At 37.2% G+C, this 133,447-nt stretch overlaps 5 protein-coding genes, 1 long non-coding RNA gene, 2 other non-coding genes and 2 pseudogenes across 10 annotated transcripts; 5 read left to right on the top strand and 5 right to left on the bottom strand.

The window, feature by feature from the left end:
• Positions 1-11,681: 11,681 nt before the first annotated feature.
• Positions 11,682-15,011, top strand: LOC121760778 (protein FAR1-RELATED SEQUENCE 5-like). The gene is made up of 4 exons (XM_042156398.1): positions 11,682-11,691; positions 12,554-12,693; positions 12,808-13,301; positions 13,556-15,011. The coding sequence occupies exons 1-4, from the start codon at positions 11,682-11,684 to the stop codon at positions 15,009-15,011; spliced, it is 2,100 nt and encodes a 699-aa protein (XP_042012332.1).
• Positions 15,012-26,506: 11,495 nt separating this feature from the next.
• Positions 26,507-37,237, top strand: LOC121760777. The gene is made up of 8 exons (XM_042156397.1): positions 26,507-27,326; positions 27,424-27,475; positions 27,984-28,058; positions 31,255-31,904; positions 32,019-32,225; positions 32,341-32,512; positions 32,608-33,191; positions 36,969-37,237. The coding sequence occupies exons 1-8, from the start codon at positions 26,507-26,509 to the stop codon at positions 37,235-37,237; spliced, it is 2,829 nt and encodes a 942-aa protein (XP_042012331.1).
• Positions 37,238-61,224: 23,987 nt separating this feature from the next.
• Positions 61,225-63,088, top strand: LOC121762640 (protein CENTRORADIALIS-like). Its single transcript, XM_042158599.1, has 4 exons — positions 61,225-61,425; positions 61,723-61,784; positions 62,276-62,316; positions 62,777-63,088. The coding sequence occupies exons 1-4, from the start codon at positions 61,225-61,227 to the stop codon at positions 62,995-62,997; spliced, it is 525 nt and encodes a 174-aa protein (XP_042014533.1). The 3' UTR covers positions 62,998-63,088.
• A 634-nt stretch (positions 63,089-63,722) lies between these two features.
• LOC121763124 lies at positions 63,723-63,838 on the bottom strand. Its single transcript, XR_006042368.1, has one exon. It is a non-coding gene; the product is annotated as a U5 spliceosomal RNA (small nuclear RNA).
• A 489-nt stretch (positions 63,839-64,327) lies between these two features.
• On the bottom strand, positions 64,328-64,447 carry LOC121763125. Its single transcript, XR_006042369.1, has one exon. It is a non-coding gene; the product is annotated as a U5 spliceosomal RNA (small nuclear RNA).
• A 755-nt stretch (positions 64,448-65,202) lies between these two features.
• On the bottom strand, positions 65,203-66,017 carry LOC121762652. The gene is made up of 2 exons (XR_006042266.1): positions 65,889-66,017; positions 65,203-65,618 (listed from the first exon to the last, which is right to left on the bottom strand). It is a non-coding gene; the product is annotated as an uncharacterized LOC121762652 (long non-coding RNA).
• Positions 66,018-75,572: 9,555 nt separating this feature from the next.
• LOC121762598 lies at positions 75,573-80,837 on the top strand (annotated as a pseudogene).
• Positions 80,838-100,125: 19,288 nt separating this feature from the next.
• Positions 100,126-103,014, top strand: LOC121760776 (annotated as a pseudogene).
• Positions 103,015-103,021: 7 nt separating this feature from the next.
• On the bottom strand, positions 103,022-106,185 carry LOC121762615 (light-inducible protein CPRF2-like). 3 transcript variants are annotated; one of them, XM_042158568.1, is made up of 7 exons: positions 105,455-106,185; positions 104,825-104,953; positions 104,666-104,743; positions 104,313-104,378; positions 104,137-104,202; positions 104,022-104,060; positions 103,678-103,873 (listed from the first exon to the last, which is right to left on the bottom strand). In XM_042158568.1, exons 1-7 carry the CDS (start codon positions 105,560-105,562, stop codon positions 103,823-103,825), a joined length of 537 nt encoding a protein of 178 aa, XP_042014502.1. In that variant the 5' UTR covers positions 105,563-106,185; the 3' UTR covers positions 103,678-103,822. The 3 variants fall into 3 exon arrangements, with proteins under 3 accessions (XP_042014500.1, XP_042014501.1, XP_042014502.1); XM_042158566.1 differs by having other exon boundaries at positions 103,022-104,060; positions 105,455-105,910; XM_042158567.1 differs by having other exon boundaries at positions 103,022-104,060; positions 104,825-105,002; positions 105,455-105,909.
• Positions 106,186-106,306: 121 nt separating this feature from the next.
• Positions 106,307-110,048, bottom strand: LOC121762614 (monodehydroascorbate reductase). The gene is made up of 10 exons (XM_042158565.1): positions 109,898-110,048; positions 109,343-109,414; positions 108,779-108,830; positions 108,229-108,309; positions 107,947-108,065; positions 107,638-107,857; positions 107,351-107,469; positions 107,132-107,257; positions 106,888-107,028; positions 106,307-106,803 (listed from the first exon to the last, which is right to left on the bottom strand). The coding sequence occupies exons 1-10, from the start codon at positions 109,946-109,948 to the stop codon at positions 106,480-106,482; spliced, it is 1,305 nt and encodes a 434-aa protein (XP_042014499.1). The 5' UTR covers positions 109,949-110,048; the 3' UTR covers positions 106,307-106,479.
• Between the last annotated feature and the right edge of the window lie 23,399 nt (positions 110,049-133,447).

Raw genomic sequence — 133,447 nt, 5'->3', positions numbered from 1 at the left:
TGTGTTGTGTTATGATGTTTGACACACGTTTCTTGTTTCCCCTAAGGGTTTAATAAGCTTAGGGGCTAGGGTATAGTACGTAGACATGTATGTAATCTTCACATGGTAACGAGTAATGGATATATTTGACTATATAATGCATAATTTGTGAACTGCAATGCATACGAACAAGATGTGCTGTGTTATGATGTTTGACACACGTTTCTTGTTTCCCCTAAGGGTTTAATAAGCTTAGGGGCTAGGGTATAGTACGTACGCATTAATAACAAATTATAAAACGATACGAATAATTCACCAAATTGTCACGAGTAATGGATGTTATTAACTATATAATGCACAATATGTGAACTGCAATGCATACGAATAAAATGTACCATGTTATGATGTTTGACACACGTTTCTTGTTTCCCCTAAGGGTTTAATAAGCTTAGGGGCTAGGGTATAGTACGTAGACATTACTAAATGCACGTATGTAATCTTCAATCCGTTGATTAACCCATATACACAATACCTCTAATAATGCATAATATACTGAGATAATGACAATTAACAGCTACATAATGCACTACCTAAACCAAATAATGCACATACGTATATTCCAATAACAACAATTTGTTAGTAATGTCTACGTACTATACCCTAGCCCCTAAGCTTATTAAACCCTTAGGGGAAACAAGAAACGTGTGTCGTTACTCATAACATGGTACATCTTATTCGTATGCATTGCAGTTCACATATTGTGCATTATATAGTTAATAACATCCATTACTTGTGACAATTTGGTGAATTATTCGTATCGTTTTATAATTTGTTATTAATGCGTACGTACTATACCCTAGCCCCTAAGCTTATTAAACCCTTAGGGGAAACAAGAAACATGTGTCAAACATCATAACACAGCACATCTTGTTCGTATGCATTGCAGTTCACAAATTGTGCATTATGTAGTCAATTATATCCATTACTCGTTACCATGTGAAGATTACATACGTGTCTACGTACTATACCCTAGCCCCTAAGCTTATTAAACCCTTAGGGGAAACAAGAAACGTGTGTCCAAACATCATAACATGGTACATCTTATTCGTATGCATTGCAGTTCACATATTGTGCATTATATAGTCAATTATATGCATTACTCGTGACCATGTGGTGCATTATTCACAGATACCAAAATGTGGCAGTTACTTTTCCGTCAAATGTCAATAATAACCCTGTAATGCATACAACCACCTTCTATAATGCAACACGGAACCAGTTTTATAGAATCAATCTGATCCGTTGATGCCTTAGATCTAATGCGTAATATTAAAAAGGAAAAAGGATCTAAGATGTGAAAAGGAGAATAACGCTCCCCTATACATATATATATATATATATATATATATATATATATATATAGGGTAGTGTTAAACTCCTTTTGTCCCCTTAGATTTAAGTTCCTTCTCAATTTGTAGCGTTGGATCTGGAGGATGGACGATCCAGATGACATGCATAGATAATGATCCCGTAGTTCATTATTTGGTGGTTTTCGTGCATCATGGGGGTGAAGTAGTAAATTTGTACACTCAATAACCTCCGAAAACAGCAATTGCGAAATTTTAGCGTGATATACCCACGCCCTTCCATCTAGTCTACACATCATTCATCACCCACCCTATTAACTCACAATCTCTCTACCAATTCGTCTCCCCAATTTCCAAACCCTTTCAAAACCCTAGCCGCCCCTTTGCAAGGTTGCTCCGATTACTCGAAACTGCAGTCGGTGTCTGATTTAGGGTCCAACAACCGTTCCGGTTTTGCACAAGATTCGTCAGAGGATTTAGGTTTTGTCGAATGTTATTTTAATGGATTACTGAACGAGTTTCATCAAGCCTTTTCCCCAATTTTCGCACGTAACACATCACCCATACCACGACTCATCGGATTACCATCACCCGCGCAAATTTGTTGATGAAATTTTATAGGGCTTTATTTGTTTGGTGTCTTGTGCAGTTTTCAAAATATCTAAAAGAGGACGTCCGTCAAATTCGCAACAATCGCAGAAAGAGGGTGAGCTCCTGTTTTCATTTGCATTTTGAATACCTGGACTGTTGCTCTGCTTCTGTGTTTGATATATTTGGTTTTTTATGCCCACATGTTTTAATCAAGTTTGAACATTATTTTCCTAATTGTGTGCATTAATTTAACATATATAGCCATTATCTGTCTGCTGCTGGACATTATTGTATACAATAATGCCATGTTAGTGTGTTCATTACTGTAATGGATCTGCACATCATATCAGTATTTATATGCATCAAAATATCTTGTATCATGCATCATATAACTGGTGTTTTAATTGTCGAAGAGTAAATGGAATATGTGTATGTGCATTACTTGTTATAATATATGCATTATAAGCCTATTTAAATACATTATATTCAAAGGTAAACCCTTCAATAAACTGTCGTTGGTCATTGTTGAATTAACGAATGCAAAGGTTGTTTGCTCATTAATTAAATGAGTCTGTGCATTAATTTGTCTATTTTTATTCATATATATATCATGTATCATGCATCATGTCAATCTTGTTTTATATTGTTTGTTTGTTCATTACTTGATATAATCTCTTCATTAATTGCCAATGTGACTACATTATTTGCCTATGTGCATGCATTATGGTCATTTCTGTTTTATAATGTCAAACAACAAATGGAATATTTGTTTGTTCATTACATCATATAATCTCTGCATTACGTGCATATTTGATTGCATTATTTGCCTATATGCATGAATTATGTTTACTTTTGTTTTATATACTCAAAGAGTAAAAGGATAATGTGTATGTGCATTAATTGTTATAAACTTTGTATTATAACTATATATTACTGCAGTATTTACCTATATGAATACATTATGACTGCTGTTGGACATTGATAAAGTTTTTATTGTAATTTTGATGTTCATTATTTGGAATTATCTGTACAATATATATCTATCTGGTATTTTTTATATTGACTGTTGTTGTACATGTGTCAAAGAGTGAATGGAATATTTGTATGTTTATTACTTGACCGGATCTATACATTATTTAGTTATTTTAGTGCATTATTTATCATGGTTTATGTGTTATGTGATTGTAGTTGGACATGTGACAATGGGTAATTGCAATATTCATGGTGCATTTGTTGATTTATTCTGAACATTATTTGATTATTAAAATGCATTATGTATCCGTTTTTAGGCATTATTTTGATGTTTCTGTACAAGGGTGTATAAGTGAATGCAGTTTAACTGTCCACATTATTTTATTCAGTCTGTACATTATGTAACTAATTGTATGTTATTATTCTGTATGTTGTACAACATCAAAGCAGCTAAGATTGGACATCAACGAGGCGGTCGATGATATACTGCCAGTAGGAATTGCCAAGAAATTTCGGGAACGATTATCAGAGCCGGGACTAGTACAACTCCGGAAGAGTTTCTGAATTGTATAAAGAGTTTAACTCCACGGCAGAAGGAAGCCTTACGGAACTTGTACATGAGTCTAAGAGTGAATGCAATATTTGTACATTATTTAGCTATTTCTATGCATTATTTATCCTGTTTTATGCATCATTAGACTGCTGTTGTACATGAGTGTAAGAATGAATGCAATTTTTGTATGTTCATTACTTGAGTGATTCTGTACATTATTTGGCTATTTGAATGCATTATTTATCCTGTTTTATGCATCACGTGATTGTTGTTGTACGTACTAGACCCTAGCCCCTAGGCTTGTTAAACCCTTAGGGAAAACAAGAAACGTGCGCCAAACATCGAAACACGACACAACTTAAATTAAACGGGTCAGGATAAATGTTCATTACATATCACAAATAATGCATTACATAAACTAAAACTGCGCATTACACTACATAATATGTACATTATGTATATCTGTTTTAAAAAATGCCTACGTGCGATGCATGTGCAACCCCAGACGAATTACTACAGCTCGTGTATTTGGACAACGTTTTTTAGACTTAGAACATACTACACCCTATCCCCTAGGCTTGTTAAACCCTTAGGGAAAACAAGAAACGTGCGTAAAACATCGAAACACGGTACAACCTAAATTAAACGGGTAAGGATAAATGTTCATTAAATACCACAAATAATGCATTACAGAAACTAAACTACGCATTATACTACACAATATGTACATTATGTATATTTGTTTTAAAATATACCTACGCGTTATGCATGTGGAAACCCAGACGAATTACTCCAGCTCGTGTATTTGGACAACGTTTTTTAGACTTAGAACGTACTACACCCTAGCCCCTAGGTTTGTCAAACCCTTAGGGAAAACAAGAAACGTTCGTCAAACAACGACACACGGCACAACTTAAATTAAACGGGTCAGGATAAATGTTCATTACATATCACAAAGAATGCATTACAGAACCTAAACTACGCATTATACTATACAAAATATACATTATGTGCAACCCCAGACGAATTACTGCAGCTCGTGTATTTGGACAACGTTTTTTAGACTTAGAACATACTACACCCTAGCCCCTAGGTTTGTCAAACCCTTAGGGAAAACAAGAAACGTTCGTCAAACAACGACACACGGCACAACTTAAATTAAACGGGTCAGGATAAATGTTCATTACATATCACAAAGAATGCATTACAGAACCTAAACTACGCATTATACTATACAAAATATACATTATGTGCAACCCCAGACGAATTACTGCAGCTCGTGTATTTGGACAACGTTTTTTAGACTTAGAACATACTACACCCTAGCCCCTAGGCTTATCAAACCCTTAGGGAAAACAAGAAACGTTCGCCAAACAACGATACACGGCACAACTTAAATTAAACGGGCCAGGATAAATGTTCATTACATATCACAAAGAATGCATTAAAGAACCTAAACTACGCATTATACTATACAAAATATACATTATGTGCAACCCCAGACGAATTACTGCAGCTCGTGTATTTGGAAAGCTTTTTTTAGACTTAGAACATACTACACCCTAGCCCCTAGGCTTATCAAACCCTTAGGGAAAACAAGAAACGTTCGCCAAACAAAGACACACTGCACAACTTAAATTAAACGGGTCAGGATAAATGTTCATTACATATCACAAAGAATGCATTATAGAATCTCAACTACGCATTATACTATACAAAATATACATTATGTGCAACCCCAGACGAATTACTGCAGCTCGTGTATTTGGACAACGTTTTTTAGACTTAGAACATACTACACCCTAGCCCCTAGGCTTGTTAAACCCTTAGGGAAAACAAGAAACGTGCGCCAAACATCGAAACACGACACAACTTAAATTAAACGCGTCAGTATAAATGTTCATTACATATCACAAATAATGCATTACAGAAACTAAACTACGCATTATACTATACAATATGTACATTATGTGTACGTTTTGCGCGGCTTCCTCCTTGTCGAACTGCAATAGCCCCTCGAGTTCTCGTTGTGATCGACTGCGATCTTGCAAGAGAGCACAGTTCCGAAGGCAGAGAAGGTCTCGAAGAGTGCCTTTGTCGATGGACTTCAATAAGCGTCGGCGCTTCAATGAGAAACCGGAACGTGCATTCAGCTGGTCATCGTCGATGGACTTCTTATGGCCCTCCCTATTGCATACGACATAATACCACGTTGTAACTTCATCCACCTTCATCACACCTTGTTTGCGCGTGTCAAACCCAACGGCCATAGCATACACATCATAAAACGAGAGTGCAAACTCTAATGATTCGAACCTCTGACCAACTACAGGCTTTAATTGCTCAGAACATGCAGGTACAACCCGTACTGTTTACAAACACGAAACAATATACATGTTAAGCTACAGTAGCATTATATGATATATACTATACATTACAGAACATACAAGAGTGCATTATATAAGCATAATTCTACATTAAATGTATAATTTCGTCCAACTACGCATTCAATATTAAACCAAACACTATACGGATGGCTCCAATTCGCGGACATACGTACATGTTTTGAAACTCATATTATACAACACTCCTGGTCCCAGAAATCGGCAGCCCTAGGGGAATGATTGAAAGCCTATGTCACATGAAATAACAAAACCTATAAGCGTGAATGAACCGTAGCAACAACAAAACCATTAAACGTCAAAAATGTTTCAATAAACCAATACAGAAGCACACCAACATGAAACACGAATTTGCTGATCTACGAAGATTGGGTCATTTGACTGAATTACAAATAAAAAGTGACAGCAACCAAATCAATACACATAGGCGACAATTGCAGTATTACCTTCTTCCATTGATAATCGAAATACCAGGGAGGAACCGTATGCATAAGATTTAGATACAATAAAGCTGTTAAACACCAATTAATCGTCGATTTGCAGTATGCTGATAAAACAAGGGATTAAGGAGAAAGAATTAAACTAAATCAGGAACAAATTTGCTGAGAAACTGCAATAATCCTCGACGGAGGAAATCACGCCTCATTCCATAACTAACTACAATAGACAATCTCTATTTTAACCTTCTCACGTTAACAAAGCATGCAATTTGATAATTATAATAAATTATTTAGTCCATTGGATCAGCTTAAATACACGGTGGAGATTAAGAAGGAGATTGGATTAAATAGGCGAAAAGGATTTGAATACAATCCTATATATATATATATATATATATATATATATATATATATATATATATATATGGGTGCATTATAATGATAACCCCAATTTCCGTAATAACCCTATAACTAAATCTGGACCACACATTTTTAAAATCACGTGGTCTAGATTCAAATTTAGATTTACTTCATAAAAAAAGCGCAGGGGTAAATATGTCATTTCGCTCATGATAAAATTTACGTATCCAAATTTCGCTCATTTTATCATTTTATCAGTCAGTCAAAAGTATCATTTTATCAACTCAGAGTATCATTCTATCCGGCAAAACTATCATTCTATGCAATAAACCTAACATATATCATTTTATCATTTTATCATTTTATCAGTCAGTCAAAAGTATCATTTTATCAACTCAGAGTATCATTCTATCCTGCAAAACTATCATTCTATGAAATAAACCTATCATTTTATCACAAAGCAGTAAACGTATCATTTTATCAACTCAGAGTATCATTTTTATAAAGTTACTATCATTTTATCCGCTTATATTATCATTTTATCAGGTAAAAGTATAATTTTATTAAATAAAAATGTCATTTTATACACCAAAAATACCTATCATTCTATCGGCTGAAAGTATCATTCTACCCGGTAAAACTATCATTCTATCGGCTGAAAGTATCATTCTACCCGGTAAAACTATCATTTTACGCACTAAACCTAACATTTATAAGCTAAAAGTATCATTTTATCAACTCAGAGTATCATTCTATCCGGAAAAACTATCATTCTATGCAATAAACCTAACATATATCATTTTATCATTTTATCAGTCAGTCAAAAGTATTATTTTATCAACTCAGAGTATCATTCTATCCGGCAAAACTATCATTCTACGCAATAAACCTATCATTTTATCAGTCAGTCCAAAGTATCATTTTATCAACTCAGAGTATCATTCTATCCGGCAAAACTATCATTCTATGCAATAAACCTATCATTTTATCATTTTATCATTTTACGTGATATTTGGCGAAGTTACAGTCAGTTTTATGTCATTTTGTCACGTTAAAGTATCATTTAATCAGCTTATATGCAATTTCTTCAGCTAAACTATCATTTTTATAAGCTTACTGTCATTTTATCCGCTTAGATTATCATTTTATTAGGTAAAAATATCATTTTATTAAATAAAAATGTCATTTTATACACCAAAAATACCTATCATTCTATCGGCTGAAAGTATCATTCTACCCGGCAAAACTATCATTCTATCGGCTGAAAGTATCATTCTATCCGACAAAACTATCATTTTATCAGTTTTATGTCATTTTGTGACGTTAAAGTATCATTTTATCAGCTTATATGCAATTTCTTCAGCTAAACTATCATTTTTATAAGCTAACTGTCATTTTATCCGCTTAGATTATCATTTTATCAGGTAAAAGTATCATTTTATTAAACAAAAAATGTCATTTTATACACCAAAAATACCTATCATTCTATCGGCTGAAAGTATCATTCTACCCGGCAAAACTATCATTCTATCGGCTGAAAGTATCATTCTATCCGGCAAAACTATCATTTTATCAGTTTTATGTCATTTTGTCACGTTACAGTATCATTTTATCAGCTTATATGCAATTTCTTCAGCTAAACTATCATTTTTATAAGCTAACTGTCATTTTATCCGCTTAGATTATCATTTTATCAGGTAAGAGTATCATTTTATTAAACAAAAATGTCATTTTATACACAAAAAATACCTATCATTCTATCGGCTGAAAGTATCATTCTACCCGGCAAAACTATCATTCTATCGGCTGAAAGTATCATTCTATCCGGCAAAACTATCATTTTATCAGTTTTATGTCATTTTGTCACGTTAAAGTATCATTTTATCAGCTTATATGCAATTTCTTCAGCTAAACTATCATTTTTATAAGCTAACTGTCATTTTATTCGCTTAGATTATCATTTTATCAGGTAAAAGTATCATTTTATTAAACAAAAATGTCATTTTATACAAATTCTGACAGCTATTGAACAGATAATCAATGAAAATCTGGAGATTATAGAATAATGAACCAAATCGGAAGGAAATCTGGAGTCTATTGAAATAATCGGAAGGAAATCTCTATGGAAATAATCGGAAGGAAATCTCTATGGAAATAATCGGAAGGAAATCTGGAGTCTATGGAAATAATCGGAAAGATATCTAGAGATTATGGAAATCTGGAGATTATGGAAATCTGAAACCAAATCGCGGAGAATAGAAAAGAATCGAACTGAGAAAGAGAGAAAGAATGGAGCGAAATTCAGAAATTTAAATGAGCGAAATGACATATTTACCCCCGCGCCTTTTTTTATGAAGTAAATCTAAATTTGAATCTCAACCACAAGATTAGAAAATGTGTGGTTCAGATTTGGTTGTAGGGTTATTACGATATTTAGGGGTTATCATATGATCACAACTCTATATATATATATATATATATATATATATATATATATATATATATAGGGGTGCATTATAATGATAACCCAAATTTCCGTAATAACCCTATAACCAAATCTGGACCACACATTTTTAAAATCACGCGGTTGATATTCAAACTTAGATTTACTTCATAAAAAAAAGCGCGGGGGTAAATATGTCATTTCGCTCATGATAAAATTTACGTATCCAAATTTCGCTCATTTAATTTCTGAATTTCGCTCATTTTATCAGTCAGTCAAAAGTATCATTTTATCAACTCAGAGTATCATTCTATCCGGGAAAACTATCATTCTATGCAATAAACCTAACATATATCATTTTATCATTTTATCAGTCAGTCAAAAATATCATTTTATCAACTCAGAGTATCATTCTATCCGGCAAAACTATCATTTTATCAGTTTTATGTCATTTTGTCACGTTAAAGTATCATTTAATCAGCTTATATGTAATTTCTTCAGCTAAACTATCATTTTTATAAGGTTACTGTCATTTTATCCGCTTAGATTATCAATTTATCAGGTAAAAGTATCATTTTATTAAACAAAAATGTCATTTTATACACCAAAAATACCTATCATTCTATCAGCTGAAAGTATCATTCTACCCGGCAAAACTATCATTCTATCGGCTGAAAGTATCATTCTATCCGCAAAAACTATCATTTTATCAGTTTTATGTCATTTTGTCACGTTAAAGTATTATTTTATCAGCTTATATGCAATTTCTTCAGCTAAACTATCATTTTTATAAGGTTACTGTCATTTTATCAGCTTAGATTATCATTTTATCAGGTAAAAGTATCATTTTATTAAACAAAAATGTCATTTTATACACCAAAATACCTATCATTCTATCGGCTGAAAGTATCATTCTTCCCGGCAAAACTATCATTCTATCGGCTGAAAGTATCATTCTATCCGGCAAAACTATCATTTTATGCAGTAAACCTAACATTTATAAACTAAAAGTATCATTTTATCAACTTAGAGTATCATTCTATCCGGAAAAACTATCATTCTATGTAATAAACCTAACATTTTATCATTTTATCAGTCAATCAAAAGTATCATTTTATCAACTCAGAGTATCATTCTATCCGGCAAAACTATCATTCTATGCAATAAACCTATCATTTTATCATTTTATCAGTCCGTCAAAAGTATCATTTTATCAACTCAGAGTATCATTCTATCCGGCAAAACTATCATTCTATGCAATAAACCTATCATTTTATCGTTTTATCAGTCAGTTAAAAGTATCATTTTATCAACTCAGAGTATCATTCTATCCGGCAAAACTATCATTCTATGCAATAAACCTATCATTTTATCATTTTATCATTTTAAGTGATATTTGACGAAATTCAGAAATTAAATGAGGGAAATGACAGTTTTACCCCCGCGCTTTTTTTTATGAAGTAAATCTAAGTTTGAAACTCAAAACAATCATTCTATGCAATAAACCTCTCATTTTATCATTTTACGTGATATTTGGCAAAATTCAGAAATTAAATGAGAAAAATGACAGTTTTACCCCCGCGCTTTTTTTTTATGAAGTAAATCTAAGTTTGAATCTCAACCGCATGATTAGAAATATGTGTGGTCCAGATTTGGTTATAGGGTTATTACGATATTTAGGGGTTATCATATGATCACGACTATATATATATATATATATATATATATATATATATATATATATATATATATATATATATGGGAACATTATTCTCCTATTCCTCCCTTAGATCCTTTATTCTTCTTAATATGGGCCGTTAGATCTCATTCATCAACGGTCCAGATGATCTGCATTATTACACTATAATGGTGCATTATTAGTCGGTGTGCATTATTCAACTAAAAATCTGCATTATTAAATGACACGTGGCATCAATCTAACCGTCGGATGATAAAATCGTGGGGCTGAGATCAAGAAGGAAAAAGGAGAAAATATGCAAAAAAGAAATGAATACATCCATATATATATATATATATAACCGTCGGATGACAAAATCGTGGGGTTGAGATTAAAAAGAACAAAGAACAAAAGATACAAAAAGGAAATGAATACATCCATATATATATATATATATATATATATATATATATATATATATATATATATATATATATATATATATATATATATATATAGGGATGTATTCATATCCTTTTCTCATATATTCTTCTTTTTCCTTCTTAATCTCAACCTTTAATTTTATAAATCGGATGGCTGAAATTAATCACTGATTCCATTAAATTATAATACCTTAATAAACGATTAAGGGTAGATTTGGTACATGATTATTTGATAGTTATGGAAATCCCATGATTCTCTCATGGGAATATACGGCAGTTTTTTTCCAAAAAACACGTCGATGAAGGAAGGTAATGCTGCGGTGTATATGATTTCGAATCTCTATTTTTTTCCAAGGTTTCAATTATCACAATTCTCAAATCTTTGCTCAATTAATCCTCGGGAGTGTAAGGTTGTCTAATTGGCGTTGGATCTACAGCTTTCGTTTCTAATCAATGGAAGAAGGTAAATCTCGAAGCTTCACGATTCTGTTTTTATTGCGGATGTTTCTGTCTCAATTTTGTAGCAGTTTGATTATCTGATTTTTAACCAGCAATAATTAAGTGTATTGTGTTGCCATGGTATAACATGAGCGCTTGCTCTGAAACCTTCCTCCATGGATTCGCTCTCGGCATGTCGAAGGTATTAGGTTGAAACGAGACATATAATGCACATCTAGATGAAGCATAATGAACTTATGATCATATGTAATGCATAATTCTTTGAACTGCTATGTTTTCGGGGTAAAACCGTTTTTTCTGGTTTGCGATAAGTGGCGCACGTTGCTTTTTTCCCCGTAAGGGTTTAATAATCCTAGGGGCTAGGGTATAGTATGTAAACATTAATAACAACATTTAACAAAGCTTTGTGTCTGACCCAGTAATAAATTACGTAGGTCTATAACGTACATAGTTTAATGAATAAAGTTTTTAACAATAATGCATCAACTGATTAACCGTAATGCACTATATTGTTTGTATAATGCATAATATATTATTTGGAATGTGTATGTTGTACGAATTAAAACAGGTATGATTTTATGCCTCGTTTTACTAGGGCTTAAATATCAGTTGTTAGCTTTGGATTTTGGCACACGTTTCTTGTTTTTCCCGAAGGTTTTCACAAGCCAAGGGGGTAGGGTATAGTATGTACAAATAAAAAACGACGTTTTTAATAGTGTGTGTTATACGTATGCATACATCAAGGGTTCGTCCAAGTGAAACATTTGACAGATTGAATGTGTGCAAATCGTGCATTGCTTGGCAGCTTATTTTATTCCAAAGTTGTTATTTTTTGCTGACCCCTTTTTGTTGCCAATTGTGTGCAGTGGTTGTTGTACCTGAATGTTCCGCCGCGATGAAGCCTGTTGTAGGTCAGAAATTCCAATCATTGGATTTTGCTTTTGCTTTCTACGACATATATGCCCGTGCAGTTGGCTTCGATACGCGCAAACAAGCTATGAGGAAGGTTGATGATGTCACGACCTAGTATCAAGTTGTATGCAACAGGGAAGGAAGGAAAAAGGGTGGTGAGGATGACCAGCTGAATGCTCGTTCTGGTTTCACTATCAAGCGTATGAAGTTATCTAAGCGGTGTGGTTGCACAGCTAGTATATCCTTCAGGTTTTTCTCGGAAGATGGCTCGTCGGGATACATAATTCACGAGTTCAATGAGATTCATAACCATCACATGGTTGAGACGGAACATCAGCAATTCATGTCTAGTAATCGCAAGTTGGATGATGTTCATCATAAATTTATCCTCGACTGTTCAAGGGCGAATATAGGACCCACGCTTACATTTAAGGTATTGAAGGAGATTCTTGGTGGGTTCGAACTGGCTGGTTGCACGGTTGGGGATATCAGGAATGCCTCACGGGACATCAAAGAATATGCACAAGGATATGATGTACAAATGGTGTTGGATGACATGGCGAGGAAGAAGGAGATTTCCGAGGCTTACACCTATCACTACGAAGTTAACGAATCTGACCAGTTGGTTGCTTTGTTTTGGTGCGACGGTGTAATGAAGAGAAATTACCACATGTTTGGTGATACTGTGTCCTTCGACTCCACGTACAACACAAATCGGTTGAAACTGACTATTGTGTTATTTATGTTTACTATATGTTTCTATTGTATATTATGTGCATTATTACTGGATGTTACTGCTTTACGCATTGCCGCAAGTTGCATTATGATATGTTTACGCTACTGAAGACAATATATTTAGTATGCATTATTAATTGATGTACGTGCATTACGAATTACAATATGTTGCATTATGATATATTTTAGATTCTGACTGCAGGTAATTGTCATGTATGCAGGTACTGTATGATCTTCACTCCTTTCACTGGAAAGGATAATCATGGTAGTCCTGTGACATTTGCAGCGGGGCTGGTTTGCAGCGAGAAAACAGGGGCTTTTGCTTGGCTGTTCAGACATTTTGTAGATTGTATGGGTGTAGCACCCAGGATGATTGTGACCGATCAAGATTTGGGTATGCGATCAGCGATTGAAGAGGTCCTAGTCGGCACACGTCACCGTTGGTGTATGTGGCATATTATGCATAAATTGGCAGTCAAGGTACCAAACAGATTATTGCGGGACGACAATTTCAAAAAGGAGTTTAACGCTTGTGTTTGGTCGGACCTATTAGAGCCGGACGAATTCGAGGAGGAGTGGAATAGATTGATCGTACATCATCAGCTAGAGGACGTCGAATGGTTCAAAACATTGTATACATATAGGGAGTACTGGATACCGGCGTACTTCAGGGATTTTCCCATGGGATCGATGATTCGGACTACGTCCATATCTGAATCAGTGAACAGTTTTTACAAAAATTTTCTGAAGCCCCGAGCAAACATAGCCGAATTCTACATGAATTTCAACCACGCTATAGAATTCCAGCGGAACAGTAGGACAGCTTTGGACTACCACGATGCCACTTCCATACCCATACTCACAACTACTCTTCCATTTGAGAAACATGCTTCCACATTATTTACCGACAGTATGTTCAGGAAAATACAAGAAGAAATTGTGGAGGGTAATGAAAGATGTCGTGTGCTGAGTTTTATGTCCGGAGAATCTGTTGACACATACAAGCTTGGCGACAGCAAGCGCAATGCATATTTTGTTCGTCATGACAAGACGGATGATACTTACTTTTGCGAATGCAAACTTTTTGGTCGTCATGGTTATTTGTGCAGTCATATATTTTTCTTGTTTCGGAACAATGAGGTGAAAAAGATCCCGGACAAATACTGTGAAAGCCGATGGATGAAGACTCCTTTAGCCAAGGCTGTACACGGGGAGTTTCATGATCCAGTGCTTACCCACTCATCCGCTGACGATAGGCAAACTGTGTCCAAGCAGGCGATTTCGATGTTTTATGGTTTTCTTAGACAGTTTGAGACCGACATCGATGCTTTACGGGCATTTGTAGCTGGCATCGAAGAACTTGGCAACTCGCTTCAAACTGGTACTCCGGCAACCTCAGTCGCTGAGAAGAGGCGTATGGTTGAAGAGTTTTATGGAATGGTAAGGCCTGAATCTGTTGCGGTGCATCCTCCCGATGTTGTGAAGACGAAGGGCCACGCCAGCAGCTCGGCAAGCCGTCTTATTTCAAAGAGAGAGAAGGCTATAAAGGATGCGTCTAGGCCTCCTAGACAGTGCAAGGCTTGCCATGAGGTGGGTCATCACGACTCTAGGAACTGTCATATGCTTAAAGAGATGAGGATGGAGAAAGATGCTCGAAAAGGGAAAAGTCTAGCCTGAATCATATCTTTAAAAAAAACAACATTTGTCGTTCTTGGGTCAATTATTTATTTTTAGTAGGATGGTTGTAATTGTATTCCATGGCTTACTTGTTTTTTTGGATTAATCTTATGGGTTTATTAGAGGCTTATAGATCGGTTCATATCTCTATTCATAATCATTATTTTAACTCAATGTGTCATGCTTAATATATGAGTACAATATACAAATGCATTATTTGAGGTTACCATTGCATTACACATTAGGGGTGGTGCATTATTTGGTTAAAATTCACAAACAACGTTTAACAATGCATTACGTAGTACGAATACTTACATTATATGTAGATATGACGCACATAAAACTGAGGCGTACCTTGTATGTTGCTTAATAAATGTAATGTAAAATATACAAATGCATTATGTGGAGGTGCCATTGCATTATTCGTACGCATTGGTGCATTATTTGGTTAAAATTCACAAACAACGTTTAATAATGCATTACGTATTACGAATACTTACATTATATGCAGATATGATGCACACAAAATTGAGGTGTACTATATACGGCTCAGTATATTAGGTGTACAATATACACAAGCATTATTTGGTTATGCCTTTGCATTACGCATAAGGTTTGGTGCATTATTTGGTATATGTTGGTCATTATGAGAGTACATCGTCCACCTAAACAGACCAAAAAAACATAACACAAACAAGTAAATAACATAATACATCCATTAATGGGATTAATGACTGATGGAAGAAGGAGAATTGTTGCGTTCGAAATCCCGTAAAATTAGCAGTTTCCAAGATTTGGCGGTTCAGCTTCTGTCAAATGCATTATTCGTACGCATTGGTGCATTATTTGGTTAAAATTCACAAACAACGTTTAATAATGCATTACGTATTACGAATACTTACATTATATGCAGATATGATGCACACAAAATTGAGGCGTACTATATACGGCTCAGTATATTAGGTGTACAATATACACAAGCATTATTTGGTTATGCCTTTGCATTACGCATAAGGTTTGGTGCATTATTTGGTATATGTTGGTCATTATGAGAGTACATCGTCCACCTAAACAGACCAAAAAAACATAACACAAACAAGTAAATAACATAATACATCCATTAATGGGATTAATGACTGATGGAAGAAGGAGAATTGTTGCGTTCGAAATCCCGTAAAATTAGCAGTTTCCAAGATTTGGCGGTTCAGCTTCTGTCAAATGCATTATTCGTACGCATTGGTGCATTATTTGGTTAAAATTCACAAACAACGTTTAATAATGCATTACGTATTACGAATACTTACATTATATGCAGATATGATGCACACAAAATTGAGGCGTACTATATACGGCTCAGTATATTAGGTGTACAATATACACAAGCATTATTTGGTTATGCCTTTGCATTACGCATAAGGTTTGGTGCATTATTTGGTATATGTTGGTCATTATGAGAGTACATCGTCCACCTAAACAGACCAAAAAAACATAACACAAACAAGTAAATAACATAATACATCCATTAATGGGATTAATGACTGATGGAAGAAGGAGAATTGTTGCGTTCGAAATCCCGTAAAATTAGCAGTTTCCAAGATTTGGCGGTTCAGCTTCTGTCAAATGCATTATTCGTACGCATTGGTGCATTATTTGGTTAAAATTCACAAACAACGTTTAATAATGCATTACGTATTACGAATACTTACATTATATGCAGATATGATGCACACAAAATTGAGGCGTACTATATACGGCTCAGTATATTAGGTGTACAATATACACAAGCATTATTTGGTTATGCCTTTGCATTACGCATAAGGTTTGGTGCATTATTTGGTATATGTTGGTCATTATGAGAGTACATCGTCCACCTAAACAGACCAAAAAAACATAACACAAACAAGTAAATAACATAATACATCCATTAATGGGATTAATGACTGATGGAAGAAGGAGAATTGTTGCGTTCGAAATCCCGTAAAATTAGCAGTTTCCAAGATTTGGCGGTTCAGCTTCTGTCAAATGCATTATTCGTACGCATTGGTGCATTATTTGGTTAAAATTCACAAACAACGTTTAATAATGCATTACGTATTACGAATACTTACATTATATGCAGATATGATGCACACAAAATTGAGGCGTACTATATACAGCTCAGTATATTAGGTGTACAATATACACAAGCATTATTTGGTTATGCCTTTGCATTACGCATAAGGTTTGGTGCATTATTTGGTATATGTTGGTCATTATGAGAGTACATCGTCCACCTAAACAGACCAAAAAAACATAACACAAACAAGTAAATAACATAATACATCCATTAATGGGATTAATGACTGATGGAAGAAGGAGAATTGTTGCGTTCGAAATCCCGTAAAATTAGCAGTTTCCAAGATTTGGCGGTTCAGCTTCTGTCAAATGCATTATTCGTACGCATTGGTGCATTATTTGGTTAAAATTCACAAACAACGTTTAATAATGCATTACGTATTACGAATACTTACATTATATGCAGATATGATGCACACAAAATTGAGGCGTACTATATACGGCTCAGTATATTAGGTGTACAATATACACAAGCATTATTTGGTTATGCCTTTGCATTACGCATAAGGTTTGGTGCATTATTTGGTATATGTTGGTCATTATGAGAGTACATCGTCCACCTAAACAGACCAAAAAAACATAACACAAACAAGTAAATAACATAATACATCCATTAATGGGATTAATGACTGATGGAAGAAGGAGAATTGTTGCGTTCGAAATCCCGTAAAATTAGCAGTTTCCAAGATTTGGCGGTTCAGCTTCTGTCAAATGGCCAAATTACCCCTGTACTGCATTACGCCAACTTCTATAATGCAACGCGGATGAAAATTTAGTCACACAATCCAATCCGTCGATTCCCTAGATCTAATGGTTATTACTAAGAAGGAAAAAGGATGTAAGAGTGGAAAAGGAGAATAAGGCCCCCCTATATATATATATATATATATATAGGGTTGTTTTATATACCAAACTAATTTTAAACGCTAAACACCAAACATATCATTATAAAACAACGCGGAGTTCATTACAATTTTGTTTGTAGTTCATTATAGGGAATTTAAAGATATAAAAACAATGACATCATCAAGCATAATATAAAGATCTGAAGTTCATTATAAGTTTATCATTAGTTCATTATAATGAACTCCAGGTTGTCTTATAATGATGTTGTTCGGCGTTTAAGGTTTAAGACTGGTTTGGCATTGATCATAGTCCTATATATATAACATTACAAATAAGCATTCATTTAAACCAATGACTTCAGATAAATTAGGTTAAGCTTATGATGATATTAACTTTAACTGCCATTGTTTCAAATTCAGAAGTTATTTGAGGCAAATCTTCTTAGATGGATCCACAATTCTTAATCAATATCCAATACTCTCACTTTACATGCCGCTTGAGTAGTATTTATTTACAAATTTATGTATCTCTTTGAAAGGCAAGAATACACTCCTTTGTTCCTTATATTAAATATATAATTCTTTTCATTACTCATCTTCTACATATTTTCCAACAGATATTCTCTTCAATAAAGGTTCTGAAACTAACAGTCACAAATATTTCCATATAAGTACCTAAATTTTGCTATCATTCACAAAAATAGATCACAGTCTATTTATCTCAATATTCCAATTTTGCAATTTTGTTATTAAGTATGCATATCTAGTATTGTTTAAGCCCAATATTAACCATAAACCCTAATATTTTGGCAACTCAAAGGTCATGTGGGAATCTGTGTTGCTTTTGAAGTTAATACTCCCTCCGTTCCTTGTTAATAGAGGCATTTCTTTTCGGCACGGAGTTTAAGAATAATGTGTTAAGTGGTTGGTGAATAAAGTAAGAGAGATGTAGAGAGAATAAAGTAAGAGAGGGGGTTACTTTTTACCAAATATAGAAATGACTCAATTAACTTGGAACTTCCAAAAATGGTAAAATGACTCTATTAACATGGAACGGAGGGAGTACCTTTTAAGAACACAATTTCTTTAAATATATCACTCATCTGTTGCACTAGAAAAGATTAAACATATTTTGTGTGTTTGCAATGAAAAAGTTGAAGAGTTCTACAACCATAAAGGGTTGGCTTGATGAACTGACTGCTACTTCCTTTTATCCTTCTTCTTGTTGCATATTTCATTGTCTTTCAGTTTTTTTCCTTAAACAAATGTAAGTACTTTTTTTAATTAAAAAGCATAACAGTTTAATCTCCATTAACTTTCTATTTGAAGTAGATGGTTATGTAGTCTCTATTTCACAGCAATATAGACAGCAAGCCTTATACACATTCTGAAATTCACTAAAATCTTCATTTATGCACTGATTTTGCTAAAATTTGAAACCTAATAGTGATATAAATTTTTTTTCTCTATAGTCACAATTGTAGATCTGCTTGAATAGAGTCTATCAACAACATTTCCGAATGTAATTGAGAAAAATATTCCATAAATGAACTTTGTGTGAGGAAACTTATCTCATCAGGTAGCTTAAAATGGGGTTTTTCCAAATATTTGTGGTCTTTTTTTACCAAATTTTCGATCTATTCGTTGAATCCACTTCTTCTTCGATTATGGAAAAAAAGACAATGAAAAAAGTCAGAATACACATAATCTTCGACCTTTTTGAATATTAGTCGAAATTTTGTTGGAATATACATGTAATCGAAACCGAACTTGATCTGATTTAGTAGCATATCAATGGCCTTTTGCTGTGGTTTACCGATTTTACGCCACTCTCTGTCGTCTAGGTTGAACCTACGACGGAGGCGTCGGTAAGCCGTCGACGAAGAAAATGAATTAGGGGATTTTCAGTGTCAAATATCTAAGGTTTGAGATTGTTTTGGTAGGATTTTAGATGCAAATCTGGAGAGGAATCGTAGTTCGGAGTTGTAAAGGTGTAGTGTTGTCCTCCGCGCCGGCGATTCGACGGAGCATCTGATTTTCCAGCGGAGGAGATGAGTGTTTAGTTAGGTTTCTCGAACGGCGCTGATAAGGAATGAGGAGAAAATGGCTTATATATGTTGTATAAATCATGGTTTTATTTCTTAAGTGTGTTAATTAAAATAAACTATAGTCTAATTAAATCAATTAATTCCCCACTAATCTGTTGTATAAGTTTGGACTTACACTTTCGGCCTGCATTATTTAGATGTATGGGCCAATTTAATAAATCAGATTGTGCTTATATATTCTTTTTTAGGGTATGTGTTTTAATGTGTTGGGCCATTTAATTGTGTATTAGTATTTATAATTATTATATAATAATTGTGTTTAATATTTATATATAAAACGAAAATTATTATTTTCATTATATTTGGTTAATTTTTTTATTTAATAATTTATAAATTAATTATAAAGTTTGTTGTATTTATTTTATTCATAATATGATATAATTACGTAAATCATGTACAATGTTATTAAAATTATGTATGAATTTTATTTTTAATACGTATGAATTTTTTTAAGGTGTTGTGCCATTTAATTGTGTATTATGTATATTTAAAAAGTATGAATTTTTTTTAATGTGTTGGGCCATTTAATTGTGTATTATGTATATTTAATAAGTATGAATTTTTTTTATATTTTGTTTTATTTATTTATTTAATAGTTTATGTATTTAAAAAAATTGTTTTATTTGTTTCAGTCATAATATCATGTAATTAGGTATATTATGTACAATTGTGTATTATTTATATATAATATGTATTATGTATATTTAATAAGTATGATTTATTTTATATTTTTATTTATTTATTTAATAGTTTATGTATTTAAAAAAATTGTTTTATTTATTTCAGTCATAATATCATGTAATTAGCTATATTATGTACAATTGTGTATTATTTATATTTAATATGTAATATGTATATTTAATAAGTATGAATATTTTTTATATTTTGTTTTATTTATTTATTAAATAGTTTATGTATTTTAAAAAAAAATTATTTATTTCAGTCATAATATCATGTAATTAGGTATATTATGTACAATTGTGTATTATGTATTATGTATATTTAATAAGTATGAATGTTTTTTGTATTTTGTTTTATTTATTTATTTAATAGTTTATGTATTTAAAAAATTTGTTTTATTTATTTCAGTCATAATATCATGTAACTAGGTATATTATGTACAATGAATTTAAAAGTATTAAATTTTTTTTCATTATTTATCAATTTTAGTAATTAAAATGTATTTTATAAAATTTAATTTATAATATTTTTGTTTTGTTTGGAATCACATGATTATATTTGTATTTTGTTATAATTGAACTATTCTATTTGCATTAGTTGAACACTTGGATGAAATTTTTAATGTGTTTGGCCATTTAATTGTGTATTAGGTATATTTAATAAGTATGAATTTTTTTTATATTTTGTTTTATTTATTTATTTAATAGTTTATGCATTTAAAAAAAATTGTTTTATTTATTTATTTAATAATATCATGTAATTAGGTATATTATGTACAATGAATTTAAAAGTATTAATTTATTTTCATTATTTAAAATTTTAGTAATTAAAATGTATTTTCCCAAATATAGTAGAAAACTATTAATTATATCTCTTGAAAGAAATATAGTAGAAACTATTAATTATATTCATTTTCCAAAATATTTGTTACCACCTGTGCTACACACTGGCCAAATGATTTTAAAAAACTAAGAAAATATTTAAAAGAAATAAAATTATGAATTATTTTTTCGTTAACTTTATTCTACTAATATTCTTTTTTTGAAGGCTTTCTTGGTGGATCTATTGAGAATCCTATTATTTTTAACGATGTTGTTCGTGTTGAACTTGATACATCTAATACGGAAGGGAGCACTATTTTATCGTCATCTTTGTTTCAATCTGGAGGTATTTTTCTATCATTATTGAGATTGAATTATATCAATTTTATAATGTTTTTTTACTTTTATTAATTTTTTTATATTTTTAATAAAACTTTAGATTCTACTTGAATGAATGAAATTAATTAATTTTTATTTGTAGATTATTGGGATATCGGTGATGCTTTGTTCTCCTGTTCGCATTGTGGTGCACTATTTTGGTATGAAGAACGTCTTGGCAAACCGAATGAACCTAAGAGTCCAAGATATTCACTTTGTTGTATGAATGAGAATATTGAGATTCCTTTTATGATAACACCTTCTGAAGTTTTATTGCGTTTGATGTTCTCTAATGATGCCAAAAGTGTTCACTTCTTGATAAATATTCGTTCATATAATTCTATGTTTTGTTTTACTTCTTTGGGAGGTAAAATTGATAATAGTATGAACATCGGTCGTTCTCCTCCTGTTTTTTGTCTACATGGTCAAAATTACCACCTAATTGGTAGTTTGCTACCGCAGCATGGTGCACTTCCCAAGTTTGCTCAATTGTATATTTATGACACTGATAATGAGATTAATAATAGGATGGGGTCTGTGAGGTATGTATTTATATATATATATATATATATATATATATATATATATATATATATATATATATATATATATATATATGGTCCCCTTATTCCCACAACACCTTCTTAGTGTAGAACTAGAGACTAAAGATTATCCAATGGATTTTAAATTAGTGGTTGAGATTAGAGCTCCTAACTCTTAAATTCGTATTTCATCCTATGAATTAAATTGTTCATCCAAAGGGCATCTTAGTCATTCTGTAAATTATTGTAATTGGGTAAAATTGAATGTAGCGTAATTCAAGGGAGATTGTGTTAGGGTAAATCAAAAGTCACCCTTTCAGTCTCCCGCTCAACGTTTCATCTTCCTCCCACACTCTTCTCCCCCAACGCGGTGTGTCATACTCCCATTCTCTTCACTTATTCACCGATTAATTCCTTCCGTCGGCATTCTCCATCATAGATTATCTGTGGAATTTCAACAATGGTGGAGACAAGATCTACAAAACTGAACGGTATTTTTTTTGCTTAAGCATTTTTCTCAATCTACGAAAACCCTACAACCTTAACTCGAAAATTTTTGTTTTAGGTGAGCGGATGTTGCGCTCCAAAACTTCATCTGGAGTCAGTGAGTTCAAAGCATTTGTTTATTTTGTTTAGATTTTGTGTTTTCAAATTCTCGTATTTTTCAAATAAGTTCAGCGCATATGGTAATTTAGTTCATCCTTCATATTTCCTGATTTTGTGTTTTCAAATTCTCGGTTTGTTTTCTGATTTTGTGTTTTCTGATTCTAGTACAACTGTATTCAATTGGAAAACCGTTCTGGTGAGCTATCAACAATTCAGGAATTTTAATTTTTGTCCAAACTATGTCGTTTGATTTTAGTTCAGTAAAGTGTTCCGATGTAACTGAAGTTATGAAATTGTTCGATGAAGTATTTTGAACATAAGCAGAAGTATTTATTGGAAGAAAATGAAAATGATTTAGCTAATTTTATTTAATTATAAAATGAAATCTTTTTCTGCATATGATGAAGTATTTACTTCTGATTGGTGTCAGTTGGTGGTTTGTGAATGATTTATGTGTGCGATATATGAAGTGTGTTCAGTTTTAGATGAGTTTTTACTTCTGATTGGTGTTAGTTGGTGGTTTGTGAATGATTTATGTGTGTGATATATGAAGTGTTTTCAAATTCTCGTATTTCTTCAAATAGGTTTAGCGCATATGGTAATGTAGTTCATCCTTCATGTTTTCTGATCCTCGTTTTAAAGTTCAGTGCATATGGTAATGTAGTTCATCCTTCATATTTCCTGATTTTATGTTTTCAAATTCTCGGTTTGTTTTCTGATTTTTTGTTTTCTGATTCTAGTACAACTGTATTCAATTGGAAAACCGTTCTGGCGAGCTATCCACAATTCAGGAATTTTAATTGTGGTCCAAATACTGTTCACCCTTGATGAATGCAATAATCAGTCATGAATGTCTCAACAACAAGCGCATCACAACGAGTTACTACGTAGAGGAAAGCAAAAATAAGGACATTGATGTTGAAAAAATGATAGCATGTTACCTTAAGAAGAAGTGATGTTTTGATATTTGAAATCGGAACAATTTTTCCCACGTAAACTGTAAACCGAATAGTCTAAATATTCCTTTTTTATTAGCTTAAAGTAACCAAAACTAGTATATTGTGTAGTACACTTGTTAGAGATTTTTATTAGATTAAAAAATATATTATGGAATTTTTATACTGAGGGCTGCGGAAACATGGTTTTACTATGAAGTAAATGTACTATAGTATGAAAAAACATTTTTTGAATTCGATAAAATATGAATGATAATATAAAGAGATCACTCTATATTAAAAATTATTCATTCTGTGTAGATATTTATTCATCAAACCATCAGATTAGTTCATCCATCCAAAATGTAATTTGAATAGCCTAACTACTTCATTTATTATGAAACTATATTCATCGAAACAGAAAATATATTCATCTAAGAAAAATATAAAGAAGTTAAAAAACTGAGACAATACATCAAGACATCGTGACGAAAGATATCTCGTATTACTTTTTCTTCTGCATCTCCTTAATCTTTTTGCAATTTCTTGCATCATGATTACCAACCTCGCCGCATTCGGCACATTTACGACCATGCTTTGCCTTCATCTTCATAGCTTGCTCAAGGCTTGTAAGAGGCCGTCTTCCTGAACCCTTGGTTTTGACAACGTCGGGAGGATGAACATCTATTTCGCTAGGGGCTTGAGATAGAGAGGCCACACGTGAGTGAGAGGGGGAATGAAGCCACCACTCGTTGGCGAAGGCATAGATAGGCACTGGAGAGAGATACAGTGAGTGAGATGTAGAAGATGGATGAGGGAGGTTTTAATCGAAAGTTTTCCATTTCTCGGGTGAAGTTATTTCATTATAAGATGAAATACAGTTATTATAAGATGAAGTGATTGAAACGACGACAATGTAGCAGCGACAGTGGTGGCATACTACATTGGTTCATTTTGAGCGAGAGAGAGGGGGGATGACCGGTGGCCTGCCGCCACTCGCCGGCGAAGGCAGAGGCACGAGAGAGAGCGAGGCAGTGAGCGAAGGATTGTTCGATCGGACGTTTGCTGCATCCGGCAAAATTAAGATGCGGGAGAAGGATTGTTCTATTTTTTCATTGAGACAGAGATTGCAATTTGAAGGAGAGCTTGTTGAATATCACGATGGAATGGAATAGGAGATTTAATTGATGGAATGGAATTGCAGAATAATCGCGATGGAATGGAATAACAGTATAATCTTTGCCATATTCACATGGCTTGAATTATGGAAAAGGTGATAACCGCTCAAGTTAAAATTACAAAAGAATCCCCCAGCTATATATTTTGAAATATTATAATATAATTAGGCAATATTTAATAATATTTGATTGAATTAATTATGACCACAAGATTATAAAAATAGGTGGACAAGATTTGGTCTCTAGTTCGGTCATTAAAATTAGTTCGACATTGAATACAATCCTATATATATATATATATATATATATATATGTATGTATATAGAGTTGTGATCAATGTCGAACCAATTTTAAAGACCGAACTAGAGACCAAATCTGGGCCATTAGATCTAGTTTTTTTGATGAGATGTGCTGCTATGTAAATTTTTCGGTCTTCATTACAAGCCCATTTTACTTCATTGTGTAGGTTTATTACTTCATTCCGTACGTAATACCTTGAAACTACAACATGTTTTTACTTTCTTCCACTAGGTTTTGAAATAATTCAACATATGTTTCATTTGAATTCATTGACCTGAGTTTTTACTTTATTTACATTAAAAAATGCAATTTATTCAAGTGCGTTTATTACTTCATTCATAAATGTTATTACTTCATTAGATAAGGTTTTTACTTCATTCCAGTAGGACTTCAAATGCTTCTACACATACTTCATTCCAATAATTTATTACATCATTCCATGTGTTTATTACACCATATCAGCGTTGTGGCGGTGGTGATAGATATTGTAGAGAGAAAGAACAACACGCGACGGCGAAACCGCATTTACGTACTGAAATGAAGTAATAATCCTACTAGAATGAAGTAAAAACCTACTGGAATGAAGTTAAATCTTCGTAACATGTTAGTATGACTTATTTACTTTCGGATGAATTAAAATAGGCTCGTGATGAAGGCGGAAATAATTGATAAATTTGTGCCTCCCATCCATAAAAAAAAACTAGATCTAAAAACCCTAATTTGGTATGGTTCGGTGGTTCGGTCTTTAAGAGTGGATTTGTGAATAATGGGACTCTATATATATATATATATATATATATATATATATATATATATATATAATTATTGAATTAACATTCAGTTTAATTTTTTTATAATTTATTTTAATGTATTTATTATTTTTGCAGGGAGAGGAATGCTGTTAATAATCTTCACTCTGAGATTGTATCTGGCTTATGTTGGATGAATATAATGTGTTGGTAAAGTCATTCCGGTTGGCCAAAGAAATGATCAATCAACAGAATCCACCAAATGTGAAGTTGAGGTTGCTTGGAAAAAGAGGTCGGGATGGAAGGACTTATAAACCACCTTCTGTTTCGGAGGTGGCCATGCTTGTGGTAGGGGATTTTGATCACGCATTAGGTGATAGAGACATTATTGTTGAAAAACAGTCAGGAAAACTACAACGCATTAGTGAACTTCATCCTTCATATCTTTCATTGCAATATCTTTTGTTGTTCCCTTATGGGGAGGATGGTTACACAGAATTTATAGGTTTTTCTGATTCTTCTACATCCTCATTGTCCAATAGAAAGAGAGTTAGCCCTAAAGAGTTTTATTCGTACCGCATGCATGACAGAGTTGCTGAGTGTTCTATTATTTTGTATGCCAAGCGATTGTTTCAACAATTTATTGTTGATGCGTACACTATGATTGAGTCTGGTCGTTTGACGTTTTTACGAACACAACAGAAGAAATTGCATGCTGAGATTTATAGCGGTTTGGAAGAGGCCGTTCTACATGGTGAAACTGATAGTTCCAGGCATGGAAAACGAGTTATCTTGCCTTCCAGTTTTGTTGGTGGTGCCCGATATATGATTCAGAATTACCAAGATGCGATGGCTATTTGTAGATGGATTGGCTATCCAAACCTCTTTATAACATTTACGTGCAATCCTAAGTGGCCTGAGATTGGTAGGTTTGTTAGGTCTAGGGGTTTAAAATCTGATTATCGCCCTAATATCGTCAGTATGATGTTTAAAGTGAAGTTGGATGGTTTCATAAGGGATGTTAAGAGTAAAAAAATATTTGGAGCCGTTAAAGCAGGTTTTTATTATTTTTCTATTTTCATTTTTTTAAAAACATGAAGTTAACATTTTTATATTATTATTGAACCATATTTTGTTTATTTATTGTGATGCAGTTGTTTACACCATTGAGTTTGAAAAGCGTAGATTGCCACATGCACATCTTTTGTTATTTTTAAGCTATGAGGATAAACAACCTCATCCCCGACACATTGATGACATTATATATGCTGAAATTCAAGATCTATTGATTGATCCCTATTAACATGAGTGTGTTAAAGAATTAATGATGCATGGTTCGTGCTGTGTTGTACGAAAATCATCTCCTTGCATGCGTGATGGACGTTGTACTAAGTATTATACCAAGAAATTTGTTTCTGATACAGTTTGTGATGATGATGGTTATCCCATTTATAGGAGTAGAGATAATGGTCGGTTTGTGTTGAAGGATGGTGTTCCTTTGGATAACAGATATGTTGTTCCTCATAATCGTTTTTCTCTTTATGAAATATGGTGGTCATATTAATGTTGAGTGGTGCAATTAGTCCCGGTCAATTAAATATTTGTTCAAATATGTACATAAGGGTTATGATAGGGTAACGACATCATTTTTTCAATCTGGTGTTGATGGTGTTGAAAGAAATCTTGATGAAGTAAGTTTGTATTATGATTGTAGATATGTATCATCCTGTGAAGCTGCTTGGAGAATTTTTGGGTTTGAGATTCAGTACAAGGATCCTTCAGTTGAAAGGTTGAGTTTTAATCTTCCTATTGAACAACATATCATTTTTATGAAGCTGGTTCCTGGGATAATGTTATGAATCGGAGGACAATTCATGAAAGTAAGTTCTTAGGTTGGATGGAGGCAAATAAGATTTATTCTGAAGGAAGAAATTTGACATATGGCAAATTTCCCAGCAAGTTTGTGTGGAAGAAAGATCACTGACAACCTAGAAAGCAACGTTATTCGATTGGGAGGTTGTTTTATGTTGCCCCTGGTTCTGTTGATATGTATTACTTGAGATGTCTGTTGAAAACATGCCCGCATTTTCTATGGATAGAAAACACAGTTGATCGCGACTAGGGGAGGGTTAAAGAAGCAGGGAAGAAAGGGGGAAATCAACAGAACTCGACCATAGCTTGAAACAAATGGGAATAGCTCGAATAAAATCAGAGTATCTCAACAATCAACAACTCAAAAATGAATATTATCTCATCGATATAAAAACTCAAAAGAAAGACAACTACTCAGCGGAAGCATTTCGAGAGTAGAATAATGTTATGTATGAAGACACAACATATTCTGAACATTTGATAGACGTTCTTCACTTTTATGCTCAACACCCACCGCGCTCGTCACAGCTCAACCTGCACATAGGGAAAACACATGCAGGGCTGAGTACTTGATGTACTCAGTGAACAAATGCCAAAACAATTTTATGAAAACAGTTATGTCATGCCACCATTGAGTGACCTCGGGGTTTTAACTTAAAAAGGCCCGAGACACTAAAAATATCTCAAACACAAACTTTCAACTCATCCTCAAATCCTTTTTCCTCATCATTTCAAAACATAATCATTTCTCCTTGAATTATTTAAGAAACTGTCATATTTGTTCTTTAGGGTACCGTGTAAGGGGGCCACTTTCCACGAGCACGAAAATCGGCCAACCCGTTCGATGACTCACGGTCCTCATCGTGTACACTAGTCCGAGTAGAGACGCACCATTGCTAGGACCCGAATTCGATTAAACTCATAGTAGGGACTCACTCCCCACTAAGCAATCATCAACATCAACATCAATCTCATCAACATCAACAACATAATGTGAAATGAGAATGTGGCCGCATTCTCGATCACCGGACCGGCCAACTCAAAAGATAGCGCACGATCCCCTCTGTGTACACTAGCTTGAATAGGGACTCACTCCCTAGACAAACCCGAATTCGATTTCAATAGGTCTAGTAGGGACAACTCCCTTGCTAAACAAACAGATAGACATTTCTCAAAACAAAAACATGGCATGACATTCCCTTTGCAAACTTTATTTTCCTAAAAAACGTATTTGAAACACAAATCACTTTTCTGTCAAGGTCGAGCATCAATTCACATCACATCAACAAAGCCAAGCAATTTTAATATCACATAATAAACAACACATAGCACCACATAACATGCGCAACAACACTTTTTCTTTGATCACATATCTCGCCTCATCATTGGAATAAATATAATAAATCAATCACACATAACATGATGCTCAAACCGATATATTAAAACGAAAGCTCTTGAAAACACTTTAGTTCGAAAGCCCACCTCGTTCGTTTAAAGCTTTAACTTGTGTTTCATTCTATCCTCGAAAAGCATGCGTAAAGTCACCCATTGATTTAAAGTACTCCGGCCCAATCTTCCATTCTATTAATTTGTCTCAACCCAACTCAATTCCAACTCCTTATCAAAACAATAAGCCCAAATATTTTAATTAATGCATTAGGCCCAAAGAATTAAATAAATAAGGCCCAATATTCCATTTTATTAATATGGCCCAAAAATTTAGATAAAACAAAGACTAAAGCTTCTTCAACTTTTTCTTAACTTACGTGAACAGTGAACTCCTAGAATGGGATTTGAAGTCTCCTTCTTCTTCTCGATCTCTTCCTCCGTCTCCCATCTCTCTTAAATTGCGTACAACCTCATCTCTCCGTCTCTCTTATTCTGTCGACATCTCCGTTCCAAAATTAAAAGAGAGTTCGCTTCCCTCCTTCTCTCAAATCCTCCATCTTCTTCATCCTTTTTCCCAACTCTGCAGCGTCGTCACCGTACCCCGCTGCTCGGTCCTCTATCTCAAACGATTTCGCTAATTCGCTCTGTCTTCCTCTCTCTTCGATTTTGATTCCAAAATCACGCAGTGAACTCCGATTCTACTTCTAATATCACTCTTCTTCTTCTTCTTCTTCTTCTTCTTCTCAATCCATATAGAACCCCTTGTACTTTTTCTTTTCTTCCCACAGCGATGTCATGCCGTCTCCGACAAATTGTCGTCCCTCTCTCTTCTCCTTCGTTGGTTTTAGCCGGCAACCTACAGCACCACCGCCGCCAATGTCGCGACGCAGCAGGAGCTGCTGCTGCTCTTGATTCCGAAACTCGTTGCAGATCGGGCTGCCGTGCCGACGTGGTCGCTGCTGCCAGCACCGAGCCGGCGCCGCCTTCCTCCAGAACGCCGTTCAACAGCCTCGCCGCCGCTGCGTTCGATTGAACGGGATCCATCATGCTCCTAACGTCGCCAATTTTCTTTTTCATACTTCGCTGCCTCACTCTTTTTCTCTGTCCGTAAGCAGGATTCGCAGCGCCGTCGCTCACACGCCGCCGTCTCCTTCATCTCCCCTCTCTCTCTCGATTATTATAGTTGTGCATATAAATACTACAGCCTATATTTGGGGTTTGATAAGGAGGAGATTTGTTCCTATTTTTCAGCGATGCAGATCGTGGCAGATTTTTTGTATCAGATTTGAGTGGAAGAAAATATCATGCTTTTAAAATCTTGATTGGGCTTCTCCAAAATTGGGCTCAAAAAAAAGAAACAAAAATGTATTTTGGACTCATAACAATTGGGTTTCAAATTGGGCTAGGAAAGAATAATTGTTTGGCTCAAAAAGTAAAATTCCTCTCTCGACAAAGAAATAAGGTCTAAAAATTTTCGGATGCACAAACGACGTCCTACGAGAACAAATAAAAAGGGTAGAAAAAGTCGGGGTGTTATAGTTTGCTCTTTATGAAATATGGTGGTCATATTAATGTTGAGTGGTGAAATCAGTCCCGGTCAATTAAATATTTGTTCAAATATGTACATAAGGGTTATGATAGGGTGACGACATCTTTTTTTCAATATGGTGTTGATGGTGTTGAAAGAAATCTTGATGAAGTAAGTTTTTGTATTATGATTGTAGATATATATCATTCTGTGAAGCTGCTTGGAGAATTTTTGGGTTTGAGATTCAGTACAAGGATCCTTCAGTTGAAAGGTTGAGTTTTAATCTTTCTAATGAACAACATATCATTTTTGATGAAGCTGATTCCTTGGATAATGTTATGAACCAGAGGACAATTCATGAGAGTAAGTTCTTAGGTTGGATGGAGGCAAATAAGATTTATTCTGAAGGAAGAAATTTGACATATGGTGAATTTCCCAGCAAGTTTGTGTGGAAGAAAGATCACTGGCAACCTAGAAAGCAACGTTATTCGATTGGGAGGTTGTTTTATGTTGCCCCTGGTTCTGGTGATATGTATTACTTGAGATGTCTGTTGAATGTCGTTAAGGGAGCTACATGCTTTGAAGATCTTAGATTTGTTAATGGTGTTCAGTATGATACCTTTCGAGATGCATGCTTCGCTTTTGGATTGTTGGATGATGATAAGGAGTATATTGATGGAATAGTTGAGGCTTATTTTTGGTCCTCTGCTTATTCACTAAGATTTCTCTTTGTAACTATGTTGTCATCAGAATCTGTGTCTCGACCGGATGTGGTTTGGCAAAAGTGTTGGAAACATTTATCTGATAATGTTGTTTATAACCAAAGAAAATTGAGGAATCAAGCGGGTAATGTTTATTTGAAATCATATTTTTGTATTTATTAAATTTATTAAATATTGTTATGTCGCCCTAATTCTATTCTTATTTTTATTACCCCAAGTTTGGTGCTGAATGATGAAGAAATTAAAAATTATGTGTTGGCTGATATTGAGAAATTGTTAAAGAATGTTGGTAAAAGTTTGCGAGATTACCATGGTATGCCGTATTCAGAATCCCAGTATATTGAAACATCTGAAAATACATTGGTCAGCGATGAGTTGTGTTATGATCGTGAAGCTTTAAGTAGAGAACACTTGGAATATCTTTTGAAGTTCACGGATGAGCAACGTAATGTTCATGATACGATAATGTCATATGTCAATTCCAGTGAAGGAAGAATGTTTTTTTGTTGATGGTTGTGGAGGTACTGGTAAAACATTTATATGGAAGTCTTTGTCAGCAGGAATTCGTTCGAAGGGAGGTATTGTGTTAAATGTGGCGTCCAGTGGCATTGCCTCTTTATTGTTACCTGGAGGTAGAACCGCTCACTCACGTTTTAAGATTCCTATCAATGTTAATGAAGATTCTGTGTGCAACATAAAACAAGGGACAAATCTTGCCGAGCTTATAATAAGGTCGAAGCTTATCAATGGGATGAAGCACCGATGATTCATAAACATTGCATAGAAGCCGTGGATATGACTCTTAGAGATATTTTTCGTGTGTGCAGTGAGTCCAGTATGGACAAACCTTTTGGTGGAAAAACTGTAGTCTTTAGTGGTGACTTTAGACAAATATTACATGTTGTTCCCAAAGGGAGTCAACAGAATGTTGTGAATGCCACCATTAATTCCTCATATCTTTGGAGTAGTTGTACAGTATTGAGGTTGACAAAAAACATGAGACTTTTGAGTGTTGAAGATCCTGTTGAAGCTTCTAAGTTGAAGGAATTTTCTTCTTGGGTGGCTTCTGTAGGTGATGGAGTTGTTGGAGGTCCGAATGACGGTGACGTTGTTATTGATCTTCCGTCTCACGTTGTACTGTCTAATGATGGAGATCCTCTTAAAACCATTGTTGAGAAGATTTATCCTTCTTATATGGATCCTGAGGAGTTGATCAATTGTTTGCATGATCGTGCTATACTTGCTCCCACGCTTGATGTTGTTGATGAGATTAACCAGTTCCTGATTTCGATGGATCAGTCTCAAGGTCGAGTGTATTTGAGCTCTGATAGCATTTCAAATTCTGACTCCACTTCGAATGGTTCTGCTGACATACATTCAGTCAAATTTTGGAATAATTTGAAGTGTTCAGGTACACCTAATCATGAATTGATGTTGAAAGTTGGAACTCCTGTAATGTTGTTGAGAAAATAGATCATTCTAATAGTTTGTGTAAGGGAACCAGATTAATAATCACCCGGTTAGGTGATTATATTTTGGAAGCTCGTGTCTTGGGGAGCATAGTATTGGTCATAAGGGTTTGATTCCACGGATGTCCTTGATACCATCTGATCCAAGGCTACCATTCAGATTCCAAAGACGCCAATTTCCATTGGCTGTGTCATATGCAATGACCATTAACAAAAGTCAAGGCCAATCTCTTTCACATGTTGGATTATTTTTTCAAAAACCGGTATTTAGCCATGGACAACTTTATGTTGCTATATCCAGAGTCACAAGTCGTGAAGGTTTGAAGATTTTAGTTTGTGGGGATGTGAATGATAGTAGAAGTGATTCAACTCTTAATGTTGTTGATAGGCTAGTTTTCGTCACTCGGATTTGATCACTTTTCGCACTTATTAGTTGAATATTTGCATGAAAAAAGATGCTTTTTGGCAGGGTATGGATCATTAAGTTAGGAAGCTGCTTAATGAAGGCACGAAGAGGAAAACATGCAAGAAAGAGGGCAAAATGACATGAAATGGAAGAATGTGAGGCAAAGAAGACTCAAACTGCCCAAGCTGGTGGACTGGCCAGTTTGAATCCGACGGGAAAATGATTAAAGCCACTTCCACACATTTATCAAGGACAAATCCCACTTGCTACACACGCCCATATCTGCCCTTGGAGAGTAAAAAAGAAGGGGAAATATCTTTTATTGGATATGTATTAAAAGTTATTAACTTTCCAAGAACCACTTTATCACTTACTTTAGTTTAGTTAGTTTAGTTTACTCTCTATCTATAAAACCTTTTCGCTATTCCTTAAGAAGAGAGATTTCAAACTCAAGGCTGCCAAGATCTTTGTTCACCATGGGTTGAAGTAGTAGTAATTTAGTTGTAGTGTTTATTTTCTCTAGTTGCTTGTTCTTAACTTTTGTAGTTCTTTTGCATCAATCTCACTCTTAGTTATTGTTGTTGTTGTTCTTGTTATAAAAGCTCATTTCAAGTAGTAATTTTTCTTTATCTTCTTCAATGAGTCTTTAAGTTTCAGCTTTTAATGTGGTGTTTTCAATGCATGTTTAGGTAGTTTAATTGATGATTTTGTATTTCTCTTGCTTGGTTCGTTGTGTAGCAGCCATTTAGTCTTTTATTTACTCTTAATTTATGTGCTTTAGTGTAGAATTAGGATCCCAAGATCAGCTTTTAGAAGTCAAGTTCTTTGTCCATTAGTTGTAGGCTTTTATCCATTGGTTTTACACCTTGGGTAATAGGGTTTGGGAGACAACAAGTACATGCTTTCTTTTCATTTGTGGCAGCCATTTAGCTTAGTTAATTTCTGCACTCCACCTCCATATACATGTGATTTAGTTTAGCTTTTAGGACTTAATTAGTTTAGCTACTTTTAAGGGTCACAATCCTAGTTTCTAGACTTTGTTTAATTGCTAACACTTAGTTTATTTTCCTTAGCTTTTAACTTAGTCTCTTTTGCTATCTTAACTTAGGAGTATTCATGCATGTTGCTGCTTTGTTTTTATTTTCGTCAAGTGCAAAAACTTTCTCGCTACAGCTCTATTTTTCTGATAACTTGCCCAGTTTATCAACTTGCCCAGTCTGCGTTCCAGTTTAAATGCTTTCTTTTACTTGCATGTTATTTTTACTTTCAGTTCCCAATCTTAGCTTAAGTGTTATTTGTATTTCGTTGTTTAGTTCCCACCCCCAATTTAGAGCGTGACAGCATCACCAAAACAAATCTTTCTAAGTGTGGAAATACATAACGGATGCTACCGTTCCTCGTGGGTTCGACACCCTAACTTACCATATGCTAATTAATAGTATTTTGGAAAGTGGGAACTTATAAATCTTGTTGAATAGGAAGGGACACGCACCTACGACACACGTGCAAAATTCCTTCTTTTCAGTTGTCTATAAAGAAGTCTTTCAAAATGTATGAATTACTGGTGTTAGAGAGATGTTTGTAACGAATTAAGGTTTTCATTTGTTTTCTGTGTTGGCTTCTCTTAATGGTTTATGTTTTCAGTTATGAAAATGTAAGTTTTGATAATCATAATGTGTCAACTATTTATTCTTTTGTTAATAGACTTTAATTTATTTGTATTTTAGTATATACTTTTTGTGTATGTTAATATTTATTCAAGCTTAGTAGAATGGTTTACCAGTAGCATTTGAAGATCTTTTTGGGTGCAAGAAATTTATACATTGTAACAGAAGATCATTTAATAGATTCTCATTTAAAACAAAGTTATTTTATTTTGTTTTACTCCACTTAGATCAAAATTAAAGTTGTAGGCATCTTTGCCGACTATATGTTCTTATTTTTGAAAAATATTTGGTATGTGCATAGTTAATAAGATTAATATAGTTTGTATATATATATAATAAGAATAATATCGTTTGTATATGTACTTAATAGAATGGGCTGGTTCTTGGCCTTCTTTAGGCACGGGTATAGATATTTTATATACAAATATAAATGGTAATTGTTGATGTTAACACAAACATTAGGTAGTATACGTCATACTCAGAAAGAGCAATGTCAATTGAAAAGTCTTCATTTTTAATGTTCTTGCCATCTTGGATTTCACAAAGCAGCTGGTACGTCATTATCCTAATTAAGTCTATATATATACATATACAAATTGAGCTTCTCATTTGTTTTCTGTGTTGGCTTCTCTTAATGGTTTATATTTTCATTTATAAAAATATAAGTTTTGATAATCATAATATGTGAACTATTTATTCTTTTGTTGATGGACTTTAATTTATTTGTATTTTAGTATATACTTTTCGTGTATGTTAATATTTATGTAAGCTTAGTAGAATGGTTTACCAGTAGCATATGAAGATCTTTTTGAGTGCAAGAAATTTATATGTTTTAACAAAAGATCATTTACTATATTCTCATTTAAAACAAAGTTAATTTATTTTATTTTACTCCACTTATATCAAAATTAAAGTTGTAGGCATCTTTGACGACTATATGTTCTTATTTTTGGAAAATCTTTTGGTCCGTTGATAAGTCTCATTCTAGGCCTTGGTTACTGAACAGTATAACGTGCGTAATTGGATTATATCTGCAAAACAGTTGCTAAAGTGTGCAGGAAAAGGGTACCAGTCAGTAGAAAGGGTTTCAGATAACTCAGGTGAAAAGAGCGCTAGAAGGGTGCAATATTGATCAGGATGCACGCAAAAAATGCTCGAGATGGAAAAGAAGGATTGCTGGGAAGGATCAACCACAAACGAGGGCAAAAGAGTCATTTCACGAAGAGAGTCTACCCTAAAAATCAAGGGCAGTCCTCCCTATAAAAGGAAGCCACTTGGAGAGAGGAGAAGAATGAACACATTCACGCTTAGTTAGAGTATTCTCTCTCGGTAGATCAGTTCCTTCAGCATAATCCAAGATCTTCTCAATCCTCGCCACAGTCATGGTCACCTGAAGTTCCACCGGAGATTCGCCTTCCATCGTTCCAGCCAGTTTATTTCGTAGTCGTAGCAGTTTCATCGCCCGGAGTGGCAAAACAATCTTTATTCGCTTTCTTAGTTAACCTTTACTTGTTTTCTTTCGTTGGATCTGCTGCATTTTCAGTACTAATCATCTTATGAAGCGTTTTGTTGAGATCCAAACGTTTTATGCAATGAAGTTGTTTTTATGCATCTCTTTCTGTTTGAATCTGTTTCATTCTGCCTAGGTAGCTTAGACACCATCGAAGGAGGAATACCAGAAGTGGTACTACAACTGGAAGGTAACCCAAGAAGGATGGCTGCCCAAGTAGACGATGACCAAGAGATCGGATCGCTGAACGCGCATGCCGACGGAGAACCGCCGCAAGCCATAGTTGTCACTCCGGGACAGACAGCTTGCGATGTGAAGCTCCATGTTATCGCAATTCTACCCACGTACTGTGAAAAGAGCTATGAATGGCCCTACGAGTTCCTTCATGAGTTCTGTAAGATTTGAAAGGCAAAGAGAAGGCCAACGGAGGCGACCGAGGATGACTACAGATTGAAGGCCTTGCCGTTCGTCCTAAAGGGGGAGGCCAACACATGGTTTATGCACCTGCCACCCGACTCCATTGAGAGTTGGGCCGATTTCAAGTCAGCCTTTTTAGGTGAATTTTTCCCGTCATCAAAGACGAGTGCGCTGAAGAGAGAGATAAACAGTGTGAAGCAAGAGTACGACGAACCCCTGAGTGATTATTGGGCGAAGTATATGAGCCTTTTGGATGCGTGTCCAAACCATCGTATGGCAGATATAGAGATACATCACACTTTTTATGAGGGGATGAATAAGGCAACAAAGGATCTGGCAAACTCGTCGTTAGGAGGAAGCTTCACGCAATTAAGGGTCAGTGAAGCAAAAAAAGTCATAGGGAAGCTTCTGATCGCGAAGAAGGAGTACGACAATTCAAGAGATGGATACAGCAGAGAAAGGATTGTGAGTGCTTCGTCCGCTGACCAGAAGCAGAAGATAGAGCAGAAGATGGACTTGAAGATGGAAGAGCTGAAAAAGGCGCTCCTGAGCGCAATCGAGAAGAACACGCCACCACCTTCCCCAACTGGGAGCTACAAGGGTGTAGAGTAGGGAAATCAAGGGCCAACCTACGATCAGTCGAATGGCTTCGTCAATATGGAGCAAGTCAATGCTGCAGGGTACTAAAACTCTAGTGGGAATTGGCGGGGAGACAGCGGGACGCACCATGCAGGGACCATCCAAATTTTCAATGGGGCGATGGGAACCAAATCCAAAACCAAAACCAAGGTCAATGTCAAGGTCAGAACCAATACAACCCCCACCCGAACCAAAATCCCAACCGTGGCCCAGCAAATCCCGACCACCAATCCAACTGGTCAGGAAGGAACCAACAACCCAACAACCAAAACCCACAGAACCAAAACTCAAACCCTGTTTATATACCACCCCACCAAAGGAACTACCAAAATTACCAAAATCAGCATAGTCAAGGTCCCCAACACAATCAGAACTAGAACCTGAACCAGTTCCAGAGCCAGAACCAGAATCAATATCACCAAAACCAGTACAACCCTCCTGCTCAGTATAACCAATACCCACCTAACCAAAACCAGCAAAACTTCCAGAATTACCAGCACAACAAAAATCCCCAGTATAACCAGCATCAAGGTCCAAATCAGTTCCAATATCCTAACAGGTCAAGGAGATCTATGGAGGACATGATGGGAAAAATGCTTGCTTCGCAGCAGAGTATCAAATGTGAGTTGCAGTCCAATAATGAAGTAGTGCAGGGGATGCAGAATGCCTAAAAGGAGCATAAGACGAACATAAATATGATGAATAGGCAATTAGCCCAGCTGGCGAATTCGATGGGTGAATTGAAGGGGAATTCAGGGAAACTCCCGTCTACAGTCCATGTACCTGAAAAGGCAAACGTGAGCAAGGTCACATTGCGGTCCGGTACTGCCTATGATGGACCACAACCAAAGAAACCTAGTGGAGAGCCCAGTAAAATGAAGGTACTGAGCGACGTCGTCTCGGAGAGAGAGCTCAACAGACCTCTGCCTCAGATGCATGATCCATTTTTCTTGGACGAAGCACCATTGGAAAAAGATGAAGCCAAGGGCGTACGACCCAGGGGAGACCCTCCTAAAGAAACGGAACCCACGAAAGAGACTCAAGCCCATAATGTGCCCAAGAGAGACTCCGGAAAGGCTGTTGAAGAACCGGTAGACGAGGCGAAGGGAAAAAAACCATTCCCCTACCGTTTCGTGACTAGAAGGAAGAAGGAGAATCCAGTGGATTACATGTCAATTTTTGGGAAGCTGGATGTCACCATACGATTCCTCCAAGCCGTGAAGCTACTCCCGCTTGGAAAATTTATCAAGGAGTTCATAGCCGGGAAAGCCCAGGAGGATGGAAAAATCATGGTGGAAGGGATAGCGTCAGCAATTGTGCAGGAGAAGCTACCGCCCAAGAGAGCCGACCCGGGTATGTTCACTTTACCCATAACTATCGGAGATGTAAAAATCGAGCATGCAATGTGTGATCTGGGAGCATCTATAAATGTCATGCCATTAGCAATCTATAATCGGTTGAAGGGAGTAAAGTTGTCAAACACTAGGGTGTTAATCCAACTGGCTGATAGGTCATGCATAAATCATGAGGGTGTGTTGGAAAATGTATTGGTGAGAGTGCATAATTTTACTTACCCTCTTGACTTTTATGTGATCAAGATGAGTGAGTCTGAAACTAGGGAGTCTAGCAGTATATTGTTAGGGAGACCATTTTTAGAACAGCTAAGACAATCGTGGACATGGCTGAGGGAACAATTTGCATTGATTTTCGTGGAGAGAAATTCACCTTTGACATCAATGAGGCCATGAAGAAGCCTATCGATTCTGAAAATCTATGCTATGTTGATGTAATTGACCCCCTAGTCTAAGATTTTCTTGAGACCGAATTATTGCAGGAAACAATCCAAGCATTGGATGTATATGGACAGGCTGATGTAGAAGCAGCTGCATGGTGCGACCTGATCAGTAGCCAAGGGTTGACTGATGAAGAGATAGAAGGAGCAATTAAGGACTTTTGTCAGAAATCAGAATTTATTGGAGCCGCAGGGGCTCAGCTACCAGCTAGTACAGAGGGACTCTCAGATGATGAGTTAGAAAAGGAGGGGGATGCTGCAACAAGCCTTCTACCCACAGACACACTTCCCCCACAAGTCGAATTGAAGAAACTACCAGCAAACCTGAAGTATGCCTTCCTCGGGGAAGAAGACTCATATCCTATGATTATCAGTAGCAGCCTTACGGAAGAGCAAGAGGCAAGGCTATTGATCGTGCTGAGCAAGAACAAAAGAGCGATTGGGTGGAGCCTTACAGATTTGGTGGGAATAAGCCCCGATGTCTGTATGCACCACATCAGGCTGGAAGAAGGGGCAAGGCACATCGAGACTCGCAAAGGAAGGTGAACCCTAACATGCGGGAGGAGATATTGAAGGAAATTTTGAAATTGCTATCATTGGAAATTATCTATTCGGTGTCCGACAGCGAGTGGGTCAGCCCCATTCACATGGTCCCCAAGAAGTCGGGGATCCAAGTGGTTCAAAATGAGAGAAATGAGTTGATACCAACAAGGCTAGTCACTGGTTAGCGGATGTGAATTGACTACCGCAAACTGAATGCCGCAACCAGGAAGGATCACTTTTCCTTGCCGTTAATCGATCAGATGTTGGAGCGACTGGCTGGGAAGAAGTACTTCTGTTTTTAGATGGGTACAACGGCTATTTTCAAATCTACGTGGACCCTGAAGACCAGGACAAAACCACCTTCACCTGCCCATTTGGAACCTACGCGTACAGACGCATGCCATTCGGTCCGTGCAACGCTCCGGGTACATTTCAACGATGTATGATGAGCATATTTTCCGATCTGGTCGAGGAATGCATAGAGATATTCATGGATGATTTTACAGTCTACGGAGACTCACTCGACTCGTGCCTTCATCACTTGGACGTAGTTCTGGAGAGGTGTCGAACCAAGAACCTAGTTTTAAATTTCAAAAAGTGCCATTTTATGGTCACAGAAGGGATCGTCCTAGGACATGTGGTGTCGGAGAGAGGTATCCAGGTGGATCAAGCCAAAGTGGACGTCATATCCAAGCTGCCATTCCCTACTGACCAGAAGGAAATAAGGGGTTTTCTGGGGCATGCAGGATTTTATCGACTATTTATTAAAGACTTCGCCAAAATTGCCCAACCCCTTACCAGACTCCTTCAAAACGAGGTGGAGTTCGTTTTTGATGAACAGTGCAAGACCGCTTTCAACCTTCTCAAAGAAAAGCTGATACCCGCGCCAATCATCCGGGCTCCTGACTGGGATCATCCTTTCGAAGTGATGTGTGATGCCAGCGACTATGCAGTGGGAGTTGTTCTGGGTCAGAAGATCGAAAGAAAAAGATATGTGATCTTCTATGCATCTAAAACATTAAATCAAGCTCAAAGGAATTATGACACCACTAAGAAGGAGATGCTGGCCGTGGTGTATTCATTCGAGAAGTTTCGGCAGTACTTGTTAGGATCCAAGGTCATCGTCTATACTGACCATGCGGCCATTAAGTACCTGATTGCCAAGAAATAATCAAAACCCCGACTGATCCGATGAGTACTTCTGCTATAAGAATTCGATTGGGAGGTGGAAGATAAAAAAGGAGTCGAGAATAAAGTAGCGGATCATTTGAGTAGGATAGTGCAAGATGGGAGTAGCGAGGAGGTGCACGACCGGTTCCCGGAGGAACACTTGTTTGAAGTGATTTTTCCGTCAGAAAAATTGATTGGGAAGAGGTAATGAAGCTCACTGGCCAGGATACAATAGCAAAAGGGAAAGAAAAAGTAGGACATGAGCCATGGTTTGCGGACCTAGCCAACTACCTAGTTTCAGGAGAGCTTCCAGAAGTGTCAAACATTACCAAGGCTCAAAGAATGAAGATCAAAAGTGAAGCAAAGTACTATTTTTGGGACGACCCATACCTTTGGAAAGTAGGAGCAGATCAAGTGATAAGAAGATGTGTTCCTGACTGAGAGCAGAGGGACGTGCTGACACATTGCCATTCCTTGGCATGTGCAGGACACTTCGGTCCCAAGAAAACGACAAGAAAGATTCTGGACAGTGGGTTCTACTGGCCAACTCTCAACAAAGATGCTTATGAATTCTGTAGAAGCTGTGAACGTTGCCAACTGACCGGTGGGATCTCTGCACGAGATGAAATACCACAAGTACCGATTATTATCTGTGAGCTGTTCGACATATGGGGGATGGACTTCATGGGTCCCTTTCCCTCGTCCTATGGGAACCTGTATATTTTAGTCGCAGTTGACTACGTCTCTAAGTGGGTAGAAGCCAAGGCAACGAGCACGTGTGAAGCGAAAGAGGTGGCCAAGTTTCTCAAGAGTAATATTTTCAGTCGGTTCGGAGTACCAAGGGCCATCATATCCGATCAGGGAACCCACTTCTGTAACCGCACTATTGAAGCCTTGATGAAGAAGTACGGTGTTCACCACAGATTATCTAGCCTCTACCACCCACAAGCGAATGGCCAAGCGGAGATCTCTAACCGAAAGATAAAGAATATTCTGGAGAAAACTGTCAACCCTTCTAGGAAGGACTGGAGTGTGAGATTAGAGGATGCTCTGTGGGCATATCGGACAGCCTACAAAACTCCCATAGGAATGTCCCCATACCAAATCGTTTTTGGGAAGATGTGCCACTTACCAATGGGAATCGAACATCGAGCATACTGGGCAGTACAACAAGTTAATATGGATGCTAAAGCATGTGAGGAGGAAATGAAGCTGCAGCTACAGGAGTTAGAGGAACTTAGATTGGAGTAGTTTGATTCCGCTATGTGGTATAAAGAGAGAACTAAATAATTGCACGACAGAAATCTAAGGACCAAAGACCTCCATGTTGGCCAGAAAGTACTACTCTTCCAGTCAAGATTGAAGCTAATGCCTGGGAAGCTCAAGTCGAAGTGGACAGGACCCTATGTCATAACCGCACTCCGCTCTAATGGAGCAGTGGAGATTTCAGGGAGTATTCCTAACTCTGAACCCTTTATCGTAAATGAACATAGGCTGAAGGTGTTTAGGGATAATAGTGATGTGGGTGCAGTGGAAGAGATTCCACTACAACCACATGCTAAGGTTGCGTACTGACCAGTAGGATAGGAATTTGGAGTTCCACTAGGCTAGTTTTCTTTAAGCGAAGTTTGCATATGCTGGCCAAGTAGAATTCCAAATTACCTAGAGTAAAATGTAAATATTGTAAATACGTGGTGGTTAATAGTTAGATTTCTGCTTGCAATTAAAAAAATTAAAAACCAAAAATATTTTTCGGACCTTAAGTATTAATTTGGAGTACGTACTGACCACGAGAATACCAATTCGGTGAAACTCCCAATTGTATTTAAGTGTCCTTTTTACTTTGTTACCATTCTGGGAAAATATGGGGGGAAGAGGTTAAGGGAGAGAGTTGAAAATGATAGGGTGAAATTTGAATTTGTGTTTGGCGCAGCTTTTGCAGAAAGGACAGGCGACGTCCAATCAGGAGGCAGCGCTCCCAACCGCCTCCCACACGAAGCGGCGCGACCTGGAAACCGCCTATTGCCGGTTAAAACCCTCAGCTGCTCCATTCCACTCTAAAACGCCAACCGCCCATTTCCCTTCACCTCACAAACCCTTACCTGCATTCTCTCTTTCAAAATTCCCACCGTTCCTCCCGAGATTCAACGCCCACACTACCACCAAAATTCACCGACTCAAACCATGGGGAAGAAGAAGATGGCCAGAAAACAAGCCAGAGGGAAGTTGACCCGTCTGACGAAGGTGATGGAGAGCATACTGAAGGAAATAGCAAAAGGAATGACAGCTGATGGAGGCCACAATGATGAACCACAGGTAACAGAGAAGAAAGAAGAAGAGCCGGAGGAAGAAGGATCCGATGTACCGGCAGAGTCTTAGGAAAATCAATCTGAGTCCGAGGATGAAGAACCCGAGGAACCACCTGCACCCAACCCTACCCCGCGGAGGAGTAGGAGAAATATGTGACCACCCACCCTACTGACCAGTTAGTTTTCTTTTCCAGTTTTAGTTTTTTTTTATTATTTGTTGTTCTGTTTGTTTTAGGTAGAGTAATTATGTGTCATATGTGTATGCAAACCCCATTCACAGCACTTAGACTGTTAGACCATGCAATAGTCTAAGTGTGAGAAGTACAAGGTTTGTTACTTTGGTGCATGTGTATATGTCTGTGTTCTTTTCGTGTGCATGTTTACTCACACTTAGCCTATTGCATAGTCTAAGTGTAAGAAGTTTATGTATATATATGTTTGTGTTTGTTGAGTTCTGTTTAAGTCTTCAACTCTCCCACTTAGCCTATTGCATAGTCTAAGTGTGAGAAGTTTTAGACTAAGAATGTTTTGTTCTTATATTGTTAATGCGTCTGTATGTCGGCCATACTAGTCATTATCATTTTCCACTTCACAGCCATATCTGAGGGCAGACACTTGTGAAGTGGGAGGGGGGAGACAATGGCCAGTATGACATGTATATATGTGTGGTCTGTGTTAACTTTATGTGCTAGTGTTGGTTTAGGTCTAGGATTTGTATATATGTGTTTATGAATGGGCTTAAAACTCAACTGCCTTGAACTGACGGTGAGGGGAACTGAGGGAGATAAGGCATGCTGGACAATGGAAACCACCCACCCTAGTATCTCCTAGTCAGCATAGATGATGCAAGTATGAGAGAAAAACCCATCCTTAGAGCCAGATACAAAAGCCCTCTTAAATGGTGAGTTATAAGCCTAAGTGGAACCACTTTCCACCAATTTAGAAAACAAAAGAGTGGCTGCCTGATAAGGCTAATTTCATGCATAGGTCTAGGGGATAAATTCGTGAATTTGCTGGGTCTAACACATGTCTTAAGCCAGGTGTATAGAAGAAATTCGCCAGGTCCAGGAAAAGAAGGAGGCAATCACACGCCCGAGGAAACAGGCGAATAAGTGAACATTATGAAAGAAATTGCAAGACGCAGTAAATCTCAGAACTGAATGGTAGAATGGAGATTTCTACGAAGGTTCTAGAAGATTATGTCCGTGTCTATAAAAGGAAGGTTGCATGCATTCTGGAGGGATCTTCTCGGTGGAGACCTCACTAACAGTCTGCAGCTAGTTCACTTTTCTATACACTTGGGTTCTTAGAGGGAAATTCAGGGGGTTTTGCGCTTGGGTTCATTTTCCGATTTCTCGTATTTTCAAGCTGTGGTGTAACACCGTCCTGTTGAGGGCGAAGAAACAAGTTCCCGTTTAATTTCTCGCGTTTTGTGGTTTCCACCGAGCTTCGCTGTTCGAAGCTCGGCATTCTGTTTTATCGACTATTTCCGTGTTTTATGCAAGTTTAACTTTCTGTTATGTCAATAATGTTGATTTCTATTTTTGCCGTTGTGATTTTCTGGAGTTTGAGCTAGCATACTTGTTTTGGATGCGTTTCGCAATTGTTTACGGAAACTGAGCAGAGTAATGGCTGGATCGAAGTGATCGGAGTTTGTTGGTGAATGAATCGGAGGTTTGAATTTGGTTTGTAGCTTGATTGTGGAAACGTTTAAATTCGGTGTTGATCGGAGTAGATCTGTTAAATCAGAAGTTATGGAGACGAATCGAGTTATGGTTGGTTTCGGATTGCTTGGATCCGGAGTGGATTAAGCGTTCGACGTGAGATCTGAGCAGAGTTGGTTTATTTTGATGCCTAGTCTTCATGTTTTCATTTCGCTTCGTCTAGTATATGTAGATCTGAATTATTTCCGGTTTATCGTAAGTTTCCGATGACCAAACTTTTACATTCTGTTCGAATCTGGGAATGTGCTCTGTTTCCTTCATCTTCGTGTTTAATTCCATTGAAGAAATGCATGCCGTTGTGAGTTGAATGCTCAGTTAGTTATTTGCAGCTTTTCTGCCGTACTTGCTATTTCTGGGTCATGGTCCCCACTGTTAGTTGATTTCTGTCTAGCTAAATTAGGTAGTCGTTTACACGGTCTAGGAAGTGAGTTTAATAGACCAAAGTCTCGATGATGTTTGATCTCAACATGTTTACAGTTTTCTAGGTCTAGCGTTTACATTTCCTACCTAGGTCTAGTAGTAGTTATACCTCAACCCTGTTTGCGTGGCAGCAGCCGCCTTTGTCAAGAGTCTCTAAATGCTTTCTTACGTGTCCATCTTCGTGGGATCGACCCCTGCTTCTCTATACTAATCCATAGTATTCGGGTTTAGGGATCTTTGAAGGAGAGTTTGTGTGTACAACGATAGAGTATTCCTTGTTACATTGAGTTCCTAGACCAAGTGATCTAGTGGATTCATAGGACTTGGTGTCTCGACCTAGCATCGTATTTTCACAACAAACGAAAACACACGCTACTCTAAACTCGCGACCTTCAAATGGCGCCGTTTCCGGGGATGGATGGCGTATTTTGTGATTGTTTTTAGAGATTTTTGGCGTACATAGTTTTGATTTATTTTTCTTTTCTTTTCAGTTTATGAGCAGAGGCTCGCGGACTGGATTCTGGGGTAACTCATCTGGGTGGAGGGACGATAGATTTATTTGGCAGATCAAGGATACAGCATCCACGGTCACCACCAGATCAGGGTTATCTACGGGAGATCCATTTCCGTTCGGTTCGGAAAGTGAAGAGGATTGGAGTTCATCCGGAAGGGAGGATCCCAAGTCACCAACAGAGTCGGAAACAAAGTCAGAAACAGAGGAAGTAGTCATGGCGCAAGTAGTAGATCCAGATCCAGAGATCGGTTCGTTAACCGCCCATTTAGATGGAGAACCAGCTCAAGCTATAGTGATGAATCCACGCCAGAGGACTATTGAGATCAAGACAAACGTACTAGGCATCTTGCCAACGTTCTCTGGGCGTAGAAATGAGTGTCCGTACGAGTTCTTAAATGAATTCAGTAAGTTGTGTGGTATTCAGAAGAGGCCGAATGATGCAACAGAGGAGGATTATCGCCTACGTGCAATTCCGTTTGCCTTGAAGGGGGAAGCCAACACGTGGTTATTGAGGTTGCCCCCGGATTCTATCCGCACATGGAGGGATTTCAAGTTAGAATTCTTAGATTATTTCTTCCCATCCAACAAGACGAATGCACTGAAAAAAGAAATATTAGAGTGTAAGCAGGATTACGACGAATCTTTGAGTCAGTATTGGTCGAGATTCAAAGGGTTGTTGGATGCATGCCCGAATCACCGAATGATAGAGGCAGAGACCTACTCTCTGTTTTACGAAGGGGCGACTCCTGAGTCGAAGGACTTAATGAATTCCTCGAGTGGGGGGAATTTCACAAGAAAGAGGGGAAGTGAAGCAAGAGAAATCCTGGGGAAGTTGATCGATGCTAAGAAGGCGTACGATAACCCTAGGAATGCAGTGAGGAGAGGATCGGTGAATGCCATAAGAGAGCAAGAAGATGATAAAGTAGAAGCAAGGATTGACAGGCTCGAGAAGGCTCTTTTGAACGCGATTGAAAAGACAATTCCACTAGCTTCACAAGGGAAGGAGAAATCTCCTGGTCCAAGAGATAATCAAATTCAGCAATATTACGGGACCCAGGAAGGAGATTATCAGGCCCAGGTAAATGCAATGGGAAGTTGGAATCCCGATGGGAGCTGGAATCCAGGGAGACAGAGAGACGCACCCTGGAGGAACCATCCAAATTTCAGATGGACTGACAACGAACAAAACCAGCCAGCACCACAACAGAATCAGCAGTTTGCACCTCAGCCCGATAGACAAGGTAACTGGTCAGGAAGGAACCAAGAGGGTCGGGGCAACTGGATCAATCGGAACCAAGGAGACCACTCGAGCTGGGGAAACAGGAATCAGAACAATCAAGGGAACTCTTATGTACCACCGCACCAAAGGAATTTTCAAAACAATTACCAGGGTCCAGGAAATCAGTACAACAATTCTTCAGGAGGTCAAGGAAACGCTCGTCAGAATCAAGTGAGTGGACCGACTCTGAGTATAGGGCCAGGGCCCAGTCAGCCACCAAAGCCACCAAAGAGTATCGACGATATGGTGCACGACCTCGTCAGTTCTCAGCAACATATGCAAAACAACCTTCAATCGGACAATGACGTAGTGCACAAGCTTCAAGACGCTCAGCAGGAGCAAAAGGCAGCAATGGATATGCTGGCAAAGCAATTATCCCAGATAGCCACCTCTTTGAGTGATATGAGGGGAAATGAAGGAAAGATTCCCGCCTCAGTAAGGCCACCTAATAGAGCGAATATAAGTCAGATTACCTTGAGATCCGGGAAAGGATATGAGGGGCCAGTGGTAAGAATGAAGGAAGCGACATATCCCAAAGAAGGCAACAGGAACTTGGAGGGCAATAATTCCTTGGTCAAGGATGACCTTAAGGCACGAGACTTGGAGAGATCCTTGCCTAGGTCAACTGAACCATTCTTCCTCGATCCAGAGCCGGAGTTGGAGAACGAGGTAGTAGGTGAGGAAACTGGAGAAGTTTGAGAAGTTTGTTTTGTTCGTCCTTCCCTATTTCCCCACTTCACTAGGATAGCTTGGGGACAAGCTTGAGTGAAGCAGGAGGGGGAGGGAGTAAGTGCAGTAAGTTTGTCTTAGTATCTCTAGGTTTTTATGTTTGTGTGTTGCATGAGCTAGTGGATATAATAAGGCAAAAATTCCCTTAGTGAGAGCGATTGAAGAAAGGATACACGTCAACTTTGATGCCTTTTTCCTTAATAAACTAAAAGCGGTCTGAATGAAGTAAGGACGATAGAAAATGCCTTAGATAACTTAGCTGTGCAGCCCTACTATAAGAGCGAGTTATAAGCCTAAACACTTTGAGCTAACAGGTAAAAATTGGGCTGCCACTTGATGCTTAGGGAGTAGAGTCTAAAGGGGAAAAATGGGTTATGGAGGAATAAGCTGGACGAAGTCTAGAACTGGTGGTATAAGCTGGACGAAGTCTAGGAAAAGGAGGTATAAGCTGGACGAAGTCCAGGGAAGGAATAAAATAATAAAATCGGAGGTATAAGCTGGACGAAGTCCAGAAGGAAAATAGAAAAAAGAGGGACAAAGAAGATTAATTACCTAAGGGCAGGAAGTAAAAATTACCTGACCTAGGAATGAAAAAAATATATATAGACAAAAAAGGGAGACGATAGAAAGGAGAAACTCTCATAACCCGACGCATCAGTGGTGTAACTTTAACTTTGGACCGTTTCGATCCTAACATCCCTGGTGAGGCATGAGTGATCGAGCTAACCTAACCGCTGGGAAATCAATAGGCTATCTTGACGAACTGACAGACCGTTTAGGTAGAAGAAGGAAGGGGGAGGAATTGAAGACTGTAGACGATCGGAGAGAACTTAAGCTTGTGGGGACAGTCGCCTAAAAGTTGAAGCTAGTGCATGCTTATCTGTTGTGTTTTGTTTCTCTTTGTGTGTTGTTTTCTTTTATGAATCTGTAATTGTCTAGGTCTAGGGGTCTGTTTTTGTGTTAGTATTATGTTTGTAGAGTCGTTCTTGGGAACCGTGCATTGAAATTCGCCTTATTCCTTTTTCTTGTCTTTCATGCTTGAGGACAAGCATGGTTTAAGTGTGAGCAGTTTGATAAGGCTAATTTCATGCATAGGTCTAGGGGATAAGTTCGTGAATTTGTTGGGTCTAACACATGTCTTAAGCCAGGTGTATAGAAGAAATTCGCCAGGTCCAGGAAAAGAAGGAGGCAATCACACGTCCGAGGAAACTGGTGAATAAGTGAACATTGTGAAAGAAATTGCAAGACGGAGTAAATCTCATAACTGAAGGGTAGAATGGAGATTTCTACGAAGGTTCTAGAAGATTATGTCCGTGTCTACAAAAGGAAGGTTGCATGCATTCTGGAGGGATCTTCTCGGTGGAGACCTCACTAACAGTCTGCAGCTAGTTCACTTTTCTATACACTTGGATTCTTAGAGGGAAATTCAGGGGGTGTTTTGCGCTTGGGTTCATTTTCCGCTTTCTCGTATTTTCAAGCTGTGGTGTAACACCGTCCTGTTGAGGGCGAAGAAACAAGTTCCCGTTTAATTTCTCGCATTTTGTGGTTTCCACCGAGCTTCGCTGTTTGAAGCTCGGCATTCTGTTTTATCGACTATTTCCATGTTTTATGCAAGTTTAATTTTCTGTTATGTCAATAATGTTGATTTCTATTTTTGCCGTTGTGATTTTCTGGAGTTTGAGCTAGCTTACTTGTTTTGGATGCGTTTCGCAATTGTTTACGGAAACTGAGCAGAGTAATGGCTTGATCGGAGTTTGTTGGTGAATGAATCGGAGGTTTGAATTTGGTTTGTAGCTTGATTGTGGAAACATTTAAATTCGGTGTTGATCGGAGTAGATCTGTTAAATCAGAAGTTATGGAAACGAATCGAGTTATGGTTGGTTTCAGATTGTTTGGATCCAGAGTGGATTAAGCGTTCGACGTGAGATCTTAGCAGAGTTGGTTTATTTTGATGCCTAGTCTTAGTGTTTTCATTTCGCTTCGTCTAGTATATGTAGATCTGAGTTATTTCAGGTTTATCGTAAGTTTCCGACTACCAAACTTTTACATTCTGTTCGAATCTGGGAATGTGCTCTGTTTCCTTCATCTTCGTGTTTAATTCCGTTGAAGAAATGCATGCCGTTTTGAGTTGAATGGTCAGTTAGTTATTTGCAGCTTTTCTGCCATACTTGCTATTTCTGGGTCATGGTCCCCACTGTTAGTTGATTTCTGTCTAGTTAAATTAGGTAGTCGTTTACACGGTCTAGGAAGTGAGTTTAATAGACCAAAGTTTCGATGATGTTTGATCTCAGCATGTTTACAGTTTTCTAGGTCTAGCGTTTACATTTCCTACCTAGGTCTAGTAGTAGTTATACCTCAACCCTGTTTGCGTGGCAGCAGCCGCCTTTGTCAAGAGTCTCCAAATACTTTCTTACGTGTCCATCTTCGTGGGATCGACCCCTGCTTCTCTATACTAATCCATAGTATTCGGGTTGAGGGATCTTTGAAGGCGAGTTTGTGTGTACAACGACAGAGTATTTCTTGTTACATTGTGTTCCTAGACCAAGTGATCTAGTGGATTCATAGGACTTGGTGTCTCGACCTAGCATCGCATTTTCACAACAAACGAAAACACACGCTACTCTAAACTCGCGACCTTCACTGCCACATGATGCCTAGGGTAAGGTGACCGCGTTTAGCAAGTCCTGAAGGCAGTAGGAAACCCCCATCTGAAAAAAAAAACCATCCCTTAGAACCCCTCTTTCTAGCCATATCTATACCCAGATATAACCCAATAGCCACTGGGACTGTGTGTGTGCGAGGCATAAGACAAGAAGGCGACCCAGGAGGACACACAGGAAAAACCAACTGGAGAAAGAAGTCGAGGGGCAAGGAGAAATCGACCAGGAAAAATTCCAGGTCCAAAAAAATAAGAAAGAATAAGGGTGGCGAAGCCACATACAAAAAAATGTTGAAGAAAATGGTCGAAAACACTTAACCACAAAAAAGAGGGAAGAAGGAATAAGGGTGGCGAAGCCACAAAGAAGCTACTGACCAGTTGGAGTCCAATATCAGGAAACGTCCAGCTTAAAAGAAGCAACAGCCAAGAGCCCAAATGCACACAGTTCCCCCACATCAAAATAAAGTAGTAGTTTTTTAACCTTAAAGCCTTAGGAACATCCACCCCAAACACTACAAACCAATAGCCCCATTACAAGCCTTAAGGCCCTTAAGGAGCCGCACGTGAGATCAGAGTCCGAAGCATCTGTGGTTCAGCATTTTGAGAGAAAACAGTTCTAACATCCCCGGTGAGGAATGAGTGACTGAGCGAATCTGGTGTTTGCCCGAGAGTTTGGGTGATCTTGACGAGCAGATATACTGACTTGGAAGGAAAAGGGGGGGCGGCAGAAGTTCAAGGCTGTCTAAAGCCGGATTGCACCTGATCCCAAGGGGAGGGATGATTGAAAATATAGCTCGTTCAATGTGTTTAAGTGTTGTGTGTCTGTTTATATGTGTTTGTCCGTCGTTTATGCGTTTTTCTTTGCGTCAAAGTTTATAGTATAGTTTAGGATAGAGTCGGTCAGGGGTATAACCAGGCTAGAATTCGACTTATTTCTTTTGTTTGTTCTTCACGCTTGCGGACAAGCATGTGGTAAGTGTGAGCAGTTTGATAAGTCGCATTCTAGGCCTTGGTTACTGGTCAGTATAACGTGCGTAATTGGATTATATCTGCAAAACAGTTGCTAAAGTGTGCAGGACAAGGGTACCAGTCAGTAGGAAGGGTTTCGGATAACTCAAGTGAAAAGAGCGCCAGAAGGGTGCAATACTAAACAGGATGCATGCAAAAAAAGGCTCAAGATGGAGAAGAAGGATTGCTGGGAAAGATCAAGCACAAACGAGGGCAAAAAAGTCATTTCACGAAGAGAGTCTACCCTAAAAATCAAGGGCAGGCCTCCCTATAAAAGGAAGCCACTTGGAGAGAGGAGAAGAATGAACACATTCACACTTAGTTAGAGTATTCTCTCTCGGTAGATCAGTTCCTTCAGCATAATCCAAGATCTTCTCATTCCTCGCCACAACCATGGTCACCTGAAGTTCACTGGAGATTCGCCTTCCATCGTTCCAGCCAGTTTATTTCGTAGTCGTAGCAGTTTCATCGCCCGGAGTGGCAAAACAATCTTTATTCGCTTTCTTAGTTAACCTTTACTTGTTTTCTTTCATTGGATCTGCAGCATTTTCAGTACTTATCATCATATGAAGCGTTTTGTTGAGATCCAAACGTTTTATGCAATGAAGTTGTTTTTATGCATCTCTTTCTGTTTGAATCTGTTTCATTCTGCCTAGGTAGCTTAGATCTAGTTGTTGCGGTAATTTCTAAGTGTTGAAAGCATGATTTCATTTGGAGTTACTCGATCTGTGTTTGTTAGTTAAGTAGCTGTTTAGATTTAGTTTCTGAAGTGATTAAGTGCGAAACTGAGTTTACGTTATTCTGCCACCTTGCATGTCGTCCAGTATATTTATTTCTTGATTTCACTCGTTTAATCTTCGAATTTTAGTGTGTTAAATCGTAGATCTGAATTGTGAAGTTGTTGATCTGTAATTTCATCTATGGAATCTGAGTTTGTTTGATTTTGTTTGTGCTTGTTGAAGAAGACAACATCCACATCCAAGTTTGGGACCACTTTTGCTTTTTAGTTGCTTTTTTTGCTTTTGTCCTTTGCTTTTCATGCTGGTACCCTACAGAATTGACAGTGTAGCCACCCAACCACCACTTTTTCTCTGATATTCTGTTTAGTCTTTTATAGTAACTACCTACTTTCCACATGTCCCTGAAACACCTTGTCCCCCACTCTCACGTACACAGCCACATGTCGTTCACTTTCACACCACCCAGTCAGTAGAGTACCACCTTTAATTCCTGTCTAGGTAGAATCTCAACCCAAGCGTGGTAGCTAGGGATGTCAATGTAGCCCGCAACCCGTGGGTTGGCCCGAATAGCCCGCCAAATTTATAGGGTTAGGGCTGGAAATTTCTAGCCCGATAAAATTAAAACCCGATTAGCCCGCACCCGATTAACCCGCGATCTGTTAGGGCTAGACCCGAAAACCCGATGGGCTGGCCCGAAAACTCGATTTTATTAATATAATAATTGATAAATAAATTAAAAATTTTAAATTCACTTAAAAAAATATTTAAATTTCTAAAACATACATTAAAATTTCACAAAATATTTCAAAATTTAGTATTTGATCATGTTTATGATTGAGTTTGACAATATATCTCAAATATATCATAATTAAATATTTTACATTTTATGAATATAACTAATTTTCATCATTATTTATTGGATTGATCGCATGTTAATCTTATCGGTAGCAACCCGATTAACCCGCTGGGCTAGCCCGAAACCCGAGCTTTTAGGGTTAGGGTTGAACTTTTACAACCCGAAAGAATTCACAACCCGATTAGCCCGCACCCGATTGACCCGCAACCCGAGTAGGGCTGGCCCGAAACCCGATGGGCTAGCCCGATTGACATCCCTAGTGGTAGCTAACCAACCCCCCTCCAGACTATCACCACAATTACCCAAAGCGCATCCATCTCTGTGGGATTCGACCCGTACCTCCACTATACTAACCAGTAGAAGTGGGTTGAGGAATTTCTTTGATGCCAGGTTCAGGCTGAGCTGTGGTTTCTATCCTGATCAGTAGGATACATCCTTGCTTAACACGACACCTGCAATCCTGTTGAGTCATCATTCGTGCATAGTTAATAAGATTAACAAAGTTTGTATGTATACATAATAAGAACAATATCGTTTGTATATATACTTAATAGAAGTGGGTTGGTTCTGGGCCTTCTTTAGGCACGACTATAGATATTTTATATACAAATATAAATGGTAATTGTTGATGTTAACACAAACATTAGGTAGTATAGGTCATACTCAGAAAGAGCAATGTCAATTGAAAAGCCTTCGTTTTTTAATGTTCTTGCCACCTTGGATTTCACAAAGCCGCTGGTATGTCATTATCCTAATTAAGCCTATATATATACATATACAAATTGAGCTTCTCATTTGTTTTCTGTGTTGGCTTCTCTTAATGGTTTATGTTTTCATTTATGAAAATATATATTTTGATAATCGTAATGTTAATATTTATGCAAGCTTTGTAGAATGGTTTACCAGTAGCATGTGAAGATCTTTTTGGGTGCAATAAATTTATAAGTTGTAACCGAAGATCATTTATTAGATTCTCATTTAAAACAAAGTTAATTTATTTTATTTTACTCCACTTAGATCAAAATTAAAGTTGTAGGCATCTTTGCCGACTATATGTTCTTATTTTTTGAAAATCATTTGGTCCGTGCATAGTTAATAAGATTAATATAGTTTGTATATATACATAATAAGAATAATATCGTTTGTATATATACTAAATAGAAGTGGGCTGGTTCTAGACCCTCTTACCATTTATGGAAAAGTGAACCGGGACTCCTATTCGCGGACGGAGGGAGTATTTTGAGATAAGTTCATACTTTTTTTTGTTATTGTTTATGATGATATGAATAATAGTATAAATTATATGATAAATATTAGAAATTATAATCATAAAAATCATATACTAAATATTAAATGGTTCATTTGTTTTGTTGATCGAATTTATAATGAACTATTTACTTTTTCAAATCATTTTATTTATTTACTTTGGTATTTAGTATTTCTTAATCATTTGTTTGTATATCGTGTTCTATTTCTATTTTTTTCCCTCATGTCCTTTCGTTACAATGGATTGATAAATTGATAGATCTATAAGTATAAGTATGTTTTTTAAATCTTTATAATCTTATGAATACAAAATTTATATAGTTTCTATTCTTGATTTTAAATTTTTTTTAAATATTTCTATATATTTTTTAATTAATTTCATTTATTTTAAATATATTTCCTTATTTTTTTGAAAATAATTTGGCCCGTGAATAGCACGGGTGATAACACTAGTGTTGAAAAATAGAAATGAATAGGCTTTGCTGTCTTTCATGACACATATTTTACCATCCTATTAATAACTTTGAAGATAAACTGCATAAAGAGAAATTTTTTAATAATAATAATAATAATAATAGTTGAAGCTGGAAAGTTATTTAATTAATTTATCTGCATAGATGAGTAGATTTAAATTTGAATTTCATGAAATTTGATGAAACTCGGCATATGGATGGCCTTCATTTGGATGACAAATAGGCCCGCCACAACTTTAATAGATTGAGATTCAAGTCATTTCTTATGTGATGTGTAAATTAAAATTCAGGTCCGTAATTATTCACTAATCATATATTAAACGATCATTTATGAAAAATAATTCACATAAAATTAAATAATATAATGAGATTGGCTTATTAATATATTTAACATAAATATATTATTTATTATACTCCCTCCGTTCTATAAAAATAAAAATATTTTCCATCTTGGGATGTTCCATAAAAATACCTCCTATTTTTTGTAACTTTTTTCTCTCTAATAAGTTGAGTCTCATTCTCCACGAACAATATTATAAATACTTTGTCTTTCTATATTTCTTACTTTATCAATTGTGCATTAATTCTCGTGTCGTCCAAATATTCATATTTTTATAAGAATAAGGGAGTAATAAATTATTCTAACTTGAAATTGAAATATATTACACCTACTACAATATCATTCAAGCTTCGATCGTCAAAAAATAATAGAAAATCGACTTTCGAACCACTTCATTATTATATTTGAACAACGTCGTCGTTATACAGCTTCTGTATTATTGATGTTTGATTAACGTAATTAACATATATATCTATATATATATATATAGATATATACATATATATAGTATATATATATATATAGGGTTGTGATCAATTGAGATTTTTTAGCCTAATTGAGAATTGAGATGCATTATAAGCCACTCATTTTTATTAAATGAGTGGTCCAGAATTTGTCACATGGAAAATATTTTTACATTAATTAATTGTGAAAGGGCATATTTGTAATTTCATCATATATTTTATTTAATAAATATTTTTTTTATTTTTTTTTAAAAAATTATTTTTTTTTTGATTTTTTATTTTTTTATTTATTTTTTTTTATTATTTTTTTTTGTCAACTACATATACAATTCATGTCAACTACACACATGTAATGTCAACTACATATACAATTCATGTCAACTACACACATATAATGTCAACTACATATACAATTCATGTCAACTACACATATATAATGTCAATTATAAGTTGTTGACATTTGATGTGCAGAGCTATTGACATTTGATGTGCAGACTACACATCGTAGTTGACACAATGTCTCAGTAGTTGACATCGCGCGAAAATTTTAAAAAAAAATAAAAAAAATTAAAAAAAATTAAAAAAAATTAAAAAAATTAAATTTTTTTTAGTTGTTGACATTTTAATACGAGTTGTTGACATTTGATATTCTGGCTATTGAAATGAAATGACGATAATACCCCTTAGTTGACATAATCTACTTGCAGTTGACATTTCAAAATGAGTGGCTGAAAATGCATCTCAATTCTCAATTAAGCTAAAAAATCTCAACCTAACAAGACCCTATATATATATATTAATATTAATCAAATTTACAAGCTAAAGCATACTATATTATTATCCGAACTATACACGGACAGCCCGCGTCGAATTTACCGATAGAATTAGTATTTCATATGCACTTGAATGGAAATATAATCGTGGAAGATAATCTAATTAAATGATTAAGAATATATAGGCTTTTAAGTATCCAAATCTAATAAAAACATTATCAATCAAACTAAAATAAATGCATAGGAGGAATCGGAATTAGGTGCATGGCACGTGGGAGAAGCAAGTGATCATCCAATCAAATCGTAAAGCGCAATTTACTTTAGTTTCTCATAATGGAAATGCCAAATTATTTATTTTGATGTATTAAGATGCATAAAAACATCCAATCAAATCGTAAAGCGCAATTTACTTTAGTTTCTCATAATGGAAATGCCAAATTATTTATTTTGATGTATTAAGATGCATAAAAACATTTTGTAAGAAGATGTATATAAATATTGAATATTAATGTTAGGATAAGTCGTCATCTTTTACTATGTATATACTATTATTTATGCTTCCATTTATTTGGTTGAATTGCTTTATGTCAGGAATCTGTAGATTTACAAGCAAAATAAATTGTTTTATATTAAAAAAAATCACTAAACATAGCCCTTTGTTGAATTTTTGTCATGTTGTTAGAGCATCCACAATAGGAAGTGGATAACCAATAGTTCAGCCATAGCCCGGCCACAAACTCCTCTGCCACATCATCAGCACTAAAATCCCCCATGCCACATCATCAGGACAAGCAACTGGACAAGCAATAGCCCAGCCACATCATCAGCACTAAAAACAAATAATTAACAATCACACAAAATACGGAATTAAATTTACGACACATATACGGGAAAATTCAATAATCTTATTAAAATTTAAAAATGTACATTAATTAAAAAAATCCATTAAAAAAATTACATTACTTTAAAAAAAACTCATAATCCACGCACGAGCCCCCCGCCTCCGCCTCACTCCTCGTCGTCGTCGCCGTTGTCGCCGCTATCCGGGACCCCCAAATCTGTGGCATCTGAGCCCGCGTCAGAGCCCCCCACCTGTGCCGCGGCGGGATTCAAATCCTCTCGCATACTCACGAGCACCGTGTGAAAAAAACTCTTCTCCTCGGGGTCAGTTGCATTCTTCCATTGATCTATGACCTTGATCATCTGAGCCCGCGCTTGTTAACGCGCCAAGAAGACGAGGTCGGCTGTCGAGCTGCCAACAGAAAGGGATGCCGACTGGACCTCCTGGGACCTCTGGCGAGCCCGTTGCGCCCGCCTTTGACCAACCGGGCGAGTGCGGCGAGTAAACGCGGGAGGGGACGGGGTCTCCTGAGCATCTTCGGGGAGGTCGTGGGAACTGCCGCTGCTGCCGCCGGCGTAATCACCGGAATAGTTCAGGCGCTGCTTCTTCGGCCAACCAGCATCGACACATGCCCGAAACTTCTCGGAGTCTATTAGCACCTCATAGCAGTTCCGGTAGGTGAACTCCTTGTAAAGCCCGGGCAAGGGGAACTCTTTCTCCGCCATGCTCCTGCAGTCTTCGTCAGTTTGGCCATTGGACTTCATTCGGAGGGCGTTGGTGTACAAGCCCGAAAATTGGGATACCCCAGACCGGATTCGATCCCACGCCTTCCGGCACTCATCCCCGTTGCGTGGCCTCCCCGCCGGGCAAAATGCCTTGTAGGCTGCTGCTATTTTAGCCCACAAGTTGAGGATCCTCTGATTGTTCGAGGCGAGGGGGTCATCGCAGACACTCACCCACGCCTTGGACAGCGCGACGTTCTCCGCGTCCGTCCACTTCCTCTGTGGCTGGCTGTCATCACCAGCCGGCTGCGACGACTCGCCTACCACCCTCTTCCCCTTCTTCTTCTTGGGCGCGCCCCGACCCCGAACGGGAGTGCTCGCATCCCCGAGATCTATTCCCAACTCCTCTAAGGAGAAGGTCTCAAACCCTGTGAACTGCATCTGCGCTGGGGTCGATGTGTGCAAAGAAGTAGTACCAAAATCAAAACTGGGGCGATAGACGTTGTCCCCCCCCCCCCCGGCGTCCCCTGCATCCCCAGGTACCCCTGCGTCTCTGCATCCCGGGTGCCCACCCCGGCATCATCGGACCCCCCTGCATCCCCTGCCATCCCGGCGTACTACCCCCGGGTACCCTCTGCCCGCCCTGCATCTCCGGATCCCCCGGCATCCCCTGCCATCCCGGCGTACCACCCCCGGGTGCCATCCCGGGCATCATCTGCTGCCAAGGGTAGTAGTACCCGAGCATCGGACCCCATCCACCTCCCACGGGTACCGTGGGAGTTTGAGACCCGCTCGTCCCCGGAGTAGGCTCGTTGTTGTGCTCCATTTCGCGTTGTTGATCTTGTACACAAATTAAGATATAGAGAGTACTCGTTAAAACAAGTGGTGTGAATGAGAATGACGTGCAAATCGCGAATATATAGAGTTTCGAAAAAAGTTAAAAAAAACGCTCGCCGATCGGGAGGCTGCAATAGCGGCCAGCGCACCGGCGAGCACTCGGGAATCGGCGTGCGCTCGCCGTTTTTCTCGCCGATTTGGTGCTCGCCGGCTGCAATAGTTCGGCTGGCGGACCGGCGAGCCGGTGCGCTCGCCACTATTCGAGATGCTCTTACCTTAAATGAATATATAAGATGAATTCCTCTTGCCATTCAAGGAAAAAGTCCCCACATAAAATTAAACCATTACTAAGCTTTTTTTCCCTTTTTCTTGCATGTTGCAGAAAAATATAGATCAAAACTTGCTGAATTCGGAGTTGGGCATAAATGCTAATTCTAAGTGGAGAAACTATTCTTTCCTCTTTTGTATGTATTTTAATTATCATGGAGGATGATTTTCCTCTTTAATAAATCACACTTTATATACACAACCTATGAGAAAGGTCAATTAACTAACTAAGATGAACTATCAACACTAAGAGAAAGCTTTTTTCAATAATTTATCTAAAAACAACAACAACAACAACCCTAATAATAATAATAATAATAATAATAATAATAAAACCAAAATTCATGCACTGTCCCTGTTGTTGTCCGTTCCTTGCTTTCCTCCACGGTATGTGTTGTCCGCCCTGTGCACTTATGTTCGTTCATGCCTCGGCCGCACACCATGTCTCTGGCCCGTGTCCTGTGGTCATGCATTTGCACTATCTTGGGCTACATATTGACATGATGACATCCGTACTTCTTGTCCTATGTGGTTCACTGAATTGCCTTGCGTAGGCAAGCATGAATATGAGCTCTCATGGACAGTTTTAAGGTTTAACACCAGCTTTAGGGTAAGGCTTTTTCGAGACTAAAATAATTGATAGAGAACAGAACGTCCATCCATATACTCTGCAAATATAGAATAATAATTCTTCTCTATTTTATTCTCTCTTACTTTACTTTCTCTCCACTTGAACTATATTACATTATCATTTTTTAATCTCATGCTTAAAAGAAGCACCTCGCTTATGATGGGACAGAGGGAGTATTGTTTAGATATGTTTATCCTAGTTAATTAAAAGTCTTTATTAGTTCTTCTAAGTAGGATCTAACATTATGCATAATAATCGTTCAGAATTATATTGAGATTTCACCACTATTGTTGTGGTCTTTTCGAAGCAGTGGCCTCTTAACACGATGACTAATCAGATATATATATATATATAGGGCGTTGATGTTGTGAGTGAGATGGTGATTTAAGCTTGTGGATGGCAGAAGAAGATTAATTTATATATTGTCTATATTAAATAATTTTTAAATTTATAAATAAATTAAAATTATAAAAAAAATGTTTTTTCAAAATTGTTTATGGGGTCCTCCCTCTGCCAATTCGTCCAGAAGTTGGATGACTGCCACACATTTTCTTATATTTTTTGTTCGTTATAAATAGAGGGTTTGTTTTTTGTCTGTATATAGATTGTGTTACTATTTGCTGTGGCCTGTGTTTATTTTGAATAGATTTTGTAATAGTACTTTGTTGTTCGACATTTTTTTAGAAAGTTGCCTATAAAAAAAAGATGGAGGTTCCAATAAGAAAACGATAGAGAATATATGCAAGCAATCATATATATTTTCAGATCCTTCCGAATTAATTAATGAGTGCTTATCAATATATGCTTCATTCCACTGTTTATAGTCTTTCTATTTATAAGTCTCCGACCTTCTACAAATTTCATTTCCTACTATACTAAGCTCTCTTTCTCACACACATATACATACATATATAGGTTAATGGCAAGAACATCATCAGAGCCACTGATAGTAGGGAGGGTGATAGAAGATGTTCTTGACTATTTTAGGGCAAGTGTAAGTATAAACGTGAGTTATGGCAATAGACAAGTTTGCAATGGAAGTGAGTTTTACCCTTCAGCCGTTGCTGCCACCCCTAGAGTTGAGATTCATGGAGGTGACATGAGGACTTTCTACACTTTGGTAAACATCTATATATACCAGAACACCAGATCTACGTACATACTTTCTCTACATCATTCCTATCATTTATATACAATCATTTTTCATGCATTAAATAATGTTCAATGCTCCTCTTTGATTTCTACAACCGGATGAAAATTTTGTGAATCATATATATGTACACTGCTTTTAGAAAGTACTACTATTATTTCACTTATCTTCATCCTAATATGACTACACATGTATGCATGTCCTCATATAGCCATTTAAATGTTCTAAAACATTACATACATAATAATTTTGGGTATAATTGCGCAGGTTATGACTGATCCTGATGTTCCTGGGCCTAGTGATCCATATCTCAGGGAGCATCTCCACTGGTATATGGAAGAATTGAAAGTTTAACTGCTTAAATAAGATTTATATTTTATGTTAATTGGTGCGCCATTACAATATTAGATAAACTAGCAATACGTGAAAAACTCTAGTATTACTAGCTAGAGTACTCATGTAAAAAATGTTTTCAAAAAGTTTATTAATATAATGAATCCTAGACTAGCTATAATAAATCTAAATAAATAGTACTCAGTTTCGTCCCGCTTAATGTGATAAGTTTTTCTGACATCATCATCTCTACTTTATTCTTTTTTCACTTAACTCACATAATTTCATATATCACGTGACAGATAGAAAACTCTCCAACGAAAGCAATAATTACTAATTTCTACTAGGATACAAGAAATTGAAATTTAAGAAGAAAATGAAAAAATAAATAAGTAAGTAAAAAATGAATATGATGCACACATGAGGATTATATGTATACCAAATTGTGGTGATCCATCATTAATGTATTGTTTTTTTGGTGTTACAGGATAGTGACCGACATTCCAGGCACAACAGATGCTACATTCGGTACGATGAATTTATTATGACTTCAAAATTTGGTGAAATTGAATTTGCATGCAAATATATATAAATTGTTTGGTTTGTAAGATTATATCTCAGGATTAAATACTATGATTGATTCATGAAATTGAATCCCACAACTTAGTTATAGATGGATAATTATGTGACAATTAGTATAGCCACCCACCCAAACTAAAATAATCTAACAACTTAATCATCGATGGATTATCACATGACAATTAGTCATGGCAACCGAACGACACCTTATTAGACAATATTATATAGGAGATGGGCATGGATTAATGACAATGTACTCTACCATAATATATATATATATATAGGAGATGGCTAACGCAAGATAAATAAAAAAACATGATAAAGAAAATATAACTCAAAAATAGATGAGTTATGTTGAACTTGATCTCTCAAGTCTGATACAGATGTTGGTTTATCATATTTATGACAGGAGAAGAAGTGGTGAGGTACGAGAGACCAAGGCCAAACATAGGGATTCATAGGTTTGTGCTTGTTGTCTTCCAACAGAAAGTGAGGCAGTCCCTTGACACCCTGCCTACGTGTCGTAGCAACTTCAACACTCGCCGTTTCGCGGCGGAGAATGACCTCGGCCTCCCTGTCGCCGCTGTCTTCTTCAATGCACAGCGAGAAACCGCCGCCAGACGCCGCTAACGCTAATTATCCAGATTAATAAGTATGACCTACCAAACTTGTGCAAATCAAACTTGGGGGATTACCCTCCTTTTCCCTTCATTTCTTTCGCTTTTTTCCTGTTTGCATTGTGATTGATTGTGTTTTCGAAATCTAATGAATAAAAATTATGGAATGTGGCTTTGATATATATGAACTACGGACTGATTACAACAAGTTTTTGTTATTATATTCATCCAAGACAAATAGTTTTAGGACTGAGTTTTAATTAAAAAAAATTTGGTTAAATAATAGTAAGAGATTGTGAGATAAAGTAATTGTCTATTTTAATGGAAAATGAGTTGAATTAGTATTATTAATGGAAAATGAAATTCACGAACAAAGTAATTTTGGTATGCGCTCTGAAAAGAAAAAAAGAAAAATAAAAATTCGTGAATGATGAATTTTATTTATGGTAAAATAAACACACTCGGAGATCAATTGAAATATTTTTCGAAAAGATAGATAGCATATGTTTTAGTACAAATATACTTGGCCCTTCTTAGGAAAGGCGAAGATGCTGCAAATAAATGCAATTTTTGAAGCTGAATATAAATTTAATTTCTTCTAGTAAATTTATTACAAGCATAACGACAGAAAATATTGTATTTTATTTAAGTAAAAAATTAATCAGAATAAAATGTAAACAAACTGATTGAATAAAATAACAACGATAACAAGATTTAAATTTAAACTACTTTGCTGGGGGCTTCTTTACAGAAACACACATCCAAAAAAATAGTGTCAGCTTATAGGCGACGAACACACGATATTCTTTAGTAAAAGGCGAAAGAATAGTTCGCTATGTGCTCAACGCGCGGCTGCATGATTTTAATAGCCCATTCACTTCCTTATTTTATAGAAGCACTTGGTACTCTTGTGCCTCTCTCTCCCGATGTGGGATAATAATATACAAACCAAAAAACTCATGATATCGGTTTCGCCAAAACTCCCTCTCATCTTCTTCCTCCGTCTCTAAAGCCTGAGCCCATTGCCAGAGATCGTCGGCCAAGATCCCCGAGATTCTAGGTGGTGGTGGTCTCAACCGGCAGCGGAATCAAGGCTGTTGAATCAGTTGTGATTGCAAGAATTCTTGTGGCTGCATTTGTCGTCCCTGTTTTGCAGATTAATTAATCGCATTTCTTTTGTAACAGATTATGAAAAAACAATCCATATTTGCAATACAATTTCAGATATATTTGAGTTGGAACATTTCAAGAAAAGTTCGCAAGCTGAAATTGGCGTTATATCATCACAAAGCCTCAAATCCCCTTTCCATATTTCACCAACAATTAAAACTAATTTTGTTTAGGTCTTCCTTATAAAGAAAGACCCCTCCAAAAAAATGGTGTATGCCACTTATAAGCGACAAGCATACGGTATTCTTTAGTAAAAGGCGAAAGAATAGTCACTATGTGCTCAACGCGCGGCTGAACGATCTTGTTAGACCATTCGCCTCCTGATTTTATATTAGCACATGGTGGTTACTCTTATGTCTCTCTCGCTCCCAATGTATTCTTGCTTCAAGTTTGTATATTTTGGGTTCAATTAGATTTTGGGTCCAAATAAGCCCACCGTATTAAAAAATAAAGAAACTGATTTTGAAATAACGTACGTACATTAAATAAAAAACATTCTTTCTTTCCTATGTACACTATTTCGGTTTAATAATAATATAAATATATTACAATATAAAGTGGAGTTTTTTAAGAAACTAGTCATTAAGCACTTTTGTAACATCTTAAATTTGGTAAGATTTATTTTCATGTGTAAAAATATGTGCTACGTTGCAGGGTTATTTTGTCTCATCGTTTTAGACGTTTACTAAAAATATGTTTTACCGTTTAAGCAATATCCATTAGATACACAACATACTGGGAAATAAAATATTTCGCCAAAAATTTTGGACAATCAGAATATTAGTGTAACCATCGAAATTACAGGTCACTTATCTACGATTCTACGTCACAGTGAATATCTAGTAATTTGATTTTGTCTTATCTTTTGAGGTATTTATTCGATCTTATAACAACATTGGGGTGATCACTCACTTTTGTCCTATCAAACTTGTAATCGCATTATTCTAAAAAAAAGATTAAGTAAATTCATTTGCACCCATGCATGAATTTTGGTTCCATTTGTGAGTTACATTTAACAATGGAACAAAATCGACTAAACATTATTAAATGAGGAGACATCATTACTTTTATATTTATAAAAAAAGTCGTAGAACAAATCAACAATTTTATAACGCACCGTCCATTTATGACTTTAGCCACATCAAAAGTCCAGTCCTAACAAAAGAAAAAAAAGAAGCGTCCTGATTGGAATGAAATATCGTCTAAGTAACTCATAAGCAATAAACAATCACACCTAGCTACTACTAAAGTTTTGAAGCATTATCATTTCTTGGTGGGCCGGGGCTTGGCAGCGGAGGAGGAGGTGGCGGCGGCGGGCGCCTTGGCGGATAGCCTTTGCTTGAGCTGATGAAGCAGTGTTTGATTCTCTTGGTTGAGAAGCTCCGCCTTCTTCCTCAGCCTCTCATTCTCTTGCATGATGGAGTAGTTCTCCATGTACAGCTCCGAGTTCAGCTTCTCCATTCTCTGTCAAATTCCTTGAATCAGCACTAGTTTTACATATAAAAAAAAGTAGTATATATTTTAATATAACGTGATTGATTTTTCCTTAAATCACTGGCAGGGGAACGATAGATGATAGAGACACAAATGATAGAATAATGCAGCAGCCCATCTCATTCACTTTGGTTACATTATTATTATACTACTATCAATTTTGTGATTCAAATGAAATGACAATAAAAAAAACTAGTGTGTGTAGTAATCTCCAACGTTGTGTTTTCTAAAAAGATTTACCTTTTCACAGAAGCAGAAGATGGAGTTTTCTTTTTGGGTATAGAAAGGGATAGTAATTTGGAGTGGTGAAGTGATTGGCGATGTGGGTTTATATAGCAGATATATATACGTGGAGAGAGAGAGAGTAATAGTGGGATGTGTAAGGATGGAAGGAAGGCGGCTTGAAGATTAAAATGGTGCATGATGAGTTGTGTGAGGGATTGCATGTGAATAATGGCATGGGCATTCTTGGTATTTCACTACTCAGGCCTCTTTTTGTAAATTCATACCACCGGTCTCGCTCGCAATCATGGTCTGGATTGGTTCGAAGCGCGTAGACCATCATCACTTTATATCCCCACATAATTCTTTCATTGCTCTATTTACTTTTCTTCGCGCAACTTATTCGAGTGTTCATTTAGACTATTCTAAGTTACTTGAGCCTTTCTTTTTTTTTACAGTTATTCTCTCTTATATTTTACTATATCTCCACTATCATAATTACTCTCTCTTCTCCCTTCCCTTTTGTCTTCACTTTATAAATCTCGTGCCAAGAGAAATGGCTCAAGTAACTTGTAATGGATGAAATCTTTCATTTCTTCAATTTCTTATGCTCAATTAAATATTATTGTGTTGTTGTATGTACTGTACTGAGAGGCCTTGGATTTAATCATGTCTATATGGCGTGTGGTATGTGTATTGTGTAGTGTGGTGGTCTCAGTCAATGGTGGAGCCAGCTTACGCTCATCAGTCCATGAGTCATCTTATGTACACAAACTTAATTAATACCAATTCTCTCAAAAAAATGAATCAAAATTTAATGGCTCAGACTGAATAATGAATATACTAAAGTTTTGCTCTTCAAAAATCTTTGTTGAATACACTGAATTACAATATTGAATAACAAGTAGTAGTAGTCATTTGTAGTGACAAAATTATAAAATGATCAAACATTAACAAATCATTTTTAAGAAATCATTAAATGGACGACTTATGTAGGACCCTTTATCATCATTTTGTTCCTCTTTCCTTACTCCTAAGTCGAGATTTTGCTCGCCTTCCAATTTGGTCGTAGACTAGAAAATAGAAATTCACGAGTTGCCGTGTCAGCATTGCATTGATTGTGGTTTCAATCAGATCTAGTATTTCATAATACTATTTAGGTTTGGAGTTCAAAATTAGAAAAACAAATTCAAATTAAATAATATAATACTATTATGCATGTGAGGTTTGCCTCAATTAATGCCGGTTCTAACACAATCTTTGTGATTTTAAAATTATTAAAATGTTACTAATCGGACTAAGAATTTTCCTAATTTTCTAATTGAAGGTATTTATTAATTACAAAACCTAGACATTATTTTAAACGTTTGTGGTGTGGGTATTAAGTTCCCACTAAGAAGATTCTAATTTGGCTTTAGAGATCATGTTTTCTTCTTTTTTTTGTTTTGTTTTGGTAGAAAGAGATAATGTTTTCTTTAATTCTTCATAAGTAATTAAGCATAGAATAGATTGGAAATTTTGAAACCGTGGAAGCAATATGACGTTTCAGTCCTTTAAGTTATGGGGTCCTAGCGGCTCATGATGTTATTTTGTTTTACGTTATAATAATAACTATAATGACCATAATTTTGCCTAGTATCATAAGGTAAGCATTTTAGTCTTTGGGCATATCATTAAGGGCAAATCTGGAAATAAATTTCCAAGCATAGGGTGTAAAGCTATGAGTGCAATAACGTGTAACATCATATCCATTGACGGTTTACTTCCTTCCTTTTTCGGAATGCTTCCATCATTTTCTACATTTTACATTTACTTTTTGTTTCTAATTCGCTTTTTTCTGAAAAAAAAAGAAGAAGACGGATTTTTATTTTAAAGCAAATATTAGTATAGTTTTTGGAAGATAAATAAAATAAAATAGCTAGTGTTGTATAAATGATTTTTGGGTAAATTAGAAAAGTAATCGATTAACACCCTAAAATGGAGTAGTTCACGATTTTTGGCAGAACTTTAATGTTATGTTAGGTTTCTTGTCGATTTTCCATTTCTGTTGGTAATAAAATTGGTCCACTTATTAGACAAATTTTTATCTACACAATAGATTTAGGAGCATCCACAGTGGGGCGGACGATAGTCCGCCCGATGCATCGAGCGTGCTATCGTCCGCCACTGTAGCCATGTGAACGATGCCTGATGCATCGTCCGCTGACGATGGCGTCGGAACGCGCATCGTCCGTGGTATCGTCCGCCCCATTGCGGGTGACGCGGGCGATACCGTGGACGATGCAAAGCGTTTTCATTTTTTTAATAATTTTTTAAATTTCTTTTATCTATATATACCTCACTTTTCATTCTATTTTTTCACACTTTTCTCTCCCATCTCTCATCAATTATCTTTTCCCCACACACCAATCTTTCTCTCACTAAAAAAATGAAACCCGGCGACGATTGGAGTACCTCGGAGGGCATCACTCGGGCCTTGTTCGATTGCGTTCATGAGGCTGCGGCGGAATGCTTGGCCGAAATGGAGCGCGAGCGTGAAACGGCGGAGCAGGTCCAAGTGGAGCAGATCTAGAGGTTGATTCGCCGTCGGACTTTGTCCGCCGCGAGCACGACATAGCTCACCAACGTCTGTTCGCAGACTATTTTGCGGAGGAACAACGGTGGGGCCTGGCGATTTTTCACCACCTGTTTAGGATGAGGCGAGATCTTTTTCTCAGCATTGTCCACACGTTGGAGGCGCGTGATCCTTACTTCCAGTATCGGGAAGATGGCATCGGCAGACCCGGACTTACACCGTTGCAGAAGTGCACGGTTCTGCTCCGGCAGTTGGCCTATGGCACCACGGCGGACATGTTCGACGAGTACCTTCACGTCGGGGAGACAACTGGCCGCGAGTGCCTGAAGAAATTTTGTAGGGGAGTTGTGGAGACTTATAGCAACACATATTTGCGAAGGCCGACTGCTGACGATTGCCAGGCCCTGATGAAGATGCACAAGACGGTGCACGACTTTCTGGAATACTAGGGAGCATAGATTGTATGCACTGGGAGTGGAAGAATTGTCCGACGGCATGGAGAGGCCAATTTACTAGTGGATATAAAGGCAGCCACCCGACGATGATCCTCGAAGCCATCGCTGACCATCGGCTCTGGATCTGGCATGCTTACTTCGGCGTTGCGGGATCGAACAACGACATCAACGTCCTTAACTCCTCATATCTCTTCACCGAGCAATGCAATGCCATCGAGTTCACTGCAAACGGACGCTAAAATCATATGTGGTACTATTTGGCCGATGACATATACCCGATGTGGCCTGTTTTTTTCAAGACGATCACCTGCCCAATCGGTAAGAGGAGAGTTTTATTCGCGCAAAAGCAGGAGGCTGCGTGGAAGGATGTGAAACGGGCATTTGGTGTGCTCCAAGCGCGGTGGGCTATAGTGAAAGGTCCGGTGCGGTTCTAGTACAAGGACGCCATCGCCGATGTCATGTATGCGTGCATCATCTTGCATAACATGATAGTCGAAGACGAAGGTGGAAGAGTCACCGGTTGGGGCGATGATGAAGCTGGATCTGTTAGGGTTTTGTATACTAGAAATCACCTTTCGAGTGATTGCATACTGTAAAACTCTAATGGTTATTTTCCAATTAATGCAACAGATTATTTTTGTCATAATGTTGTTATGTTATACATTTAATGGTTGTTTATTGCATATTTAAATGTATGAGCAAACGTAACAAAGTCTAAGTCTTTGTTTTAGTAGACCGGTTGTGGGCGTCGTCCAATTTAAGGTAACACGGTCAGTTCTAAACAAAGAAAAATAAGAATTTCACAACCTAGATAGGCCTAGACTACCTATCGCGAAAGGTTGCAATGTCAGTCCGATTATTTCTAAACCTTATTGAAATAAGATGACGTTGGTGTGGTATAGCACTGAATGGATCTAACAGCAAGACGAGTCTTTATGCTATCTACTGAAAGACGAGGTCTTGATAATTAATTTCTTAATCAATGTACGTTAGCATTGAGCATACGATATTGAGTATCCACTACTTTGACTTACCAAAGGTGCGGGTTTTTCGTAACCCAACGATCCAGGTATATTGGGTAGTGGTGATCATTATCTAGAGGTGCTAGGATTGCTATTATGTTGAAACGTGCGCGAGGAGAGTCTCGTTTGATAACATCCACAAGAGGAGCTCGAAACGAGGTTTTATTATTTGGAACCTAGCTAGTTGGAGTTTGATTACTCTATGAATAATAAATAAGAGTTTCTTGCTAAGTCCACTCTTGGAATTCGAAATATGTTAATTAATTAAGTCTATAGCAGACATTAATTAATTAATGGATGTTTCCATCTTAAGCGCGGGAAATAAATCAAATACAATTAAAGGAAACCCGGAATACTTGTAATTTCGGATTTGGAAGGCAGTGCAATATTACTTCTGTAGTGGCTGCTCGTAATATTCCAATATAAGCTTATATTAAATTGTGGGTTCAATTTAATTAGTAAAAAGCTAATTGGGTGAGGCCAGTTCCAGATTCTTCCTTAGATCCTTGACTGGGCCCAATATGTGACTTATATAAATAGGAGAATAAAGGAGACAGAAAACACAACAATTTATTGATAAAATTTTTGTCCCCCTCCTATAAGAGAATTTTCGAAAATTGTGCTCTCCTCCGTGAGTTGAGTTCTGTCTTCCATTATTCGAGTCCTAGTACGTTGGTGAGATTTGCCCACACAAATATCAGCATATAGTCCGGGACACCAGTCAGAAGATCTGAGGTCTTGTATTGAAGATCTTCACGTGGAGACGGAGCAAGCCATCAATTCTTGATTGAATCAACGAGGTAAATTGGCTAATTTCGTGGTAAGCATGTTTTAGGAATTTAATGTGCTAAAGCATGTTTTAATTCAAGTTATGAGCATGATACATGTGATAATTACGCGAATAGATTTCGTCTAAATAATCTGCTAAATAGATCAAATTCATGTGATCCGTTTTGTTACGCACGCTTCCGCTGCCAGACCCTTCAGTTGGTATCAGAGCCAGTCTTTGGCTCTGATTATTTGGATTTAAATTTTGCAAAATTCATGTATGCATGTATTATTTGATTGCGAAGCATGTTCTTGGTGTTTTGTTTAATTTATTATGCATGGTGAACTCAAGAACTATCGAATCAAGAACTTGAATTACTCAATTGTACGAGACGTGCGATCAAGATAGGGATGTCGAGACAGTGGGAGCCGGGATCACGGGGCGACGCGCAGGCGAGCAAGGGCTCGCGCGCGCTGCCGGCCGAGACCGCTGGCCCTAGACGCACATGCGTCGAGAGCGACATGGTGGCTGGCGTGGTGTGGTGGCTCGTAACTGAACCACCGAGACACTGGGCGACGGGAGCCGCAACCCTAGGCGGAAGGCCGAGAGCGGGCGCACCTCCGTGTGCGCCGCTGGCCGAGAAGCTCGCGCCGCCGGATGGCTTGGTTGTCCGAGACGGGCACCGAGACACTGGCCGAGAGCGGGAGCGCCACCGTGCGCGCCGCTGGCCGAGAGATGTCAGCACCCGACGAGCCGAGAAGCCGCGACGGATGCGCGCCGCTGGCCGAGAGATGTCGGCACCCGACGGGCCGAGAAGCCGCGACAGATGCTCGCCGCTGGCCGAGAGGAGCTGCGCCTCCGCGCACGTCCTGGCCGAGACGCTGGCGAACCGCGACGACCCGCTGGCCGAGACGATGGCGCGCCACCTGCGCGCCTGTGGCCGAGACGCCATGTGCGTCGTGATCCAACGACGAACTTGTCGGATTTTCGTCGTTCATCGTTCGTGCGAACCTCGTACGAATGAGATAACGATGAAGAATTATTTTAATGATTATTTAATTATTTTATTAAAAGATATCATTAAAATATTATTATTTAATAGAAATAAAATCTTTTGGAAGATTTATCTAGATTTTAGGAATATTTTGATTATTATCTATATCTATGGAATTAAATAAAAAATTTTTTTTCCTAGAAGATATGGATGAGAATAATTTAATAGTTTCCTAATATTTTATCTAGATTTAAGGAATATCTTATTATTTTCTATATCTATGGAAATAAATAATATTATTTTGATTCCTAGATGATATAGATAAGAATAATATAATAGTTTCCTAATGTTTATATATCTAAGATCCTAATAAGGATAGATATGTATCAATACGTTAAATAATATAATATCTCTTCCTAATCTTGAACATGGAAATAATTTGAATTTAATTTTTCATGTCTTATTAAGAATTAAGTAATTTAATTATTTTAGATATATCTTATAGTAGACATGAATAAGAATTAAATTCTAGAACAATAATTCCTAATGGAAGATACCAATTAATAAAAGTTTTAATTGTCCGGTAGATTAAATACAAACAGAATTTAATTAAGCCTTCAACTGCCTCAAGGCTAAGGATAATTAAAGAAAAACCATAACCCAAATATCTAAGCTATTATTATGAACTCAACGTTTGTATATGGTCTCCATCAATTGGTCTGCAATTCATGAAGCCTTTTTCTAATATTATCGCCACCTGCTCTGTGGGGACAATAATCCTAAGAAAATAGCAAGTTCATGAGGGCGGACTTCTCAAATATAAATAGTATGAACTAGAATGTAGTTTCGAATATTATCGCCACCTGCTCTGTGGGGACAATAATCCTAAGAAACTGCGAGATTCAGAAGTTCACACAGAATTTATGAGATAGCTTGATCTTGTTAGCAGCACATAAGCATTGTTATGGGAGTGTGTTGTAGAAATGAGACTCTGTAATGCTAAAGAGATGGTCTTGCTTAGGCAACATTAGGCGGCCATGCCACTCTGTGGTCTCTGGACTATTCGTCGGTGTTGTGACCAGTAAAATTGTAAGATTTTAATGCGTATTGACTTCCTCTGGAGGGTACAAAATTTTAATTTTACAGTTGTAAGATTTTGAAAAGTTTTATGGTTAATCTAATCAAACTTCTTACATAAGTTTATGACAATAGTAAAATACTCTGTTTTGCAGTGCAAATCAAATCGTCAATATGTCATTCAATCCTCTTTCCGCAATTCTCAAAGAAAATAAACTCGAGGGCCAAAATTACATAGAATGGAAATAAAATTTGGACATCGTTCTCACAGCCGATGAGTACATCTTTGTGCTCACCACCCCGCGACCTCCAGTGCCGGTGGCTACCGCTGCGGCAGGAGTCAGAGATGCACACAGACGGTGGCATAAGGCGAATGAGATGGCTAAGTGCTACATGTTGGCATCTATGTCTTCAGTACTCAAGCATCAGCATTCAGCCATGGAAACAGCCGCCGAGATCATGCAGAATCTCAAAAATCTTTTTGGTACTCAGAATCGAACGGCTAAGTCTCAAGCCTTTCGGAGTATCATGTCGAAGACAATGAAGGAAGGCTCGTCTGTGAGGGACCATGTCCTCGAGATGATGGGCCACCTCAACCAAATTGAGGTCTTGGGAGAGACTATCGATCCCGAGTCCCAGGTGACTATCATCCTTCAAAGTCTTCCCCCTAGCTTTCAACAGTTCAAGCTCAACTTTGAGATGAACAAAAGGAATTATACCTTGGCAGAGCTGTTGACTGAACTCCAGTCGGCAGAGGACCTTATGGTCCAGGCTAAGGCGGCCATGATGATTTCGGCACCTCGTTCCTCTGGCTTAAAGCCTAGCGAAGGAAAAAGGCAGGCACCGAACTCAGGACCGGCCAAGATAGCTAAGGGAAAGAAGAAAAGGGGCATTGGAAGCAAAGGAAAAAGGCAGGCACCGAACCCACGGGGAAGTGTTTCAAGTGTGGAGAAAAGGGGCATTGGAAGCCAGACTGTCCTAAACGGGGCAAGGCTACAGGTATGCACCAGGCTCTAGTTGTCGAGTCTTGTTTGACTTCGACATCAATTTGCACTTGGGTTATTGACACAGGAGTCACTGATCATATTTGTTTTGATCCTGGCTTATTGCAGGTGACAAGACGGCTACATGATCGTGAGATCGAAGTCCTGCTGGGCGACGCTACTGATGGAGCTACACCCAAGCTGATCTACAAGGACAAGAAGATGGATCCATTGATCATTCAAAGTGGACCAATTATAAGAGCTAGAGCTAAGAAGATAAAGGAGTCCATGATGCTTTTAGTTGATGAAATAAAAGCCCAATTCCAAGACCAATCTACATTGGGCCAAATGGTGAATATTATTCAAGTTAGTGGGCAGCCCAATGCATGAAGTTTTGAGTCACTATATATCACATTTTGGAGGCCCAAATTGAAGATACATGATGCATTTTCGTCCAAGTTGGAGCAACCAAAATGAAGAGTCATTTTTAAGTTACTTTTTGAGTTAAATAAGTGACTTTAGATGTCCTAAAGTCACACCAATAGTTTAGAAGTTACTTTTCACTTATTATGAGTCATTCTAAAGGTCTTAAGTTGTACTAATGATATGAGACTTTCAAGAGTCCATTCTAGCCTATAAATAGCCTTGTAAGCATGTCATTTGAGGACACCATTGATCAAATACGAAAATAGACTTTGTCTTGTGAGTTGAATTCTCTTTGTAGAGTTTTTCACTTGTTTGGAACTTATCAAGATACTTTGAGCAAGTTCTTGTGGCGTTCAACCATACCGAGGTTCTTGGCTGATCATATAGCCAACGGGTCGAGGTTTTCCAAGCTCTAGAAGTGGATCAAACCAGATTATCAATCAAGGGAGTCCGCTGCCAAACCTTATACGTGGGGTTCTTGGATCAATATATCCAACGGGTCCTTCGTCCTATCCCAATCCATATCATTTGGTATCACGAGCCATCTGGTATTGATCTATTCTTAGCTTTACCTTACATTCATATCTTAGTTTCAAAAAAAAAAACGAAAAAAAAAGTGAGAAAGGCTAGCACAACTTTATCTTCATTTTATCTAGTTGTTGCAAAAAAAAAGAAAAAAAAAGGGCGGCAAAAAAAAAAGTACATATAGTAAACATCTTTACCTTCTTTTATCCATTATCTTTTTTTGCTTTACAAAGAGAAGCAAACAAAAAAAACCAGAAAAAAAAACCCAAATACATTTTTCACATCATTTTCTCGACCATTTCCTTTCATCCTTCATTCAAGGGCTAAAGTTGGTTGATTGCTATTTGTTCTTGTTTGTTCTTGATTTGTTTTATACTTGTGTTTTCTTTGCAAAAGAGAAAGAGTGGTAAAAGGCTTGAGAGGTGAGGTTATTTGAGGGGAGGTAAAAGCCAACGAGTGATATACACGAGTGTTTTGTGAGGTTTATTTTTTTGTGTGATACACGAGTGAACTGTGAGGATGGATTCTACTGACGATCATATTCCAGTTGATCCTACGTTGAAAGCCATGCAACAACAATTTGCAAGGTTTGCACGGATTCTGGAAAGTGTTTCAGGGCGGTTGGAGAGGCTAGAAGTTCAGGCAACAAATGAAAATAATAACGAGGAGGAAGAGAGTGGAGGAGAAGATGATGCTTCATATAGGCATCGAAATGAGAGACGTGGAAACGGTAGAAGAGGGCGTACAAATGAAGTGGATGGTGATTTGAGAAGCATCAAACTGAAGATCCCAACATTCCAAGGAAGGAGTGACCCCGAAGCTTATTTGGAGTGGGAGAGAAAGGTGGATCTCATCTTTGAATGTCACAACTATTCCGAGGAGAAAAAGGTTAGACTTGCTGCTATTGAATTCGCTGACTATGCTATAGTTTGGTGGGATCAATTGACAACTAGTACAAGGCGATATGGAGGAAGACCGGTTTCGACTTGGGAAGAAATGAAAAGCATAATGCGTAAGAGATTTGTACCTTCTCATTATTTTCGTGAATTGTATCAAAAATTACAATCTATGAAACAAGGTACTAAATCTGTTGATGTACTACAAAGACATGGAGATTGTCATGATTAGGGCAAATGTTGAAGAAGATAGAGAAGCAACTATGGCTCGATTCTTATGTGGGATGAATAGGGAGATTGCAAACATTGTAGAGCTTCAACACTATGTGGAGTTGGAGGACATGGTTCATATGGCCATGAAGGTGGAGGGACAATTGAAGAAGAAGGGAACAATCCAAAAGAAATTTTCAACAAGTTCTCATTCTTCAAGGACAAAAGAGTGAACTTCATCCAAATCCAATTTTGGGGCAGGTTCTAAACCCCAAAATGAAGCGTCGACATCCAAGTCCAAAGAATTTGAGAAGGGTAAAGGTATTTCTACTTCTACTTCTACTCGAAATAGAGATATCAAATGTTTTCGTTGTCAAGGTGTTGGGCACATTGCATCTCAATGTCCAAACAAAAAGGTGATGATTTTGAAGCCAAATGGAGAGATAGAATCTGAAAGTGAACGTGAAGATGATGATGATGATGAGGAGGAGGATAAACAATTGGAGGAGATTGGACCAGAACATGGAGAACTTTTGGTCGTTCGAAGGGCTCTAAACATGCAAAACAGAAATGATGATCAACAAAGGGAGAACATCTTCCACACAAGGTGTTTGGTCCAAGGTAAACTTTGCATAATGATTATTGATGGTGGTAGTTGTGCAAATGTTGCAAGTTCTGAAATGGTGGAAAAGTTGAGCTTAACAACGGAAAAACATCCTAATCCGTACAAGCTACAATGGCTTAATGAATGTGGAGAAATTCGAGTGACTAAGCGAGTCCTAATTTCGTTTTCAATTGGCAATTATAAAGATGATGTTCTTTGTGATGTTGTGACAATGCATGCTAGTCACATTCTTTTGGGGAGGCCATGGCAGTTTGATCGTAGAGTGACTTATGATGGATTTCACAACCACTACACCTTCAAGCACAACAACAAGTCTATCATGCTTGTCTCTTTGACACCTCAACAAGTTCAAGAAGATCAACAGAAATTATCTCAAGCAAGGAGAGCTCGTGAGGTTGAGAGAAAAAAAAAAGCGAGGGCATTGAAAAAGAGTCGAGTGAAAAGAGTCGAGAAAAAAGTAAGAATGAGGGAAAAGAAAAAAAGAATTTCTATGTGAGAGCAAAAGAAATAAAGAGTGCAATAGTTAAATAAAAGAGTGTTTTCATCTTAGTGTACAAAGAGTCTTTGTTTACCACTAACGAATTAACCACTTCTTTGTCAAGTACTTTTGTGTCTCTTTTATAAGAATTCGAGGATGTCTTTCCCGAGGATGAACCAAGTGGATTACCTCCATTAAGAGGTATTGAACATCAAATTGACTTTGTTCCCGGTGCAGTTCTACCAAACCGACCAGCCTATAGGGCCAATCTCGAAGAGACTAAGGAAATTCAAAGGCAAGTGCAAGAGTTGTTGGAGAAAGGAAAAATCCGTGAGAGCATGAGTCCATGTGCTGTGCCGGTAATTGTTGTTTCTAAGAAAGATGGATCATGGAGGATGTGCACCGACTGTCGAGCAATCAACAAAATCACTGTAAAGTATCGCTATCCTATTCCTAGGCTAGATGATATGCTTGATGAATTGCATGGATCTGTTGTGTTTAGTAAGATCGATTTGAAAAGTGGTTATCATCAAATTCGCATTAGAGAAGGAGATGAATGGAAAACAGCCTTTAAAACAAAATTTGGTCTATATGAGTGGTTAGTCATGCCTTTTGGTTTAACTAATGCACCAAGCACTTTCATGAGATTGATGCACCATGTTTTGAGAAAATTCATTGGAAAATTTGTGGTTGTTTATTTTGATGATATTCTTGTCTATAGCTAGGGATGTCAATGTAACCCGAACCCGTGGGCCGGCCCGAATAACCCGATAAAAATACAGGGTTAGGGTTGTAATTTCGCAGCCCGAATTTAAAATCGGGCCATTCGGGCTGACCCGTTCGGGTTGTCGGGTTAGGCGGGCTGACCCGTTCGGGTTACGGGTCGGCCCGTCGGGTTGAAGGCTTCTGCACAGCGAGCAGTTTTTGTAACGGTCATAACTTTCTCTACAAAGCTCCGATTGAGGCGTGCAATATATCCACGCGAATCTCTTTCGAAGACGAAGAGAATGATATGTATTAGAGGTTTATCAGACTTCAAAATCGCGAGAAACATTGACTCAAACAAGGCTGTAGCACATCCACATATTTTGTGTACATTTTCTAATCAATTTTCTATCATTTCTCAACAAACATGTAAACATAACAAAATATCGAAATATAATCAAAATCATCCAAGACAACCCTCTAAAACCATGCAAAATCCAAATACGTCAACCGACTATATAAGATCACAAAAAAAATCACCATGTGGTTCATGGATTCATAAATACGCGTATATAAAAGCTTTCTTTTAGTATATTTCCAATATAATAGTGCAAAGTGTTTTGACGATGCTTCGTCATTGAATTATGCGTACTTTGATGATTCTTAAAACAAAGATAAATTATTATTTGACTTATTTACAGCTGGAATAAATTAAATTTGACCAATTATAATTCAAGAAAACTTAGAGTTACTCCAATTAGCTAGCATCTTGATAATTCACTCTTTAACAATTCAAAATATTTTTGTTACATCTACGATGCACCTCTCACGTTATGAAAATTTTATTTAATTTTCTACGAATTGATTTATGTTTGAATTTTGAAACAAAGTGTTGATTTATGTTTTAAATACATAAACATAAACATACTATTGATAGATATTTTGTAAATAATTATGTAATGAATGAGTTATTTAAATTTAAATAACTTAATCTTTTTTAAAAATATTAAAGAAAATTAAAAATTTGTATTTCATTATTGAATGATTAATTAAAAATATGTATATAATTAAAGAAAATTTAAAATACGTATTATTTTTTGAAAATATTAAAAGAATTAAAAATACGCATTGGCCCGAATAACCCGGTGGGTTAGCCCGAAACCCAAGGGTTAGGGTTAGGGTCGAACTTTTATAACCCGAAAAAATCATAACCCGAATAGCCCGTACCCGAATAGCCCGACAACCCGAACGGGTTGGCCCGAACCCGAACAGGTTGGCCCGATTGACATCCCTATCTATAGCAAAAATGTGGATGAACATCTTAACCATGTGCATGCTATTTTGGACACCTTAAGAAAAGAATCATTGTATGCTAATCTCAAGAAGTGTTCATTTTGCATGGATAAAGTTGTTTTTCTTGGTTTTGTTATAAGTGCTAATGGGATTGAAATGGAAAAGGAGAAGGTGAAAGCTATTTTAGAATGGCCAATTCCTCAAAATGTAGCACAAGTTAGAAGTTTTCATGGTCTTGCAAGTTTTTATAGGAGGTTTGTCAAGGATTTTAGTACAATTGCTGCACCTTTGAATGAAATTGTGAAAAAGGATGTTTGTTTTTATTGGGGAGAAAAACAAGAGCATGCTTTTAATCTCCTTAAAGAAAAACTTACAACTGCACCAATTCTTTCTATGCCTAACTTTGATAACATGTTTGAGCTTGAATGTGATGCATCTGGAGTAGGCATCGGAGCTGTTTTGTTGCAGGATGGAAAGCCAATTGCTTACTTTAGCGAAAAGTTGAAAGGAGCTCAATTGAACTATCCAACGTATGACAAGGAGTTATATGCGTTGGTTAGAGCTTTGGAAACATGGCAGCATTACTTGTGGCCTAGAGAGTTTGTAATTCATACGGATCATGAATCTCTCAAGTACTTGAAAGGTCAAGGTAAGCTTAGCAAGAGACATGTTAAGTGGGTGGAATTTATTGAATCATTTCCCTATGTAATCAAATACAAAAAGGGAAAAGAAAACATTGTGGCTGATGCATTGTCTCGGAGGTACATTTTGATCACTAATTTGAGTTCTAAGTTGCTTGGTTTTGAGTTGATTAAGGAAATGTATGATAATGACCCGGACTTTTCTTCTATCTATTTAGCTTGTGAGCATGCTGCATTTGACAAGTTCTATAGGCATGATGGCTATTTGTTTAGAGAAAATAAACTGTGCATTCCTAAAGGTTCTATGCGTGAATTGCTTGTGCGTGAAGCACATGGTGGTGGTTTTATGGGGCATTTTGGAGTCCATAAGACAATGGATGTTTTGCATGAACATTTCTTTTGGCCTAAAATGCGTGTGGATGTTGAAAGAATTTGTAAAAGATGCATAACTTGCATGCAAGCCAAGTCTAAATCACACCCACATGGTTTGTACAAACCGTTACCAATTCCTAGTGCACCTTGGGAGGATATTTCAATGAACTTTGTTGTTGGTTTGCCAAGAACAAAAAGAGGTAGAGATTCAGTTTTTGTGGTTGTTGATAGGTTTTCAAAAATGGCACATTTTATTCCATGTCACAAAACTGATGATGCATCTCATATCGTTGATTTGTTCTTTAAAGAAATTGTCCGTTTGCATGGTGTTCCTAGATCAATTGTGAGTGATCGAGATGCTAAATTTGTGAGTCATTTTTGGCGAGTGTTGTGGAATAAGTAGGAACTAAACTCTTGTTTTCTACTACTTGTCATCCACAAACTGATGGACAAACTGAAGTAGTTAATAGGACTTTGTCTCAATTACTACGAACTTTAGTTAAAAAGAACTTGAAAAGTTGGGAGGAATGCTTACCTTTTGCTGAATTTGCTTATAATCGAAGTGTTCATTCTGCTACTAATTTTTCTCCATTTGAAGTTGTGTATGGTTTTAATCCATTGAGCCCACTAGATTTGATCCCAATACCTATTGAAGATCGTGCAAGTCTTGATGGAAAAGCTAAGGCCGAAATAGTGAAAAGATTGCATGAAAGGGTAAGACTCAACATTGAAAAGAGGACAGAACAATATGCAAAGCAAGCCAACAAGGGTCGGAAACAAGTCATCTTTGAGCCGGGAGATTGGGTTTGGTTGCATATGAGAAAGGAGAGATTTCCTTCGAAAAGAAAGTCCAAGTTGCAGCCAAGAGGAGATGGACCATTCCAAGTGATTGGAAAAGTCAATGATAATGCTTACAAACTTGACTTACCTGGTGAGTTTAATGTAAGTGCTACTTTCAATGTTTCTGATTTATCTCCTTATGTTGGTGAATTAGATTCGAGGACGAATCCTCTTGAAGAAGAAGGGAATGATGGAGCTACACCCAAGCTGATCTACAAGGACAAGAAGATGGATCCATTGATCATTCAAAGTGGACCAATTACAAGAGCTAGAGCTAAGAAGATAAAGGAGTCCATGATGCTTTTAGTTGATGAAATAAAAGCCCAATTCCAAGACCAATCTACATTGGGCCAAATGGTGAATATTATTCAAGTTAGTGGGCAGCCCAATGCATGAAGTTTTGAGTCACTATATATCACATTTTGGAGGCCCAAATTGAAGATACATGATGCATTTTCGTCCAAGTTGGAGCAACCAAAATGAAGAGTCATTTTTAAGTTACTTTTTGAGTTAAATAAGTGACTTTAGATGTCCTAAAGTCACACCAATAGTTTAGGAGTTACTTTTCACTTATTATGAATCATTCTAAAGGTCTTAAGTTGTACTAATAATATGAGACTTTCAAGAGTCCATTCTAGCCTATAAATAGCCTTGTAAGCATGTCATTTGAGGACACCATTGATCAAATACGAAAATAGACTTTGTCTTGTGAGTTGAATTCTCTTTGTAGAGTTTTTCACTTGTTTGGAACTTATCAAGATACTTTGAGCAAGTTCTTGTGGCGTTCAACCATACCGAGGTTCTTGGCTGATCATATAGCCAACGGGTCGAGGTTTTCCAAGCTCTGGAAGTGGATCAAACCAGATTATCAATCAAGGGAGTCCGCTGCCAAACCTTATACGTGGGGTTCTTGGATCAATATATCCAACGGGTCCTTCGTCCTATCCTAAATTTCAAAGAAACGAAAAGAACCTTCAAGTTCAATGAACGAAACGTACTTGTGGCACCTTAGACTTGGTCATGCCAATGAAAGGAGGATCCATTCTCTTGTTCAACAAGATCTTATCAAAGGTCTAGAGGAGGAACCTTTTCATAAGTGTGAGTCATGCTTAGAAGGCAAGATGACCAAGAGGACTTTTAAGGCTAAGGGAAATAGGTCCAAGGAAGTACTTGAGCTCGTTCATTCCGATATATGTGGACCAATGTTAACTGAGGCAAGAGGTGGTTTTCGATACTTCATCACATTTATTGATGACTTCTCGAAAATTGGATATGTCTACTTGATGCGTCACAAGTCAGAGTCTTTTGACAAGTTTAAAGACTTTAAGACTCTTGTGGAGAAGTATCATGGGAAGAATATCAAATGCCTACGATCTGATCGTGGAGGCGAATACCTCAGTGCCGAATTCTTGGACTACTTATCGGAAGTGGGAATTCAATCCCAACTGACTGCGCCGGGCACGCCCCAGCAGAACGGCGTGGCTGAAAGAAGGAACATGACCTTATTAAACATGGTTCGATCGATGATGAGTTATGCACGTCTGCCTATTTCATTTTGGGGACATGCCTTGCTTTCCGCAAGTCACATTTTAGACAATTTACCATCAAAATCCGTACCTAAAACTCTATATGAGTTGTGGACTGGGCGTAAGCCCAATCTAGCACATCTCAAGGTTTGGGGTTGCCCGGCTCATGTATTGGAAAAGGATCCAACTAAGCTAGGATCTAGGACGGAGGTATGTTTGTTTATAGGATACCCCAAATGAACGAAAGGTTATGAATTCTTTAGTCTACGAGATAAGAAAGTCATTGTGAGCACTCACGCGACATTCTTAGAGGAAGACTATGTAATGAATCATAAACCCAGCAGTGAAGTGGCTCTTGATGAGCTAACTTCAGTCACAAGTTCCATTAACCAAGAACAAGTACCAAGTGTACAAATAATTCCCGAAACTTCAACTTCTACTCAAAATATTGTAGTGCCGCGCCGCAGTGGGAGGGTCTCACATGAGCCCGACAGATACATTGGTTTGGGAGAATCTATGGATCACTCCTCGGACAGCAATGTATTAGATCCCTAGAACTTTGCGGAGGCGCAGGCAGATATCGATCATTGCGAATGGGTAAAAGCAATGGATTCGGAACTACAATCTATGATAGACAAAGACGTCTACGATTTGTCCGTCCTACCCGAAGGTTGTACTGCCATTGGGAGCAAGTGGATATATAAACGTAAACGTGGACCCGATGGACGAGTTAAAGTCTTCAAAGCAAGACTAGTGGCCAAGGGGTATACCCAAAAGGAAGGCATCAATTATGATGAGACCTTCTCCCCAGTGGCCATGCTCAAATCGATCCGGATATTGTTGTCTATTGCAGCTTATATGGATTGGGATGTATGGCAGATGGACGTTAAGACTGCATTTCTAAATGGCAGTCTTGAGGAGACCATCTACATGGAACAACCCGAAGGATATGCCATAAAGGGCAAAGAACACATGGTTTGGAAGCTTAAGAAGGCCATTTATGGCCTCAAGCAAGCATCTAGATCGTGGAACCAATGTTTCGATCAAACTGTTTGCAAGTTTGGATTCGAAAAGTGCCCAAGTGAAAGCTGCGTGTATAAGAAAGTTGATAAGGGGAATGTGGTGTTCTCAGTTTTATATGTAGATGACATTCTTCTAATTGGAAACAATAAAAAGATGTTGTCATCAGTTCGAACATGGTTGTCAAACCAGTTCGAGATGAAGGATATGGGAGACGCGGGACACATCCTCGGGATCAAGGTTCTTCGGAATCGAGATAAGAAGATGTTGTGCTTATCTCAAGAATCTTACATCGAAACAGTACTTAGTCGTTTTAGCATGCAGGACGCCAAGAAAGGTTTCTTACCTTTTAGACATGGCATCCATTTATCTCAAGAGATGTGCCCTAAAACGCCGTCTGAGATACAAGCAATGAGAAGGATTCCATATGCTTCGGCAGTTGGAAGTCTCATGTATGCTATGCTTTGTACTAGACCAGATATTTGCTTTGCTGTTGGCATGGTGGCAAGATATCAGTCGAATCCGGGCCAAAGACATTGGACTGCCATAAAGAACATACTCAAGTACCTTAAACGGACTAAGGACTATGCTCTAGTTTACAATGCATTCGAGCTCTGTCCTTTGGGATATACTGACTCAAACTTTCAAGCTGATCAGGACTCGAGAAAATCTACTTCAGGATATGTGTTCACCTTAGGAGGTGGAGCCGTAATTTGGAAGAGTGTGAAGCAGAAATGCATCGCGGACTCGACCATGGAAGCCGAGTATGTGGCCGCTTCGGAGGCTGCAAAAGAGGTTGTATGGCTCAAGAAATTCCTTATGGATTCAGGTGTGGTTTCGAATCTGCCCAAGAGCATCACCATTTATTGTGACAATTCTGGTGCTGTGGCAAACTCGAAAGAACCAAGAGCTCACAAAGCGAGCAAACACATAGAGCGGAAGTATCATATCATTAGAGATCTAGTGCAGAGAGGAGACATAAAAGTGGTCAAGATTGCGTCAGAGAACAACCTGGCAGATCCTTTTACAAAGGCTTTGGCGGTAAAACCGTTCGATTGCCACGTAGAAGGGATGGGAGTTCGACTCATTCAAGACCTCAACTCGCTTTCAGTATAAGTGGGAGATATTTAAGACGTGTGCACTACCATTTTGTATACTCGAAAGCTGTTTTGAGTATAAGTGGGAGATTGTTAGGGTTTTGTATACTAGAAATCACCTTTCGAGTGATTGCATACTGTAAAACTCTAATGGTTATTTTTCAATAAATGCAACAGATTATTTTTGTCATAATGTTGTTATGTTATACATTTAATGGTTGTTTATTGCATATTTAAATGTATGAGCAAACGTAACAAAGTCTAAGTCTTTGTTTTAGTAGACCGGTTGTGGGCGTCGTCCAATTTAAAGTAACACGGTCAGTTCTAAACAAAGAAAAATAAGAATTTCACAACCTAGATAGGCCTAGACTACCTATCGCGAAAGGTTGCAATGTCAGTCCGATTATTTCTAAACCTTATTGAAATAAGATGACGTTGGTGTGGTATAGCACTGAATGGATCTAACAGCAAGACGAGTCTTTATGCTATCTACTGAAAGACGAGGTCTTGATAACTAATTTCTTAATCAATGTACGTTAGCATTGAGCATACGATATTGAGTATCCACTACTTTGACTTACCAAAGGTGCGGGTTTTTCGTAACCCAACGATCCAGGTATATTGGGTAGTGGTGATCATTATCTAGAGGTGCTAGGATTGCTATTATGTTGAAACGTGCGCGAGGAGAGTCTCGTTTGATAACATCCACAAGAGGAGCTCGAAACGAGGTTTTATTATTCGGAACCTAGCTAGTTGGAGTTTGATTACTCTATGAATAATAAATAAGAGTTTCTTGCTAAGTCCACTCTTGGAATTCGAAATATGTTAATTAATTAAGTCAATAGCAGACATTAATTAATTAATGGATGTTTACATCTTAAGCGCGGAAAATAAATCAAATACAATTAAAGGAAACCCGGAATACTTGTAATTTCAGATTTGGAAGGCAGTGCAATATTACTTCTGTAGTGGCTGCTCGTAATATTCTAATATAAGCTTATATTAAATTATGGGTTCAATTTAATTAGTAAAAAGCTAATTGGGTGAGGCCTGTTCCAGATTCTTCCTTAGATCCCTGACTGGGCCCAATATGTGACTTATATAAATAGGAGAATAAATGAGACAGAAAACACAACAATTTATTGATAAAATTTTCGTCCCCCTCCTTTAAGAGAATTTTCAAAAATTGTGCTCTCCTCCGTGAGCTGAGTTATGTCTTCCATTATTCGAGTCCTAGTACGTTGGTGAGATTTTCCCACACAAATATCAGCGTATAGTCCGGGACACCAGTCAGAAGATCCGAGGTCTTGTATTGAAGATCTTCACGTGGAGACGGAGCAAGCCATCATCGATTCTTGATTGAATCAACGAGGTAAATTGGCTAATTCCGTAGTAAGCATGTTTTAGGAATTTAATGTGCTAAAGCATGTTTTAATTCAAGTTATGAGCATGATACATGTGATAATTACGCGAATAGATGTCGTCTAAATAATCTGCTAAATAGATCAAATTCATGTGATCCGTTTTGTTACGCACGCTTCCGCTGCCAGCCCCTTCAGGATCTACCTCCAGCAGGGCGACCCCTCCCCACGTTCGAGGATTACCGGTGGGCTACAATGAGGTTCTAGCTAGACAGGCCTCAATGCGCAACCAAAAAGACCATGCTCGGCTCATGTCCGATATGGTTGAAGAAATTTGGAACCGCTATGGCCGTTGAATTTGTAGCTTTTTTATTTAGTACTGTACTCTATGAACTTTCAATGAAATGAAGTTTTTTATTCAAATTTTGTAGTGTTTATTTATTCGAATAAATAAAATGTTATAGAGAGGATTATAAGGCATCACACTATAGGTGGAAGGATATGATGATAAAATGCTGATGTGGAGGAGGATATGATGCCCTATAGGGTGGGCTATAGGATGCCCCATTGTAGATGCTCTGATAGATCTCAAATATAATTATTAGACAAACAGTACAGACCAAGAAGGTTAAAACCCTGATATGAGGATGATCAGCCACGATCATAAGATTAAAATCAATTTAAAAAATATTTTTACACAGAAAACTTTTTGCATATGCAAAATCATTATTAATTTCAGCAATATTTGACAATTCGCAGTATTAAGTATATTGTGTTGCATTTCAACTAGTTGTATACACAACCTGGATTTGTTATAAAGTTTTTTTTAGCATTGCTTGTTTGGTGGTTAGTTTCTTGTGAAGTGTGTTATGGGCGAAGTTGTATACATATTTTATGCTTTTTGGTTTAGTGACTTGATTTTCTTATTGATCTTGGGTGATTTGTGTTTTTGTTGAGATATTGTTGTTGAATTCTTGCTCACTATTTTTTGGTTTGAGCCTTTTATTTATAAAAATAACGGTTATTCAACTAGTACTATAAAATTTTAATACAAGTATATCACTTTCGATCTACTATAGTACATCTATTTAAGTAGAACATATTTTTCAGCTAAGAAACAATGTTGTTTCAATATGTTATAGGTTAAGTGGTCTTTTGTTGGGAGTACTATTTCTATTAACTATTAATAATATTGATAATGGACTATGCAAATTTAACAAAATCAACAAAATACTAGTAAATACGGAAAAGTGATTGTTAACTTTTTAAATAAAGTATTGACGGTGCAATATTTTGTTGTAGATAATTATATGTATATTGGGTATCATCAATTGCTAACTTCCCTTAATTACTAACTACAACTAACTTAAGTTTATAGGATTTCCAAGATCTAGTGGTTCATAAATTTCGGTGTAATTTTCTTTTATTATTATTTAAATTTAAATAGATTAGAAGAATGACCAAATTTAGGATTTTGGATAAAATGTCAATATAGTATATAAAAAATATCAACGTGATTCCTTGAATATGCCAACACAATTTTGCATTGACATTGTATATATATTATATTAACATATTTTGATGCTTACATTTACATTTGTCTCATACATAAAAATATGAAAATAAAAAAAAATTAAATTTTGACATCGTAACATATACAAGATAGATCTCGTTAGAATCCTTATAAAATTATCTTTAATTTGATATATTTTGTGTAAAAAAATAATATAAATTGAGATAGTTATAATCATTTAAAGTTTTGGAATTTTAGAAGTTGGTTATAACTAACTTTTTGTTAATTTATATTAATACCCTTAATTGACATTTTTTGTGTATCATGAATGAATGATCTTCTACCTTGATTTAATGATCTAATACCTATCATTTAGTTGTAGTTAGCAATTTAAGAGAGAGTTAGCAATATAACATACGGGTCCTCTTCTAATACTTATAACATCATAATCCAAAACTAGGACTAAATCTACACCCTTTGATTTTAAAATGAGTAGATGAGATTAAAGCTAGCAAATTTCAATAAATAGTAGACAAAATATCAACAAAAGGGTAATATCGTCATTATGTTATCATGTGATAATTTTCGTGGGTTTTTTTTATATCTACATAGTGTATTACAAATATCAACAATATGACATGAGGATAACATAAGTACAAGAAAATATTAACACTGTTTTATTGATATTTTACATACACTATATTGAGATTTCTTTGTGCATTTGTTGATAAAATCTACTTATCAAAATATACGAAAATTGAAATATAAATTATCAAATTTCATCACCCGAACATCGTCGGAATATATACAATTGAGATCTCGTTGGAATACTTATAAATTTATCTTTAATTTGATATATTTTACGAAAAAATAATTTAAATTGAGAGAGTTAAGTTAATTTAAAGTTTTGAAATGATTTTGATAAGAGAGAATTGACATTAATACCCTCTAAATTTATTTATTAATTATTTAAATTTAAAATATAATACATTTTTCATTATTTTAATCATTGGATCTTTTAATCTAATGTCTAAGAATTAGTATTATTTTTTAGATTGTTAAGTAATTAGCAATTAATTATAACCTTATAACATTCTATTATGTATATTATACAAACGTCACTTTATTTTTCCTAGATTTGAGTATTTTTCTTAACTATTTTACGATTTTTACGTTATTATGAGATGAGGTCCACGTCACTTTATTTTTCCTAGATTTGAGTATTTTTCTTAACTAATTTACGATTTTTACGTTATTATGAGATGAGGTCCATAGTATATTATATTTAGGATTTATAAGTATCATTAGTTTTAAGTAATAATAATATTATTGTTATTATTATTGTTTTTGTTGTTTATTATCATTAGTAAGCTTAAGCCAATTTTGTGATCCTTGAAGCAAAAGTCGGGTTTTGCCATGATTTGTGATTTGGGTTGCAATTTATTGTCATACTATAAAAATATGCCCCATTTAACAAAAGATGTTCATGAATTCATATTCATCTCTATTAATGAGTGCTCATCATTATCTCCATTGCCTACAAACTACCTCATTATTTACCCACAACCTAGATCGTTTTTTTACAGGGTATATATAAAAAAAGAAAACTTAAGTTTTGGAAAATTATTTTTCCAAGGAGGCTTTAAGTTTGTATCGAATTCGGACTATAAGTTTCTAGCTAATTTTCTTTAAAAAATAATAAAATAAAATAAAATAAAAATCTAAAGGATACCCGATTTTTCGGGATTGGATACTCGAGTCGGGTATCTGGGTACCCGATATCATTTTCGGATCGGGTATCGGGTATTAGATTTTGGAAAATTCGGGATCGGGTACCCAAAATTTTCGGGGTATCCGCGAATACCCGATTTGACAGGCCTAAATGCGTTAATGAGTTAACAGAGTTAGCAACTTAAGAAAGTTAGCGATTGATCACACCCCATGTCTAATAATATTCAATTTTCATCACCCTATGTCTAATAGTATTCAATTTTCATCAACCTTTGCAAAGATACTGATCCACAATCTCCTAATTCACAATTGAATAATGAAAAGGATTAGGTCCTTTTAGATACTCTCTTCGCTCATCGTTAGGAGTCCTATTTAGTTATGGTACGAGTTTTAAGAAATGTAAAGAAAAGTGGGTTGAATAAGTTAGCGAAATATGAGTCTCACTTATATATATCGTTTTATAATAAAATGTGAGTGGAATAAATTGATGGAATGTGAGACCTATGGTAAAAGTGAAATATGACTTTTATTATTGGACAGAGGAAGTATAATTTTTATATTAGTAAAAAAATTTAATTAGTTGATTGCAAGTCGCAATAAACACGCACATAGAGAATGGAAGAGATATAATTATAACTACCAAAAAGTTCAATCTTGAAATTCATTAAGCATTATTGGTGCATGTGAGGATTTTTGGGGTGGCAAATACATGTGAATCTCTTTAATGCCAATATATATAATTTCAACCCTGTAATTAAAATGAGTCCCCATATAGCATGGCCTCAATAACTCAATAATCATAATCATTGCAACTTATTACATCAATATACCTTTGCGAATATCCAATGATGGGATTAAATTATGGTGGTGATGTCTTCACGTGAGTTTAGGATTAATAGATTAAAATTCAGCTACTCATGTTGTATATATTTTGCCCTCCTTTTCAATCTCACTTTAAGCCTTTTGTAAATGGATAAAAAGCGATAATTGTCCTGAATAAATTTGTTAGATAAAATACTAATTTGATAAAAAAGTACTTTACATCTGTCCCTAATTTATTAGTAATTCTTATTTTTGAACGTCCCTGAGATAAATAAGTTATTTTTTGTGCAAAAATCAAAATTCTAATTAATTTTACTTTATTTTTTCTCCACTTCCACTTAATAAACTATGTTCATAGAAAATTTTTATGTGCACAAGTTAAGTTCGCTTAAAAATCAAAGTTGTGCATAGTGACTTTACACTCCAATTGCAAAATAGCTACTAGTAATATAATTAGTTCCCAGATATAGATTGTAGCTTAAGAATTTAATAAAATTGATTGGAAGATGTCCCATATAATGATGGAAGTTAAATGACAATGAATGGTTTCTAAAACGGTGATTCGATTTCAAAGTATGATCTACTTTTTGTTTGTAATGTTGAACTTTCCCCCAACACTACCAAAGCCCCAAATTATTTAGGCACTTGGATAAATTATGTAGTTGTGGGACATTACTTGATCGTGCAAAGAATCTAATTCCACCAAACTAATTAACCGAAACGCTTTTTAAAGATAATTTTCTAACTAAACGGACTCTTACTCTTCACTCCTAGTCCATAAATTGTGTATCAATAATGTATGTGACATGAAATCAATAAATACACATTAATGTATTACTAATTTAGTCTGTCATGTAATTGAAAAGAAGAACTCTGTACGAGTTGAGCCCAATGGGCCTTATTACATGTTAGAATCAAACGCAAGAATACTCGAGGAAGATGAAGTTCAATTTGAGAAAACAAGAAACTCTTATTGATTGCGGATTAAATCTGGAAGATACAAAATGAGCTATTAATTGCTCAAACAAACTAAAACAACTATTTATACTAATACTCAATCTTAACGGCTAGTAAGAAACCAACGGCTAAGATTAAAAGATCCTAACTAACTTCAATCGGACGGCTACTGTAAGCTGCTGTGTTAATGAGCTCGATCAAGCTCAATCCTTGTCCCAGCCTTGATGTTGATCCATCACAAGTCACAAACTCCACCTTGATGGCTCAATCATCAAGCATCAGCCATCACTCAGCCTTGATTTCCCTCTGCAAACCAACTAACCTCATACATAAATCCAGCTTCGCCTTTGGTAGAGGTTTAGTCAACATATCTGCTGGATTTTCAGAAGTGTCTACTTTGAACACCCTTATTTCTCCTTCTTCAATCTTCTCCCTTATGAAGTGTAGCCGCACATCAATGTGCTTACTTCTTTCATGGTAAACCGAATGCTTTGCCAAACATAATGCATTGTTGTTATCACAACCAATGCTCACAACTTTCTGACTTACACCAAAATCCTCCAGAATTCCCCTTAGCCAACACCCCTCCTTAACTGCTGCTGTTAGAGACATGAACTCTGCCTCGGTTGTTGATAAGGCAACCACTGCTTGAAGGCTACTCTTCCAACTTATCACAGAACCATATAGAGTAAATAAGTAACCTGATTGGGACCTCCTGGTGTCAAGATTCCCTGCATAATCAGAGTCACTCCAGCCAACCAAAGCATCACCCTCACAAGCAGCCACTCCATCAAACATAATTCCAATATCTGTGGCACCCTTCAAGTATCTTATCAGCCATTTTAAAGCAGACCAGTGCTCTTTTCCATAGTTTGACATGTATCTGCTGGTCACAGAGACTGCTTGAGCTATGTCTGCTCGTGTGCCTATCATCGCATACATAGCACTTCCAATGATGTTTGCATAGGGAATATTCTGCATTTATTTCTTTTCTTCATCAGATTTTGGCATTTGCTCAGTAGTTAACTTGTAATGCTGCCCCATTGGAACTGAAACCTCTCTCACATTACCCATCTTGAACTTACTGATTAGTCTTGAAACATAGTCAGATTGAGTCAAGAATATCTGCCTCCTCTCTCTCTTTCTCACTATAGACATACCAAGAATCCTTCTTGCGGGTCCCAGATCCTTCATCTCAAAAGCAACTTTGAGATCAGTCTTCACTTTCCTTATCTCTTCCAGATCAGCTCCAGCCAAGAGCATATCATCTACATATAATAGTAGATATGCAACCACAGCTCCACCTGCTTTCTTTATATAAACACACTCATCATAAGCCAACCTTGTGAAGCCATTTCTCATCACATGATCATTGAATTTCATGTGCCATTGCCTGCTTGCTTGCTTTAATCCATAGATACTCCTTTGCAGCAAACATACTTTTCTCTCATCCCCTGCTTTCACAAAGCCCTTTGGCTGAGCCATGTATATTGTTTCTTTCAAATCACCATGCAAAAAGGCTGTCTTGACATCTAATTGATCAAGCTCCCAGTCCTTTCTTGCAACAATAGCTAACAGAATTCTTATGGAGGTGTGTTTCACCACAGGAGAAAAAACCTCATCATAATCGATCCCATACTCTTGTGTGAATCCTCTAGCCACTAATCTGGCTTTATATCTCACCTTATCCCCATCAGCACCTTCAATTTTCTTCTTGAAGACCCACTTGCAACTCACCACCCTTCTTCCATTCGGTTTCTCAACTAGTACCCAAGTACCATTTTTAAGTAGTGAGTCAATTTCTTCCACCATTGCCTGCATCCAACTCTCCCACTCTTTACACTGCATAGCCTCCTCATATGTACTGGGCTCCGAGTATTCTACCTCCTCTGCCACCATCAGACAGAAAAATAGAAATTCAGCATCAGAATATTTGGTAGATGGCTTGATGGTTCTTCTGACTCTATCTCTTGCCAACTTCCAGCTTCTGTCATTGGATGCAGTAGACTGATGTGTCTGCTGTGGAGATTGTGAAATACCAGTAGCATCATCATGAACATCCGTGATTTCATCATCTTGGTCTTGTTCATTCTCACCAAGCTCCACCTCAATTCTTGAAGTCACCTCATGCTCAGTATCAGAGACATCAGATCTCTTCTTGAAAGGCAGATCATACTCCCAAAAGACAACATCTCTATTGATGATAATCTTGCCATTCCCAGGCTCCACACACCATAATCTATACCCCTTTACTCCTGGTTGGTATCCAATCATAATGCATTTAAGAGCCCGAGCCTCCAATTTTCCTTGCTTGATGTGTGCAAATGCACTACAACCAAAAGTCCTGAGCCTTTCATAGTTTCCATGTCTCCCAAACCACCTTACATCTGGAATATCTCCATATATACTTGATGAGGGACACATATTCAACAATTTCACTGCAGTAGAGGCTGCTTCAGCCCAGAATTTCTTCTCCAACCCGGCTGCTATCAACATACATCTCACTCTTTCAAGGATGGTGCGGTTGGCTCTCTCTGCCACTCCATTTTGTTGTGGATTCATAGGCACGGTTCTATGCCTCTTGATGCCTTTGGATTTGCAGAATGTATCAAAATCACCAGACACAAACTCTAAACCATTATCAGTCCTTAAGCAGCCAAGTTTCTGTCCTTTTTCAGCTTCCACTTCAATGCACCAATCTTTGAATTTAGCCAGAGCCTCAGATTTTTCTTTCAGTATGTAAATCCAAATTCTTCTTGTGAAATCATCTATAATGCTCATGTAGTATCTCCCCCCACCAATAGACTTCACTTGAGTTGGTCCCCATAAGTCACTATGGACATAATCCAATGGTTTTGTAGAATTGTGCACTGCCTTGGGAAATGGCAGTTTCTTGGCCTTTCCCAACACACATTCTTCACATTCAGTAGGATCAACTCCAGAATCCTCACACCGGACAAAACCTCTCTTAACCAGCTCCTTCACTGTCCCCATGGCAGGGTGGCCAAGTCTCTGATGCCAAACTTTCAAGCTATCAGATATTGCAACATGAGCTTCACTCAGATTATTTACCATGACAGTAGCATCCATGTAATACAAGCTGCCTCTCCTCTTGGCTTCCATGATCACTTTCCCATCCTTGCTTACTGTCATTCCACCATTTTCAGATACCGTTCTACATCCTTTACTCTCAAGAGAACCAAGTGACACCAAATTCCTCTTAACAGCAGGTATAAATCTGACAGAACCCAAGATAATAACTCGACCATTCTCAGCTCTTAATTTTATGGTCCCTATACCCTTTACTTCACAAACTTGATCATTACCAAGAATTACTGAGCCAGCTATTTCCTTTATGTCATCAAACCAGTGGAGGTTGTGAGTCATGTGAAAGCTGCAACCGGAGTCCATGATCCAAGAACCATTCTCCATATGCTCCATAACATTCAAAGCTACTGGAGCTTCATCTTCAACCACTGCCTGGGAAGTATTCACAGCCTTCCCACCCAACTCCGCCATTTTCTTTTTCCAACCGTGACAATCTTTCTTCAAGTGACCGGGCTTTTTACACCAGAAACAAGCACGAGTCTCCTTCTGATCAGACTGAAAAGCTGGCTTATATGGCTCATTTGATTTCTTGAAGAACTTCTTTCCCTTAAACTTCTTGATATTTAGACTTTCTGATGCAGGATCATTGATTCTTGCATCTCCTCTCTGCAATTCTGTAGATCTTAAAGCCGATTGTACCTCAACAAGTGTGACGGTTTTTTCCCGGCCATATAGGATTGCATCACGCAGCTGATCATAGCTTTGAGGAAGTGCGTTTAATAACAAGATAGCTTTGTCTTCATCTCCAATAGAAACATCAATGTTCTCAAGATCATCAACATTCTTATTGAATTCCTCTAGCTGCTCTAAAATTGGTCTTCCATCCACAAATTTGTACGAATACAATCGCTGTTTCATAAGCAATCTATTCGCTAAAGATTTTGTAAGGTATAGATCTTCAAGTTTTGCCAACATACCTGCCGCTGTCGTTTCTTTGGATACCTCTCTCAAAACTTTATCCCCGAGACACAATATTATCGTGCTGAACGCTTTCGCCTCGACCTCTTCTTCCTTCGCGGCCAATTTTGCATCCGGAACCCCCTCTTCAGTTCCTTTCTTGACCTCCTTTGTCAAAGCCGAGGACAATCCCTGCTGTGTAAGCAGAGCACGAACCTTCATTCTCCATAATGCAAAATCGTTTTTGCCCGTAAACTTATCAGCTTCGAATCTTGAAGCCATCTCTTGCGTCGTGGATCCGATTCCAACCAATACCAATCGATTCTACACGTAATCGATAATTCGAGCTTTCCCACCGGACGGCGCCAATTGTTAGAATCAAACGCAAGAACACTCGAGGAAGATGAAGTTCAATTTGAGAAAACAAGAAACTCTTATTGATTGCGGATTAAATCTGGAAGATACAAAATGAGCTATTAATTGCTCAAACAAACTAAAACAACTATTTATACTAATACTCAATCTTAACGACTAGTAAGAAACCAACGGCTAAGATTAAAAGATCCTAACTAACTTCAATCGGACGGCTACTGTAAGCTGCTGTGTTAATGAGCTCGATCAAGCTCAATCCTTGTCCCAGCCTTGGTGTTGATCCATCACAAGTCACATTACATATATATAATTTTGAAGAATCATTGCCCTAATAGCCCACATTAATTTTACTTTTAAAAAAATAAATTGTGTTTTAGCTCACTTGAGAATATTTTGATTTAGGGCATCAGTGAAGTTAATCATGATCTGATTATTTCGAATCAAAGAATTTATGAGATATTTAATATTTGAAGTATTTTAGAATAAAGAAATTTGTTATAAAATGATGCATTTGCCCTCATCTTCTTATTTTTATTTTATTAAAAAGCGGATGTCACTTAGCATATTTACAGCCACAAGATTTTAAAATCGTTCCAGATTAGTTATTTGTTAGCATATAACATATGGTTATTTTTTTTCATACGCCACTCCCGTTTTAATAACTTATCAATAAATATGTGTACGTGTTTTTTGAAATTAATATTGTCAGCCTCACTAATTATTAGGAACATGCGATTTGTGAATTTTTCATCTTGATTAAACTGATATGGACATAATTAACAAAAACAATGGTCAATTACTAGCATATAATGTGTTTTCTCCCTCAATTAGTGATAAAATCAGTTTATCATCCAAAACGATATGACATAAATTGATCAAAGATTGACCGATTGAAAAGAACAAAGTTCAAACAAAGTGGTACCACATCTAATTAGTAACGAATAACATCATAAAATCAAATGTTCTTGCGTATTCAAGTTGGACAAAAAAAATTTATTTAACAACTATTTAGAGAGACTCATTTCCCATATATTTTTAATTTAAAGAAAGCATTAAATCCAAACTTTTCATTTATCTATATGTACACACGCCATAGTGTACTATTTCTAATTCGCTCCATCGATCTATATACATTCATAGAATATGGCCACATATTACTGCCCAAGATATAATATAGAATTGAGTTGTGAGATTATTTTAGTCATAGATGATTAGCTATGACTAATTATCTCATGATTATTCATCTAGGATTGAGTCGAGGGACTAAATACCAAGATATAATCTAGGATTAAGTGGTGAGATTATTTTAGTGGGGTTAGCTCTGACTAATTATCTCATGATTATCTATTTGAGTCGACGGACTAGATCTCATAAACAAAACACACTACTAATTTAATCCGCGATGCAATCTTGCAAACCGAACCCTCTACTAAGACTATAGGGAATAGGGATTAAGAGCATCCACAACCGTGCTCTTGCCAGCGGCACGGTTGTGGGCCCGGGCGGTACTATTCATGCCTGCTCTCTGGCAAGAGCACAACACCCACAACTGTGCTCTTCCGCAAGGACGGGCACAATTAATTTAATATTCCATTAAACATAAACATTTCCATAATACTAAAATTCATTAAAAAAAACATAAATAATATTACAAATGACAAATAAAATAAAAAACGACATAATTAAAATCCTAAAAATTAAAAATTACATAATTAAAATACTAAAAATTAAAAAAACCACTGCTCGTTGCCGAATTTCGCTCACATGTGTTTGATTAGATCTTCTTGTAGCTGAATGTGGGTTCGGGTATCGCGCATTGTGTGCCTTGTCTCGATCCTCTGGCCAACCGTCGTATGCTCACCTCGGCGTGGGGGAGACCTCGCTGTTGAGCTTCCGACTTCATCCTTGTCGTAGAAGCTAGCCGCCCTTGGCCCTTCGTCAGTTATAATCATGTTGTGTAAGATAATACACGTGAACATGATGTCGGCGATATTATTCACGTACCACAGCCGAGCCGGGGCCTTCACAATGTTAAATCGGGCTTGAAGGACCCCGAAGGCTCTTTTAACGTCTTTCCGCGCGGACTCTTGAAGCTGCGCAAAAAGAACCCGCCTCGGGTCGTGCGGGTTGTGGAGCGTCTTCATGAACGTCGACCACCTAGGGTAGATACCATCGGCGAGATAGTAACCCATGTGGTATGTATTTCCGTTGATGGTGAAGTCGATCGCCGGTGCTACACCATTCATCACATCATTGAAGAGTGGTGAAGAATAGAGCACGTTCAAGTCGTTGTTGGCTCCGGCAACGCCGAAATATGCATGTCAAATCCATAGGCGGTAGTCGGCGACCGCCTCAAGGATAAGTGTTGGGCCGCCGCCTTTGTGACCGCTTAAGTGTTGCCCCCTCCAAGCATTCGGGCAATTCTTCCACCTCCAATGCATGCAGTCAATGCTGCCAAGCATTCCGGGGAAGCCATGGACTGATTCGTGAAGACGCAGCAACCGTTGGCAATCATCGGTGCTGGGTGCCCGAAGGAATTCATCCTCGAAAGCTGAAAGAACGCCCTCGCAAAAATTCTTTAGACAAAGGATTCCAGTGGACTCACCGATATGCAAATGCTCGTCGAAGATGTCGGCCGTTTGCCCAGTAGCGAGTTGTCGGATGGCACACGTACACTTCTGCAACGGCGTGATACTTTGCCGGCCGGCTGCATCTTGACCTGTTTGGAAGAATTCAACACGTGCGGACAATGTGTTGACAATTCGCATGAACAAGCGCTTTGACATGCGAAAATGGCGCCTGAAGTAATCTGCCTGAAACCGCGGCTGGTCGGCAAAGTAGTCGGCAACGAGCCTTTCGTGGGCTCCCTCCCGGTCACGATGGATGTAGCGCCGATTTGATCTGGTTCGTTGAGGAGGAGGAGCGGGGGGTATTCGCCGCGACATATGCTTCGTAAGCGGCACGATGTTGTTCGTAGTATTCTTGTTCTTCGCGTTCCGCTTCCGCCATAATATGGGTGAAATCCATTTGAGGTTTTGAATGAGGGATGAATGTGTTGATAGTTTGTATGAGAATTTTAAGAATGAGAGATGAATGGGAGATGAATTGATGTGATAAATGGATGATGAATGTGTATTATTTATAGATGATTTTGGGGGAAAAAAAAACTCAAAAAAAATTCAGAAAAAACGGGAAAAAAACGGCCATATTTTTGGGATTTGGAAAAAACTTTTTTTTTAAATCATTTTATATAATTTAAAAACGATTTTTAAAATAAAAAAAATAATAATAATTCAAAGGCAACGGCTATGCCGTTGCCCAATCATAAGCCGCCACGTTGCCTGCTCGCTGGCAAGGCGCTGCTCGATGCATCGAGCAGCGCCGTGCCAGCGGCGCGAGCGCAGCGGCGGCGGTCCTCGTCCTCGCCGCTAGCACGGACGGCGGCCTTCACTCCCACCACGGTTGTGGATGCTCTAAAATTCGTGATTAATAGTGGATGCATCTTCCATCTAAATAGACATATCTCAATAAATTTTAATAAAAATTCAAATTTGAACCGATTTGGTAAAACGAATTATAGCAGATATAGTGCGTCGAATGGTTACACAACTAACGGCAATCAAGATTTCTAGTGGTGAGTATCTTTCTTCCCAAATCAAGAACGATCCATATTCGTAGCTCCTATGGTCCAAAATCGGCCTGTATTTCTTGATCTAAAGGCATTTTTGTTTTGATCATTTCCATATATATATATATATATATATATATAGACTATGATCAATACCAAACCACTCTTAAACCTTAAACCTTAAACGCCGAACAACATCATTATATGATAACCTGGAGTTCATTATAATGAACTAATAACAAACTTATAATGAACTTCAGATTTTTAAATTATGCATGATGATGTCATTATTTTTAAATAACAGAATTCCCTATAATGAACTACAAATAAAGTTGTAATGAACTCCGCGTTATCATATAATGATGTGTTTGGCGTTTAGGGTCTAAAACTAGTTTGGTATATAATACAACCCTATATATATATATATATATATATATATATAGGAAAATGATCAATACAAAACTTGATCTCAATACAAAATCCAGACCAAATCCTGACCATGAGATTTGACAATCCAACGGTCAATAATTAAACAAAAACACGGAGGGTCATTGTAAAGCAGTTTTAGGTCATATTATAAACTTTGGGTTTGAGGTCATGTTAAGGTCATTTCATGTCATCCTTACTATAATGACGTAAAAATAAGCTTACAATGACTTAAAAATGACTTTTGTACGCTTGGTTCTGCATTTTTGTATTAAGAATGGTTTTGCATGGATCAAAACCCTATATATATATATATTGTAAGCTTATTTTTACGTCATTATAGTAAGGATGACATAAAATGATCTTAACATGACCTCAAACCCAAAGTTTATAATATGACCTAAAACTGCTTTACAATGACCCTCCGTGTTTTTGTTTAATTATTGACCATTGGATTGTCAAATCTCATGGTCAGGATTTGGTCTGGATTTTGTATTGAGATCAAGTTTTGTATTGATCATTTTCCTATATATATATATATATATATATATATATGACCTCACCACTCCACTACACTACTACACTACTACTACACTGAATCATACACTCTACTCGAACACCATGAATACATCAAATAAGCTGCTGATTTTTGCATTATGCGCCACGCTTTGCCTTGATCGAATTGCCGGTTTCAACAAGGCCTACGACGACCACGAGAGACAGGTAAGCGCATTCATGAAGTGACCTACGAGATGTAATATGTTCATACAAAAATAAAAAACAAAAGAAACTGAGAATTGGTGATGTGATGGTAATGAAACAGACCCACATTGTATACATGGGAGAGTTGCCGCTGGATAGGAAGTCTGTAACGAATGCACACCACAAAATTCTTTCTGAAGCAATTGGAGAGTAATATATTATTTACATCTACACTGCTCTTGTCATATTAATACTATATGATGATACCTATTAATTGATGACAGTGAAATGGTAGCAAGAAAATATAGCTACAAGAGGAGTTTCAATGGTTTCGCAGCGCGATTGAAGTCACACGAAGCCAAGTTGCTATCAGGTATGGTTATGGATATCGATAGTTCCTAGTTCGGTCATACTAAGTCAAACTTATATGACATTTTTTTTGGTTTTGTATTTTTACACAGAGAGAAGGTGTTATTTCAGTGTTTCCTAACAAAGAGCACAAGCTGATGACTACAAGATCATGGGATTTTATAGGAATGTCTCAGAATGTCAAGAGAATTATTCGGCTTGAATCAGACATGATAGTAGCTGTTCTTGATACAGGTAAGAGAAATTTACCTTATACTCCTACATGATGATAACTAGCTCTTGAATTCATACTTATATGCTTTGATGTCCGCAGGAATATGGCCGGAATCACCTAGTTTTAACGACTCGGGAATGGGACCACCACCACGTAAGTGAAAAGGCAAGTGTGCCACAGGAGTAAACTTCACTGGCTGCAACAAGTTCAAAATTTTTAAAAAAAGGAGACATTTTTTACTATAAGTAGTAGTCGTACTTGTATTCATAACTGATCTTGTCTTCAACTCTCCCAGCAAGCTGATTGGTGCACAATACTTTGATATTGGGGGCACCGTTGGCCCCGATGCTTCTCCGGTGGATATTGACGGGAACGGGACACACACTGCCTCAACTGCAGGTGGTGTGACCGTGGAAGGCGCTAATTTGTACGGCATTGCGGAAGGCACTGCAAGAGGCGCGGTTACATCAGCCCGGATAGCTAGTTACAAAATATGCTGGGGGAATGGCTGCCAGGACGTAGATCACCTGGCAGCGTTCGATGCAGCCATTGCTGACGGGGTGGATGTGATATCAGTATCAATAGGCAGGGCAGGGGGGCGCAGCTTCAGCAAGGATACTATGGCCATTGGGGCCTTCCACGGGTTGCAGAAGAGAGTTTTGATAGTGTTCTCAGGAGGGAACGAAGGACCTTATCCGGGGACAATCCAGAATGTTGCGCCGTGGATCATGACTGTTGCTGCAACCACCATAGACAGGAAGCTTGTGACAAGTGTGAAACTGGGCAATGGACAAAAGATCAGTGTCTCTTTCTCTCTCTCTGTGTCCTCATAAAATGTTGTACTTTGCATGATGTAATCAATGTGCTTACTCTCTATATCTTATTTGCAGGGACTTGCAATCAATACATATGTACCTAAGAAAAGCTTCTACCCTCTAACAAGTGGAGAAGAAGCAAAGAATTCAAGTTTCCCATATGGAGAAGCCAGGGACCTTCTCCTTCTCTTACCAGAATAAGCGCACATTCACTGCGTTTGCTTCTCTTCTATCCTGCAACAAAGAGTCGATTGAGGCCTTGGAACTTGGAAGCAATGTCAGAATGGGAGAATTATGCAATGCTGCTACATACTAATATCATTTTTTTGTGCAAAGTGAATGTGAAGAAGGAACCCTGGACCGGGTGAAGGTAAAAGGAAAGATAGTATACTGCGAGGGATCAGGCGGTGATTCTGTTGTCCCTCAACTAGGCGCAGCAGGAATCATCATGTCGGATGAAGATTTGGATGACACTGCATTTGCTCTAATGGGACCAGGAACTTATGTAAGTGTTGAAGATGGTACAAAGATTAGTAACTACATAAATTCCACTAGGTAACTACTCAGGCTTTGATCCAAAACACGGTATCATCTGTCTCTAGATTTGATCTTATCGACATTGTCATCTTTGTAGATCAGCTCAAGCTGTGATATCCAGAACGAAATCCATCAAAATGACTGCCCCAGCTGTAGCTTCATTTTCATCTAGAGGACCTCAACAACTGTGTGCTAATTTACTAAAGGTAAGATCCATCTCCCACTACATGATGCCTCCCGACTTGTTTATTTGCTGACTCGAATATTATACAGCCTGACATTTCTGCACCCGGGGTTAACATATTGGCGGCCTACACACAACCCACCACTGTAACTGGAGAAGAAGGTGATGCACGAGTAGTGATGTACAACATCCTGTCCGGAACTTCCATGGCTTGCCCTCGTGTCTCAGGCGCTGCTGCTTATGTCAAGTCTTTCCATCCACACTGGTCGCCTGCTGCCATCAAATCTGCTATAATGACCACTTGTAAGCTTCTCAGTCTTTTCTTATTCGCCTAAACATTAACACTAAGTCATCCACATTATGTGCAGCGAAAAGACTGAAGATCACGCCGATTGGAGCTGAATTTGCATCTGGTTCTGGACAACTGAACCCGAAAGCAGCAGTAAATCCAGGGCTTATTTACGACATCGACCTAGTCTCCTACATAAGTTTTCTCTGCAAAGAGGGCTACCAAGACAAAGACATAGCTCTACTCACAGGCAGCAGGAAATACAGTTGCTCCAGCGTTCCACAAGCAAAAGGAGCAGATGGCCTCAACTATCCTTCCATATACCTGCAAGTCAAGGGAGACGAGTTGGTCATCGCAGGAGAATTTTATAGGACTGTGATGAATGTGGGAACCGGTAACTCAACATACAAAGCCAAGGTTACCTCCCCGGACGGTCTTTCTATCAAAATCACCCCCAGCGTATTGACATTTACTCAACCCAACCAAAAGAGGTCGTTTAAAGTAACACTAGAAGGGAAGCCGCCAGCGGTGGAGGCGTGGTACCTCTCTGGATCACTCTTGTGAACTGACTCCAAGCATAAAGTTAGAAGCCCAGTTCTTGTATCATCTGACAGATTTGACTAAACTCTGAATAGAATACCCATCATGTATGAAAAATGCGCTTAAATTAAAGAAAATATCATAAAAACACAGAAAGTAACATAAATCAGCACATTATATTTTGTAGGCTTTCCGGTAGTATTCGGAAAATATACTGTAACATTACAGACAGTTTCTCCACTGGACTTCAAAATAACATACACTACATCAAAGTGTCATACAATCACACAACTCCAGCAAGAACAAGAGACTGCTCAACATATATACAACACATTATGTTACAGATGCTACCAGAGTCCACAACTAGCTTCAACAAATTACCAAGTACCACTTCCCTACATTGCAAAGACTCAAGAGTTGGCACTGTGAATACGAGCCTGATGGAACTTGACACTCCTTAGCATCATCAATTCCTTCCTTCTCCTCCGGGCAATAACTGCTGAAAACAAATTCTCCGATTTTTTTTGGTGACGGATAGCTAGCTCTGCATTCGTGTTTGGTAAAGTTTCCAACACAGTTTCCATTGCACAGGGATCGCCAGTTTCATCTTCCAATGAATTTCTTGTTGGCCTGATGCAGCTCAGCATCTCACGAGTAAAGAGAGTAGCTCCGGGGTGAAGTTCTGTGCAATGGTCGCCACTGTTCACAGGATAATCTCCAATTCCACTTCTAACACATGTACTGTCTTTTATCAGCATATCCAACTTGGATGACAACTCATTGTTTTCAACCACAAACAGATTGTCTGAAGACGAAGATTTACTGCACTGATGAGCTGAATGAGTTTCATTCGTCCTCTTCTCTGTATCGGAACATGAACACAGCACTGGACCGTAACTAGGGAGCGGAAGTACCCAGGGTAGAGGAATTGCGAATATCAAATTTCCTGGTCCAGTTCTCACGGAGGAAGTTTCTGGCCCCAGATGTGTAGAGGATATATCCCTATGTTCTGATAGACTAATGGGATCAGAATGAGATGGATATTGATAGTGGACAAAGTTCGAAGATAGAACTGTAGGCCACGAGAAAGGAAATAAAGAAGGATGGTTATACAAAGGAAGTGGTGAGGTCGTAAAAGGTTTCTCAGCCTGGGATACCTTTGGCTCTTGTGATTCAGCCTTCTTCGAATTATCCGCCTGGAAATCCAAAGAACCCAGTATCACAGACTAAGTTTTGAAGGAAAACCAGATAAATGTTAGGAGTAGTTTTTACCTGCAGTTTGAGAAATTTGTTTCTATTTTTCAAAGAATTATACGCCTCAACAGCCAACTCCTTTTCCTTCTCACCAAAATCCAATATGTATAAGTATACGGGATAGGCAGGTATGTGAACTACTTCAACTAGAATGACAGAACAATGTTTGTGTTAAATACAAGTAGAAGACTTGCCTTCTTCAAATTCTCATTTTCCACTGACAGATCAACTGCTTGCCTTGTCAACTCCGTGTGCATAGCCTGACAGGAAGAAGAAATGGAAAGACAAAGAATTACCATGATGCTCTCAAAAGATCATAAATGCCCTTACAACCAAAATCAATATGACACTAAGTAAATATCATTAGATTCATAGGTGATGAAATTATTATTGTACTATACAAATGGCAGGCCAATGAAGAAAGGGAGGAATGACGAACACGTAGCTAAATGAAAGACAATATCTTTACCAAACAAAAGTGGTCAGTGATAAATCACAAAAGGAAGCAAAAAGAGAATTTCCACAACAGAGTGGCAGAGTAAGCTACCTGTCTGCGACGAAGTGTCTGCCGGGCAGATTCTCTATTAGCTAATATTCGACGAAGCCTTTGTGCTTCCTTTTCAGCCTGAGCAACAGAATAGTAAGACAAGAAAGTTCCTAATCTGAAAATACAGAACAACAAAGAAAATAATGTTTTACTATGTACCTCTGTCAAATTTCGCCTTAACTTGGTAGCAGAATTCAACCGATTACTGCCTAGTTTTGTGGTTGCATCTCTATGCGAGATTGTAGACATTGCATAGTTATTTTCATGAGAGGCAGCCACTGCTTGATCCTGATACACATAAATACATTTTCAAGCCCCAGAACGAATGCAGGATAACCTGGAGACACATTGGCACTCTGAACATTAATTCAAGATAAACTCAAAACAGTAGGCCTACAAGTAATTTGGCAAATTGATGTGGGGTGCACTGGTTTTCTGAAAAATAACGAGGATCACAATTCATCTTGATTGCCAAAGATGTTGGTGATGTGTTGCGGCATCAACTTCTGCATATTTTGAAAACTCAGAAAAAAGGAAAAATGATGCCATCACAAGGCATCTTCATATAAGAGATATTCCTCTGCAAAGACGATGATTCTCTTGCTCTTTTGTAACCATTTGTAATCTACCTCAACAAGACTAATTATTTAATTCTGTTTTGTTTTCATTTTGTCTGCAACAGCTTCTTCAATGTGGACTGAACAAAATAACAAATGCTTGAAATTTTTCCCTAAATTCCAATCAAGGCATCAAATCAGAACACACACACTAAAAAAGTCTGTAACAAACCTCGGAAGATAGGCGCGTCGGTTGTCGAGAACAAGTGGCGGCGGAGGAGGAGGAGGAGCGAGCCAGAGCCGCGAGGGCCACGGCGGCCTCGATCTCGGGCAGCAGCATGGGAGTATGTTGATATTCTTCAATCGGCGCGGAGCCGAGAGGTAGTTAAAGGGTTGGGGTTTGAAGAGAGGAAGGCTTTAAAAGCAGTTGGAAAAGTGGAGACAAAGCCTCTCGTCAGCAGCTAACCATGCATCTCATTTAGGCACGTGTCACACCCGACCGCACGTGCCGAGCCATGGGATGGAGCGCTACACCCCAAATTTTCACTGCACAGAGTTTTAGGTTTTTTTTGTTTTTTTACACAAATATCTACTCTTATTTTGGTTCTTTATATTTTGTCATTTTTAAGTTTCCCTTACCTATTTTTTTGGCATATCATTTTTTTTATCAATTTCATTATTTTTATCTGTTTGACTGAGTTTTTTATTTTTTAATCCTGCAGCCTTTTCTTCTTCTATTGGACTACTAGTAATTTGAAATTTAGAAATATATACTCTTATAGTAAGAGTTTCGTCATCTGCCGATGAAGGTGATTACTAAAACATAGTGTTTGAAACGAATGTCGTCAAAGATTCTCTTGCTTTCAAGGCATAGATGTTCATTGATTATAATTAGATTTGCTATGTATTTATCAATTTTTTCTTATTGCAATTATAGTTTATAGTAGGTAATCTGGTTGGAATCATATAATATGTGTATCATTAAGGGTCGGGATAGGTTGGAAATCATTATACAGCGTTTCTTCCTCTGGTTCTTCCGGTTCTTGAATTTAATTAGTAACTGCGAAAAAAAAGTACAAAAAAATAGTGGAGTAATATTTTTGAATTCTATATCAAATAGGCGATTTATTATTTAGGATAAATAGCATAAGTATATAAGATTCGCCATCTACCTATAGTAATATAGTCCAGATAAATCGATGAAACAATGGCCATGATCAAGTTGAATGCACAACATATACTGAAGATAAATATTTTTCAAACTTTGCTTGCGAAGGTGAGACCCTCTGAGGCCAGCTTATCCAAGCTGTCTGCTGGAGGCTGAACCTTGGCAACTTTGGCTATGGCCTTGTTCTCTTCGGGGCTACCGCTCTCCAGAAACGCCCCTACAACTTTCCCGTCTTTCACCCAGTATGATCCGAACTTGTGGCTGGAGGACGTTGGGCTGCTGTCTCCAAACACCACGCTCTCACCAACATTGTCACCGTAGAACTGCCACGACAAATCAAATGATCGAGAATAGAAGAAAGGGAGGTACTCGTACTCACCAACGGATTTCCCTTCTTCACTCGCAAATATTGCCTGCAAAAAAATAGCATAATGTCAAGTGTTTATCACTCCATGGAATCAGGACTGCACAAGATATTTACATGTGCCTCTACCAACCTTCACAGCCTGCTCAGCAGATTTGCGAGCATGATCCACGTGTTCAACTCTTCTAATGTCACCGTACATCTTCATGGGGAATGTCGCAACATCACCCACAGCATATACATTGGGTACACTTGTTTTGAAGAAAGCATCTGTCTGCAAGAAAAAGAAGGCATAGCAGTCATGATATCAACAATATGCTTCATTTTTTCTTGGGACTTTCAGTATGAAGAGCAGAACGATGTAAGTGGTTTTGTACCTTGATGCCACCTTTGTCCTCTTCAACCTGGCCTTTGAACAATTGCGTCAGTGGTTTTGCACCCACACCAACAACAACAATATCGGCTTCCAGCACTCTACCATCCTTAAGTTTTACATTCTTCACCTGAAATCAGCAGAAAGAAAATTTCAGGTAACCAATGAAGTTCGTCATGGAGTATGTAACCAGGAATTAAGTTTTGGAAGCTTTAAAGCTCACCTCCCCATTCTCGTTGGTTTCAAATCCAACAACTAATGCGCCCTTGATGACATTTACACCCTTATTTGTATAGTAACCTTCATAGAAGGCAGCTATGCCAGCGGTGAACAGCCTGGGCACTACAAAATCAAACATTTAAGCAGTGTCAATAGGTGTTAATTTAAGTCTCGGAGTTAGCACTTCATCCCATCTCATCTGTCATCACTTTGGTCACCTTCACATGAATCAAGTTATTTGAACAAACTTCTGAAACAAAACAACGTAACGAAAACGAATATATAACTTACTACACCAAGGTTCAGGGAAAACCATGCTGACATCAATATTATTAACTCTCAAAGCTGCACTTAGCTCCAGACCAATGTATCCTCCACCAACAACCACAGCTTTACTGTTTTTCTTTGCTTTGATTGCAGCCACAAGTGCATCAGCTTCATCAATTTCTCTCAAGTAAAAGATGTTTTCAGCATCAGCTCCTGGTGTGCCAAAGTCAGTCAATCTAAGAACCTGATCAAAACAACACAGAGATGAGAACACAGCGTCAAGCTGATACCAGATCAAAAGATGAAAGTCACAATTCAAGAACGATACTTAACAGTAGAACCAGTAGCTATGATAAGCGTTTGGTACTTAAAAGTTTCCCCAGCTGAACTGGTAAGAGTCTTTGAAGCGAGATCTGCTTTGACAATTTCTGTGCTAAGGATCAAAGATATCCCTGCAAATAATAATGACATGATAATTGAGGAGAAGTTCTATTGAATCTCATATAATAGATACTACGGAGCAATATGATTGATGCATGTCATCACCCAAAAGACTGCCAATAGTAGAACTGCCTCAGGCAAATATTATTATTAATAAGAAAGAAAAACAAGTACCATTCTCCATATACCACTCAGGGAGGAGCCTCTCTCCACCACTTCCAACACACACATGAAATCCTGGGAGTCTTGCAGTTCCTGGAGGAAAGTAGTGTTATAAAAAAATCAGCTCTTTGTGATAGACAGATAATAGAGATTTTACAGTACCAATGTCAATATTCTGTAGCCATTTGGACCAAAACTCCAACACAGCTATTACAAACATCTCCAAAACAGTAACATAAGAAAAGTACATTAATAAGCACATAATTCTCAAACATTACATTAGCAATGAGTATAAATAGTCTTTGTTCAAGAATGCAAACACCACATATTTTTTTATAAGAATGGAGCCAGGATAAGTTTTAAATGATTATAGTTCACATATAAAGGGGAATATAAGTCACAATTTCTTTACAGTGCATGCAATTTGTTAATACAGATATTCCCTCCTCCCTAATGTTAAAATATCTACCTTAAGAAAGTGCCAACAATCTACGAAATAAACAAGACTTGTTTTTTCCCAGAATATAGCAGAACCATGAAAGCTGAATTTAAATCAACTAACCTTCTGGAAATAGGTACGCCTTACTTAGTGCTGGACGTTCATAAGGAGCTACCTGAAACCATCATCAAAGAATAATATCAATGCCAACATACACAGACATATCCGAATGTGGAATCAGAATCTAATAGTGTGATAAAAAGACTCGGGAGGGATCAAATATACGATGGAAATAGGAAAAAAATGCATTTTTATGTCAGGATGGGCTATGTGAAATACCAGCAGATAGCAAACATGGCTCTGATACCAAGTTACAGTCTGAGGAAGATAATATTCTTCCTCTATTCAGAAAATGAGTTCTAAAGTTGATCTTAAAAGACAATTTAAAGAGTTCATGTCTTTAGGTAATGAAGAAGAAAGAGATAAACATCCAATCATGAAAATTCGTAACAGAATTTTCTCAATGAAGAGGAGTTGGCATACACTAGACAATTTTCTTTCCGTGATGCATAAGATTTAGAAGAAAGTAACATAAGCTTTTTCTTAAAATGTTGACAGCACACGAGACAGAGTGAGACCGAGTGCTTAATAGCTCGAAACTAGTTGGAGAAACAAAAGATTTCTCACCGCCTCTTTTGAAATGAGAGCAACTTCGCCAAGCTTCACTCCATGCTTAGCGAACTCCCTCGCAGCATACCCCTGAAATTACCAATCGATCACAAGTTAGTCACACTAACACACTACACTAATATATTTATTCCAAATGTTTACACATCAAATTAATTGCGGGGCAACACATACACATATCGACAATTGTCAATTCGTATCCAATATTCGCAACAAAGAACCGAAGAAAAAAATTTCCTCACAGAAAAAAGTTACTATTAAAATAAATAAATAAAATACTGATAAACAGTACAATAGTGGAATCATAGTGATGAGGTAAGCAAAGAACGTTTAACAGGTGTGTATGATAACGATGCTGGTAAAATAACAAGCGAGGCTTTTCTTCTTCTAATTTTTTTCCAAATCATATGCAAAACCAAAAGCATGAATTCAGTCTTCATCGAGATCGGAAAATCATAAAACATGCCGAAATAAATCATCAACCATATAATGAAAAACAAACCAAAAAAAGAAAAGGTTTTAAGTGGGGTGAGAAAATGATAAAAGAGTACTCACAGCAGAAACACCTCCGCCAAGGATCACGTACTTGAATGACTTCTCCGCCATTGAAACAGATTTGATGGATTTTGCAGATAGTATTTCAGTTCTGGGTGTTTTTAGCAGAGAATTTTCTATGGAGATATCCCAACGTATATAGGCGTTGAACCAGACCAAGGATTGGATCTCTTTTGGAGAAGATTACACGTGGCACTATATCAGCCGTTTAATCTGCTGACTGTACAATCGCCACGATTGCAGAATTAGAAAGATGAAGACGGCATTTATTGTGCACGTTGACAGTTGATTGATTTTAATATTTTGTGGTAAAATATTAAATATCCATTAATGAATTTCTCCTTCTATCAAAACATGGTAATATGTGCTAAAAACTTATCCTACGTCAAAATTATATTCGGACGAGGGTTAATTGTTTTTATGCAGATTTGCAAATGATCCATAGCGGTATACTTTACGTGGTTGTGAATCGTGACCCGTGACCCTTTTTAATCTAAAAAATCGTGATTTAAATACATATTTTAAAATAAGACTCTTACTCAATCTTACTTTCAAGCAATGACATATCAGTAATCCATGTAACTTCAAATATTTACAGCGCTAGTGTCATTCGGTTGCTATGAATAATTATCATATAATCATGTATATAAGATTAAGTTGTAAGATTATTTTAATTGTAGAAAGTGACTATAACTCATTATTATATGATTATCCATATAAGATTAAGTAATGAGATTAAATCTTTGAACCTAACAGAATACATATTCAATCATAAAATATAATATTCCAAATTGAATGAGTCCATAGTATATTTTATTAAAAATAATCATCATAAGATTAAATTGAACTTGAAATTACACGAATTACTAATTATGTATGTACGTTTATCAGTACCCTTTGATTATATACATCCAAGCATATATTTGGGGTAAAGGAGATTGTATTATTCACCCTAAAGTGTCCGTTATTTCCAACAACTTTGTAACAACAATTGATGTTAAAAGAATAAGTATATGGACTCCATTGAAGCCCAAATGTATAGACAATCTAATTTGAATGGGCTATCCAGTTTCAGTAAGTGCTTACTTCTTATAGGCCATAAAAGCCCAACAATATCAAACACTACACCTATGAACCAATTACAACGAAATGTATCCACCATTAATTGAGTTTTCAATTGAAATGGTGTGACTAAGAAGATGCAATTTTATTGTTTATTTATTACTATATTATATCTCGCATAACTTTTTTCATTCCCTTGAGTAAATCGCGGCAATTATATTAAATCAGTATCCAATCAATTAATAAATTATAAAATTGTATAAACCCGAAATACTATGCATTGTATATCATCTAAAATAAATTTAAAAAGTCAGGGTATTCAATTAATTAATGATTACAGTATATAGTATGAGATATAGTAAACCCATATCTCTTTAAAATAAAACTCATATGAAATAGTAGAATTGTTAGATTTGTTTGTGGTATGAGGGGACCGCAAGATTTGTCTCACTATTCAACATCACGAGATCTTGTAGACACTCAACTGCAGTTATATACCTGCTTTCTAATGAGACATCATTTTCTCTTTCTTTTGATGAAGTTCGGCAACAAAATTTCTATCTTTCCTTGGTTGGGCAAATAGTCTTTAAATTATGATTTTTTGTGGAAATATGGCATTTCTCATTAATTTAAAAGTTAGTCCCAAAAATCCTGAACTTATATTTTGTATCTATTTCCACGATTTAGGATTATGATGAAATTGAAAATTGAGGTAGATATTCAGGAAAGTTGGAGTAAAATATGAATGTATCAGACCAATGTTTGTCTGAATATTGGTGGAATTCTTCACTTAGTTAAAGTCATGATTTCTCTTACCTTTTAGTCCATTTCCTATGATTTAGGGTTTCGGCCAAATCGTTGACATGCCAACCTTTTACCCAATCCTTTCTGATTAAATATATGTAAGTTCACCATCAATAATAAATAATACTAATAATACAGTAATAAATATCATAGTACAGACTGTACTGTGTAGCCTTAATTTATAGGGGCTGCCCTAAAATGACAATACCACAAGATGGACCACTTATACAAAAGGGACCATTTTTTTCCTTTAGGGCAATTTACACAAACCTAAGACATGATGAGCCTTAAAGTACTTAGTTTTGGTTGTTTGGACCCCTGCACATGGGTACTATGCTTTTAGCCCAAAGTTCTCCAACCATATGTTCACATCAACTTTTCTTGTGTTCTTTTAGGAAAAAAATTCCCCCCTCTTCTGAAAACATCACAAAGAATAGGAGAATGGACTATGCATGCATATCTAATCTAAAAATAAAGAAGATTTCTTCTTTTTTGTTGAACTCTTAGAGCATCCGCAGCGGTGCGTCCGTCCGTTCGTGCCAGCGGCGCGGCATCGCCTGCTCGCCGCTGCGCTCTTGCCGCTGGCGCGAGCACGTCCGTGTCAGCGAGCAGCTGACGTGGCGCGTTCTGATTGACCAACGGCATTTCCGTTGGAAATTCATTTTTTTAAAATCGAAAATAATACCAAAAATTAAAAAATATATATTTTCAAATTCCCAAAAATATGGCTGTTTTTTTGCCGTTTTTCTGGAATTTATTTTTATTTTTTTATTTTTTATTCCCAAAACATCTATAAATACACACATTTATCATTCATTTTTCACATCAAATCATCTCACATTCATCTCTCATTCATATTTTTAGGAATTTAATTATGTAATTTTTAATTTTTAGGATTTTAATTATGTACTTTTTAATTTTTAAGATTTTAATTATGTAATTTTTATTTTTTTTTGTAATTTGTAATAGTCTTCCGGATATTTTTAATGCATTTTAATTTTGTGAAAATGTTTTTATTTAAATTGAATAATAGAATGGTGGGACCCTTGAGTTTGTCCTTGCGGAAGAGCACGAATGTGGGTGTTGTGCTCTTGCCCAAGAGCAAGGAGTAAAAGTGGGTCTGGGCCCACATTCGTGCTCGTTGGCAAGAGCACGGATGGGGATGCTCTTAAGTTTATATGTACTTCATCCATTCATAAATGAGAGATATACTATACACAAATCAACAATGAATAAACGGTTGTCGCACCATCATGTGATAGGGATATGATATTCTAATTTATTCCTGAAGGGAGCTGATATTCTCTCTGTATATTTATTTAGTTTATTTATGCTTTAGTATTATTTAGTTGTTATGATTTTATTTACTTTCCATAGTGGTTAGAATTTGATTTGCTTTCCTAGTTTATAGGAAATCTTTTTGTACCACACATATTATAAATATATGTGGAGTCTTTTATTATTATCAAGCAGAATGAAAAATTAAATTATTAATCTCGTTCTCTCTTTCGGTTCTCCCTCTTGGAGAAATCGCCAATCTACGCTATTTTCCTCTATTTGTGCTCTCTTTTCATATAATATATTTAATAGGAAATAATCTCATATTAAGTCCTATCAAATTGGTGTTTTCATTAGGTTCTCATCCTCCAATTGATTTACTTTCTACCACCATCTCCGTCTTGCTGTCAAACTCTCCTCCAGACTCTCCTCCTCGTTTTTCTGGTGTTAACCCTGTGAGAGGGATTTTGGATATACAAGAATATTTTGATTATCACTTGTTCTCTGATGTTGACCGTCTGTTTTTGAGAGGTTATTTTTTGACCATCCAGCATCTGTATGGATCCACAAATATCGACGCTCGAATCCTAATTGCTCATGGCAAGAATTTCTGGATGCTGTTTATCATAACTTTGATGAGGATGTCATTTACTTCGCCGAGACGAATAAACTTCTTAACAAAATTATGGAGGCAGTTGCATATTTAGCTAAAAAGGAGGCCATGGCTAAAAAGAGGCCACATCTGATTCTAGCATCGAGCCTGTTGCAAAAAACGATGATGGGCCAACAACAAATGTCAAGTCTGACCCATCATCGAAGAGATGGTAAAAATTGATGACGAATCGCCTCAAAAGCTGGATGAGCCAATGGTTTTGGTGGAAACCAAATCCCATAGCCCAAAAATCACTGTTGTCATCATTGGTTATGTCACTGAAGTCGCGGAAGAGATCTCATGTCCAAAGACGGTTTCTGCATCACTCGTTGTGGTCCCAAACGATACAATTTTGTTTGCAGACGAAGATCAAGATAGCAACAAGGAGATGGAAGATTATTTTTCTGACTTCCACCTTGAGGGCAAGGTGGTTTTCAACGGTGGGGGAGTTGATAGGGACATGATATTCTATTTTATTCTGGAAGGGAGCTGATATTATCTTCGTATATTTATTTAGTTTATTTATGCTTTAGTATTATTTAATTGTTATGATTTTATTTACTTTCCATAATGGTTAAGATTTGATTTGCTTTTGATTTGCTTTCCTAGTTTATAGGAGATCTTTTTGTACCACACATATTATAAATATGTGTGGAATCTTTTATTTAGAGATGAAGAGAGGGCTGAGGGAGAACAAAGACCTTCCAATAGAAGGCATATGTGTGGAGTATTTTATTATTATCAAGCTGAATGAAGAATTAAATTATTAATCTCCTTCTCTCCTTCGGTTCTCCCTCTTGGAGAAACCGCCAATCTACGCTATTTTCCTCCCTTTGTGCTCTCTTTTCATATAATATATTTAATAGGAATTAATTTCATATTAATTCCTATCATCATGTCACATACAACAAAGATGGTCGTTGTTGTTACCGCCTTCTATTGGAAGGTCTTTGTTCTCCCTCAGCTCTCTCTTCATCTCTAATTGAAATTCCCATTTTTAACTAAGTCCCTAAAATTTCAATTCCTCCTTCCTGCTCACCCGCAAGAAGCAACGTCGCGCCTAATCCTTCCATTTCTATTGTCGCAAAACAACTTTAAATTTATATCACATTGGATGAGTGAGATCAATAACCTATAGAAGAACAATTGAATATTGATGGGCCTTCATGATTTCATCTTATCACGAGCTTCCTAGTTGTTTAACTAGGCTATCAAATAATAATATGAAAACTAAGATTAATTAATTTTTTATCTTGAGCTTAACTAGGCTACAAAATATGGCTCAATTTTATAACTTTTTAAAAATATTTTGATATTATAAGTAAATGGTATGATTGATTTGGATCAAGCAAAGTTCTACTGCGTATGATCTTTTTTTCAATTTTCTTACAAATTTCCATATTGGATTGCATATGAACTTTTTCTCTGTATGTAAGTGTCATACATTCATATAAAACTCTCTTAATAGTAGTATATCTTACTCCTTGTCAAATTTTCTCAGGCGTACACACTTTGATACAGTATGCACTATGCAGTATGGTGGTTTGTGCGCTCATTCGAAAAAAAATTACAATGTAAATAGTTAAGGACGACAACTTTAAATTCAAAACGTGCATGAAACAAATTATTATGAAATGAAAAATACAGTCCCAAATAATAAAATAGTTTGCTGAAATGATTTGACAAGTGAAATTAAGACCGTAAATGTCAAAATTGGTCCTAAATATATAGTCAGAATATGAATTTAGTCCAAAACATTCACTTTTTGAAAATCGATCCAGAACATTTGAAATCGTTATCGAAGTGGTCATTTTCCTTAAAAAACTAACAGTCAACGTTTAATTAATGATTTTTTTAACTTAATTAATATACTAATGCATAACTAATTAAACAAAATTAAATATAAAATTAATAAAATACTAAGAAATTCCAAAATCGACTATTTCTCTCTCTTCTTCCTTCTCTTCCATCTCTCCTTCGTTCTTCCTAAATCGGAATCTCTCTCTTCTTCTCTCCGGCACTCAACGTCATCGCGTCTTTCTCTCTCTGCTCGCTCCTCCACAAATCGTCGTCATCGTGTGTTTCTCCGCATTGCTGTTGTCCGAGATCAAAACCGTCGTCGTCCACCATTGTTGTCGCCATCAACCCCCATTCCTTTCGGACCTCCTCATCTCTCTCTCAATTTTCTTTCTCGGCGGTCCGGCGTTGTTATATCCGCCGACGCGGTCGCTGTTGCTGGAAGATGGTTTCGCTTCCGTCGCCTCTGCCTGCTTGTTGTCAGTCGAGCAGTATTGCTGCTCCATGACCTCATCGCCGCTGCTCTTGCCTCGGTCCAACCCATTGTCATCCTCTCTCCGTCTCCCAGCTCAACCATCAATGCCATCTCTTCTCTCCCTCCTTCTTAATCAATCTTACTCAAATTCATATCTTTCTTTAATCAATTTCTGGAACCTTAACTGTCCGCCGTTGCTCAACAATTCAATGTCTCTCAACTTTAAATTTCATCCGCAATGCTGCCTTACATGTAGAGATGTTTGTGGTCGATTTTAGAATTTCTTAGCATTTTATTAATTTTATATTTAATTTTGTTTAATTAATTATGCATTATTATATTAATTAAGTTAAAAAATCATTAATTAGGTGTCGACCGTTAGTTTTTTACGGAAAATGACCACTTCGATAACGATTTCAAATGTTTAGGATCACTTCGATAACGATTTCAAATGTTCTGGACCCGATTTTCAAAAAGTGAATGTTTTGGACCAAATTCGGATTCTGGCTATATGTTTCAATTTTGACCTTTACTCTTTATGCAATTTGTTGGCAAGAAAAAATTTAAAAAAAATTAAAAACAATATCCCACGTCGTGTAAAGAGAAACTGAAACCATTATATAAGAGCATCACTAACGTTGCCAGGCCGGGCCACAACTAGGGTCCAGCTCGGGCCTAGCGCGTTAAACCCCCCCCCCCCCCCCCATTTTCTGGCCTGGGACGGTCCCGGTGATGCAGTCGCATCCCGGGGCCGCGCCCGAGGTCCGGTCCGTCCCTGCGTTAACGGTCCCCGTGCCCGCAACTGGCGAGTCCCGGCCTGGCGTTGGATGTCTTGCGGGCCGGACCGCAAGTCCCCTTCTTTTTTTTCATTTTTTTGCCTATTTATACTCAAGTTGTTCAACATTCTTCCATTCTTCCAACACTTTCTCCATTTCAATTCTCTTAATTTCAATATTTGTGGCTTCTATGGAGTTGTTTAACAGCGACGAACGATAGATGAACGAGTTCGTCAACACCAACAGCTGGTACATGCCGGAGTCGCCCAACCCAAATGCAACACCTAGTCCGGGGGGTGGCTACCAACATGGAAATACCATCATCGGTTAGCATTGATGAGTACGACATCAGTGATATGGAGCCCGCTGAAGGGAGGGGCAAGGGCAAGCCTGTGGTTGCGGATGATGAGGGGTCGAAGAAGTATAGTCCGCAGGAGACATTGTGGCTGGCCAAGAACTTCGTCGACGTCTCCGAGGATCCTATCATCGGCAACATGCAGAGCGGCAAAGTATTCTGGCAGCGGATTGCATAGAAGTACAACGCCGGTTGACCTAGAGGGTCGTTCGAGCGTAGCTACATGAAGCTACGCAAGCATTGGGGTCGAGTCCAGAAGGAGATGAACAAGTGGAATGGCAAGTCGACTAACGTATTTCCGATGTGGCCAAGCGGGCACAGCGAGATGGACCTCATGGAGAAGGATAGGACGGAGTTTTTCTTTGACGGGAAGAAGCAGTTCAAGTACTTCGACGTTTGGAAGATTGTCGAGAAGAGCCCGAAGTACACCGGTGGGGCAGAACCGGCGGCAAGTGGGGCGCCGAAGAGAACCAAAGTTTCCGCCGCCGGACACTACTCTTCGAACGAAGGACGTCCGCCAATCGACCTCAACGTGACAGACGACGACGTCTTCCTCTCATCCCCTGGTACTCAAAGTCGGTCGATGGGCATAAAGGCGGCTAAGAGGAAAGCGGAGGGGAAGGCAACTGCTACGAGCTACCCCACTATGCCGCCGCAGCCCAATCCTTCTCTGGATAAAATATCCGACTCTATGTCGGATATGAGTATTACCTTGCGGATGGGCCAGCTGACGGAGTTGACATCGAGGGATACCTCGACAATGTCGGAGTTCAAGCTCGAGTTGCACCATGAAATGATCGCCTACCTTCGCACACAAATGAAGAAGAAGTAGTTTTTTCATTTTTTAAAATTTTTATGACTTGTATTTTTATTTTCTAGGATTTGTATTTTTTTTCTAGGATTTGTAATTTTCTTTTTTTCGACTGAACAATGAATTTTCTCAGTTTGAATTATTCAACGTATTCTATTTTACGAGTAAAATAGGTTGGAGTTGTGAAGAGTGCAATTTAATAGTTGTGGACTGGGATGGGGCCTGCAGGGTTAGAGAAGTTGTGGCATGAGACTCAAATTTAGGAGGATGATGACGTGGAAGGGACTTGGGCATGAATTCGGGCCAAGATTGTGGATGCTCTAAGTCTAATGGGTCACTTCTTTATTACTAATTGATTTTAGGATGGAACTATAAATTTCTATTATAATTTATTGCCTCATATGTTCCAATTATTGATTTTTTTTCTTATTTAAAATGTTACTCAATGGAAAAATTAATGGTTTAGGCATTGTAGTTTTGATACTTGGTAGTATGAAATTTTAACCTATCAAGAATAGGTCCAAATTATACGAACCCCTCTGTGCGAAAAACATGGTCTTATTATGCCAGACGGCCAGACCTCTGATATTTGCAGCAACTTTTGAATTTGAATAAATGTGAAATTAACAATATATTTCATCTTATACATATTTAAAGTTATGTCAAAAGTACATAACGAAATAGAGGCACCTTATTATCCCCATTTAATAAAAGTTGGTGTGGTACTTACTTTTCGCTCCATCTATTTTTAATGGCTAATTATGGACAAAATATGTGCGTATAGAATTATACTCTAGTATTTAGAATTAACAGATTATAGGAATATTAGGCCTCGAAGTAGTGGAGCTCAAAATATAAGAATTTGATTTTAAAGACAATAACTTTAAAAGAATCAGATTTAGCAATACTAATCAGGTGGGTCAATACAAACTTTAATAAAACTTCTTTACAAAAATTATATATATAATTTGTAGAACCTTTAAATGGAAAATAAAACCTAATTCTGGCACGATTGATGGATGGGGAAGAGACTCTAAATGGCTTTTCTCATTATCTAACTAAAAGAATAAGCTAATTGTAGGTATGGAAATATGGGAAGAAGGAAAATGGAGATGGCACTTTAAGTGGAGAAGAAAACTCTTTACCCGGGAAGATGATGTTAGAAATAATGGGATAAAATTTTTAAGTCGTGTACAGGCGGTACTCTAATTATTACAATCGAAGGAAAATAACAACAATAAGTGGAATGGAAATTACAACCGAAATAATAAAACAAACCAAACTATAAGCCAAGTCGAGGAAAGCCCTCTTTCCGCAAGGCAAATTACGCTTCGGCTAGTGCTCGCGGAATGTCGTATTGCCCCCAAAGATAAAACGACTTCCTCCTAGCGTGTAGAAGCACCTCAAACCCGCTAGGCACCGGCGAACGTGATGGAGTTCCGAGAATCAAGCTAGACAATGCTCCTAGAATGCACACTATGATGTAGAGAGCTAGAGAGTGTAGAGAGAATGCTTGTTGTGGTGTCTTTTCCATCTACAACTCCATGCCTTATATAGGGTAGAGATGGAGACATGAAAGATCAAAACATAAAGAAACTACATAAAGTATTTGGGGGTTACTCAATGTGAAAGGCCAAAGGACTTAGTCATATGAAAGGCCAAACGCCTCTTATTTTAACACGTTTTCAACAATCCCCCACATTGGTTAGAGCACTGCAAGCTCAAACCAACACAAGACGTGTATGCATGCATGCAGACTCTTTGCTCAATCCTCGAGAAACAATATAGCATTTGGAATAGTAGCTTGGGGCTTTGAACTTTCCATAGTCAACACTATCGGGCATACCGGTTGCCTGGTGGACGTGATGCCTTGAACCATTCCTCCTTAGTGTATACCGAGACAATAATATTGACACAATATTATCTACAAACTCGTCAGTTCTCACGTTTGTGTCATTTACTGGCCATGGAACACCACTTTGGATTCATAAGTGATTCACATGTTGAAGCGGCTCACACTTCTTCACTTACATAGGTGATTCTTTTCCAGGTATCCTGCAATACCCACCTCCTCGAGGTTTCTAAGAATCTTTAAAAGTCAAAACTTAGCATCTTATCACATGCAGGTTACAACACTCAATGCTTTCTAAAGAATGGGTAAAGATTAAAAAATCTCCTTAGTGTTACAACTAGAATCATATAGCTTCGTTTTCCCATTGAACCAAGCCCATGTGATCTCCAATCGTATGGTTGGGTTACCACTACAATCATCTTTTAAGATGTGGTTTTCAGTCCCATTCCTTTTAGCAATTTATGCATTTGATCATGGTTTAAACTTTTCGTTAATGGATCCTCTAAGTTATCCATTGACCTTACATAGTCAACTGCGATAACACCACTTGTGATCAACTGCCTTACGGTATTATGTCGCCGACGAATATGTCGAGACTTACCATTATACAAGCCACTATGTGCTCTCCCTATAGCTGCTTGGCTATCACAGTGTATCACTATTGTCGGCACTAGCTTTTTCCAACATGGAATATCTTCTAGAAAGTTTCTAAGCCACTCAGCTTCTTCCCATACTTTGTCTATAGCGATAAACTCAGATTCCATGGTGGATCGAGCTGTACACGTCTGTTTCGTTGACTTCCACGAAACAACTCCATCCCCCACAGTGAACACATACTCACTCGTCGAAAAAGAGTCTTTTGAATCAGAGATCCAATTTGCATCACAGTACCCTTCAAGTACTTGGGGATAGTTTGTGTACTGCAGCTCAAAGTTAAGAGTTTGTTTCAAGTATCTCAAAACCCTACGCAGAGCTTTCCAATGTTCCTTGCTTGGGTTGCTCGTAAATCGGCTCAGCTTATTCACCGTACACGCAAGATCTGGTCGGGTACAATTTGTGATAAACATCAAACTCCATATGACCCTTGCATATTCTTCTTGAGCTACAGGCTCACCCGTGTGCTTATTCAAATGCACGTTGGGTTCCAATGGAGTCTTAGCTGGCTCACAATCAAACGAGGGAAACTTCTTAAGCACTTTCTCAATGTAATGAGATTGTGTCAAAGCAATTCCCTCATGATTCCTTTTAATCTTGATTCCGAGAATCACATCAGCTAAACTCATATCTTTCATACCAAAATTTCTTTTTAACATGGTTTTTGTCTCGTTAATAATGTCACTATTGCTGCCCATTATGAACATATCATCAACATAAAGACACACAATAACAAAACCATTATCTGTGTTCTTAATGTAAACACACTTATCACACTCATTGATAGTGAACCCATTGGACAACATCACATTGTCAAACTTCAAGTGCTATTGCAAAGGCGTTTGTTTTAATCCATATAGAGACCTCACTAGTTTGCATATCTTCCTTCCTTGGCCAGGTACTACAAACCCTTCAGGTTGCTCCATATAAATTTCTTCCTCCAATTCACTATTCAAAAATGCAGTTTTCACTTCCATTTGGTGAATCTCAAGATTGTCCAAAGCAGCAATTGCAAGAAGCACCCGAATGAAAGTGATTCTCGTAACAGGTGAATATGTGTCGAAGAAATCATATCCTTCTTGCTGCTTAAAACCTTTTACAACTAGGCGAGCTTTGTACTTTTCAGTAGTACCATCAGTTTTATATTTCCTTCTCATGATCCACTTGCATCTAAAGTCTTACAGCCTTCTGGCAAGTCTACTAACAGCCATGTGTTATTTGTCATAATTGATTCAATTTCACTATTGATCGCTTCTTGCCAGAATGGCGCATCTGGGCCAGACAGCGCTTCTGCCAACGACTTTGGTTCGTCATCCAACATAAAAGTTATGAAGTCGGGACCAAATGTCTTAGCAATTTTAACTCTTTTACCACGTCTTGGTTCTACATCCTCAGGACTTGACCTCGTCCTTTTTGGAGGATTAGAACTAGTGGATTCATCCATCATTCTTCACTAGAACGATCCTCCTACTTCTTGCAAGGGTACACATTCTCAAAGAATATAGCATTTCTTGACTCAATTGTTGTTCCTTCAGCCACGCCAGGCACAACTGACCTATGGACTAGGAAACGATATGCACTACTATTAAGTGCATGGCCAATAAAGATACAATCGACTGTTTAAGACCTATTGCAACTTGTTTCGGAGGTGGCACTTCTACCTTCGCTAAGCAGCCCCACACTTTGAGGTATGAATACGAAAGTTTCTTCCCTTTCCACAACTCATAAGGAGTCACGTCCCTATTTTTTAGTGGAATCTTGTTCAAGATATAATTCGCCATTAACACAGCCTCCCCCCACATGTTCTGGGGTAAACCTGAATTAATCAACAGAGCATTCATCATCTCTTTAAGTGTTCGATTTTTGCGTTCAGCAACACCATTCGACTGGGGAGAATATGGAGTTGTGGTTTGGTGAATTATACCACTTGCATGGCATAATTCTGCAAATGGCGCTACATACTCACCGCCTCTATCACTTCGAACACACTTAATTCGATAATTAAGTTGATTTTCAGCCTCATTTTTGAAGTCTTTAAACGCTTCAATTGCCTCATCTTTACTTCTTAATAAGTAAATGTAGCAATACCTTGTGCAATCATCTATATACGTGATGAAATACTTTTTATCCCCTCTTGTTTGCATAAATTTCAAATCACATACGTCTGTATGGATTAACTCAAGAGGTTTTGTGCTTCGCTCTACCGAATGGAATAGCAGCTTAGCCATTTTGGCTTCAACACACACTTCACATCTCTCTTGTGAGTTAAACTTATCAACTTTTTGTAAATTAAGATTTACTAATTTTTTTATAGTATTTACATGTCCCAATCTGTTATGCCATAAATCAGAGCTCTCAAGTAAATAAGAGGATGCGTCATCTACCTTATTGCTTATTCCTTTTCCACGGTGAATGACCGTAACATTCAGCTCAAAAAGTCCATTCACTAGATGACCTTCACCCATAAACTTTCCATACTTGGTCAATATAACCTTTTCGCACTCAAATTCTAGTGAAAATCCATGATTTACTATAAGTGAGTCTGACACCAAATTATTTCGAATGTCTGGGACATGCAACACATCCTTAAGGGTAAAAACCTTTCCAGGTCCTAATTTTAGGAACACATTACCCACACCAACCACCTTAGAAGAGGTTTGATTTCTCATGCATACTTTTCTACCTCCAACAGATTTGTAAGTAGAAAAAATGCTTCTCTCGGAGCACACATGACATGTGGCACCTGTATCAACAAACCATTCACTTGGATTGTTACCATGGCTAACTTCGGATACCATTGCAACCACCTCATGATCTTTGTTGTTTATAACAACACGTTCAAATAATTTGCACAATATTGTCTCCATCAATAAGTACGCAATTATGTTGAACCATATGTGCATTGGTATATTCAACAACTCATGCATCCCAACTACTATTACCAAGTCTAAATTGGTCATGCTTGTCAAATGACAAACGATAAACACAATTCTCAAGAGAATAGATCTCAAGGAATTAACCATTTCGTAGCCCATGAACATTGCGACTGTTCGTTTCTTCATTCCAGTTTTGGAGCTCATATTCCTCCAACTTCGATTGGCATAATCCAGTCTTAGAAGAGTACACTAATTTGTCTTGCGAATGTTAGAAATAATGGGATAAAATTCCCAAGTCAGGCGGTACTCTAATTATTACAATCAAAGGAAAATAACAACAATAAGTGGAATGGAAATTACAACCGAAATAATAAAACAAACCAAACTATAAGTCGAGTCGAGGAAAGTCCTCTTTCTGCAAGACAAATTACGCCCCGGCTAGTGCTCACGGAATGGCGTATTGCCCCCAAAGATAAAATGACTTCCTCCTAGCGTGTAGAAGCACCTCAAACACGCTAGGCACCAGCGAACTTGATGGAGTTCTGAGAATCGAGCTAGACAATGCTCCTAGAATGCACACTATGATGTAGAGAGCTAAAGAGTGCAGAGAGAATGCTTGTTGTGGTGTCTTTTCCATCTACAACTCCATGCCTTATATAGGATAGAGATGGAGACATGAAAGATAAAAACATAAAGACGCTACATAAAGTGTTTGGGGGTTACTCAATGTGAAAGGCCAAAGGACTTAGCCATATGAAAGGCCAAAGGCCTCTTATTTTAACACATTTTCAACAGATGAACTCCTTGGGAACATTTACCTTGCCGCGAATCGAGTCGAATTGAGGAAAAACATGAGGGATGTGTGAGTGTGGACGCTTCACAAGTCTTTAGTTTTCTTTATTTTTAACTTTGTCTTTTAGTTTTCTTTATTTTTAACTTTGTCTTGCAGGTCATGTAGAAGTTAAGGATGGGGATACAAGACCTACTCAAGGGCACCTCGCTTGGAGAAATCTCGTACTACTACCCACTACGAGTACACCTTGATGTATGATTCGTATTGCAAGGAAAACTCAATACCAAGGATAGATTGATTGGGCATGGCATAGCAGAAATCCAGGAATCAAGGATGATCGATGCATCTTTTGCAATGACGAACAGGAGTCTCTGAATAATATTATTATATCAGCTGTAGAATCTCAAGTCAATTGTGGTACTACTGTTGTGATAGAAGGAACATATCCATGTGCCTCCTTAAGAACCCGATGGCGTGTTTCCTCTCTTGGTTGGGCTTCCCTCTCCAAAAGCCTGGTAAGAAGTTGTGGATCTCTATATCATACTCCCTCCGTCCCATTAAATATGTAACATTTGAGAATCGGCATGGTTTTTATGTAGTGTTGTTTTGTGAGTTAATGAAGAGACGGTAAAGTAAGAGAGATGAAAAAGTAGAGATAGAGATGTTTCCATTTTAGGAAACGTTTCATTTTTAATGGGACAATCAAAAAAGGAAAACATTTCATTTCTAATGGGACAGAGGGAGTATATCATATCTTGGTCAATCTGGAGCATATGAAATATAATGATTTTTCTTATTCCTAAGATTTAAGCCAATCTGGGAGACCGGAAAGAAAACTTTTTTGGCAACTTACATTGTGGAATAGTCGAAAAGAGAAGTGGGTGTCCAAACCTCCCCACAATGGAGTTATCAATTGATCAAGCGAACAATATCAGATTTTGGAGTGAAGATTGATACCATGTTTGTGTCTTCGGATCCCAACCATGAGTTATGGCTTTTGCTCATGTTTTCCTTTTGTTGTTGTTGCGCGTGCTTCTTAGTTCTTAGACTTTGTAGGCTGTTGATGTTGGATCGTCTTTTTTGTTTGGTTGTGATGTTGTTGCGTGGTTTGTGTTTTTTTTGTTTTTGTTTTTTTGTAGTTCGGCTTTTGACTGATTGACACGAATCTTTGCTCGATGTTTGCCGGCTTGAGCTATTTCAATTAATCAAATTTTGTTTACCTATATTTGTATGTATCTATTATTAAAATTTAACTTTTACGAAAACATAGAGTATTAAAATAATACTACAAAAGAACCTGCGTGGGGTTTGATCTAAAACTGTATTAATGTTAAGTTAGCCTAACCTAATTAAGAGCACTGTAGTTTATGATTTTATTTCTTGTGTGGTTTCTTTGAAAAATACCCCCAACTTTGATTAGCGGACAGCGATGAATTGACTCAAATTTACAATAATTAAAAATATAGCATTAATGTATATATCTTCATTGTTCATTTAAAACTAGATCACTGATTTCTAATCCAGTCATTTACTTGACGTAATATTGTTTGTTTTTCGAAATGTTAGATTGTACTAATTGGTATCAATTGGCTATATTATAGCTAATCAACAATTATAAATGTGAAAATGTCAGATAGTGTTTCTTTATTTTATAAAAAGAGATTGTCAACATAATTTTAATTTATAGTACTCCGTATTTTTAATAAAAGAAGATTGTCAACTTCGATTTACTATTACAGTGTAGAACGGGAAGTATTGATCCTAAAAAGTAGGACCCATCCGACCGCATATTGCTTTAATATTGTTGACTCCTTTTTATAATAGTACTAGTATAACTATGATAATAAAAGTCCTTTGTTCGAGACTGATGTAATTATACACTTTATAGTTTAGTGCAGATATACTAATATTTTAGTTAATACGTAAATTATTTGGTTTTTTTTTTTTACTTTTATCTTCCTCGAGAAAGAAGGTAAAGACATTGTACATGTGGATGCAAGTGGTTGTAAATTAGGGGCGTGCTATTGCTCCCCACTACCTAATCTTCATCACTCATAACTCTTACCTAATTAATCATGTTTATTGTACTTACGTATCCCAAATATTCACGCATAATAATAATAATATTAAAATATTATTGTTATTATTATTATTATTGGAAGACGTGGATAGCATGTCGTTGCTAACGATATGTGCATTTAGTAAATTCTTAAATTTGTACAACAATCTACAACTACAAATTATGTCTAACAAAATTCTCTCTTTTAATGCATTAGTATTACTCTCCACCATTTTTTTTGCTATATTACTTTTAAATTTATAATAATAAAGACATATTTTGGAGGCAATAGGATGAAATGAAATGATATAAAAATCGAGAATTTGTGACATATGCAGAACTATATCCTAGGGTACAGTCAAACAAGCAGCTAACAATAATTTGAAATAATAAGTTATTATAACTAATATTGGTCCCAAATAATAAAGTCTTTTAATTAGTACAGTAATATCTATTACTAATTGAAAATATATTGTAGTGTAGCTAATTTATTGAGGAATAAGGGCTACCACATTATGTCTGGACTCTGGCTTTATCTGATCTGCCCACAGCCTGATTTCTTTTCCATTCAGATCGCCACAGTCATTAAATTTCGAAGAGGGTAGTTAGGCAAGTGATCCATATGAAATTTTCATTACGATTATTATTCCAACAAAAACCAGATCCATATGAAATTTTCATTACGATTATTATTCCAACAAAAACTTCATAATAGTAGTAGTATTACATTTTCAACTCTTTCATTCATCATAATTAGTCATACATTTAAAAAGTAAAAAAAATTAATCAAATTAATTTGACCCATAAAGACTTATAAATCAGACGCACAAATACAATTGCCCAAAAATATTTGACTAACATTTCAACGTTTCAAATACTCATAAAGATATTTATACAATGGATAAATGCTCCCGCATTTGTTGCAATTAATTTTTAATTAAATATGGCATGTGTGGAGTATTATAGTAGTATTATTATGAGTGATGCTAAGTCAACCACACAAAGGTATATTAGAAAATCAAAGTATTAATTATATATTAAAATATTAATGATGGATAGTGGACAAATTAAAAAGACTATATTAACCTTCAGCCCAATTTTTCATTTTATTTAAAGAATCCCCCTCTTTTCACTTTTCAAATTTGAATTTGAAGAAATTCTGCATTAATTACATTTTAGTAGTTTCAATAAAAGTAAAAATTTGCACTAGGTCTTTAATTATAAACACTATTATAATTGCTTTCCCTCCATAAAATAGAGCATAACTACCGTTAATTCACTTGACATTTCATAAAATATACTATAAATTGCATCACTTGAAATATACATAAACGTATTGTACAATATTAATATCATTAATATCAATATTATAAAAATAATGTGCAATAATAAAATAAATACAGTATTCATATTCATGTTACTGCATTAATATTTTATATTTTTGAAACCTAAATCGTGACAATTTGCACATTCTATCACCATAACATATTCATTAATTAAAATGTTATGAGATTGTACAATGCAAATTTTTAACTCATTCTCTTAAATTTCTATGTTAAATAGTAATTATTTACCATTAAATCAAAGTGACAATATAAGTTAGTAATTCTTACTGATACCATTATTTGTATTTATTAGTTGAATCAGGCAATATTTTAATCTCAAGTACATTAAATCGAGCAGCGCCGTGCCAGCTAGCAGCTGACGTGGCGCGCCCTCATTCGTCAACGGCATAGCCGTTGGGTTTAAATAATTTTTTTTTAAAAAAACGGTTTTTAATTAAAAAAATCGATAAAAAAAATTTCACTTCCCAAAAAAATTATATCCGTTTATAACCGTTTTTTCCCACTTTTTAATTTTTTTTTAATTTTTTTACCCCAAAAATACACACTTTCATCTATAAATACCCCCAATTTCACTCCCAAAAATTCACATCAAACTACACAATTCTCATCATCATTCTCTCATCTCCATTCTCATCTTCAATCTCTCATATCATTTTCATCTTCATTCTCTCATACCCTACAACATCACTATGTCCGGCCAAGGCGATAACCCTACGGGCTCCCACGGTTGGAACCCCGAATGGTTCGGTTCACAACCGTTTCCTAGTCCGGAAACGGAATATTCGGCCCCTCCTCAAACCAAAGATTCGGCCGTTCCGGGTGGCTACCGTCCATACCCAATCGACGACCAAGGTGCCTCCGAAGGACGATAAGGGTGGACACCGGAGCCTAGGCCGACCGCCCCCTCCCAACCTCCGCAAGCTCCTACTTGCGGCAGCGGTGTCCGCACACCGTACACGCCGGTGGAGATGGATAAATTGTTCAAGGTGTACTTCGAAATCTCCGAAGATGCGGCGGTTGGCACGAACCAATCGGGCGATCACTTTTGGTGGCGCGTATCTCGCCGGTACAATGCAAACCGGCCGCCGGGAACGATCGAGCGCAACGAGAGTATGGTGCGCAACTGCATCGGCCGAGCCAACGACGAAATTGGCAAGTTCAATGGCTATTTCCTCCAGGAGTCGCGGAATGCCGGGAGTGGCCAGAGCGAGGTCGACATCATCACTGCAGAACTGAGCACATACCAATCCATGAACGGTAAGTCGTTCAAGTACCTCAACGTTTGGCAGGAAACGCGGTTCCACCCGAGGTATCTGGGAGGCGTAACATCCTCCTCTAGCGGCTCCTCCAAACGGTCAAGGTCGGTATCCGTATCCGACTCCGAAGAAGTGGCTAGCCAACTCGCCGGAGCTAACTTGGGTAGCCCCGACGCCGGACCAAGCGGTTCCCAACGCCGACCGCAAGGAAGGAAGAAGGCGGCGGCCGAGCGCCGACGCTCCGTGACTCCATCAGCCCCCACCCCCGAACCCAGTGGCGGATCCAGGATCCGGAAATGGAGGGGGCGGAATGTATAGTATTAGCTTGGTTTAGTGCAGACATGGCTATTTTTTTTGTTATTCGGGGCGACGCCGGAGGCAAACGGAGGGGGCGAACATGGTAAAATTACATCCCGATAAGGGAAAAATAGTCGCACTGAGGGGGCGACCGCCCCCTCCTGCCCCCCCTAGATCAGCCACTGCCCGAACCCGCACCCTATGTTCCACCTCCACCCCCGAACAACTCGTTGTGGGCCCTTTTGGCCCAACTCAATATGGCCGATAGGTCAACTATGACCCCCAAGCAACTTCAAACGCACGAGGGCATGATAGTGGGTCTCCAAAAACAATTGGGGTTGTTGCCGCCGGATGAGTAGTCTTCCTCGGGTAATATTAGCCAATAATTATGTAATTTTTTATTTTTAGTATTTTAATTATGTAATTTTTAATTTTTAGGATTTTAATTATATCTTTTTTATTTTATTTGTATTTTGTAATATTTATTGTGATTTTTTAATGAATTTTAGTATTATGGAAATGTTTATGTTTAATTGAATATTAAATTAATTGTGCTCGTCCTTGCGGAAGAGCACAATTGTGGGTGTTGTGCTCTTGCCTGAGAGCAGGCATGAATAGTACCGCCCGGGCCCACAACCGTGCCGCTGGTAAGAGCACGGTTGTGGATGCTCTAATGCCTTGGTGTTTCTCTTACAAATCAAATAGTTGGATTATAATAATTCACTAATTTTATTTACTTTGCAACATTAGATCTCAAGTCTCAATCACGATAAAAAAATATTTGAGCAAATACTAATGTCATAGGATATCTTTTATAGACAAAATAGTACGATGAGAATAATTCAACGTTTGATATATTTATTTTTTGTGATTTTAGAGCTCAAGTAAATTAAAATATTATTTAATCGAATAATAATTTCATTAGGATTTCTCTAACAAGTCAAAAGGTTGGATGCAGTGGCGGACGCAGGAAATTTTATTGGCAGGGGCTCTACTATATTACCAGTGCCTTTGTCCTCATAAAATAATCTCTTTTTTTTGTCTGATTCGTCCGTAAAATGCAGTTCAATTCTATTTTTAGAGATTTTTTACCACACATTATACTATTAAAATGTGGGTCTCATTCTCTACTAATGTTAATTTATTTTTTTCTTCCTTTTTCTTAAAAACTGATATTTCTAAAATCTCTATTTTTATGAGACAAGAAAGTGTATGTATATAATTGTGATCAATTGATAACTAAACTAAAATGGAATTTAAGAACTTATCACTCGTTGATTATAGTATATATTAATTTTTATTTTTCAATATTATAAAATTCAACTGATATTCATGAATCAATGAATTATTATCGAGAAACTAATAAGTTATCAAGTTCTAATTTTAATTTAGTTCTCAATTAATCACTCTCCCCATATATATAATAATACTACTCCCTCCGTCCCTCTGTAGTAGAGGCATTTCATTTTGAGCACTGGTTTTGAAAAAATTATAATAAATAGCTAAAGTGTAAAAAAATAAAGTAAAAAAGAGAATAATATAGTTAAGAGTCTTCTCAATATTATTTTTTCTCTAATTTTACATTTTTTCTATTTTAATTATTTATTATTATTTTTTTCAAAACGAGTGCTCAAAATGAAACGTCTCTACTACAGAGGGACGGAGGGAGTATATCATATTATGAAAAATTACAAACACAACACTTATACACATAACACATACATAAACATTTAATATAAAACTAGTCCAATACTTTTAAATTATTTAATTTACATAGATTACATGGAAAGAATATTAAAATTAATTTTTGTAAATGATGATTAGTGACTTCCTACAATTAGATTTCTATTGGTTGATATTCATTTTAAAATTTTGTGGTCAATCTATAATTATTAAATACAGTTTACACGGTACATTTTTAAAGCAGTACTTTATTTTAAACAAAATCAAAATATATTGAAACGAGAGCATTTAAGTGACCAGCTGTCAACATTTACACATTTTACAAGGCTCTTTAGTAATAGGAGTAATATAAATATTTGTTTTAAACCTGTCTTCTCCTTCCTCAACCACACGGCAGCCATTGTTGCTACATTTTCACCTCTGTAATTTTTGATTTTTTAAATTTCGTTCAGCCCCTCCCTACCTTTCAACATATGTTCATTTAGTCGTCTAAAACAATATTTTAGTGAGGGCTGAAGATGATTTTCAGAATTTTTAAAAAATTTTAAAGTAGAAAAACCAAGAAAATGGAACTCTTGGGAGGGGCTTAAGCCCTTCCCCACTGATAAGTCGCATTCTAGGCCTTGGTTACTGGTCAGTATAAGGTGCTTTATTGGATAATATCTGCAAAATAGTTGTTAAAGTGTGCAGGTTGAAGTACTAAATCAGGAGGGAAGGTTCAGAAAGAATTCGAGTGAAAAAGCTGCGAAGAGTGTGCAAACTGGTCAGTATGAGCAGAAAATACGCAAACTGGTCAGGATGGATGCTACAGAACTGGACACGAGAAGGAAGGACTTGCTTGGAATAATCACCTATCTAAAGAAGGGCAAAATTGTCATTCCACATGAAGAGAAAGCCCTAGAAATTAGGGCAAGCCACCCTATAAATAGGAGCTGAACATAAAGAAAAGGAGGAATCTACACACCACTTTACCTAGGACTTATCATCACTACTACATCACTTTGGAGGAGAATAGCTCCACTAGCTTTTAGTTCCATCTAAATCCAGCAGCCTGACTTGAAGATTCCGGCCACCTGCCGGCCAGGAGCATCATGCCTGATTCATTCCAGCCGCCGTAGTTCCAGAAATTCCTCCAGTTTCAGTTTCCGATGAGCCAAACAATCTTTTACTTGCTTTGTTTTTAAGATTTCTTAGTTTAAGTACTTGTTTTTGCTTGCCTTTGATTTGGATTCCAGTAGCTACTTAGTTGAAATATCTTTTGGGTGATAATCTTGAATGCAATGAAGTTTATTGTGGTTTTATTTTGTGTTTCAGCTTGCTTATTATTTCTTTCTGCCAAGTAGCTAGATCTGGTAGTTTTACGTTGATTTCCGTGGTTTAAGTGCTTGAATCTGCTTTGCTTAGTTAGATCTAGGTTTTCTTGGAGTGTTTACAAGTTTTAATCGAGTTAAGTTTCTAAAAAATGCATGGGAATCGTTTCTGCTTGCTTCTGTCACCTTGTCTCGCTGACCAGTTTGCGTAGATCTCAGTTTTCTTAGCTTTCGTTCTCGATTTCAAGTTAAATATTGCATTTACGAATTTTCAAGCTTGATCATTCATCAATGGAGTTTTTTAGATCTTGTTGTTTAGCTTGGTGAAGAAGATAATGTCACAATCAAAGAATGGGACCACTTGTGTTGCTTTTGTTGCTTTTTGCTTTTGTACTTGCACTTTTTCAGCTTTTCTGCACACCCAGGAGGCAGTCTGCCAGCATGTCCTTTGATTCTGTTTACCTTTTGTCTAGTCATTTTTAGTAAGTTTTGTCTAGTAGCTTCTCACATACACACTCGTACCCTAATTTACACACGCACTTTAATTTCTCTTAGCACGCAGCATTTAGAGCCCACCCTGACCTACTGGTCAGGAGGGGTATAGGTTCCATTTCATTTTCCGACTAGGTAAAACTCAACCCCAAAAAAGCGTGGTAGCTAACCAACCGCTCCCAGAATGTCATCGCAAGTGTATCTCGCCTACATCCATCTCTGTGGGATTCGACCCTTACTCCACTATACTAGCCAGTAGAAGTGGGTTGAGGTATTTTTTTGTTGATAGGGAAGATAGACACAGACCCAACGACACAGCTAGGTCTAGGTACCCTCCTGGCCAGCTGACACACACACAGAGTCATAGTCTCATCTTTTCCCTCCTATCAAATGGCGCCGTTGCCGGGGACCTCTAGTGTGTGAGACTAGTTGGATGAGAATAAATTACTAGTTGAGTTATGCAATATTATATTTGAAGCACTAAAATGTTATTTAATCAAATCAGTAATACATCTATCTATTTAGCAACATTATATCTCAATCAAGACTGATGTCAAAATATTTATCTTACAAACCAAATAGTTGGATTATAATAATTCACTAATTGAGAAATATGTCAGATTGATTGAGTCTTCATCAATCCCAGGAATTTCCAAATTGCTAATCACAGATTTTTATATTGCTGCTTTTCTTCTAATCCTAAATTAGAGATATTTATAGGCCAGATTGCCATAAGCATATTATTTTTGTTAAATTTTGTTCTATACCTCAACTTTAAAAGGGATCAAAAAATCATGATATAATTGTGCACAATTTTCCTATAAGCTTTGATTTAAGTAAAACTGTGACATGAGTTGAAATAGTAGTATATGAGTTTATTTTTCATATGAATATCTATATTAAAAATATTTATCGATCTAAC

The sequence above is a fragment of the Salvia splendens genome, chromosome 13, assembly GCF_004379255.2.
Source record: "Salvia splendens isolate huo1 chromosome 13, SspV2, whole genome shotgun sequence".
In the NCBI taxonomy this organism is placed as follows: Eukaryota; Viridiplantae; Streptophyta; class Magnoliopsida; order Lamiales; family Lamiaceae; genus Salvia; species Salvia splendens.
This window is presented reverse-complemented; position numbering and strand designations above follow the sequence as displayed.

Bases quoted from the DNA above. Each gene is read 5' to 3' on its own strand.
- LOC121760778 (XM_042156398.1), top strand. The intron at 12,694-12,807 runs GTTGATGATGTC...AAGCGTATGAAG, and splicing joins GCAAACAAGCTATGAGGAAG to TTATCTAAGCGGTGTGGTTG. The intron at 13,302-13,555 runs GTACAACACAAA...TCATGTATGCAG, and splicing joins ACTGTGTCCTTCGACTCCAC to GTACTGTATGATCTTCACTC.
- LOC121760777 (XM_042156397.1), top strand. From the start codon at position 26,507: ATGATCAATCAACAGAATCCACCAAATGTGAAGTTGAGGTTGCTTGGA. The intron at 32,226-32,340 runs GTAATGTTCATG...CTTTGTCAGCAG, and splicing joins GAAGTTCACGGATGAGCAAC to GAATTCGTTCGAAGGGAGGT. The intron at 32,513-32,607 runs GTCGAAGCTTAT...TCGTGTGTGCAG, and splicing joins CTTGCCGAGCTTATAATAAG to TGAGTCCAGTATGGACAAAC.
- LOC121762640 (XM_042158599.1), top strand. From the start codon at position 61,225: ATGGCAAGAACATCATCAGAGCCACTGATAGTAGGGAGGGTGATAGAA. The intron at 61,785-62,275 runs GTATATGGAAGA...TTGGTGTTACAG, and splicing joins CTCAGGGAGCATCTCCACTG to GATAGTGACCGACATTCCAG. The intron at 62,317-62,776 runs GTACGATGAATT...TATTTATGACAG, and splicing joins CACAACAGATGCTACATTCG to GAGAAGAAGTGGTGAGGTAC.
- LOC121762615 (XM_042158566.1), bottom strand. From the start codon at position 105,562: ATGCTGCTGCCCGAGATCGAGGCCGCCGTGGCCCTCGCGGCTCTGGCT. The intron at 104,744-104,824 runs GTACATAGTAAA...TCTGTTGCTCAG, and splicing joins TAAGGCGAAATTTGACAGAG to GCTGAAAAGGAAGCACAAAG. The intron at 104,203-104,312 runs GCAAGTCTTCTA...TTTGGTGAGAAG, and splicing joins AAAATGAGAATTTGAAGAAG to GAAAAGGAGTTGGCTGTTGA.
- LOC121762614 (XM_042158565.1), bottom strand. From the start codon at position 109,948: ATGGCGGAGAAGTCATTCAAGTACGTGATCCTTGGCGGAGGTGTTTCT. The intron at 108,831-109,342 runs GTGAGAAATCTT...TGATGGTTTCAG, and splicing joins CTCTCATTTCAAAAGAGGCG to GTAGCTCCTTATGAACGTCC. The intron at 107,470-107,637 runs GTAAGTTATATA...TTGATTTTGTAG, and splicing joins TTTCCCTGAACCTTGGTGTA to TGCCCAGGCTGTTCACCGCT.